At 36.4% G+C, this 101835-nt stretch overlaps 3 protein-coding genes and 3 long non-coding RNA genes across 7 annotated transcripts; 2 read left to right on the top strand and 4 right to left on the bottom strand.

Moving 5' to 3' along the window:
- The first annotated feature begins 12086 nt into the window (after positions 1-12086).
- Positions 12087-15048, top strand: LOC126620014 (DNA-binding protein S1FA). Its single transcript, XM_050288470.1, has 2 exons — positions 12087-12253; positions 14550-15048. Exons 1-2 carry the CDS (start codon positions 12218-12220, stop codon positions 14742-14744), a joined length of 231 nt encoding a protein of 76 aa, XP_050144427.1. The 5' UTR covers positions 12087-12217; the 3' UTR covers positions 14745-15048.
- Positions 15049-41206: 26158 nt separating this feature from the next.
- Positions 41207-43578, bottom strand: LOC126619190 (cell number regulator 8-like). The gene is made up of 3 exons (XM_050287484.1): positions 43161-43578; positions 42007-42209; positions 41207-41713 (listed from the first exon to the last, which is right to left on the bottom strand). Exons 1-3 carry the CDS (start codon positions 43456-43458, stop codon positions 41474-41476), a joined length of 741 nt encoding a protein of 246 aa, XP_050143441.1. The 5' UTR covers positions 43459-43578; the 3' UTR covers positions 41207-41473.
- Positions 43579-44501: 923 nt separating this feature from the next.
- LOC126617802 (uncharacterized) lies at positions 44502-50098 on the bottom strand. The gene is made up of 2 exons (XR_007621539.1): positions 49583-50098; positions 44502-45177 (listed from the first exon to the last, which is right to left on the bottom strand). It is a non-coding gene; the product is annotated as an uncharacterized LOC126617802 (long non-coding RNA).
- LOC126617801 (uncharacterized) lies at positions 45946-48552 on the bottom strand. Its single transcript, XR_007621538.1, has 4 exons — positions 48238-48552; positions 47512-48145; positions 46251-46340; positions 45946-46163 (listed from the first exon to the last, which is right to left on the bottom strand). It is a non-coding gene; the product is annotated as an uncharacterized LOC126617801 (long non-coding RNA).
- A 3180-nt stretch (positions 50099-53278) lies between the features above and the next one.
- Positions 53279-54484, bottom strand: LOC126619683 (uncharacterized). Of its 2 annotated transcripts, none has more exons than XM_050288101.1 (3): positions 54322-54484; positions 53921-54102; positions 53279-53508 (listed from the first exon to the last, which is right to left on the bottom strand). In XM_050288101.1, exons 1-3 carry the CDS (start codon positions 54398-54400, stop codon positions 53488-53490), a joined length of 282 nt encoding a protein of 93 aa, XP_050144058.1. In that variant the 5' UTR covers positions 54401-54484; the 3' UTR covers positions 53279-53487. The 2 variants fall into 2 exon arrangements, with proteins under 2 accessions (XP_050144058.1, XP_050144057.1); XM_050288100.1 differs by having other exon boundaries at positions 53921-54105; positions 54322-54480.
- Positions 54485-75913: 21429 nt separating this feature from the next.
- LOC126618523 (uncharacterized) lies at positions 75914-79574 on the top strand. The gene is made up of 7 exons (XR_007621744.1): positions 75914-76018; positions 77584-77854; positions 78129-78367; positions 78472-78678; positions 78798-78896; positions 78990-79074; positions 79163-79574. It is a non-coding gene; the product is annotated as an uncharacterized LOC126618523 (long non-coding RNA).
- The last annotated feature ends 22261 nt before the right edge of the window (positions 79575-101835 follow it).

Below are 101835 nucleotides of genomic sequence, written 5' to 3' on the forward strand. Positions count from 1 at the left end.
ATGAATATTTAATATTAGCTTTTTAGAAACTTCTTTCATCAAGACTTGGTGCTGGTCGGTGTAACGGACAAATTACAACTGTTGCATTTTTTAATGTTTATTTTAATCATTTATTTTTAATACCATTCAATTTTATGTACCATAAAAAAACAATTGCATAATGATTATTAAATAGACTATTTTTCCTTTTTGTTTTCAATAACTAAAGTTCAAGGTAAAATTGGTTACTCTCAGAATCAACGCAATGATATACCCGTAACTTCAAGCCGGAAAATCTTCAAAGGTACTTTTTTTCAATTTTCTCTTTTGCTTTCTTCCCGAACTTTGAGCTTTGCGTTTCCTTTATAACGTTTCTAAAATTAGTGTTGTTTTTGGGTTCTTCAATACAAGATGCTTATCTTTGAAATGTAATCATGTTGGCATCTAATCTTATTAGGTAAAGTATATTTTGCACTTTCACTTTTGCCCAAGCTTTTGGTTATGATTAATTGGTAAAGTAAAAAATAAATTTCTAGCATTAAGAAATGCCCTTGAATTTTAGATTTTGTTCTCTCAACCTTCAGCTTAACTTTGAACCTTTTAAATTTTAATTTTCAGTTCATGTTAATACTTCTCGTCAATTTTATCGTATCATTTTATTAATTCAATACAAGAAGGCATAGTTAGTTTTGAGTTCCCTTAACTTTCAATTCATGTCAATACCTCTCAACCGTCAATTCTATTATAACTTTCAATTAATTTTTATCACATATGTAAAGCACAAGATCAGACTTTTAACGACATACGTCAACAAAATGCTACGAAAACGAGAATATAATTATTAAGTACTTAAACTTTGGATAATCAAGTTAGAAAAATCAAACTTCACACATATGCAAACAGATTTAAACGCCGATACTAGACAAAATAAACGAAATGTCGATCTGTTTGGCAGAATAACCGACAAAACCAATGGCAGAACATAACTGGCATGAATTGAAGTTTAGTGCCTCAAAATCAAATTGAAAATTCACAAGACAACAAAGTAGAACAAGGACTGCAACAACTAAAAAGTTAATTAAATAGTAACCCTAGCTCCAAATACGAGATAAATTAAACAAATAATAAAATAATAAAAATATGTATAATATTAAAATCCAAATTAAACACATTAAACGACATAGTTCGTCCAAATTTCAAGTGAGCTCATTGCTTGTCAAAAGAGTTGTGATTTCTTATTTTTCTTCGAATTTTTATATTATGGATCCAAAACTAACACGTTAAACGAAAGAAACGTTAATCAAAATAACTTGAAAAGACTAAAACATCAACTTTCACGATATTGATATTGGCACCAACAAATAATCATTTAACCCGTGAATTACCGATTCTCTAATCACTTTGTAATTAAATAGCACTTTCTTCTTTTAACTTTCTAGTATCTAAAATAACACAAATTCCGTCAATTTCTCCGGTCGACGTTATGCTCCTTGCCCATGCGGCCCAGATACAGCTCATCCTTGTCAGAGTAATGTACAAATTTACAAAATATATATATACTCTTCAATTTTATTTATTTATTTTTATATTTTGGTCTGAACTAATAACGTTCATGAATCCATTTAATGCAGAAAGCGCAGATACCTTCTTTTTTTTTTTTTTTTTTTTTTCACATTTGTACCTCTTTGTGATAAAAAGAAATAAAACAATTTACCCAACTCGTTGTTTTCTATTTTTTGGACGGGTACCCTATATAAGGTTAATTGACATGTGTAATTTAGAATCTTGTCAGCACTGAAAATATTGAACTAAAATACATGTATACTGCTTGTTTATGTACATTGATTTCATTATTGCATATTTAAGAAGGGTGTTGCAACCTTCACACTCAAATTTTCTTGTTTTAGCTTCTTGGTTTTTGTTTTTGTTCTGCAATGTTGTTTCATGATTAGATTTGTCTAATTTTTAGGCCACCCTTTAAACATCAATTCTAAAAAAATCAACCAAATATAAAGTTGTTTAACCGTTACATTAGCATTGTTAAGATTTCAGTGTTTAAGTGAAAACATGATTCGTCTATTTATTGATTAATGTTAAAAGATCATGTTAACACATGATTCTTTTAGACTCATTAAAATAATGTGTAGTTGTTTTTTATCCCAATAGATGAGCTTGGAGAGAGACCACTAAAAGATAAGAAAATCAAGATATTGAGCCTACAAACCAACCTAAGGAATTCAGATGACAAAGCACCACGTCAAGAACAAAAAACGACTACCATCAACCACCTCTCATAACCCTGGATTGTCCACTGACAAGAAGAGACGAGCACATAACTTAAAGTACTTTTCGACCGCTAAAGCCAATTGGTAGACCTAACAACTCTCTGGCATGAAGGTCTGTCCAGACGTCACCTCCGATATGTTGGCCATCAACAAGAAAAGAAGTTTATGAAGAGACATAAATATTGTTAGACCTAGCTAGGATAGAGTGCATTTCAACCACTTTCTAACGAGAAATGCGCTCGAGACGCATTGATCCGAGAAATCATGCAAGTAATTATGTGTAAACATCATTTCTTCTCCACATGTTGAGTGGGTAATTGAGTATGGAGGAATAGCTTATAAGTCGTATCTACGTGTTCGGCCCATTAAATGATAAGGCGGTGAGAGAATTAAGAGCACCATACTTGTAGGGCTCACTTGCCTACATAAAATGGTCGATCACCCCTTATAAGTGGTCACATGAAAGAGAGTTAAATTACATTACACTTTTAAACAGCTATTGTAATCCACATCAATATATATATATATATATATATATATCAAGCCACCACGGTGGATGTAGTCTATTTTTATGGGTGACCCACTTAAATCTTGTTGTCAATTATCTAGCTTTATATCCTGAGCCTTCTAAAGGGTGACGATACTAATCTTGTATTGACCTCCCAATTGTGAGTGTTAATAGACCATACAATTTTGATTTTTTTTTCTTTTTTTTTGTGCAAAGATGATATTGTAATAATAACCTAGAATATAAACAGTTCATATTATCATACAACATTGTATGATAAAAAGAAGAGCTGAAGAAGTCAAAATAAAAATGTCTAAATAAGAAGATTGCTAAATCAAAATGCCAAGTGGGTTTGTGGGCCCGAGGCAATGTGAGGAGGCATATTTTAAATATACATATTTATTATTTTGTTTTCTGTATACATTATACCTATACTAAAACCCAAACTCGGGTGCACTGTTCATGGACAATGCGGGGACGAAAATGCCCCCCAAAAATGGTCTTCGGGTTTTTTTTTTTACTATGCTTTTTCGGTCCATGTCTTCCACGTATTGATCATCAGCGATGTTTCTGTTGAGAGCGTTTTTCCCTTTTTGTTTCGTTTTCACTCATTTCTTTGTTCACTTTTACCTTTCATTTTTCAGCTTCTCTTTCACCACTTTTTGTTTAGTTTTTAGATTTCTATCTTTGTCTTCTCATCTTTGCTCATGTGCTTCGCATGTCGGCTTCTTGGCGTTTCAAGTCTTCCCGTTTTGTGGTTAATTGTGTGTCTTTTTTGTTGCCCTTTTTTGCCACTTTTTGTGTTAATTTTGTATTTAGAGTTAGGTCTTATGTTTGAATTTGGGTTTAGCCAATTTTGGAGGTTTAGGATGTGTTTGTTGCACCAGACTATCTCGGACTAGACTAGCTTTAGAGACTAAGCTGGACTGGCTTAGACTAGACTAAGCTGGACTGACTTAGTGAAGCTGTGAAATCCCATTCCTGGATTTCACTGTTTTAAATCACGTATTTCGTATTTCGTATTCTTAGTTTTGACGCTTTTATATTTACAGCGTATTTGATCCCTACGTATGTTTCCACTTATCTTTATATATTTGGATAGTAATCGTCGAGACGAACGCGTGGGCACAAACAGAATGTAATTTGGAGTTATAACGAAGATTCTACGAACCTTTAAATGTCGAGGGCATTTTGGTAAATTAACAATTGAACACGTGAAATTTGTTGTCTTCCACATGGGACCCACAGATTGGTCCCTATTTTTCTGGATTCTTCTTTCCTCTTCTTCTTCTTTCTCCTGCTACTCTCCCTCTCATTCACTCTTCTTCACCTAGACACGCCATCACCCACCACCATTTTTTTTCCAGCAAATTGGACCTTGCAAACACCCTCACTGTGTTCACCATCATCCCAAGAACCTGTTTCATGTGTTGGATACTTGAGTTTACCTCGGGATCAAACAAATCAAGAACCTCCATTTGAGTCATCACTTTGCAAGTCAATTTCCCATATATTCTGACCAAGGTGAGACCTCTAAGCACCATAATCGGATTCCTCATGATGTGTTGATGAATGTTCATGGTTGGATCGTGTGATTTGGTTGAGAAATGAGAAAATTTTAACGATTTAAAGTTTGCCCAATTTTCGGCGAACCCGTGACCTTCCAGACCATTTTTCGGCCACCATTTGGACTTTAAGTAGGCGATGATAGTGCGTGACATCTCAATTCTTGTGCTAGGGTGCGTTAGCGCGGACTCCAAATGAGTGACTTTAATCTATGTGATATTGGTGATTACCCTGTTTTCGTAATTGTTATCCTGTGTGGATATGACTTGGTTTTATAAATATGTTTTCTATTGAATTGTTATTTTTAATACTTAGCCATCGATATGGTTTGACTTGTATGATTGACATGTTGTGATAAAATGTGAGGGCTAGTAGTGGACTGTACACCCATTGTGATGGGGATTTGTTGCTTCGATGTTGTTTCATTTCCCGCTTCGTTGATTCACTCTAAATTTAGTATTTGTGCCTTGTTTCACTTCATTGAGCTTTTGTAAATTAAGTAACTTGTGCCTTGTTTCGTTTCCTTGAGTTGTTGTACATTATGGTTGTTGGCTTTCCGCTCGGTTCCGTTGAGTGATCTGAAACTGGGTTTCCGCTAGGATTCCGTTGAGTGGTCTGGTTCCCTGCTCCATCTGGATTTCATTGAGAGGTCCAGAATTCCTTGTGTTCTGCGGTTCCGTTGAGTGGTCCGGAATCGTATCCATCTTGGATTTCATTGAGTAGTCTGATATCCATTGTACTTAGCGATTCCATTGAGTGGTCCGGAATCGTATCCACTCAGATTTCGTTAAGAGGTCCGGAATCCCTTCTACTCCACGATTTCGTTGAGTGGTCCGAAATCGTATCTTGGTTGGATTCTGTTGAGTGGTCCGGAATCCCGATTGGTATTATGGTTCCGTTAAGTGGTTCGGAACCCAATTAATTACTTTGTTGATTCTTCGGATTGAGTTCGATTGAGATAGCTTTAGTGATGTAAGCTTCAGCCGAACTGTGTCACTCTAGCCCTACTTTTCATTATGTTGTATGAGTTTATGGTTGTGAGCTTTTGTGCTTTGTTTCAGACGAGCTGTTGGATGTCTGGGTGACTCCTTCAAGATTTTCAGTGACTTGATTATGATTTCATAAAATATGATTTTATATTTGACGTTTATACACTGTGATTGATGGATGGTTTTTAATATTATCACATACGTTGCATTATTATCACTTACACGAGCTTCGCCACTTATCCGGGTTGTTGTTTGCCCAGTGCACCATTCCGATGGTGTAGGGGCGATTGTGCAAGTATTATTAGATACGAGGAGCTTTGGGGTAGCAAATAGAGTTCTGAGAGCTTGGAGGGTTAGGTTACCCATATACTTTTCCTTAAACATACGTGATTATTGTTATTTTAAGTTCAATATTCCAGTTTGTATTTCCTGGCATCCCCCTATAGTCTATCGTCACGTGTTGATTTCGGACGTATCTTGAGATCGGGGCGTGACAGAAACGTTTGGTGCAGTGTTGGACTAAGTCACGGACTATTTTTTTCATTTAAATATAATTTTTAATTCATATTTACTAATATTTTACTATTATTAATCTACAAATTTTTTTCTCACTCATTCTCTCCCTCCACTCTATCTATCTTTCCTTTCATTTCTCATGTATTACATCGTTTCCGTTGAACTGAACTCTGCTCTGCATCTCTTTCCTCTCTCTCTCTCCTTTCCTTTTTCTTCTTCCAATTTCAAGTTTAGTCAAACCTTTCTCTTTCCCTTTCCACCTCTTGCCCTTCTCTTTGGGTGTTTTTCAATTTCCAGATTTGGTATTTTTGCAATTCCCAGATTTGGGGTTTTTGCAATTCTCAAAGGCCCAGCGAGGTAACCGGTGAGGAGTCGGGGTTTGTGGAGTTAGAGGAATGAGAGATGGCGGTGTCTTGGGGTTTGAACGCTTGGATTTCTTGTGGGGCTGCAAGACCGTCTTCGAAGTCTCTGTCATTCCAACTTTGAGCATATAGAGATGATGGCAATTTTTAGTGAAGAAATTCGAGATGGACTTGGATTTCTTGGATTTGTTTCCATCAAACCCAGTTGAAGGCGAACGCAAGAGACGGTCTTAGTAGTCCGAAGCATTTTGGGGGTTCTTGCTAAGACCTCCTAGCAAGGTCGTTAGTCCCTGTGAGCCCCACTTAATCTCATTAAAACTAGTCATTTCCAGTACCAAACACGAGACTGGACTAAGTGTTAGTCAAATCCAGTCCAATGATACTTAGTGAGGGCAAACAAACGCACCCTTAGAGTTAACTGTTTCCTTTGGATTTTTTCTGGGGGTGAAGCTTATAGAATGCTAGGGTTTTCTCTCTGTGTTGGGATTTTGAGTGTGACTGTGTGATTTTATTCTAATTTTATTTTTAACAAACAGTGCTTTGTGTTTTTTCGTTTGTGTGTTGTGGTTGTGATTATGGGTGTATGATTGGTTGTGTTTTGTGTTTTTAGCAAACGTTGTTGTTCGTTTTTCCCAACTGTTGTGTTGGCGTTTTCATGCTGGTTGTGCTTCAGGTATGTCATTTTTCTTTCTCTTTCTTCCCCTTATTTTTACTTATTTTCTATTCTTGGATGAATCTAGTGTTTAGATTAGAGTAGAGGAAATAGAGTATAATAAATAAAGAATGAAAGAGAAGGCTTTCTTACGCTTAATATGTTAGTAGACAATTGATTACCAAATTCATTGACAACAATATGATAAATGTTTGTTCAAATTAATCACAATGAAATAAAGAGTTTAGGTGATACTACAAGCATTGAATGGCTAGGGCTGCAATGTTGTTATATGAGGTTCCACTCTTACGGAGATTTGGAAAAGCTTTAGTGTTTTCAGCCCATCAAAGATGATTTTTGGCTAAAACCTAGAAATACACCACGTTAAATAACAAGAGTCTGAGCAAAACCAGATCAGTGGTTTGTTTGTTGTTCGCTGATTTGATTACGATTTTTTATGATGCTGTGTTTTTTAATACCTCCGTGTTAATACCGGTTGATTCTAATTTATGTCTGTGTGCCTCATGTTAGAGATCCGTCCGTATTTTATTTTATTTTTAAATTATGCATGTTGTTGGTTGTTGTTTAACAAGAGAAACAACGAATGTGTAGTCTCTCGGTGCATGTACTTTGATGTGGCTTCTATGACTGCTAAAAATTAGATAGCGCCTACTCTTTGTAAAATAATGGTTTTTGTTTTCTGTGTTGGTTTATTTTTCCACATTTTCTGTTCTTAGATGAACCTTTTCTATGAATTTGGTTTTTCCTCTGCTGTAGAGGTTGAGTGTGTTGGAACTCATTTGCTTTTATGTATTTATTTTCTATATTTTCAAAGTATGCTTTTTTACTGATTTTTTTGTTTTATTTTTTGGTTTTTTTCCCAGATGTGTTTATCTGTATACATACGTTGATGGTTACAACGTGTTACAACAGTGTATTGACCTTGGGTGTGTTCTTAAGTCATGTACCCAATTTGGTTTTGACTGATTATTATAGAAATTAGAGACAATCACAGTGGTATATATCAAAATTTAAGAATTTTAACTTGCAAGCACTGAAGTCCTTTCGCAAATCAGACACTTTATTGAAACATTTGAAAATGTTAGATATAATTAAATGGTATTTGTGGGTGTATGATTTGGTTGCCTTTTTATTTTCGGGAAATGACATTGTTAATTTTTTCTGTCTATTGTGTTGTTGTGTTTCTGTGTGATTCTACTTTAGCTATATAGTTTGTGGTTCTCCTTTTTAAGCTTATTTTTTCCGCATTTGGTGTTTCTAGATAAATCTTTTCTTTAAATTTGGTTTTTTCTTTGCTGTGGAGGTTAACTGTGTTGAAATTCATTTGCTTTTATGTATTTGTTTTCCTGTATTTTCAGAGTGTGTTTTTTGCTGGTGTATTTCTATATTTCATTCGATGTATTTATTTAATATCCGTGCGTCATTTTCATTTTGGTATATGGGTAAGGATTGTTGGCTATAAAGGGTTAAGGTGGAAAAGCTTGGAAGAAGATAGAAAGTCTAGCACTCCATAGAGATGACCATGGGAGGCTATGAACAACTGGCATGATGACTAATAAACCCTAGAAGGTTGGCGTGGAATGGTGCGTAGAAGGAGGCGGCCAACCAATAACCTAAAAATCAAGAGATGGTGAATCTATGAGTTGATGTGGCATAAATATTACATGCGGGCTGACGTGGTCCATATATTTAGCATGAGGTCTTGATTAATTGAGCGATTTATACCATGCGAGAAATTTTTAATTGTGACAGAAATGCGGGTGATATATCACGTGTTGTTAGGTAAATTGTGGGAAAATTTATTTTTGAAGTGATTAACTTTTTAACACACATATCCCATCAGTTGTATAATAACACGTGATGTATCATCTCGTATGCCGATCACACTGAAAAATCTAACATACTATGCAAGTTGAGGCCATATATGTACCCAATGAGAACAACTCAGTTTGCCGGCTTTTGGCACTATAAATAGTAGTAGAGTTCAATTGTATACAGCATGCAAATGTTGCAATTAACGTGGGAATACACACACACATTCTTATATTATATCTATACTAGCATTTACCTATACACTTTGTGTGTATGAACATATTTTTTTAGAAAATGAGAAGGAGAGGGAGAGAGAGAGAACGTGGGGGGAGTGGCAGGTTTTTGTTTTTGGTTTTTTTATTTTAAATATTGGAGGTACATTACTTGTAGGTGAGGCTTCAATAAAAAATAGTAAAATTTGAACATGTGAAATTACATTATTGCCCATCATTTTTTTTTGTGTGATAGAAGACTAAGTAGTCTTTTCACCCTCTTTTGGTTAACAAAGAGTGTTTAATTAATTATTAGAGATATAGATAAAAGATAGAGAGCTTAGGTGGGAAAGGATCCTCGCCGGATCTTTTCCTAGGGATCCCGTCACTCGTTCATCGTATATTGTGCGGTCAGAAATCATTTCAAAATTTAAATTTTAAAATTAAATATAAATAATACTTAACGAAAAATGACCGCACGATATACGATGAACGAATGAGATCATGGGATCCCTAGGATCCCTAGAAAAGGGATCCGGCGAGGATCCTTTTCCAATTTAGGTTAGAGATGTGTTGTGATTGTTAGTGGGCTTGTTTTGTCGAGGTTCTGGATTTCGAGGTGAGTGGTACATATAATGTGTTATAAACTTCTTATTTTTCAATAAATGTGAAAATAACGAACTATTGTGTGTTTTACTCTATTTACAGATCTTTCTCTATTTTCAAGTCAAAGATGTTTGATTTCGTGTAATCACTTTTGATGCTTATACATACAATATGTGTGAATTGTTGAGATTGTTTTGATGCTTATACATACATTATGTGTGAATTGTTGAGATTGTTCAAGCTATCTCCAAGGGCCTCCAAGGGGAGGGGGGGAAACAAAAAAAAAAACCCAAAATTTGGGCCCAAAACTTCTCTAAGAAATGTATTATGGGGTGGAAATTTTGGGATTTTGGGTTTTGGGAGGAGACTTTGGGTTAGCTATCCCACGGGATGGATAAGGTATCAAGTGGGCCAATGGCCCCAACTCAACAGATGCACCACGTGAAGACCAACCGAAGCAGGGCAATAGATGTAGGCTAGTTTGGTATTGGTGTAGTTTGAAGAAAAAAACTGTTTATATTGTGTTGTGAGAATAAATAGTTGTGAAATAAAGTAACAGAGTGTTTGGTAAATTTTTTTGTAAAAATTCTTTTGGAAAAAAAGAAGCAGTATTATAGTGTTTGGTATAACAGCTGTGACTGTGTGAAATGACCAAAAATTGTATAATACTAGATTTGCCATTAATTTAATTTTCTTAACAAATAAAGGTGAATTACTAAATATACTTTATTTTTAAAAGAAAAATATTTATAAACTTTATCTTAAACATATAATCCAATGTTTAACAAAAAATCATACTCCAACATTCAACATATAATCCAACATTTATGCTGCTTCACGTTTTCAAATTTTTTTTCAAAACTCATTTTTACTGCTTCGCATTTTCAATTTTTTTTCAAAACTCATTTTTGCTGCTTCACGTTTTCACTCAAAACTATGAAAATAAGCTGTTTTTAAGTGTTTACCAAACACCTTTTTGAGCTTAGTTTTTTTTTTTTATATACTCACTTTTTATAAAAGCACATTAGTACCAAACCAGTATGTAATAGGTAGACAGATTGTCTGCGGCAATCGCATAGAAACCAACTTTTTATGGCCTGAATTAGCGCTGTTAGCGTCTAATGGTTGTCGCGTCCTGTGGGTTCTTCCAAAGTGGCACGTCTAGTTACATCTCTTTTCAATCACACGGCTCAAATTCAATTTAATCAATTTTAAAAGTAATAAGGATCCTACGACTAAATTTATCCAATGATCAAAATAATATTAATTAATCCAAATCAAATCCAACACCAAAACCCTATAAATACCCATTAATTAAGGGAACTTTAACGAAAAGCTTCTGATACTGTTCACTTTAATGAAAAACTATATTTTTACATTAAAAAGTCAATCTTTGGTATCATTCACTTTACCTTTTATTTTATCATTTTCGTTTAAACTCAAAGTTTTCAAGTCATTTTCATTAGTTTTCCCATTAATTTAATTTGTTCACTAATCCATAAAAGAAAATTAAAAAAATCCAATTTTCTGATATTTGTTCACCAAAACTTTGTGTAAGTATTCGAGTCAAACCTTTAATCCTAGGGAACTTTAACAAAAATCTCATAGTACTGTTTACTTTAACGAAAAACCACATTTTTACACTAAAAAGTCAATCATAGTACTATTCACTTTATCATTTATTTTGTTCTTATCATTAAAACTCAAAATTTTCAAACCTTTTTCATTAGTTTTCCTTTAATCCTAAGCCCCTTTATGAGAAAAAAAAAGAAAAAAAAAGAAAAAAAAAAGGGCATAGGATTACTAAGCGCCTTGTGTAAGTATTCGAGTCAAACCTTTAATCAATTGTCGAAGCAAATTCAATGGGTTTGGATCTGCAAGGTTTTGGAGTGGAAGTAAGGTTCAGTAGTAACGACATGCTTTACTTGTCAGGAATTGGTGTGATTCTCGACTTTTACATATATATTGAAACTTAAGGAACTAAAACAAAAAAAAATAAGCGCCTTATCTTGAAGATCACTAATCAAATACTCGGGGGGAGAATTTATAAGCCTTTTTTAACAAATCAATAAAAGCCCAAGTAACTGATGGCCCATCTTCAATAAAAGCTCAAAAATTGATGGCCGATCGTCAATTCCAAGCCCATTTAACCCCAAAATTCAATACAAAACATTCAGATGTTTCTTATTTTTTTAATTTTTTTTGCAATAAACAAAGAAGAAGTTAAATATAATTCAAAATTTTAACGCATGAATCCTATTGACAACCAATAGAAAAACAAAACTAAAATCAATTTTAATAATTTTTAATAGATAATGTAATTATGTAGCTCAATATATAATAAAATAAATATTTGGCATATCTATTAAAAATTAAAAGATTTAAATTTTATTTTTAATTGACAACGTCATCTATCTCACATTCTCTTAGCGTTGTTAATATTGTTGGCTAAAAAAATAAAAATATTTTTTGATATATTGTGTTTGACATGACATTATGCTGGAACGCAAATTAGCAATCACATGGACAAGTCAATCCAACTGGCCGTAGCTGATTGGTCCAACACCTCATCTTTCCAATTACATACCTTATCAGATCTCACCTTTCGTATTTACTTCTTCCGGAACCCCTCTTTCCCTCTATGGTTCACAGTTGATACGGTGAGCCGGATCTCTCAAAGTCTCTCAGGCTCAGAGCGGCAGGACGGCCATGGCTGACCAGTTCGAGGACAAGGTCCCTCCTTCGGTATGATTTCTCAGAAACGCCAATTATCTCCTGCAATTTAATCAGCCATCTTGGATTTTGTATTTCTGGAATTGGGATTTAGATGTCTCGTTTTTTCAGCTGTTTTGAGGTCCTGCTAAGCGAAACTTATGCATGCATGCTTCAATTTAGTGGCATATTAAATGTCTGGGACTTGTGTGTTGGTTGATTAGACAGAGTTACATTTCTTGATGAAAGATTTTCGTGATCTGAAAATTGGTATTCCAAAACTGGGATGAAACCCAGATCTTGGACATTTTCCATGATTGAATCTGAATTAAGAAACAAGCCTGTATTTATTGGATTTTTTGTGTTAGGTGTAAATTAAGAACTGCCAAATCAAATGCCACCTTAATTTTGTTGGAGTTATGTTAATTTATTGATTGATTGATTTCCTTGTTGATGCATTTATGTTCTCACGCTCTTGTATGTATCTGCGAGTTCAATGCATGATAAGAGATTCAGATGACAAGGAACTTTTACCCAGAATTGTTATCCTCACGGGTGGTTTTTCTGCATAATTATGTTGGTTTTTCAAGTTGAATGATTGTAAAATGTTGGCTTTTCTTAGTGAATGATGCTAGTCTGTTTAGCTTGAGATGCATGTAATTACGTGGAAATGATGTGCATGAGTATATATTTCGATTCGTATAGAAACGGGTTTTTTGTCCATTGATGAAAATGTAATAGGTCTATTGTCGATCTGTCATACTTATATTTGGCTAACCACCCAGTGAATGGGTTTGGTGGTATTGGTCTCCATTTGAACTCAAACCATGAGTTTGAGTCTCACGGCTGTCACCGGTCTATTTGACTAGTGGGTTTCTACCATGGCCCTTTAATGTTTCATGGCCTTTATGAGTCACTTTCTATTTCACAGCAAAGTTTCTAGGTGGTTGGGTGCATGTGTGCATGCTTGTCAATGATTCTTCCAATTGATGACTCGTAGTTTAAGTCTTAAGACTATTGGGATTGAATCTCATTTTGTCCTTCTTTACACAAGCTCTGTCCTAATTTGGATTTTGTTTATTAGTGAAGAAACTGTGAAATAAAATTCGCACTTGTAATTTGTCCCTGGAAATCATTTTCAATTTGTTTGTAGGCATAATATAATAGTGCATTTAAAGAGGATTTGTGAGGAAGATAGAGTTCCTTACAAAAATACGGGGTCCTAACTGATAGATTATGGTCATTAGCCTGTGTCTTTACATTGTTATATTTCACTGTCTAGTTTTCTAAACATTGCTTTGTTTTTATTTATTTGAAGGAATAGCAGGACTAAGCCAGTGGGATTTTCACTAGTTCTCATATAGAAATAAAATAAGTCATGTTTGTACCTGAGTGCTTGGTTTGATAACCTGCTACTAATTTATCTTCTGCTTCTGGTAAATCAAAAAGTAGTCTCTCGCATTCTGTTAGGAATGAAACGATAAAAATGATAAACCCTATTGGCTGCTGCCACAAATTCAATTCCCAAAACCATATTTTCATTATGTGCTGGGAGTGGGATGCACCCAATTTAAAATTGTGTTTTTCTATTTAAACTCCACAGTCTGTCTTAGTTCACCCCGAAATTTTTTGACAGCATAATTTCCAATACCCTTACTAATACAACACAACCCACAACAGCTGATAAAGAGAAGGGAAAAACCTAGAGAAAACCCACCACACCCCAGACACCGACCAGCACTCTCTCCCAATTGCTGCCACACCAACGATATTATCACTTATTGTAATCTTTTTTTATGTACAGATGTGTTTTTCCAACATATTCTCTCATATTAGATGTTTTTGGCTCAGAAATTTATGTAGAAAGGACCAGAAACTATGTGATGGATTTACACCCTTAGAAAATTAACTGATGGATTTACTCCAAAATGAGTGTCAAACAAAATCAAAAGCAAGTACGATGCTGGGAGTGTTCCCAACATCCTCTGTATATCTGTAGTGGGCGTCGAATTTGAAATAGGGCAAAATTGGAAATTAAGGTGTCAAAATTTGGTGTGGTGGTTAAATAGAAAAACTCTTTAAAAATAGGGAAACAATTCGATTCAATTGGACATAGTTCTGGAACTTGGATGCCGTTGCATCTTCTATAGGTATTCTCACATAGGAAGCGGGTCTAAATATCCAGTTGAATGAAGAACATTAATTAGTGTGATAGTTAGGGATTGTTGTTGAGTGGTGATTCCAGCAGTGCTCTACATTTTCCCTTAACCTTGTCCATTTGTGTGTCTGTGTCTGCTTGGAAATCTAATTTACAGTGGTGATTTTGCAGGATGCAAAAGGGTTGAACCCTGGAATGATAGTGTTGATTGTTGTTGTTGGGCTGCTGATGATTTTCCTGGTAGGAAACTACGCGCTTTACGTGTACGCTCAGAGAACTCTTCCCCCGAAGAAGAAGAAGCCAGTGTCTAAGAAGAAGCTGAAAAAGGAGAGGCTGAAGCAAGGCGTCTCTGCTCCAGGAGAGTAAATATGAAAGACTTGATTTCTTTTGCAGCTCTCCGTCACGTCGTAAAGCGTTGTGTTCAGATGTTTTTCCAAGCACCTTATGTGTTTAGGATTCAGAAGGTTTTTCTTTATTTACGTTAATACTCGAGGGGATTGAAATTTAGTTGCAACTTTGGGAAGTGAAGTGAACCCGGTATCATCATGGAGACCAGGGAGAGAGAATGCTGTTACTAAAACACAGTTTTATCTTTTTAATTTCCCTTTTGTACTGAGCCTTAACTTTGTTGAAGGAATAGTTAGAACTTGGAAAGAATTCCGTTACCAAAGCGGGAGCCTTGTGCACTGGGTACGACCTTTTTATGGTTTGTTTCTATTAACCGGGACACTGGAAGAAACAACCAAATGTTTGGTTGTACAATAGGATGTAACACCGCATGACCATTTTACTATGCTAGTTCTGAATTATTAGATAAACAAAATTGACACAGTTTGTGACACGCACAATGATGCAGTTCACCTATATTAGATAGTGGCAACGACTTTTACCTCTTTCATCTCTTCTGTGGAGTACGGCTTTGGCAATAGCATAATCCTCGCTTCCCTTTGATTTTTAAGCCCAAGCAATGACTCTTACTGACAAAAAATTCCACCTTTAAAGTTGCAATCCATAGAAAATGTTAAAAATCAGAACATATTTTCAAAAGTTTCTGCTAATCCCACTACATAGTCTAAACCATTTAGAATCAATTAGAAAAGAATTCATGAACTTCGCTTGATGTAAAGTGAACCAACATAGCCAAGGAGACTCGACTGAAACCCCTACCTTTCGTCCTCTTTATTTAACACTTCACACACATAATAACTTGATATATATATATATATATATTGTTTTTCTTCTTCTTTTTTCTTTAAGTAACAGTAGTGGTTATGCAATGTAAGTTCACTTAAGCTTTCGAACCAACCCATGTAGCGAGCTTTAGGTCAATGACTCTCAAACCACAAGGGCTTTAGGGCACTAGGTGTAGAACACCCCTAAGGACTTATTAACTCGAGCTGAAAAGGTTACGAAACCAACTAACCACTCTGCCCCATGTCAAAACTCTACCGTTTGATGTGAGAATTACTGCTGGTTAGGCAAGATTGGCCCGGTTACTAGGCAAAGCCTTAGATGAGACAATTATTACTTTATTCATAACAATAACTAACTTTACTTAGAACAAAAATTTAAAAATAAACTTAGACTAAAAGTAAGTGTTCAATCTCACTCCCCACAAACCATGTTGAAGTGAATGTGCAAATTTTCAAAGTATAACTCATGAATTAGTGTCTAAGCAATGATAAATAGAAAATACTCTACTATGGGTTTAACCTTCACCATGTCCATTTGTTATTAGGTTTAAAATAATCTATGGATATTAACTTAAAAAGAATGAAATTTTATTGACTCAAAATTAAAAATCTAAAAATTCTAATTCCCACCCCCAAACTTATTTCACACTTTGTCCTCGAGGTGTGGGAAAATAAATAAAAGACAAAAATAACACCTAAAACTAACTGACTCTAAAAAAAGGACAAAATTAAAATAAACAAATATAAAATAAAAGAAAGTGCATAACAAACCAAAATTTAAAATAAGAAATGGACACATAGGGATGGCAACGGTTCGGTTTGGGGACGGAAATGTTATATCTATCCCCATAACCACGAAAATTAACCATACCCATAACCGCAAAATAACTATCGGCGATTATTCATAACCATATCCACTGAGTAACGGATTTTCAATCGGTTATCGGTTATATCCATCTTCGTCAAAAAAATTAAAAATTATATTCATCCAATTGACGCACTATAAATTTTAGTAGATACTAATTCTGCCATTAAATAGCCACATCCAATTACAAAAAAAACATAACAATATATATTTGAAGTTGTTCATGATAAGCCAATATGATAAATTGGTCCAATAAAAAAGAAAAAGAGGACAAAAACAAATACGAAAGGAAGACAAAACAAATTGTCTAATAATTCCAAAACTTGTGATGACAAAAGAACGAGATATTTGCACTTTGCTTCTAGTTCCACCAAGCCAGTATCATATTTCATGGTGCTCCTCCTTCACAACCATCAATGGAGCATGATCCCTACATTATTAAGCAAATGACGAAATAATTAATATGAATCGTTGTACACATATAATCTACAAAGAAGATAGTTATATACATATAATATAATTGCCAATACTTACCTCATCCATATCCATATCTTCAAAATAAGTGCAGCAACTGACGTGTGCATTAGAACAAGAAGCTAGTTGTGAAACATAAAGACTTAAATTAGTTCTAAAAACCGAATGCATACTAATTAATTAAGTTTGAAAAATAAGTTCGAAATTAAGATTAAAGAACATGCACAAATATAAGATGAAAATAAATCAATGCTTTGGGGTACCTTGAATTTCTTTCCACAACCAATTTTGGGCGCACATTAAGGCTTCCAATGTCTTTGGATGAAGTCTACTACGGTGTGGACTTACAAATCTCCCACTAGTATTGAAAGATGATTTGGAAGCAACTGTAGATACAGGAATAGCTAATATATCCCTTGCTAAAGCACTTAAGATAGGATATTTAGTCCCATTTGATTTCCACCAACCCAAAATATCAAAATCAGATGTTCTAGGCAAAACAACCTCATCCAAATAATGATCTAATTCTGACTTTACATTATTAGTACTTATAGTACTAGAAACAACCAAGTCAAAGTTATCCATTAAAGAGGATTCATCTCTTAAAAGTCAGATTGATTTAAATGAGATGAACTGAATGATGGTTGATGACCCATGTTAGAAATATGATTAGATCCACACTCTTTTACCAAATCATAACAATATTTGCGAATCTTATCAATTTCATTGGAAGCATATTGCCCATACAGGAAAGAAATACTCAATCAGCCTCATCTTGAATCTTGGATCCAATACAGCAGCTACAACCATTATTCCATGAATCACACTCCAATATTTATCAAATTTCTCAATCATACTTCTTGCCATATTTTTTATTTCATCACGTCTAGAGGTAAGCCACTGGGTTAGCGACAACCTGATCTCACAAATATTTAGAAAATAAAGATTGGCTGTAGGGTACTTAGTTCCAGAAAACAACTCGGAGACATTATAAAACAACTTTAACTTCTCACAAATCTCTCTTGCCATCTCCCAATCTCTATCATCAGGCAAACACTTATATTGCGACTCTTGTTGTTTCAAACGAGGGAAAACATCCTTGTAAATCAAAGCAGATTGAATCATTAAAAAAGTGGAATTCCACCGAGTTTTACAATCAAGCACCATCTTCTTAGTGCTTGGAAGCTTCAACTGACGTGCTTCTTCCTCAAATTTTTCCTCTCTTTTATGTGTTGCTGTCCAATAAACAACACTATCACGAATTTTCTCAACACCACCACCAATCACTTCCAGACCATCCTTCACAATTAAGTTTAATATATGTGCACAACAACGCATGTGAAAGAACCCTCCACCCAACAAAAGTGAACTACTAGAAAGTTTTTCAAGAATAAGATCAATCATTGTATCATTTGTAGTGCAATTATCTACGGTTAAGGTAGAAAGCTTACGATCAAGGTTCCAATCTAGCAAACACTCCATCAAAACATCTGAAAGTGTCTTGACGGTATGCGGACAAGGCACATAAATAAATCTGAAAAAAATTACAAAGAAGATGGTTACAATAAAGAATCTGAAATATAAATCTAAAGCTAGACAATAATTAAATAGAAATTGAAGTATTAAAAATATCACCTTATTATTCGGCTCTGCAACGTCCAAGAGTCATCAATAAAATGTGATGTTATTACCATAAATCCTCTGTTTTGATTACTTGCAGTCCACATATCAGTAGTTATGGCAATTCTACTCTTATTTTCATCCAACAATTGCATTGTTTTCGAACGCTCATAATCATATATTTTTAGGATATCACTCTTGATTGTGTTTCTCGAAACAACCTTAAACAACGGTTGGACAACACTCATGAAGTTTCTAAATCCAACATGCTCAACCATGGAAAGAGGGTACTCATGTAATATTATCATTTGAGCGAGAGCTCTCCTTGCACTTTCTTGATCAAATGTATACAACTCTACTTTCCCATCTCCTACTTTTTGGGTTAGTGTTTGCTTCAATTTTTTTTGTCTCTGACATGGACATATCGTCACATGATGCCTCAAATGGCTGGTTCCATTTCTAGTGTTCCCACCAAGCTTCTTGTTACAATAATTACATATTGCTTTCATCACCCCATCAACTAATGTTCTTGTGTAATGTTGCCACACCAAACTGTGAAGTCTTGAATTATTACCTTCACCATCATCACCCCCCAGGTTCCTCAGTCTCACCAGCGACCTCATTTGGACTTGGTATATCTTGGGGTTGGGCAATTTGATTTGGTATTTCTTGTTGTACAGCACTTGGATTCAATGTAGGTGCTAGATAACAATCAGTTGGGGTAGATATTGTTTCTTCTTGAGACTTAAATTTTCTTTTAGACATTTTGATTGCTGCGAACACAACCAAATCCTTTAATATGTAAACAAAGACATGGTATAATACTGAAACTGAATCAATTAACATGTAAACTAAATATATAACAACAAACAAGAAGACAATTATTGATTTAATTTTGCATAATTCTATGGGCTCATAACATATGTAATAAACTGAAAAACTAACGCTAATTGAGAATTTGCATGAATCAAATAACATGAAAAAGAATGAAAGATTACCTATTGAGCTGACAACATGCACTAATTTCTTGACAGTGAGACTCTTGAAGAGAGATGAATCTGATAAACTTGGAACATTTGATAATTGATATATAAAATAATTCAATGAATTAATTTGGTTGAGTATAACATTAAGAGTATTGAATTGATGAGGTTGTTGGTATGCCCCATGTATGATGTTTGGTGCATAATAAAGATAGTATAGGGGTTGATGCATGCATAATGAATTAGTACTATATGGATACGAATAATTGAATACGTTGTGGGCATGATTCCAAGACTTTGAAAGGCATAATTGAATAAAATAATATATATATATATATATATATATATATATATATAGATAATATTTGGATCGGATTTGGGTACGGATATGGATTGGGTACCCCTGTAACCATATCCAAAACCATAATCGAATAAAGTTAACGGTTTTTCCCCATATCTAAACCATACCCGAATTTTCATATCCAAATCCAATCCATTCGGACGGTTATCCACAGTTATCGGGTTTAACGGTTAGAATTGCCATTCATATGGACACACTTGGGTTGGAATTGGACTCCATTTGGAAGACAAAAGTGGGGTCTGGAAGAAAAACACACACGGGCCGATGGAATATCATTTGGGTTGTAAAACCTAGCCCAGCAAAACAAATGCCCAAAAAAAATAAAGACACCACACATACAGCCCACGCGAACCCATGTGCACGACACATGTGCAGCAAAACCCTAGCACCGGTATGTGGAAAATATTGGATTCCTCATTTCTAACCTCGAGCCCAGAGCCAAACGGCTCTCCCTCTCTTTAATTCAAAGCGCTTATTTTGGAACAAACATGGGAAACACCAGCTTTGGACACGTGGCAAGCATCAATGCAGTTGGTCCTTAGGATTCCCAATGAAAGGTTAGATATCTCTCTCATTTCTGAAAACAACCCTTTCTCACATTATTTCAAAATATCCCTCTCTCACATTGCTGAGTATATTTAGAAACCCGAAAGAGGCTCTTCCTTTATCTCATCCTTCTCATTTCCCTACAATGGAACCCTAGCCGCTCCACCATTCTTATTTCGACATCAATGTGGTGTCGTGCTTTCTCAAAAGAGGAAAAATATCCCCATAACTCTCTAAACCTCACACAACCTAGCTGTCATCCTTGAGCTTCTTCGCCATTTCTCCCTTGCGTCGAGAACAGCCAATGTGAGACATCTATCCATACCTCCATTGCTCTCGGGTCCCTTTATGGAGCTCACCTCGCTAGATCTCGGCTACAACCCCAAACTCCAAAGGTAAAAATCTTGCCTTGCTGCCATTTCGTTCCATTAAGCTTATTTTCCCAGAAAAATTAAAGAGCTGACACATGCATGCATTTGTTGTCTGTGAGAATACTTAGATAGACAACGAGAGATACGCATCACGACCCTAAAATTTGTAAATCTAATGACGATCATCCGAGACTCCTCCGTTTTGTAGGTAAAACACAGGCACCCCCAAACTTCGGTTTTGATGTCCTTTGCTAAGCTCTATTTCCTCAGTTGACTGTGCTAGGTGGATCCATTCTCACTGTAACTCAGACTCTTGATTACTTTGTTGCAGGAAAACCCCGAATTGGCAAAGGCAGCTTGATGGACAAAGCAAGTGGCCTACACTGAAGACTGGCCTCGTAGCAAAACAGAAAGGTATAACTTCCCATCCCTGTTATGTGAATCACAGATGTCGTTGATGTTGATGTTCTTGTTTGTCTTGTTTGCTGTATGCAAAACCCAAGTGTTGAAATAAGAGATAATATAGAAAACACTAACTGTAAACTAAAAATTAAACAAGTAAATTTTGTTTTTGTTTTGTTTTGTTTTTTGTTTTTTTTTTTGTTGACACGAAATGATAGCCTATGAATTTAAATGCATCTAGAATGAAAACAATGAAATAAAAGAGGTAGAAAGTAAAGAAAAAGTTAGAAAATTGGATTGCCTCCCAATTAGCGCTTTATTTAACGTCTGTAGCTAGACATAATAGAATCCCAGTGATTAAGTTGCTAGATCCTTTAGAGTCATTGATTCGCTTGCACTGAACTTCCTTAGGAGTGGCTTTAGTAGATACTTCTTGACCTTGAGGACACAACCCCTGCCCTCTGTTTTAATGTCTACGTTGCCATTTTGAAAAACTTGCTTAACCATACAAGGGCCTTTCCATTGAGATTCTTGTCTCCCTAGAATCAACAACCATGCCTTTTCACCAGGTTGTATTTTCTCAAAACTTTGGCTGCCTTGCCACATTTTACGTGTTTTTCTTAATGTCAATTGGTTGGACATCATGCAGCACTCTTTGCTGCTTTGGTTTTGGACCGATGCAATCATGAAATTTGGAGGCTTTATGGACAGATGGTCAGTTGATCTGGTCATAAATTTATCACGAGGTAAACCATTTAGTGCATCAACACGCATGCATTCTTGCTTTTCTGCTGGTTGTTTGGCTGCTTCAAACAAATTAAAAATCATTGATTGATCTTGGACCCTTAGTGTTAAAGTTCCAGCTTCAACGTTAATAAGAGTAAAGCCTGTTGCCATGAAAGGGCGGCCTAAAATGATGGGTGTTTTCAAATCCTCATACATGTCTAAAACATAGAATCTGCTGGCAAAAATAAGTTGTCCACCTTTACAATAACATCTTCAATGACCTCTCTAGGATAGGTAATTAAACGGTCAACCAATTGAATAATGCTGGAAGTTGGCTTCAGCTCACCTTCACCTAAACGTTTAAAAATAGAATAGGGCATTAAATTAATATTAGCACCTAAATCAATTAAAGCACTACTAAAATCACAATTTCCAATAGTGCAAGAGATAGTAAAACTTCCTGGATCTTTCTTCTTTGGAGATTCTTGTTCTTCCACTCTCATATTGCCAGTGGCGAAGCTAGGATTTGCCGAGGGGAGGGGCGAAGTTCAAACGAGTGCAAGGTTCAATCGAAATGGTTGCATTCACATTGAAAAGTACAAAATTTTGAGTCAATATTCATAGCAAAAAACAGGCTCTTCATCAAAGCGGTTCTAAGCGATAATATCAAAGCCATGTAAGAAGCTTAAATTGGTTAGGATTAATTCTAAAAAACGTTATGCACTAGTCAGGCGGCGGAATAAAGAGCAGCTAGGCGAGATTTAGGCAAGAGCCTAGATGGATTTAAATAAATTTCTTTTATCATAAAATAAGCATTAAACAATATTTACATTATTTTTTTAAAAATTCATACAATATTTATAGATAATGTAAGAGGTTAAGATAAATATGCGGGGTCAAATTAATATATAAACTATGCATTAAACAATATTTTCATATCAGTTAATGAAACTAAAGTGTGTCTATATATAAACTAACCAACACATGATCAAATTATTATCAAAACAACATCAATTACAATCTATGATTATTATAATATATTAGGGATCTAAAATTTTCATTCAATACACATCAATTTTCATAGCTTTCTATATTATTCTATATTATTAATCTGGATTACGACTAAAAAATTTATTTAAATTTAAAAATTAGGACATTATAAAAAAATAAAAAAAATAAAAAGAGAAATTATGAAATTAGGTGGTGGTGGGAAAAAGGGTATTGGAATGGGAGGAAAAAGCGCATTGGGCTTATTGGGCATTGGGCATTAGGGGGCATGTAAAAAAAAAAAGGGAGGGGATTCTATTTAAAAGAGAGAATCACATGGCTATTAAAAAGAAGGGCATGTGTTTTTTTAATTACATTGGATCCAAACAAGTCGTTTTGGCCCATTCGCTTAAAAAGGAAACAGTTTCTTCTTCTTCATTATCCATCTGCTACAGCATGCACAGCCAGCAGTCGCTGCTGATACCTCTCATCCATGGCTTCACCATGTTCGGGTGGTCCTCGAAGGTCCTTACAACTACTTCTTCGGACCTGCGGAGGGTCCTGGGACCACCCAGGTCCCTGAATGGATCCACCTTTGTTTGCAAATCTCGACCGAACTAGCACCTGACCCTTGATTTCGACGAGAGCGGAGGGGCTAAACTTGCGCTCCTAGGCATGTTTTCCAGCGAACCGCCACTCCTCGTCCTCACGTAGCTTCGCTACTGTATATGGTTGCGATGTACATAGCTAGGGTTCTGCAAACTTTTACATTGCTCTCTCTACCAATATATATAGATATTGTTTTGGTGTTCCCTTGCTTGGTGTACTATTTTACACACAAGCACTTCACACTATATAAACAATGCATGTAACGTAGGAAGATACTGCCAACCCTAGTCATCATCCTACGCTTCTTTGGGCCTTTGTGTGGTGGTGGAGAGTTTCTCTCTCACACACTTACGCTACGTACGCTTCTTTTGACTATTGCGGCTAATAAAAAAAATTTGCTAAATTAACTAGCACTAGTGTTGAAAAATTAGTTTAATAAGTCAGTTTATCTTAACATCTCAAATAAGTCAAGAGAGAGCTTTAAGATGAGAGATTGTGGTTGGAGAGTTTTAATATTTCTTGAATAGTTGCCTAATGTTAAATTATCTATCCAACTCTATAAGTTTATAGAGTGACTATTCATTATGTTAATTTAGAGAGTCATTTAAAGATCCTCATGGAGTACGATTTTGTTGGTTTTTTGTTAAAATAGCTTTACTTGTTTTAATTGAAAACCTTATATAAGTTCATTTTTTTGACCCAATATTAGGAATAGTTTCAATTTATTAAAAATAAGTTGAATCCCTTAAGTTTAGAATTATTTTACTATAAATAATTTTCTCTTTAGTGATAAAATTTATTATAAAAATTAATTTTCTTTCTAATTATCTCTTTAATTATTATTATTTTATTATTTTTTGTTCTTCTTCCTGCTATAAACCCTATTTGTAGATTTTAGTTTAAATTTTTTTAATCAGCATCTATCACATGCTAATTTTATTTATCTGCCTATATGATAAATTCTTTTTTATAATCAACCTATATCATAGATTAATGTGTCTTAATTGTATGTATATTACAAATTAATGTGACTTACTTGTATCTATATTATGTGTTTGTGCCTTTTAGTTAAGTTTCATATGTGTTTTAGGGTCATATGTTCTGCACATGGATTCTTAGAAGATTTTTAATTTATCTCTAATATTTAAAAAATATAAAATGAGTATAAAAGAAATAAAAATGGAGAAAATATAATACTCGACTTAACCTAATAACCAAGTTGATTTTTTGGAGACAAATCTAAATACCCCTTGTTTTAAAGGCCTAAGTTCAAGTCCTGTCACTGGAAATCTATCTTGGTAAGTGATATGTAAAAACAAAAAAAAAAAGGCTAAGACTCCATAATTCCTCAAAGAGGCTTGTGGTATGTTCTGGCCCTGGGATCAGGTAGCCTCCCCTACCCTAAACTTTTTGTTACATAAAAAAAAAAAGACTCTAAACTTTACATTAATAAGTTTCAACAGTTTGCTATTTTTCCCTCTTATTCTTGTTAATTTTATTCTACTACCATTTAATAGAGATTCAAAATCGTGTATCAATAGGTTTTGGGAAGTATGTTGTATTCTAAAACTAGTGATGGATGGCGGTCAATGTTTTAAGAAAATTTATCGTTCAACAAGAAATAAAAAATCTATCGTTCGAATCTCATCAGTGACTAATCTAACATCTAATCTAACAAAATTTATCATTTGACAAAAAGAAAAAAAAAAATGGACACCAACTCCCGAACCCGAAGCCGAGAGTAATAATGCTTTGCACTTATCCAATGTTTTAAGAAGGCTGGTGATTTTCTTCTTGTTGTGTTAATTTCGTTGCCCCATTCTTCTTCTTCTTCCCCTCGTCCTCCTCGACTATACATTCAATTTGTTGGCTGGGTTATCCAGCTCCTAATCTCCATCACATATTTGTTGTTTCTTATATTTTACCTTTATATCACAAGTTTTTATTTTTTATAGATTTTTTAGCCAAAATGATCTTTGAGATTTGTTTAACTCCTCACTTTGGTCCTGAGATTTTAAATCAATATAAGCGGTTCTTGAGATTGTTCATCAATCATTTTGGTCCCTTGGTGAAAAATTATGTTAAATAAAGATCAAAATAACAAAATTACCCTCAACATAATAAACAATAGGCCAAAATGATTTGACAAAAATTGAGAGTATTTTTGTTATTTTATCCTTATTCTATGGAGATTTTTCATGTAATGACCAAAATGATTGATTGTGGACAAACTCATGAACAAATTCTATCGATTTTAAATCTTAAGGACCAAAGTGAAGAGTTATGCAAATCTCAGAGATCATTTTGGATAAAAATTCCATCAAATCTACATCACATATTTTCATGTATTCCGTCAAATCTACATCACAATTGTTTTTTATATACCATTATTATCAGATTTTGTTGTATTATCTATATATGTTATCAGTACATTGATATATTTTTGCTAAATTAACTAGCGAATAGTGTTGGAAAATTAGTTTAGCTAGTCAGTTTAACTTAACATCTCAAATTAAAGTGTGAAATCTCGTTCCTGGATTTCACTGTTATAATCTATGTATTTGTATTATTGAGATTTTATATTATTTTTCGAGAATTATTATTAATTATTTGAACTTAGATTTCAATTAAACTAGTTATGAAGAGTGAAGTTTGGAAAATTATTATTTACTCGTTCACCTTTCGAGGTCACAAGTGGCATTTTCGAATAGATCTCAAAACTACGAACGTATTGGTGAAAGCCATTTGCGAGTCCGAATTATAACGGTATAATTACAGACATTTGAAGTTGTTTTACTGAACTATAGATTTTAAATCGATTAAACTTCCATAAGGAAGAAGCTTAATCAGATTTAAGCAAAAATAAGAGGACCAATTAGCTAGAAGGAGAATGACCAATCAAATAAAAGGGGGAGAAGGTTTCTGAAAAAAAAAAAAAGAAAAAAAAAAGGAGGGCTCTAATTTTGACCCGTTTTTGGGGTGATTTCAACCCTTTAACCCGCCAACTTGACCTGCTCATATCTTCTTCATCCGAGCTTCGTTTTGGGTGATCTTGGTGTCCATGGAAAGCTCTTGACAAGTCCTACATCTCTGTGGTGTTAGATTTTCTTTTTTCATTTCCATTTTTCCAGTTTGAGGCAGCAAATTCCCGTGGGTTTTGGGCGGTTTTATCATTTTTCCGATGATTACGACAACCATTTCCTTCGAGTGAGGTATGAAACTTCATCTACTCTTCCTAATCTTCAAGTTGGTATGCTTTGTTCATGCTTTAGTATTTGTTTTAGAGTTGGGTGTTTAGAACCTTAGAAATTTGGTTTTCTCATGTGAATTTAGACGATTTCCGGTTAGAATTTGTCGTCAGCCTAGTTGTGAAAAATGTTTCCCTTGTTGAACTCTAGCTACCACGTAAATTTGAACTCATTTAGTTAATGTTAGAAATTCGGGGTTACTAAACCCTCTACTTTGACTACCCTGCGTGTAGCGGTGTGTGGGACGGTCCACTGGTGTTGTCTAAGTACCAAATACCTTCTAGTGAACCTGTAAATCTATGTCTAGCTCGGTTTCCCGAAATTCAATTGTTTGGGGTGGGGATCAAATTGGACCGCCATTTGTTTGTGTGATTGATGACAATCTGATTGTTGGTTCGTCGTATAATTTTGTGAACACCCTAGTTATCAGTTGTTGGATCTTTGAGAACTTATAGATCAGAAATCCAATGTGCAGATCTTCTGGATTGAATAACCTTAGGTTGTTGACCTTAATGGACCTACCTTATCGATGGTTGACGTTCTAGTCAACATGCTTTACTCTTGAGGTCGCTTACCTCTAGTATGTTGTTGAGGCTTGATGGAGCTTAGTTGGCTCATCACGATGACGTGTCGTTCCCAGTTGACGTGTGCCTCGATATATGTATTAGTGGCACCATATTGAGTTATACTCGTTGATTAAATGTGTTTCATATTGAATTGTTATTTTTAGTTTTAGCATCGATCTATGTTTAGTAATTGTGAATCTACTGTAACTTGGAAATGTTAATGAAATGTGGTTAGATATGTATGATGTGAATAATTGTTTTTATGACAATGTGAACCCAAAATCTTATGAGAAGTTTATGTAGAACTTTTATGCTTGTATGATAAGATAGTGATCATGAGAAGTTGATAGTGCAAGTGATTACGATGTAAATCATAGCGGATGAGATAAGGGTAAGTGGTTTGTGTGTTGATCTAACTACACCATGTAGCCATGGTACATGGATGGTCCTGCTTGGTAAATCCGCGTTGGGGGGTCACTATCTACGCAATGGATGGTCACTACCTACGCGATGGGTTGTCACTACCTAGAGCTAGGATGTGGTCCTGCTTGGTATATATCCACGATGGGGGACCATATGTATTTAGGGGTGATCATGCTTGGTATATCCGCAATGGGTTATCACTACCTGCACGATGAGATTATGCCTATGGTTCTGCTTGGTATGTCCGCGATAGGGACCATATCTATTCATGGGTGATCATACTTGGTATATCTACGATGGGTGATCACTGCATGCATGGTGAGATTATGCCTATGGTTCTGCTTGGTATATCTGCGATGGGGGACCATATGTATTCAGGGGTGATCATGCTTGGTATATTCGCGATGGGTGATCATTGCCTGCACGATGAGATTATGCCTATGGTTCTGCTTCGTATATCCGCGATGGGGGACCAAACACATTCTAGAGGTGACGATGATTGGTTGTACCTGGTACATTTTATAGGTGATCATATTTGGGTTGGTTCCGTTCAGTGGTCCGGAACCTGAGGTTGTTGAATTTTGTGGAGTAATCTAAAATCCCATTATTTGGAGAAGTAGGCTTGGCCTAACTGTGTCACTCTTGCCTTAGTTTTATATATATTTGTGTCAATGGTTTCGAGAGTCTTGTGAATTGAGTTAGAAAAGATGTTGGACGTCTAAGTGACTCCTTCGGGATTTTCTATGATTCGATTATGATTTTATAAGGTATGAATTTAGAAGATATGGGAATGATTGTTATTACTTGATCAAATTAATTAATTAATGCGGCTAGAGAATGGTTTTTTGTTTCGTCGGCTCTTAAATATGATGTGTTGTGAATTGCGATATCATGATGAGACATAATGATTTATATGTTGGATGGGAGAGAAATCATGTTTTCATGGGGGTTGGTTATGTAGCTTTCATGGGGGTTGGTTATGTAGCTTGAGTCCAGGAATTACATGTTGTCAGGTTATAATAAATGATTGAGAATGCTATTCTTTTCTGCTTGAACTTAGTGGAATAAACGTCTGATTTTGTGATAAGTGAACTACGAATGTCTTGATCCCTATTGAGGGTACGTAGGCAGTCTAATGAGGAGGTTAGATGCAGCCATAAAGTAAACAAAAAATTACTTTACAATTTGATTCTCGAGTTGTGATTTGCCATATCCCGGAGATGGGGTATGTGAGATATATGAGTATTTGGTGACGTCACGTGTCGATCCTGGACGTATGTCGGGATCAGTGCGTGACATAAACTCTCTGATTTGAGAAACCTTTGATATTTTGTTCGTCGAGAGAGAGCTTTAAGATGAGAGATTGAATAGCTTGAGTGTTTTAAAAGGAAAAATTAGTATTCGGTCCTTAGTTTCTAATGTTCATTGACTAAGATCTTATCAATTTTTAGATTTTGATCAAAGTCCCTAGTATTAATATATTAATGAATTACATGTAAGTTACATAATTTTTATAATAAAAATTAGTAATTAATTTAGAGTTTTAATACTCACACCCTTATTAAACTCCTAATTAATTTTCAATTCAAACATTTCCAAAATATAAAAAATAAAGTTAAAACAAGTCTATACCCATTAAATTTTTATGATTTTTTTTTAATCTTATATGTACCCATTCTTAAATACACCAATTTATTATATGAAATATGTACCCTTTTTTCAATATAAAATGTACCCATTTTTTTATATAAAATTCATTGAATCTTTTCTCTAATCCATTTTTTATACTTATATGGGTACAGTCTATTTCGTTGATTTGAGGATGTATCCATGTCAAGTTTAATAGAAAAATAATTTAATAATGTTATTAAGCATAATATCTTTTTTTTTTTTTTTGTGTTTTTGTGTTTTTGAAAAATGTACCCATGTTTTGGTAGAACAATTTTTTGGTTAGTTTTGATGAATGTACCCATGTTTATAAACACACACACACACACACACACAATATATTGGAGAGTATAATTCATCTTTAATATTTTAATCTCATAAATTATGGGTTTTATTTAAAATCTCATTAATATAAATAACTACAAATTTTATTTTTAATTTAAACATATAATAACCTAGATTTTTTTGCTAAAGTGTCCCTAAATTTTTTTGCTAAATTAACTAGCACTAGTGTTGAAAAATTAGTTTAATAAGTCAGTTTATCTTAACATCTCAAATAAAACTCTCTATTTTAACAAACCTTTGATATTTTGTTAGTTTGTCAAGAGAGAACTTTAAGATGAGAGATTGAATATAGTTGGAGAGTTTTAATATTTCTTGAATAGTTGCCTAATGTCAAGTTATCTATCCAACTCTATAAGTTTATAGAGTGACTATTCATTATGTTGATTTAGAGAGTCATTTAAAGATCCTCATGGAGTACGATTTTGTTGGTTTTTTGTTAGAATAGCTTACTTGTTTTAATTGAAAACTTTATATAAGTTTGTTATGAACGTTCCTAGTTTAAGCATGATTGTGTAAATCCTAGATTAGATTTGATTCTAGTTATCATTTCCTATTACAACTTGTATTACTTGGAGAAGAAGGAATATCTTCTCTCCCTTTACTACTATAAATAAAGGCACAATGGAGGAGGGATAACAACACACATTCCCCTACAATTCTACAAACACACATCTCTCTTCCCTCTCTCCTGTGCCGCCGGCCCCTCTCCTTTTGTCAGATAAAAATAGACCACAACACGTTATCAGGTTCTTTCAAAACAGTTGGAGAATTTTTTTCTGCATCAAACCAGTTCATCCATATCATCACGCAATCAGGTTCTTTCAAAACAACGGCTTTTAACTCGATACTTTGCAAGCCCTGATAGCATGAACATTCACTATGATGCATGACCCAACTTTACGTTTAACGTATTTTAGATTCTACATAAATTGTGTATGCCTCATAACCAAAATTGCTGCAATTCTGTGAATTTGATATTTTTCATGAATTGAATCTTTCATATGTACTTGCATTGAAACTATTATTTGCATATGCATCAAAGTAAATATGTGATTCATTGAATTATATATGCATCTCATTGAATTAATGAAAAAAAAAAGAGAAATTTTTTGCAATTGGGACCTAGGGTTCTTTCAAACCCGTGACCACCATCCTGCAGATGGGGTCTCCACGCCAAACCGAGAGCCTGCAGCTCTCATCTTCTCCAAAAAACCCACGGAGCAGAAGCTCCAAAACCCTAAACCCAGAAATTCGACACCTTTCATGGTGTCCCCGACCATGGTATGGCCTGCAGCAACAACCCTAAACCTTTGGTTTATATTCCCGACGACCTGAAGTCGTCCCATTTCGGCAATTGAACCAAGATTCACTGGAATCTCGTCGAAATTTTCTCGAAAATTCGATTTCAATTCTTAGGGTTTTATAGTTGTTGAAACGTTGAGATTCTTTTATCTCCGTGGTTGTCCATGACAACCGTGACTCACTCCGAGCCCCAACAACCCCGACACGACCACCTGCAGTGGCGCCGTCGATCAAAACCGATGTCCTTTCCTATGGGGCTCTATCATTCGGCCTACATCAGCGCCCTTTGGGCTTGCTGCTGCTCTGCACTGTCATGGCCCAACCTGTGCGAAATACATACATATATATAATAAAATTTTCTTTGGGCTTGCCTGAAGCAACCCATGAAAAAAAAAAGAAATTTTTTGGGTCTACCTGCAGCAACCCAATCCCTCTCCCAGTGAGCCTGCAGCTCACCCGAGACCCCACAACCCATTTTTAGGCCTAGGTCTCATGGAACAATTTCTTCAAGCCACCCATGGCTTAGTTTTTTTTAGACCCCGAATTTCTTTTGTCTAAATTATTTTAGACCTAATGGGTTTTATATTTTTCCCCACATTTTATTTTGGCCCGAAGTGTCACAGCCCGTCCCGAGATTTTTTTATTAAGGACGTGAAAGGACGAGAGTGCCCTCGACGTTTGCTAAGGTACGTATGTGTGACATATATTTTTGGGACTAAATATACATTTTCCATAAGCTTTTGGAAAATTATATAAGTTGATTTAAAATTGGGTTGTATGTTTTGTGTGGTTAGGGATTAAAAGACTTTGGTTTATGGATGGTGATGGTTTGAGTTGGACCACACAACACACATACAATCAACCCCATCTCTCTCTCCTTCCCCCGTGCTCTCTCTCTCCTCCCTCACGACTTTCTCAGTCTCTCTCTCACCCTCGAACGTACGGACGAAGCCCAAAACCCTCGAACTTTCACGGATCGACGCCAAAAAGGTATGAATCTTCATCCTTTCAACCTCCTGAGTCGATTGGTATTGGTTTTAGGAAGTGAAATCTTCGAAATCACGTGAAACCCGAACCTTCATTTTATGTCACTGTTCATGCAATCGTAATATGTGGATTTTCAGGGAATTCTAAGCTTTTAGTGAGCTTAGTGAGGTCCCAAGGAAGCTCGGAGTGCTTCATTTGAAGGTTTTGGACGTCGAGATCACTGGGTTCAACTTTGGCCGGTTTTCTTGGAATTTTTCCGGTGATATTTCGTAATTTTTAGAGCCTTAAAGTAGTATAGCGTGAAACTACATGTTTAGGGCTTCAAATTGATATAAAATTCGAAGAAAATGGTTGAGAAACGAGGGAGAACAAGGTAATTGAAAATTGCCCAGTTTTCCGGCCACCGGAAAGTTCAGTTCGGCAAGCTCGCGAGGAATAAGACGCGCGTGGGCGCACGTGTGTCCGTGCCACCCACGGCGCATGAGGGCGCGTGCCACATCAAAAGTTTTTTCTAAAAATTCCTCGACGTCTGTGACGTCGAGTAGGTCACTGTGGTATATTCATATACCCAAATTGAGCACCGTATGAGAAGTTATTACGAATTGTTGGTTATATGCTTTAAAATAACGTTTTTAAAATTATTTCGCATATAGGTGATACCTATCCCGAGGATGAGCGCATCCAGGGACGTCACGGGGGCTACGACCTTTCGACTTATCAGTGAGTGGGCAGTATTTTTTGTTTATACCTATATGCTATTGAAATTCCCAGAAATTGAGTTTTAATGAAAGTATGTTTCTAAAATGCCATGCATGCATGATATGAATTATATGAATTGATAATTGATGCATATATATATATATGTGAATTGGTGCTGTGGACGCACAGGTAAGTATCAGGTGAGGTTTATGTTATTCATGTGCATTGTTGATGTGTATATTGTTGATAGCTCATAACCTGCAATCATGGTGTTAGTGCTTATATTATTCACCTCGCACCGCATGCTCACCTTGGATCCAAGTAGGTGCATGTCGTACAGACCATGAGAGGGTTCCGACATGTCGTACAGACCATGAGAGGGTTCCAACTGATAGGTGACCTTAGATTGTGTACATAGATGATTGATGAGAGAAGCACTAGAGCGTATTATTACACCATTCATGTCGTACAGACTACTTCAGGTAGTTCCGACTTATCTGCAGTGTAGTGCCGTACAGGTCACCGAGGTGACTCCGGTTGGATTGGATGTTGAGCTATAGAATTAACTGTACAGGACCAACTGCAGGGTCTCCGGTTAATTCATCATTTCACCTGTTACATTGATGCATCATTCATTCTGTTTTCAAAAGTTTTAACATGGCATAATTTCTGGTTTTAAGAAAGATTGATGATTTGAGATTTATGAAAAGTATTATGCTATTATGCTATTTTCTGGGAAAGTATACAGGTTTTACAGCGAGGGGTTAGAAATGTTTTAAATGAAAGGGTTTCGAAAAGCTTTGTTTTACTGACCCACTCAATTTTGTTTTGCGCCCCTCCAGGTTCTAGTTAGCAGTTGGTGGCTCACGAGGTTTCGCTTCGGCGTTCTGACAAACTTTCTACATGTAGGACTCACCTGCGGGTGTTGTAACTTAATTATAGTCCTACTTGACTGCAACTATTGCTTAAGCTCTGTTTATGTGTGCACTCACACTTTAACTCACTCTAGCATGCTATTTGGTTATTCTTGCTAGTAGTTGGTTTGTATTCTTTCATAATTCTCTTATCTTTGCTTCCGCACCGCACTTATGGTTACGTCACGCTCACGTGACGGCCAGCATGCCTTGATTCTAGGATCGGGGTGTGTCATGAAGTCCAAATAAATAAATTAATTCAATTATAATTTTAAACCTAAAGTTATATTTTTGCATATACTTGTTGCATATTTGTTTGCATATATATTTGCGTTTGCCTGCAGGAATATATGAACCTAAAGTTCATAATTACTTTGAAACCTGAAGTTTCTTATAAACATGCCTTGTTTGAAAACCTGAAGTTTTCACTTAAACATATCACCCATGAAAACCCGAAGTTTTTCATGTAAAATTAAACTAATACATGTCTATTAGAACTTGTATGTTCTACTCCTATGTGAATGGATTGATTTTTCTCCATTACACTAGCCACATCTTGTCCATCTATTTTGTGATAGGAACATGTTGAATTTGAACAAACTCCACTTCACCGCTTTGGAGGTCTCTGGAAGGAACTACCTTAAGTGGGTTCAAGATGTGAAGCTCCACTTCACTGTAAAGAACTTACGTCCTGCTATTGAAGAAGCAACAGATAAACCTGTTGGCGAAGCTGAAAAAGCCACTACTATGATCTTCATCCGAAGACATATCCACGACGCTTTGCAAACTGAGTACCTTACTGAGGAGGATCTACGTGCATTATAGGTTGCTTTAGCTGATCGTTTCAATCACCAAAAGGACATATTCTTGCCTGAAGCAAGACACGACTGGCAGCACTTTCGCTTCCAAGACTTTAAGTCTGTGAATGAATATAATTTTAAAGCTTGTCAAATCCGATCACTTCTCAAGTTTTGCAATGAAACTTTGACTGAAGAGGATCTCCTGGAGAAGACCTACTCGACCTTCTCTGCTTCTAATATTGTCCTGCAGCAACAATATAAAGCTCAGAAGTTCACCAAGTTCTCGGATTTGATCTCTGTTTTACTTCTTGCTGAAAAGCAGAACCAGCTGTTGATGAAGAATCATCAAGCTCGACCTACTGGGGCTACTGCTATGCCTGAAGCACATTATAGCACTAATCAGCACCCAACACGCCAAAAAATGCATGGTAGGGGTGGCCAGAAGCCATCCCATAAAGGTCAACAGAGCCAAGGCCCATCCAAGGGAGGAAATAAAGCCCATAAGCGCCCAAATCTCGCTCCCAAGGCTCTGAACTTCAAGAATAATGGCAAAGCACCCAAAACCATGGATGACGATATGTTCTATCGCTGTGGTTCAAAGGACCATCGGTCCCGTGTTTGCCGAGCTGCTAAGAAGGTTGTAGATGAATATCATTCTCGTCGTAAGAAGTTTGAATCAAACTTCATGCAAGTGGATGAACCGAAGACTACAAAAATGGAGGTTTCTGACTTTCAGGAGGATACCACTCCTATGGAAGATTAGAATCTTAGACATAGACTTATTTCTTAGTTAAAATAAGACCATTGGGGCCAAATTCCACCTAGTGGCCGAACCCTCCTTGTTTTTGGTTGATTTTGAACAATTTTCCTTTATGTTTTTGGATTATTCGTTGGCGATTTGTTTTGGATATTAAGTTTTAATCCTTGAATAAATGAAATTATTTTGAATTGATATTTGTTTTTATAAACTTTTATGCATGTGACCGATTCAAATTAATTTTTCATTCTAGGTACGACTAGTGGGAAAGTTAGTTGTCTGGCAGATAGTACAACCACGCACACTGTTTTGCGTGAACGCATCTATTTCACTAACTTCATACCTAAGAATGCACATCTGACAACCCTCTTAGGCCCATCAAACCTGATAGAAGGATACAGTAAGGCACGTATAATGTTGTCCAATGGTACAAGCTTGACCATTGCTGAGGCACTCTATTCTCCATGTTCCGGAAGAACGTTACTCAGTTTCAAGGACATTAGAGATAACAATTACCAAGCTAAAACCCACGTAGAAAACGGAGTTGAATTTCTGTGCATAACTTCCTACGAATATGGCCAGAAGAGTATTCTCGAGAAGATGGAGCGTATCCCGAGTGGTCTGTATACTACGACTATACGCCCCATAGAAAGCCATTATGTGGCTGGCCTTACCATAGGGACCGCGCACGAAATTACACTTTGGCATGATCGTTTGGGACATCCTAGACGAATAGCAATGTGCCGTATCCTCAAATCTTCACACGAGCATCCACTAACCCAAAGCTTAGGTTCGATCCATGAAATCACATGTCAAACATGTTCTATGGGAAAGCTTATTACTAAGCCTTCTTATGACAAGATTCGTTCGAATCCTCCCATTTTTCTACAACGGATTCAGGGGGACATTTGTGGACCGATTCAACCTCCATGCGAACCATTTAGATATTTTATGGTTTTGGTTGACACTTCCACACGTTGGTCACACGTGTGCTTGTTGTCCACAAGGAACGCTGCATTCTCTAAACTGTTGGCTCAGGTTATCAAGCTCAGGGCTCACCATCCTGATTATCCGATCAAATCTATTCGATTGGATAATGCTGGAGAATTCACATCTAAAACTTTTGATGACTATTGCATGTCGGTTGGGGTTGAAGTTGAACATTCTGTACCCCATGTTCACACCTAGAACTGCATGGCAGAGGCTTTCATTAAGTGCTTACAAATGATTGCTCGATCGTTGGTCATACGAACCAAGCTCCCGATCGCTGCTTGGGGCCATGCAATATTGCACGTAGCAAAGTTGGTCCGCCTGAGGCTTGTTGTGACACAACCATTTAGTGCCCTTCAGTTGGTCACCGGATACGAACCTGACATATCGCATCTACGCGTCTTTGGTTGTGCGGTATATGTGCCGATCTCGCCGCCCTTACGTACAAAAATGGGGCCTCAGCGAAGGATGGGAATCTATATCGAATATGATTCTCCTTCAATTATTCGTTACTTAGAACCTTTGACAGGCGATCTGTTTACCGCTTGTTTCGCGGATTGTCACTTCTATGAGATAGTTTTCCCGTCGTTAGGGGGAGATAAGAACTTCAACGTTCCTAATGAACGACACGAATTATCGTGGATGACTCCCACTTTGCCTCATTTAGATCCTCGCACCACTCAGTCCGAAGCTGAAGTGCAGTGAATATTAGATCTCCAGAGCATAGCTCAGAGTATGCCAAATGCTTTCACCGATCTAGCGCACGTGACAAGATCACATATTCCAGCTGCGAATATGCCTGTAAAAATGGATGTACCAAATGTACGACGAACTGCCTTTCTGGAAGCCCGGGACGCCAATTTTGGTGATCCACGTACATTAGCGGCTAGCCAATCATCTGCCTCTACACAAAAGCGTGGCAGACCCCTTGGTTCAAAGGATTTACAACCCCGGAAGAGGAAAACCACGACACAAGGTCCTGAAGAGCCTACCGTGAATCTGACTATCGCTTACTCATTCTACCCAACTCATGAGGAAATTCTAGATTAAGGAAGCGTCCTTGAAGAGACGAATCCTCCTCCCGAGAATCGTGAGATTTCGGTCTATTATGCTAGCTTAGATGATGTGTGGCGTAGAAATGAGATGATTGTCGACGATGCATTAGCATTTGCAGTAGCTATTGAGATCATGTTGAGCGATGACATTGAACCGTGTTCCGTTGATAAATGTCGACGTAGAGCTGATTGGTCAAACTGGAAACAAGCAATCCAAGTCGAACTCGATTCACTTGCGAAACATAAGGTGTTTGGATCTGTAGTTCATACTCCTCTACATGTGAAGCCCGTTGGCTACAAGTGGGTTTTCGTTCGGAAGCGTAATGAGAAGAACGAGATTGTGCGTTACAAAGCTCGTCTTGTAGCACAAGGTTTCTCACAACGCCCCGGGATTGACTATGACGAAACTTACTCACCCGTTATGGATGTGATTACTTTTTGCTACCTTATTAGTTTGGTAGTTTTCGAAAAATTGGATATGCAGCTGATGGACGTAGTAACTGCGTATTTCTATGGGGATCTTGATACAGAAATTTATATGAAAGTTCCTGAAGGACTTACATTGATTGGTTCAAATAATTCCAAACCCCGGAACATGCTCTCAATTCGGCTGAGGCATTCACTCTACAGTTTGAAACAATCCGGAAGAATGTGGTATAACCGTTTGAGTGAGTATTTGACTAGTGAAGGATATGTGAACAATGAACTATGCCCTTGTGTGTTCATTAAGAAGTCACATTCCGGATTTACGATTGTTGCAGTATATGTCGATGACATGAATCTCATCGAAACTCCTGAAGAGCTCGCGAGAACTGCTTTGCACCTCTAGGTAAGACTCGATACTGTCTCGGTCTCGAAATAGGGCATTGTTCGGATGGAATCCTAGTACATCAACAGAACTACACCCATAAGGTGTTGCGCCGTTTTAATGAGGATAAAGCAAAGTCTTCAAGTACTCCTATGGTCGTTTGTACGCTAGATGCAAAACGAGATCCCTTCCGTCCGAAGGAGGATGATGAAGAGAACAAAAATAATTAAACAATATGCATATAAAGTGAACAAAAATAACACTATTTATAAAACACAACAATCACAAAAAAAAAAAAAAAAACAAAAAACAAAAAACAAAAAAACAAAAAGTAAAATGAAATATCCACTGTTTCGTAAAAAAAGAACACTATTTCTGAAAAATGTTAAAAACATAAAATGTGATGAACACCTATTAGTTAAACAATATACATATAAAGTGAACAAAATTACACTAGTTATAAAACAGAAGAATCACAAAAACAAAAAATAAACTGAAATATACACTGTTTCATAAAAAAAGAACACTATTTCTGAAAAAATGTTAACAACATCAAATGTGTATAACACGAATTAATTCATACTAAATTTCTGAAAAAGAAAAACAAAATCAAGATGACCAACATACAATATAAACAAAACAAAACAAAGAAAAAAAAAATCAAAACTTACCTGAGATTCTTCGAAATAAGAAACTCCTAACTGAAAATTTCACAAACCGGAATCAATCTGCTAATCTGAAAACAAATCAACAACAATATATAAGTCAAATAAAAAGCTAAGCATAATTCATGCAAAAAAGAATTCAAAATCGAATTCCAATTTAAAAAAAAAAAAACAAACAAACAAACAAATCAAAACTTACCTGAGATTCTTCGAAACTCCTAATTGAAAAGTTCACAAACCGAATCGATCTGCTAATCTGAAAACAAATCAACAACGATATATAAAGTCAAATAAAAAGCGAAGCATATTACTTACAAAAACGAATTCAAAATCGAATTCAAAATCGAATACAAAACTGCAAAAACAATGTCGATTACCTCCAAACGAACTAACTGAAAAGTTCACAAACCGAATCAATCTACTAATCTGAAAACAAATCAACAATAATATATAAAGTCAAATAAAAAGCAAAGCATATTACATACAAAAACGAATTCAAAATCGAATTCGAATTAAACAAAAAATCGAATTCAAAATCGAATACAAAACTGCAAAAACAATGTCGATTACCTCCAAACGAAAATCTAACCAAATATGAAAGACGATCACTCCAGTTAAAATATTCAAGCACAACGAACAACACCGATGACAACGATTCAATAGAATCTCAAAATATGCAACCACTGTGAATCTGTTTTGAAACAAAGGTTTATTCCGGAAAAATCCCCCTAACAGGGACGAAGAACAACGGTGATCACGATTTCAAAATGCACTCTCAACATTCGTCGTCAAGCATTACTCAAACCACTCAACCAGATTCATAAAAAATTGAAAATCCCTCTGAAACTGGTCGGCAAAAATTAAAATTCAATTAGTTTATATGTTCGGCTAACCCCAAACCGACTAATCTAACATAATAGTTAAATTAGGTTAACCACATCCGTTAGGGGTAAAATTGACAAACCACAATGTTATTTAGTCTGGACTATTGTATTTGGGCTGATATAAAACTGGGCTTTGTACTAACCATTAAATAAACTTTCAATGTGGTTTTTGGTTAAAAGTTAAACTTTTCAAGCCCTTTTGGTTAGTTTTCCTTTATATAAACCATGTGATGAGTTGCTAAAATATTTCTACTGGATACACATGTTCGGTAACTTAGTGACGTTTAATTAATGAAAATTCAAAGTTATTCTAACATATTTTTGTTCTTCAAATCTGTAGTTGACGTTCGTGAATACTAACAGAGACAAGATTTTTCAACCTGGGTGGAACCAAATTCAGTAATCTTACATTGTGCATTAATGTTGTGAAGATTATTCAACTCAAGTCAGTCACTCTTCTAATCAAGGTACTATTTTTCTTCATAAAAGCATCTTTACGTTTCTCAATCGATATCCCATTTTCGTCTCAAAGCATCGAGGAAAGTTGTTTCTGATTAGTTCCTCGAGACTGGTATTGGTGAAGACAGTAGAAGCTACGTGACATATCTCACCAGAACTGATTCAACATCCATGGCCTGTGCGTATCATATGTCATCAACTCTTAAGCGTTTTCGAATATGGTTGGGTAAATTAATTTTTCAAGTTGCTAGATCTTCAGTCATATGAGAAGTACTAATTGAGGCATCTTTTTAATTTCAAGTGCATCAGCATCAGCTTGGTCTTCAAATATCATTGCTAGCTTGGAAGGTGTTGCTTGGAAAACCTTTTAACAGCTTGTGGCTTTATGGATGTGTCGTCAAGCAGCTGCTGCGCACTTGCTAAAGAATAGAAAGAAATGATCTTTCCCTTGCTGTTTTCTTAGTGTCTACGGTGAAATTTTTTTTCGCGTTTGCTCCATCGTCTCCAAACTGGATCTGGCCACAATGCCAATTGCCAAACCAGTATAAATTCATGTGTTCTTGTTGGTCCTTTAATTTATTTTTTATTTTTGGTAAAGGTGTTCTTGTTGGTTGTTAGGTTTGTTTTTTCCATCATGCTGCTCAGAGAGAGAGAGAGAGAGAGAGATTACATGTTTTATCTTATTTAATAACTTAAAAATGAAAATTATTCGAATGTTTGATGGTACCGAATGGTATGTAAGTTTCTAATATATATATATATATATATATATATATATATGTGTGTGTGTGTGTGATTCTGCAGTTGGCTATCGAACGTGTTGCTCGAGCACATGAGTTGCAACTGCAGAAGTCTTTGTATTTGTTACCTCTGATCTCTATGATGAATAATCTAATAAGCCACAGGCCTAGTGGTGTAAAGGATTGGGTTCGGCTCTTGCAGATGAATGAAAATTTATAAATTTGTAGGATGTATATAGGGGACTGCAAATTATACCGAGAATAACATGGTAGCTGATGACCTTGCCAATCAGAGCTAACATATGGATCCTGAGTAGCAATATTTTGATGAGATCACGTATTACATATACACAAAAGGTAGATATAAACAAAATAGCCCCCTTTAGAAACCAAACAGTAACAAGAAGTTTCAATCATAGTCTGAATCCACCGAACAAGCACGTCCACAGATTTTACGTATTACATATACACAAACGTTTATACTTTCATCTTTATCTTATTTAAACTTGATTACGGAAACCAAGTAAAAGATGTGGTTCAGCGATAAGTTAATGCAGTTTAACAACAGTTCCCGATATCAAAACACACTTACGTATGTATAAACAGAGTACGAGCATCCAATGCCCAGGAAGGACACGCTCTCAATTCTCAAGCTCCACGGCCCATGGCCTGCTCCCCAGGAGGAATCATAACCAGAACTGGCTGAGCATTGAAACCAGGATGTGGCAGCCTGCGACGGATCTCACGACCTTCCTGGCATAGAGCACATGGATGACAGAACACGTGTGTTGCAAAATCACAGGCAGTCTCACATTGTTCCTGTTGTAGCTCATCATCCATAAAGCTACCACAGCACCCACAAGACCTATTAAGTGCCTCACAACTGCCCTGCTCATCACCACAAATCATAAAAAACACACATTTAATATCTCTCCCGAAATCTCTGGTAAAAATATATTGAATGATGCACATGCTCACCATGTAATGCTTTGAGTCGGACAATTAAAGTACTTTGTGTTATGATTATTAGACTCATTGTAAAGCCATGAACAAAAGAAAGGTAACTAAGAGAGTCCAACGATCAAAAACACCACATGCATTCCAAAAGTTGTATACATATTATAAGCAAAATTTAAACTACAATAACGTATGCATTTTGAGGGGGAAAATATAAAACTTGCCTCTAGGTTGAATTTGCGGCGGATGGCAGTACGCCTAGGATATGAAAACCACGGTGCAAGGCAGTTCCAACCAAAAAAGGCGTTCCCAATCAGATAAAGAGCAGAGTATGGCAAACAGTGATTTGCAAACGTCCCAGGAGCAGATCCAAGTCTCTCAGCATTGCTTCCATACAACACACAAGGAGCCACACTTCCAAGAAGACCTACCCAAATGACATCAATGTTAGCATGCAAATTGACAATAGCATGTGGGAGGAGAACACTGGGAAAGTTTATTTATGAAAACTATGATCTTATAGTCCCAAAGCCCTTATTATCAAGTATTAGCCAAAACTTTATCCAACTGTTTCGTGGGCACACAATTTTCATATCCAGTGGGAAATAAGTTGAAAATTTCTGAACTAACAGGTTTCTTCACAGTATCTTGGCCCATACAAAAGCTGAATGAACAAACAATTTATTTTATTAACCACTCATGTTTACTCAAATTTAGGGACTAGATGAATTTCAGCGTTAATATAATGCTAAGCAACAAAACCTATGTTTGTATAAGAAGGTAAGAGTATCCAATACAGAAAATCAAAGGAAAAAAGAGGTAAAGACGTAAGATCAATGAAAAATTATCCAAGACCTCAACTCGGGTAAGGCTGTAAACTCAAAAAGTTATTTCCAAGTGTGATCCAATCAAGAACGAATACCAAATTGCAGAATGGTACATCCAAGAACACATTTTGGCCATTCGGGTTCACGCTACCCCTTGGGTCAGCAGTAATCAACAAGATGCATAGCTATTCCAGAAAGTTCACAAAATCCCCTTTTCTTATTAAGCAAGAAAGGTATGGCTGAAACCGTTCAACACAAAGAACATATCCTTGAATTCTACAATTATCATATAATCATAGAATACATCCAATCCGGCAAATATAGCAATACATAGTCTACTCAAGATTAATCGAACAGCGGTCACAAAGAGATTTAAATTTAGCTAATTTAACATAATTTCAAAAAAAAAAAAAAAAAAAAAAAAGGCAATTGAATCAATCTGTTCTCGAAAATCGAAGAAATCAAAGCTACTCAGGGCACAATAAAACAGACATCCAAACACCGCACAATCCCAAGCTGTTAATTCAATAAAATCAAACGAAAAAACTTACAAACTTCGAGATCGCTGCTACAGAACTCATCATTACGCCCAAGACAAGCAAGGATGCTGGAGTCCCACTGAGCCCGACCCATAGGCTCACCCATCACGCTCCCGTGCCCCAAGGGCAGCCCATCGGCGGTCCACACGCACCCATTACCACCTCCATTCACATGCCCCACATCCGTCGGCGATTTCTCCGGCGAGGCCTTGGCGGGCTTCTCAGCATCCTTCTGGTTCTCCTCGAATTGCTTGCTCAGAAGAGGGCTCGATTCCTCCTGGACATTGCTCTCCCTGTTGTTGGTCGCCATGATTGATCACAGAGAGAAATCAGAAACCCCAGAAATCGAATAGCAGAGAGAGAGAGAATGAATTTTGAAACCCTAAAAATGGATCGACGGAATGAAAAGCGACAAAACTAGCTGTCTCAAAGTCGATGGTATCTATAGAACAAACCACGTTAACCGCGTTTTTGGTAATTAATGTTCGTCCACGTCACACCACCAGTCAACGTCGTTAGCTGGTTTTGATCTGCTGTGGCACCTACTGGGGTTTGTGCCGGTGTAAGTTCTGGCCACGTAACCATCTCCAACTGCAGTGTTCTGGACTTTCTTGCGTGGCAAAGAACTATTGGCTGGCGGATGTAACCATGTTTTTTTTTTTTTTTTGTCGAAATGTATCCATGCTATTGAGGATGTTCTTATTGTCAGTTTGGTTAAGTTTTAACGAATAAATTAAGAATTTGGGTATCTTCGAGGAAGAAGAAATCACCCAAATTGAGGTTTTGATTTAGGAAAATTCAAATTAAAGAATCAGTTTGACATTATTTATTTATTTATTTAAGAAAGCATTTTCTACGTCGAAACACCGATATATGTATATTTAGAGGTTTGATGGGATGGACTACGTCAAATATAATGGGACGATAATAATAATTTCGTATCGAATTCGTTATCTACGCGAATTAAATTTAGTACCCATTTACAAGTGAAATATAATAACACTATATGGTAATAATAAGTGGTAATTATTTAAACCAAGTTTTTTCTTTTAGATAATCCAAAATATGCAAAGTTAAAGTTTAACAAGAGGTGGGTTTCATATGTATTCCAAATCTCATGTTTGTTATTTTAGGATTTGACAAGTATAGTCCAATCCCACATTTTACCAATTAAAATTATAGTTAGGATAAAGATGGAAAATAATAAATTGTATCAAAAATAGAAAGTTACAAACGTTCAATAACTAATCTTCAGTCAAATTAAGAAATATGTACATCGTCGGGGTTGAGCCCATGCTCATATTGGGCATATTTGCACAATTTGATGGATCACCCTTCATTTGTTGATACAAATTTTTCTTTTTGAAAAAGATACGATAATAGATTTCATTTCATCAAAAGGTGTAAAACATTCATTTTGCACAACTTGACTCAATGCCTTACACATTCCTCTACAAGTAAGTCATTTATAACACTTGGAGGAGAAACTTTCCATTCACAGCTTTGAGTGAGAGAATTTGCATTGCGACGAGTATGGGTAACAGTAGCTTCAGTGATTGAATGAAGCAGTGCTTTGATGTCCTTCACAATTTGCCCAGCTGATGACAAATTAAGATTGAGATCCATCAAAGCCTCCACAATCTGAAGTGAATCACTCTCAAATAATAAATTTTGAAAACCCCTATCAACTGCCCAAGGCAAACCCTCCCTGAAATTTATCACCTCTGACTGCAGAGGAGAAAACATCCTCAAAATTTCCATATTTTGATGTCACGAACATTCTGAGGTCGTTTTGGATAATAGCCCCAAAGCCTGCAACTTTCCTATCCCAATTCCAGGATCTATCAATGTTCATCTTGAGGCGTCTAGGAGGTGGAACTGTCCATTTGGGAATGTTTGCTATCTGGATGTTACAAATCAAGACTACATATTTAGCCTCAACAAAGACTTACCACCATTGTACAACCCGATCAACACATACATAAAGAGTATCCATCTTCTCTTGCCATAATTTCCCATTCATTGCTCCCTACATAGCCCAACAAATCATAAGGAATAACTCGATGATGGAGGATGGACATCAAAACACTGCTTCATTCATTAAATGGATGGTAGTTTCTCCACATGAGTTGCATTGTATGCACTCTAAATCAATGGTGATGTGGTGTTTTGCCAGATTTCCACGGGTAGGAGATAATTCATTAGCAAGTCTCCACACAAAAACCTTGACTTATGGTGGAACGTTAGCATTCCACAAACTTGACCACAGTATGTTGGAGGCCATAGTCCAAGCCGATGATGAGGCACCACTGTTTGTAGGCTCAGCCAACATCTCGTTATGTGGTATTCACTTTTTACAATAAGCTTACCATGCTTCTCATAGTGCCAAATCAAGTAATTCGGCGGGGATTGTACACTCAATGGGATGAAGCGAATTACGTTTACTTCCTCACCAGAGAAAAGGGTCTGAAGCATCCCAATATTACATCTTTTAGTGTTTTGGTCTATAAGGTCATCCACAATTCTCAACATGCACCCTACCGGTTTTTTAGAGAAGGGTAGGACTAAAGAGGGGATTGGAATCCAAGGATCTTCCCAGATTCGAATAGAATGGCCACCGCCCACCTTACATCATAAGCCAAGGCCAATAATCTTACACACCATGCATATACTCTTTTAACAGTCAGAGGCATGGGGCTTTAGAGGTGCCTCCATGAAAGATCCATTTAGAAAATACAAGCAGGTATACCCTCGCGCGTTGCTGCGGGGTTTGAAAAATTATTAGTAGTGTAGAAAGTGTAGAAAATATGTGTTAAAGAGTAGAGTTTGTATGCCTATAGTACATTCGCCTGTTCTATTGTTCCTTACAAATATATATGAACATAAATATTCATGACATTGCATTTAAAATATTTATATTAATCATAACATTGCATATTCCAAATTTTCTCATTCCAAGGGCAAAACCTCTGCTTGATCTTTCGTAACCACGTCACACCTCCAGTAAAGCCATGCCTAAGAGAAAAACCGATAAAGATGAACAGCATAAAAAGCCATGTAGATTAAATGTGGCATAATTTGAGAGAAACAAAAGGAACTCACCAAACCCAACTACTCCACACCCTGCTCCAAGTTTAATCACACGATTTCATTTCACTTTTAGATGAGCATTCTTTTTCTGCATTTATTTTCCTGAAAAAAACCAAAAAAAAAAAAAACCACATGCATATTTATTAACATAAAAGCTAATTGTGATGTTATGTTTGTACATTAAAAATTCACTAATAATGATTATATTATACAAATTCATTTTTTTTTTCACATTATATTAGTCTGTACATTAGAATCTGATATGAATATAATTTAATTTTGTTAGTAAAAGTTAGTATTTAATAGAAGATTAGTTCATGAAGATCAATCAATTTGCTAGAAATTAAACTATTAATGTAACCAATGAAGTAATAAATTACTATGATGTATTACCAAAGTGAAATATTTGTAAGGGATTTGTTCATAATGGGTATAAATCCACCTTTCATTTAAATGTTCTCGTACCTTAATGCATATATTTTACATATTTATTCATTTCAGTAAACATGGTTGTAAACTTGTAACTATATGCAAAAATTTTACTCATCAAACAAATCACTAAAAAAATTTGCATAATCTATTTACATCTATTTGCATAATCTATCTGCAACTCAAAAAATAAAAAGAGAGAAATTATTATCTGCAACTTAAAAATAAAAAGAGAGATAGAAACTTGTTGGAAAAACGAAAACCCTCGCCGGAACTGAAACTAATCGAGGCATGCAACGAGTATTTTTTACTTCTGAGATGAACGGAAGACAATTGGTGGCAAAGGGGAGGTCCGATTCGCCGACGTTTGGCTAGAAACAACTCGCCAGACTTGGGGCACCAAAACCTCAACTGCTTAATAATATCAAAAATTGTGATAAGCCATCCAATCGCAGGTAATCAGGTAGTATATTTTTTTTTTTAAAACTCTGATTAATTTTTACATATTCTTCTTTTCTGGTGAGAAGGTTAGGGATAAGCTTGCAGCCAAACTCAAGAGTGAAACAACCTGTTTGCTCTGTTTTTTGTGGGACTACAATTCCAGATTCGTATAGCAACATGTCTAAACTGTTCAAGTTGTAAGTGCTGCTTCTGATTCTATGTCTTTTAGTAAGTTTAAAGGTCAAAGTGTGTGATCTAAGGACTACAATCTCTATTTATTCATACATCAGATTTAAAGCTCCAACTACGGAGGTGTAAATCCAAAAGATTTGTGATTAATCATAGCAACAATAGAGGGAATACAATTGGGGTAACTTTTGAAGGTGTAGAGTAAAAATATTACCTTGGCGAGACCTAAAAGAGGTCTCAAAGGCCTGAAATTGACCGAAAAAGATTCGGATCTTCGTCGAAAAAACCCACCGCAAGCTGGACTTATGGAAATCTTCGATTGATGGGTAGATTCGAGCATGCAAAGCTCACATGTTGCTGTTGGGACTCTTTGAGTCAAATAGTTGTGGTTGCAGGGGCGGCCGCCACCAGAAAACCTCTGAAAGTCGCTAGGAATGTCGAACCCAAACTGGGTTCCTCGCAAGTTGAGCAACCCTTAACGACGAAATCCACGACGGAGAATCCATTATCCCCAGCCCGCCAGGATGCTCTGACAGCCTTTACGAAGGGCCATGTGCTCATTACCACAGGGTACTGCCCTGAATTCGAAGCTTCGTGGCCTATGACCTGATAACCCATCAATAAAAATATGATCTTTAATAAAATAATACCACCCAATCATGCATGTAACGAAAGAACCAACTTTTTCCTCTTTAAATCAAAAAAATTAAAATAAAATTATGCTCAGTTTCTAGGTTTCCTTGCTTTTTAATTATTTTTTTGAGGAAAAAAAGTAGGAAAATGATGAGATGCAGAGAGATATGGACAGATTGGATTAGAGAGGAGTCGGAAACGGAATCGCCAGTTCTCTGTAAATTCGATGGAAACGGAGCAGTTAGGGTTTGAAGCGGAAACTACAAATTCGAAGCATATATTGACATGGAAAAGGTGTAGAAAGTACCTTAGGTGATGAGGAGCCGTTTTAGACCAATGGAATCGTCAAAATCATCGCTACCCGCAACTGTGTATCCAGCGAGTCGTGGAGAGAAGAGTGAGGGAGAAGAGATAGAAGGGAGAAGGAAGAATATGAGGAGAACATTTCGTTTTGGTTGGTTTAAGGTTTGAGAGTTTTCAGAAGTTGCAGAGATGAGCTCAGGTGTGATTCGAGGAAGCTTAGGACTGTGTCGAACAGAAGCAGCAACTACAGATTTAAGGGTGAAAAAGGGAGAAAAAGAAATGGAAAAACTAAAGTCTTTATAAATTTTCTCAGACAGTGGCAGACATGCAATAACAAAAACTAAACAGGGGCAAAATCGTCAGTGCACTGTGCTTATGAATAGTGATTCAGTGTGTTTTCAGTTTTAGTATAGATTGAATTTAGCCTTTAATACCTTTACAACCAAACGATGGGGCTCTATAATTATTCTCCATCCCTGTTTTGCTAGCATCCCCAAATTGAAAGCATATAGTTTTCGAAGAATTATTCTTTCAGACAAATGTTTACAAAGGGAAGAATTATTCTTTCAGACAAATCAATGTGACTAGGGAGAAAACCAATTCAAATTGAAAAAAGAGAAAACATAATAGAATTGCTCTCACATGCCACATTTGATTGGGTTTGTGGTTTGTCATAGTCCGTGTCATTTCCTTCTCTACCTCTATCCCCATCTCACTTTTCCTTTAAGCGTTGTTTTGCCCTATCTCTTCAATGATGGTGGTTGGCCCCATCTCTCCAAAGAAGGTGGTTTGTCCCAATCACCATCCAACAATATGGTGATTGTGTCTGATATTTGTCTCAATTTGGGAACTAGCTTCCCCTGTTTTGGTTTTCCTCTAATTGCTCACTTTTCTTGCAATGTGCACTAAATTTTTCTGTAATGTTCCAAAAATATTTTCAGAAGCACAATCTGATGGTAGGCCAAAACAATGTCATAATAAATTTCAACTCTACTAGCCAAAATAAATTTAATTCGATCACTTTATGATTGCATCTAACCTCCTCGTTAGACTGCCTACGTACCTTAGAACGAGATCAAGCCATTCGTAGTTCACCAATGTAATTAAACTGTTTTCTAACTATTCAAGTGGCGGAAAAATACAATACTAGATTCAGATAATCGAATCATGACAAATGAATATCAAATATGAAATAAGAACATCGAAATTAGCTAAAAAGCAAAGTTGGTCCATTGGCCACGCACTGCACGTGCCACCGCCACAAACGGAAACCTAATTTTCTAACTAACTCCAAAAATTACCAAACTTCACAAATTTGTAGTACACAACAAGGGGAAGAATTTTCATACTTGGGCCGAAGTCCAATTCGGTCATGAAACACCTGAAATTGCCCTTAGCCGCAGAAAACCCTAGAAATGGGTGTTCTTCAATTCGTCGAATTTGTAGTTTCGCCGCCCCAAAACTTGTTTGGGTTTTGATCTAGGCCTCAAGTGCAGTTGAACAAGGGTGGTGGTCAACGGTGGTGCTTGCAGAAACGGCCGATCGTTGCCATGCACCCACAAAACTCGTCGATGAGTTCTTCACGAAACCGAGGCCAAATATAAGAGGGAACAATGGGGAATATTTTTCAGGTGGTAGCAAGCCTTGGATTGCAGGAAAAATTCTGAATCAGCGTCATGGTGTGTGCAAGAACCGGGTTGCATGGGTTCCGGGTTGGCCGGTTCCTTCTTCTCCCATTTCGCCTCTTTTCCTTTCTCCTTATTAGGTGGATTTCCCCCTTATTTCTCTCATTTCCCTTTCTCCCCCAACTAGATCCACACACGTGGCATTGGAAGGTTCTCCAGCTTTCCGGGAGCCTTCCAGAAAAAAAAATTTTAATTACCATTTTACCCCTATATTTAACTGTTAATTTCTCTTTTGTTAAAACTCTGTTTCACAAACGGTTTTCACCTATGCGCTTGTAGGACCATGCTCTATCCAAATATGCCAAGAGACACGGTGAAACATGGGAGGATAAAGTACGTCCTTGTATAATTCAGTTTAGCCAACTAGGGGTAGTTTCATCTTTTCCACTTATCAAAAAATTATGTGCCGTAAATATAAATGTATCATAACTACGAATACGACAACAAAATATTTAATAATAAAATCTAGGAATAGGATTTCACATTTCCCCTCCCCATTTAAATTTCATAAATAAATCACGTATTTAAAAATAATTAGGGTATTACATTTTCATTGGCCCCAAATTTCACACAAATCCCTAACCCAAACACAAATTCACCCTTACTCTCTTCATCATCCTCTATCGCTTCCTTTTCCACTCCACCTTGGCCTTATTGACTCTCATTTGCCGTAAAAAAATCATGCTTTCAATTGAGTACTCTAACCGAGCTCTTGTGTCTACTAGCCACCCTAAGAGCGAATCGTCGCTCATTCAGTTAAAGGTGTGTGAAATCAAGACTTGGTTTCGTCGCGAAACTCTACCTTGCCTCATTTTTTGGTTCTGAATTCATGTCTTGATTTGCTAGTGTTAGAACTATGTTCTTGCTGGGGTTGAAATTATGTTCTTACAGGTCCCTGAGTGGTGGACATAGTTGTGAAGTTTTGATGCACCATTTGTAGGTTGATTGGTGTTAAATTTGAGCTTTGGTGTTGATATAATGTTATGTGTTTGTGGTATAGCTTTGTTTATCATTTAGGGCTCTGAAAGACCTGTATATGGTACGTTTAGGGTGCATTTGTCATTTTGTGGTGCGAAATTGACGGTGTAGATTGTTCTTTGCCTTTGGTTTTCGAGCGGCTATGGTTGACCATCCCTCACCTAGGCTTCTAAGGTTTTCTTTGCTAGCCACTTTGTGGATCCCAATTGGTTAGGTCACTTAAGAGGGTATGTTTTTATGGGTTGTAACCCCTATGCAGTGACACCATTACTCATGCTTTGTTTGCATTAGTAGCATTATTTTTGTATGCTAGTCCTTTCTAAGGTTAGTTGTAGGTTGTTATATGTCTGTTGGATTTGTTTAATGAATAACTCTACCTTTGACAGAAAAAACAATCAATGTGAAATTTCTTTGGATATGTTATTTTTGCTTGCACTATCGCATAGTAATCAATAACCTAACAGGGAGTTCGATAAAGTGATTTCCTACAAGATTGACCTCGATTCTTCACCATCATATAGTTTTCAAGTTATTCAGTACAATTGATATCTGCATATTAGCTAGGGTTTGTTTTGTCAACTGACCCTCTTGAATCTTGATGCATATTAAGAGAAAGTCTTGCATGTATTAGTAGACGGTCACGTTATATGAGTCTCCATTGTTGAAGCTTACTCATGGCACTCGTTAACGACAATGGTAAAACTTAATGAAACTGAAGCCACGAAAAAAAATTTACACATAAAAATATATTAAATCAAAATGCTATATAATGATAAACTCGTTTTGTATAAATCGTTCTCCATAAAAAGACATCTCTTAGCTGTTAGCTCTCTTCTTTGTCAACAGTTCCATGAAATGTTTGCTTACTAAAATGATGGATCAAAAGGTGGTGAAGGGCCCAAAGGATACACCATTTTTATTTTTGAATGTTTAAACATATTTTTCTGCAAAAATATAATTAAGTTATCTAATATAATGCGGATCAGTTTTATAAGTAGATAGTTTAAGAAAAGAGTAATGCTAGTAGACCAACCTTTTAGACTAAATTTACGAATCATGTGATATGTCATCAATTAAAAATAAGCACGTTAATTAAAACTTAAATAACAATCTAATTGTCAACAACTACATCATATGATTTAAATAAAGGATAATGCTAAAGAAATCAACTATTTAGACCAATTTTGTAAACCATATGATGCGGTTGTTGATGGCTGAATTTTAAGTGTTGATTAACGTGCTTATTTCCGATTGGCAACAAATCATTAACTTACAAATTTGATCTAAAAATTTAATCGACTAACATTAACGTATTTATTTTCTATTGGCAACAAATCACCTAACTTACAAATTTGATCTAAAAATTTAATCTACTAGCATTATCATGGAAATTGAGAAGCATTAAATTTGGAGGAAGTACCTGTAAGTGTGTGGTTCCCCAAGTGGCATCCAACTCGTCCATCATAGTAATTATGCGTTACTATCATGCAGAAGCAATGCCAAGTCGCTCTGCCACATTACATGTGTCTCACCACATGCATGATGCATCTATTGCACTAGCTACTACAATATGCACCAAACCATTACGCAAATTAATGTTCATCCAGCGATGATAAGAGAATCTGATATATCCATCCACTTTCGCTCTCAAACCATAACCCTAAACTCTCATACCACCACATAATGTTAGCAACACTACTACAAAATTATCTATAACTGGCGGTTCAAAAAATGACAAAAAACGTATATTACTGTCGGATTTTAAGCAAAATCTGACAGAAAATGGATGCAGTGACGGTTATAATAAGCGACAGATTTGCCAGCATCAGAAAATGAATTTTCCGAAAGAAAATACTCTAAAACCGACAGAAATTGTGTCGGATATAACCGACAATATATATATATATTTATCATAAATAAATAAGAGAATTTCTAACATCCGTCACTAATTAAATGATGTGTTGGATATAATTTATCCGACAATATTTTTCTAAATCCGCCACCATCATCTACCACCTAAATCTAATATTGTAGTAGTGCAAGGTTGACGAAATATAAACTAAGTCACGCTAGCCCCAAGATCGAGTTATGCCTTCTTGAATTCATGATCTCCAATTACATGCGTTGCCTAATTCAGCTATCGTAAGGTTGTGATACTGGTCCATCGACCGGATCGAGCAGCGTATATTGCTTCAGAAATTAGTAATATATCTCATCAATTTCATCTTTAAACTATAGGTGGCATTGTAACGGTCTCAATGAAAAGTTCATTGGAACCATCTGCTAAATTTGTGTAGTAATTCTATTCCATTGCATGTTACTAATAAACTACATAGATTGAATTGTTTATTTCTTAGGCCTAAGTAAATATAATATTAATGATAGTTACAACGATAATTATATTCATTGTTCCGGGCATATATAAGATCTTGGAGTCCTTCATTTACACAAAGGCGATAAAATTAAAATTTTTATAAGATTGCTATATATTCATCGCCTATATTAATACATGTTCATATTGAAATCTAAAATACTAAAAGGGAACAAATTGCGAACCAAAATTAACACTCCCACTGTCCAGATGACTTTCTTCATTCATGTACTTTCTTCACCTGCAAAGAAAATTACAACATAAGAGTACAGAACAAATATATATACAAATATACATATATATAATACATGTAATTAGAAACATAAAATACCATGCGAATTAAGTTAAGAAAAGCTTTAAAAGTTTCTAAAGAGCTTGTGAAATAAGAGTGACCAAATATTAATGTTGTCACACAAGCCTAAATCCAAATTAAAAAAAGTTGCTAAATTGAGTTTAGACAAGTTGGCTAGAACAAAGTGCTGTCTATGTACTCAAATTCGAATTCACTCTCTTCATAATTTAAATTAAATTAAATATCGCTCAAATAATTTAAAAAAAGAAAAGAAAAAAATAAGCTGAACCCCAATAAGAACTTAAAATAAATTAATAATAATAAAAAAAAAGCTAATCCATGTAAGTGCATGAGCTCTTACCTTTCTTCCCATCTTAGCAGCTTTAATGCTCTCAGGTTTTGGGGTTGCCATGGCGTTTTCTTTGTGAATCAATGGCTTAGGCTTCTTCCCATGATAATGATGAGGCGGTGGAACTGATGAGTGTGTCTCCGGACCTCTATAATCAATCTCATAAACGTCAGTATCCATCAAATCCGATCCACCTACTAAAACACACCACCAAAAATATTAGCAAACTAATAAACTTAATTTATATGAGCATATACCACATAAATCAAATTATTTCAGGGGAGTGATTCCCAATACAATTTTCTCCATTAAAACTGTTAGATTTCTGGTAGATTGAACAAATCAAAATAGAGAAACAAACAGGAATGTACGGAGAGAAAAGGCGTGCAGAAACCATTTTGTTTGATTCAAACCTTTAGAAAAGCAAGGTTTGGCAAGGAGGAAGAGAAAAAGGCAGGTGGTTAAGATTGTAGAGTTCTTAAGCTTCTCCATTTTTCATGCCAATGACTGTCAGAACATAAAAATGAGCAGTACTTATATAAAGGGAAGAATGAGCTCACGAAAGAAGCAAGGCATGAGAGATGATTTAAAGGAGAAATTAGGTTCTCATCATTCCTTTTGCTACGCCATTAATTAAAATCCTTTTCATTTTCAATTTTTGATCAAGATCCTTAGGTATTTATAACATCATTAATTATTTTAATAATAAAATATTTTTTTATTTCTAAATATATTCATTTAATGTTAAAAATGTTACAATTAGTATATTTATATTTATGACTAAATTTTTTATCCTATATTTTTAGTTTTAGTTTGTACCCATTTTTAATTTGTAATTTTTTTTTTAATTTGTACCAATTTTCTTTTCAATTTTAATTTGTACCCATATATTGATTTCTTTTTGTGCCCATATTTTTTTAAAGTTTATTTGTATTTGTACCCATATATATTTTTTTATTTTGATAAACGTACCCATGCTAATTATATGCACCCATTCATGTAAAACTTTATAATCTTAAAATGTACTCATTCTTAAATATACCAATTTGTTATATGTAAAATGTACCATTTTTTTTATATAAAATCTATTCAATTCTTTTCTAATCAATTTTTAAACTTATATGGGTACATTCTTTTTTCTTTGATTTTAAAATGTATCCATGTCAAGTTTAATTGAAGAAATTTACTAATGTTATTAAGCCTAATATCTTTTTTTTTTTTTTTTTTTTTTTGATTTTGAAGAATGTACCCATGTGATGACCGGTCCTTAATTTTCATATGTAAATTCTCCCCGAATATGTAATTTGACGATTATGCCCTTATTGGCAAGTGACATGGACATATTCTTATCGCTTTCATTTTATTTCTCGCTATTGCATTTAAATTGTACACGTTAGTACGAGTCGGCATAGATTTTAAAGTGTAAAAATATCTACTTCGGATAGATTTCGATTACCTTTTACTGTAGGGAATCTGAAAACCTATCCTTTGGATTCCCTTTTTATCCTACCCGTGCATCCCCTCCATTTTTCACTCTCTCACCTATCCCATCTCTCCCCCATTTCTGTCACCCAATCAGAAAAAGGAAAAAAGGAACTCTCTCTCTCCCGTATACTCCTTCTTTTCTACAACGCCATGAATGAGCTTCAAAGCTCGTAGATTGAACTCACAAACTACACCATTGTGCTCATCTCAGTCCCATGATCACAACCATGTCCTTGAAATTTGGTGTAGACGAGTTTTGACTCACCAACTCAGAAGGTTCGACTCAGCGAGTTCGATATAACGATTTTCAGGCCATTTATGGCTTAGGTAAGCCTTGAGAAACCCTTAGAACCTTCATTTCAATTCTATGGGTTGATATTGATCTCTTGTTTGTGTTTTGAACGTATGGTTTAACCCAGAAAACTCAAGAAGAAGATTTTACATGTTTTTCATTCAAGGACTGTGACCATTTGGTCACTTTCAACCCATTTTTCTGGTCAACCTCGACCACAACTGGACTCCTACTAGGTACAAACTTGTTCTCTACATTCCTAACTTCAAAATGGCGTTTGAATCACTGAGTTTGGTTAAATAACGAGTTAGAAATCAATTCTGGAAGTTAGGAAGAAATTTCCAGTTTGCTAGAAATCTACAATCGTGGTCATTTAACCACTTTCAGGCCAAATTTCTGAACAACTCGGACCGTATTCGAATGTTCTATGAATTGGGATCGATACATCACATTCCTAGCTTTAATTTGGCTTTTGTATAAGTGTTTTTGGTTAAGAATCGAGCTCGTTAGGAGCTCTGAAAGTTGGCCCAAAAATCTGCAAAACTGCAGAAAATCGCAAGGCGAGTACGCCTGTAGTCGCGGGCACATGGGGCGTCCGTGGCCAGTTTGTGCAGCCCCTTTTGGCAGCGCGTGAAGGCGCGTTCGGCCTCCGGCCAGCATGTGGTCGACACATGTGTGTTCGTGTTGTCGAGTAGATCGATTTCGTATAATTAAACCCTAGGTTTGAGCAAACTATGGGGGTTTTATTTAGGTTTCCGTTATGTGTTTTAATTAATGTTATTTTAGTTATTTCACATATAGGGAAAACTTATCACAAGGATTTACGAGGCCAAGCTAGGTTCGGGGGCTACGACCCAGCAATGTACTTGTGAGTGAGCAATTGTTTTATACCTATACATATTTATAGTTTCCATAAATGCGTATTTATTTCACTTTTACGCTTATATTGCCAAGTATCGTTATTGTGATATTAATTGTGATAAATGCTACTATATGGCTGAGATATTACTATCATGACATTCATACATATTTGTACATGCTCATCTTGATGCACCAGTGTTAGTACTCGCCCCAAGGCCAGAGCCAGTCCTTCACGTGTATGTTCACATCGCATCGTTCGCTCGCCTTGAATCTAAGTTAGGTGCCAGTCCTGTCGGGTAGATTGCATTAGGCAACCCGACTTGTATGTGATCGTGCTTCTGCACCAGCCTTCACGTGATCGTAGTACTAGAGCATATTGATTACACCCAGTCCTGTTCATGTCAGAAATTATTTGTGTAAACTTATGTGTGTGTCAGCTTAGATGGATGAGCACTTAGCTATACTTGATTATCACATGATTATATTATTGTGGCATTTGATACATCATAACTTGGCATATATTTGGTTACAACTCCGTTATAGTATTGTTAATTTATCGTATACATACCTATGTAGTATGTTTTAAGGAAACTATACTTGTTTTACGGCGAAGGATTAATATATTCAAAGATAAAGGTTTTCTTATAAGTATTGTTTTGCTGACCCACTTAACTTTGTTTTTCACCCATCCAGGACCTAGATAGCTGTACTCTTTGTGGTACTCGAGGAATCTCAGCAGTTGTGACATTTCCTTCTATTTAGACGTACGAACTTATCACTGTTATGTAATAAGTGTACTTTAGTTATCTTGACTACTTTTCTGTAGTCTCACTGCCTTACGCTCTGAATAATTGTAGTGGGTTTGTCCCACGATTGCGCATTCTTTCACTGTTTAGTTCTAATTAGTTTCAAGTTTATTCACTTTTTGCATCACTTACCTTTATGGTTACGTCACCTCACGGTGATGGCCATCATGCTTTGACCTCTCTAGGTTTGGGTGTGTCAGCTTGGTATCAAAGCATAGGTTTAGACAGTCCTGCACTTCCTATTGTGTTTTAACTCTTGTTTTCTTATGTCAGAACCATGCCACCTCGTAAAGAGCCACGTTATCCAGCTGAGAATAACTTTCCGGACTTTGGGCAGTTTGGTGAGGCTATCGCCAATGTTATTCAGTCTTCACTTTGTCCTACCCCAAAGAATTCTCTGGATATTGTATCTCGCCTGAAGATTAATGATTTCTTCGGTAATGAGGGATCGGAGAAATTAGAGATATGGTTCGATCATGTTGAGAAAACTTTTCGAGTTATGCATAGGCAGGGAAATCTTTCTCTAGAGAGATGGGTCGAGACAACGACCTGGTTCTTTCGATTGAGGGCAAAATCTAGGTAGGATCATGATAGAAAATCATTATCTGATAAGGATGCTATAAATTGGGATGTTTTCAAACAGTTATTTCAGACCAGATTTGTTCATCCGAAGTATTTGGATAGTAAGAAGAATGAGTTCACAGACTTGAGGCACGGTAAGATGTCAGCCACCAAGTATCATCGAAGGTTCACAGACTTATCTCGTTATTGCCTTGAGACTGCTTCTAATCCCCGGGAAATGCTTCGTTTGTTTAAGAGGGGAATTTGCAAGAAATGGTGTACTATAGCAACCTCTACTCCTTGTGCTACTTACCAGGAGTGCTTCGAGGTCTTGCTTCGGATTGAAGATTCAGAGAATGCTCCTGACGATGAGGATAAGGAGGATGTTGGCAGGAATGTCTAGAGGTACAATAATAGGGGGCAATCATCACTTGGCCCAAGAAGGGCTCATAATTTTAAAATGAGTGGAAATAGCTCGGATCTTCGAGCGGGGGTTCTAACCCTCAGAGGGAAGGCAGATCCTTTGGTGGTTCTCATTTTCAGAATCAAGGAAACTCCAATAGTTCAAGTGTTAAGTTTTGTTGTAGGTGTAACACCCGTCACTATGGCGAGTGTAAAAGATGAAGCATATGATGTTTCACTTGCGGACAAACAGGGCATATGGCCTATAATTGTCCTCAAAATCAAAAGAATCAGCCTGCTAATCTATCATCTGCAGTCCCCTTACAGCAGCTTCCAACACTTGGTAATCATCAGCAGATAGGCCACGGTAGAGCTTTCCACTACCAAGGGGGCATAGCCTCGAGTCAGGGAGGACCATACCAGTATACACCTGAGGTTCCCTACTATCAGGGAGGCTATCAACTGACTCAGGGAGGTTATCCGCAGTTCCAGGGAGATTATACGCTGTATTAAGACGGTGGAGCACAAATGTATACTGGAGGACAATATCAGAATCTAGACGTAGCATCTAGCAGTGGAGGTTCAGTTAGACATGCAAATCTACCCCAACTGGGCCGAGGTAATCAGACTCAAGTAAATAGGGGTCGTGGAGGCAGGCAGTAAGTTTAAGGAAGAGTTAACAACATCACCATTCAGGATGCTCAGGCTAATCCGAATTTGATCATGGGTTCGTTGAATGTTCTAAGCCATTTTGCTAAAGTTTTAATTGATTATGGTGCTACACATTCAGTTATATCCCATAAGTTTGCTTAAACGACTCAACCACATCATACTTCACTCGACTATGAGTTGGAGTTCTCGATGCCTAGGGGTGAAATCTGTTAAGTTAGTTGGGAATATCAAGGATGTCCCATCCTTGTCGAAAATGTAGTAATGTCGGCTAATCTTATTCCTTTGGATATTGTTGATTTTGACGTTATCTTAGGCATGGATTGGTTACACTATAATCATGCCAGGTTGGACTGTTATGAGAAGGTTGTTACTTTTCACCAACCGGGCATGCCTACTGTCACGTTTATCGGTGAACGCAGTAGTTTAAAGCACAGAGTTATTACTGCCATGAAGGCGAAACGACTGTTGAGTAAAGGTTGTCAAGGATACTTAGCTCATGTTGTGCTAGCAGAGGAGACTACTGCATCTGTGGAAGATGTCGAAGTAGTTAGGCACTTTCCCGATGTTTTTCCCGAGGAATTACCTGGTTTACCCCCAGATCGTGAAGTGGAGTTCACCATCGATCTACTTCCAGGTACTAATCCTATTTCCCTTACACCTTACCGTATGGTTCCTACAGAGTTAAGGGAACTTAAAACTGATTTGCAAGAGTTAGTTGATAAGGGTTTCATTCAGCCAAGCATTTCCCTGTGAGGAGCTCCAGTTCTGTTTGTAAAGAAGAAAGAATGAACTTTGAGGTTGTGCATCGATTACAGGCAATTGAATCTGGTGACGATTAAAAACCGTTATCCGTTACCTCGTATTGATGACCTCTTTGACCAGCTTAAAGGTGTTTATGTGTTCTCAAAGATTGATCTGAGGTCTGGTTACTACCAATTGAAGATCAGAAGCGACGGCGTTCCGAAGACAGCTTTCAAAACTCGATATGGTTATTACGAGTTTCTTGTGATGCCATTTGGATTGACTATTGCACCAGCAGCTTTCATGAACCTGATGAATCAAGTATTCCATCCATACCTTGACAGGTTCGTCATTGTTTTCATAGATGACATTTTGGTGTATTCGAAGAACGAAACTGATCATGCCAGGCATCTGTATTTAGTTCTAAAGACGCTAAGGGCAAATCGGTTGTATGCTAAGTTCAGCAAATGTCAATTTTGGCTGGATCAAGTGTCATTCTTAGGGCACATGGTATCAACGCAGGGTGTGCTGGTGGATCCTCAGAAAGTAGCAACTATGGAAAATTGGGAACAACCTCAGACAGTTACCGAAATTCGAAGTTTTCTTGGTCTTGCTGGTTATTATCGACGCTTCGTGAAAGACTTTTCAACCATAGCACTACCTTTGATAAAGTTGACTAAAAAAAAAGTTCCATTTGTGTGGAGTGATGAGTGTGAGCAGAGTTTCTAGCAGTTGAAGTACCTTTTCACTCATGCACCTGTTTTAACATTTCCCGATGACAGTGGGAATTTCGAGATCTACAGTGATGTGTCTCTGAATGGTCTTGGATGTGTGTTAATACAACATGATAAAGTGATTGCTTATGCGTCGCGGCAGTTAAAGCCCCATGAGAAGAACTATCCTACTTATGATCTCGAGTTGGCAGCGATCATCTTTGCTTTAAAAATCTGGAGGCACTATCTTTATAAGGAAAAGTGTAAGATCTTCACTGATCACAAGAGCCTTAAGTATATCTTTAATCAGCCAAACCTCAATCTCTGGTAGCGGAGGTAGGTAGAGTTACTCAATGATTATGACTGAATCATTAAGTATCACCTAGGTCGTGCTAATTCGGCAGTTGATGCTCTTAGTAAGAAGTCTCATGGCCAACTTAATGCTCTTTATGCTAGTCATATTCCTCTTTGAAAGAAGGTCGTCGGGGGGCCCTAATTGCCAATTTTCAGGTCAGGCAAGTTCTATTAGATCGTGTTCTCGAAGCCCAAATGAACGACACAGAATCTCAGAAATTGATACAGGCAGTGTCAGACAGGAAAAAGAAGGACCTTTGGATTAGAGATCCTGATGACATGTTATGTAAGGTGAACAAATGTATGTACCAAATGTTGAGGAACTGAAAAGAGACATATTAGACGAAGCACATATTTTTGCTTATGCGATGCATCTAGAGAGCACCTAGATGTACGATACCATCCGACACTTCTATTATTGGCCAGGTATGAAAAGAGAGATTGTAGAGTATGTTAGCCGTTGTGCAATTTGCCAGCAGATTAAGGTAGAAAGGAAAAAACCGTTTGGATTGCTACAACCACTTCCGATACCTCAAAGGAAATGGGAAGATATTACAATGGATTTCATGTACAAATTACCTCGTACGTGAAATGGTTACGATGGTATCTGAGTGGTAGTTGATCGACTTACCAAGTCAGCACACTTCATACCCGTTCATGAAAATTACTCGTTAAGTTAGTTGGCCGAACGGTTCGTCTCTAAAGTGGTTAGGTACCACAGAGTTCCAATTAGTATCATTTCTGACCGGGATCCCCGATTTACTTCGAAGTTCTAGGTAGCTTTTCAGGAAGCTTTGGGATCGAGATTACTCTACAGCACCGCCAATCATCCTCAAACAGATGGGCAGTTAGAGAAAAATATCCAGACTTTGGAAGATATGTTGAGATCGTCAGTTCTACAATTTGGTGATGCTTGGCACAAACGTTTACCGTTGATAGAGTTTACGTACAACAATAGCTTCCATTCTAGTATTGGTATGACACCATTTGAAACGTTGTATGGGAAACCGTGTCGTACTCCATTTTGTTGGTCCGAGGTTGGTGAACAAGTTTTGGTGGGCCTTGAGATAGTGGATGAGACGACACAGAACATTCAGGTGATAAAGGCTAACCTGAAAGCAGCCCAGGATTGGCAGAAGAGTATCGCAGACAGACTTTCTATTGACAGAGTTTATAAGGTTGGTGATTAGGTATTCTTGAAGTTATCGTTGTGGAAAGGTGTTGTGTGATTCGGAAAGAAAGGGAAGCTCAACCCTAGGTACATTGGACCATACCAGATAGTTGAATGAGTTGGTGAAGTTGCTTATCGACTTGCTTTGCCACCAAGGTTAACGAGAGTGCACAATGTGTTTCATGTATCGATGTTGCGGAGGTACGTCTATGATCCGTCACATATGATCCCTCCACAGCCACTGGAGATCAATCTAGATTTGACCTATTATGAGGCCCAGTGACTATCCTTGATTCGAAGGATAAGGTTCTTAGGAACAAGACTATGCGAATTGTGAAGGTTTTGTGGTGGAACCACTCAGTGGAGGAAGCCACCTAGGAGATAGAAGAGCGTATGTGAGATATGTATCCACGTCTATTTTATGGCTTTGATGGTAGTCAGTATTAAAATTTTGGGGATGAAATTTTTATAAGGGGGTAGATTGTGATGACCCGTCCCTAATTTTCATATGTAAATTCTCCCCGAATATGTAATTTGACGATTATGCCCTTATTGGCAAGTGACGTGGACGTATTCTTATCACTTTCATTTTATTTCTCATTATCGCATTCAAATTGTACACGCTAGTACGAGTCTGCGTATCCCATCTCTCACCTATCTCATCTCTCCTTCATTTTTATCACCCAATTAGAAAATGGAAAAAAGGAACTCTCTCTCTCTCTCTCTCTCTCTTTCTTCTCTCTCTCCCGTATACTCCATCTTATCTGCAATGCCATGAACGAGCTTCAAAGCTTATAGATCAAACTCACAAACTATACCATTGTGCTCATCTCAATCCCACGATCACAACCATGTCCTTGAAATCTGGTGTATATGAGTTTTGACTCACAACTCAGATGGTTCGACTCGGCAAGTTTGATATAACGATTTTCAGGCCATTCATGGCTTAGGTAAGCCTCGAGAAACCTTTAGAACCTTCATTTCAATTCTATGGGTTGATATTGATCTCTTGTTTATGTTTTAAATGTATGGTTTTACCCAGAAAACTCGAAAAGAAGAATTTGCATGTTTTTCATTCAAGGACCGTGACCATTGGGTCACTTTCAACCCATTTTTCTGGTCAACCTCGACCACAGCTGGAGTCCTACTAGGTACAAACTTGTTCTCTACATTCCTAACTTCAAAATGGCTTTTGAATCACTGAGTTTGGTTAAGTAACGAGTTAGAAATCAACTCTGGAAGTTAGGAAGAAAATTCCAGTTTTCTGGAAATCTGCAACCGTGGTCATTTGACCACTTTTAGGCCAAATTTCTAAACAACTTGAACCATATTCGAACTTTATATGAATTAGGATCGATACATCACATTCCTATCTTTAATTTGGCTTTTGTAAGAGTGTTTTTGGTTGAGAATTGAGCTTGTTAGGAGCTTTGAAAGTTGGTCAAAAAATCTGCAAAATTGCAGAAAATCGCGAGGAAGGCGAGTACGCCTGTACTCGCGGGAGTGTGGGGCGCGCGTGGCCAGTTTCTGCAGCCACTTTGGGGGGCGCGTCCGGCCTCCGGCCGGTGTGTGGTCGACACGTGTGTGTCTGTGTTGTCCAGTAGATCGATTTCGTATATTTAAACCCTAGGTTTTAGCAAACTATGCGGGTTTTATTTAGGTTTCCGTTATGTGCTTTAATTAATGTTATTTTAGTTATTTCACATATAGGGGAAACTTATCCCGAGGATTTACGAGGCCAAGCTAGGTTCGGGGGCTACAACCCAGCAACGTACTTGTGAGTGGGTAGTTGTTTTATACCTATACATATTTATAGTTTCCATAAATGCGTATTTATTTCACTTTTACGCTTACATTGCCAAGTATTGTTATTGTGATATTAATTGTGATAAATGCTGCTATAAGGTTGAGATATTACTGTCATGACATTCATACATATTTGTACATGCTTATCCTGCTGCACCGGTGTTAGTACTCGCCCAGGGCCAGGGCCAGTCCTTCACGTGTATGTTCACAACGCATCGTTCGCTTGCCTTGAATCCAAGTTAGGTGCCAATCATGTCAAGTAGATTGCATTAGGCAACTCGACTTGTATATGACCGTACTTCTGCACCAGCCTTCACATGATCGTAGTACTATAGCATATTGATTACACCCAGTCCTGTTCGTGTCAGAAATTATCTGTTTGAACTTATGTGTGTGTCAGCTTAGATGGATGAGCACTTAACTACACTTGATTATCACATGATTATATTATTGTGGCGTTAGATACATCATAACTTGGCATATATTTGGTTACAAATCTGTTATAGTATTGTTGATTTATCGTATACATACCTATGTAGTATGTTTTAAGGAAACTATACTTGTTTTACGGTGAGGGGTTAGTATATTCAAAGATAAAGGATTTCTTATAAGCATTATTTTGCTGACCCACTCAACTTTGTTTTTTGCCCCTCCAGGACCTATATAGCTGTACTCTTTGTGGCACTTGAGGAATCTCGACAGTTGTGATATTTCCTTCTATTTATACTTATCACTGTTATGTAATAAGTGTACTTTAGTTATCTTGACTACTTTTTTGTAGTCTCACTGTCTTACGCTCTGAATAATTGTAGTGGGTTCGTCCCACAATTACACACTTTTTCACTGTTTAGTTCTAATTAGTTTCAATTTTATTCAGTTTTTGCATCACTTACCCTTATGGTTACGTCACCTCATGGTGATGGTAGCATGTTTCGACCATTCCAGGTCAGGGTGTGTCAACCTATGTTTTGATATAATAATTTTTTTGGTTAATTTTGATGAATGTACCCATGTTTACACACACACACACACACACACACACACACACACACACAATAGTATATTTACATTTTAATATTTTTAGTCCCACAAATTATGGTTTTTTATTTAAAATCTCATTTATATAAACAACTAAAATTTCTAATTTTTAATTTAAAAAATATAGTAACGTACATAGAAATAAATTTTCACATTAATTTCAGGGACCTCGATCAAAAATTAAAAATCAACAAAGTTTCAATCAAAGAATATTCATAGCTAAGGATCACATCCATTTATATTATTTATTTTTAATTTATTTATGAGCTTTTCACAATCGAAACCGTCTGTGACAACCCTTCCCAAATTTTACAATTTTATAAATTTTAAAATTGTGAATTGAATAAAATGCCCTAGAGGCGAGGACTTTGACTTCCATTGACCATCATCTAGACGAATGTATGACTTATTCTTTTGGCGTATTTGTGCATAGGCGAAAGCCGTTCGCAAGTCCGGATTATAACGGTATAGTCACGGACATTTGAATTTGGTTATTTATATTTTGGATTATAGATTAATTGAACTCTCACCTTATGGGAGAAAAGCCCAATCAGATTTATGTTGAATAAGTGACCAATCAAATTTTGAAAGGGAGAGAAAAATGACCAATTAGGAGAGGAGAGAGAAACTGAAATCTTCCCTCTCTCATTTTGTCAACCTGTGCTCACCACCAACCTGGTTTCGACTCGGGTTTGCTCATTTTCTCCGACAATTTTCATCGGTTTTTCTGGCAAACCATGTCCAACAAACACCTGGAATCAACTTCCTAGCCTTCCATCTACCATTTCCACTCAAAATCAAAGGAAATTTAGGTGTAGTTTGGTGAAAAACTCACCATGGGTGTCGCGGGAAACCTTACCGAGATTCACCATTTGTGAAATGATTTCATTCAATTACCACCACCATTACACTCCCCTTGAGCTCTGGAACAAAGCCCAAGCATTGGTTGGGGTGTTGGAACGGTTTTGGAGTCTAATTGAAAACACCTTTTCTAAGGTTTCTGGTGGATTTTAATGAAATTGAAGCTCTTCCTGGCCTGATTGGCCGTGGTCACAAGTATGAAAGTTACTCTACTCATTGAGATCTTCATTCTTGTAATTTTTGGTAATTTTTGGAAATAGTTGGATTTTTCGGCGAGTCGGGGGGGGCCGACCACCACCCATGGCAGCGCGTGGCCAGGGGGCCGTCGATGTCATTCTTAGGCTAGATTAGATACTTTGAGTTCAGTCTTGGTAATTACATGATATAGGTTGATGGTTGGAACCTGAATTCTTTGCGATATGTTAATTGGTAAAAGTGTGAATCGACGATCCGACCGTTGGATCGTCACCAAAATTTAATATATTATAGTACATAATATTTAAGGATCATAGAAACTTACGGATTGGGAATCTAATGTACGGATCTTCCTTAATTGGATTTGTAAGTTTATAAAATAAATGTTAACCGTCACTTAGTTTTGGGCAATTGACGGAGATCCGACCGTTGGATCGTAATGAAATTTTAGTATGTTATTCTAGAAGCATAATGTGTATCTTTGGAAGTTACGGATTGGAAATCTGATTTGTAGATCTTCCGAATCAAGTTTACAGGGTTGTAGACCCAACCGTCGATCAAAGATCGACTGTTGACTTATGGTCAATGGGTCTCAAATTATTTTAGAATGTCCTTGAGTATGTGTTTTATGTGAATTACGTATTCTATTGATAAGAGTTCTGAGGTGTGATTCAATAATTGTTCTAGGCGCCAATCATTCGGGACATCTCGATGCACGTGCTAGATAATCGTAGCGTGGACTCCAGGTGAGTGGGTCTTTTCCTTTTATCATATGTATATAATTGATAGTTCCACAAACGCTTCTAAAGTGAATTATGCATGTTACCTACAATTAATTAGTGTGAACTACGAATGGCTTGATCCCTATTTAGGGTACGTAGGCAGTCTAACGAGACGTTAGATGCATCCATACAATAAATGAGACTAAATAACTGAGGCAATAGCCTTGTTTAAGGAATTAAGTAATGTGAGGGACATTGGTGGAAAATATAAGATTTAACCTTATGATTTGGTGGTTAAATATTGGTCATAAATCAATGTATGAAGAATCAGGAATTTAAAGTAAGGAAACGTAAGTAATGATAGTTAATTAAACTAGTATCTAGTTGGGCTTATCATCGATAATTATCTTCGAAAATAAGTAGTTCGGGAGTAGGGCGTTACGGATTATGCATTTTATGCCATATATATATATATATATATATATATATATTTAGGAATACTATGTTATGGTTGAATTTTGATTGCATCATGGCATATTCATATGTATATTACCTGCACGTAATCATTGTAAATGCTTGGAAGTGCGAAGGTGAACTCAGGACACTCAGGTAAGTTCAGGTGAGTTTATGGTATTAGTTGACATGATGTGGTTATGGCATGACTATATTATGTCTTAAGCAACCCCGACACTGTCGTGCAGGTTGCTCATGAATCGTACATGTTATGTTGAGATGCATTGAGAGTTCATAAACCTGCACCTCGGTGTTAGTGCTCCCGCCCGTGGCCAGGGCACAGTCCTTCACGTAATGTTTACCTCCCGCACCTTACGCTCACATTCAATCCAAGGTAGGTGCACAATCCTGTCGTACAGACCATTATAGGTGGTTCCGACTCGTAGGTGACCCGTGATTATTCGCACAGTCTTCATGTGATCGTAGCACTTAAGCATATTTATTTACACTCAGTCTTATCGTACAGACCACTTTAGGTGGTTCTAACTCATGTGCAGGTATACTTATTGAGCTATAGATAAGTCATAGAGGTCACTAGAGGTGACTCCGACTTATAAGCTAACATATGTGATGAATATGCGATAAGCTAGCATATGTGATGAATATGTGATGAGTTAGCATATGTGATGAATATGCGATAAGCTAGCATATGTGATGAATATGTGATGAGTTAACATATGTGATGAATATGTGATAAGCTAGCATATGTGATGAATATGCAATATGAATATGTGATGAGCTAGCATATGTGATTAATATGCGATAAGCTAGCATATGTGATTAATATGCGATGAGCTAGCATATGTGATGAATATGCGATGAGCTAGCATGTGTGATGAATATGCGATGAGCTAGCATATGTGATGCATGTGTGATGAATATGCAATGAGCTAACATATGTGATGAATATGCGATAAGCTAGCATATGTGATGAACTAGTATATGTGATAAGATATGGGTAAGTCATACAGGTCACCATAGGTGACTTCGACTTGCATACTAGTATGAGTTATTAATCACATGATTATTTGATATTGCTGACAAGATGCTGTGTTATGGTATATTTATGATATTTTTGGAAATTATACAGGTGTTGTAGCGAGGGGTTATAATGTTTCATATGGTTTCTATTAAAAAAATTTTCCAGGGCCACTCACCCTTGTCTTGTCTTCAGCCTCCAGGTTTTATTAGCTGAGCTTTCTTATCGTTGAAGATTCGTGGCGATTCTTAGTATTGGAGATTATTTGAAGGGTACGATTCTTAATTCACTCTTCTGTACTTGCTTATGCTCTTACGTTACGTGTGAAGTGGGTTCATTCCTGCTCACCAGTGCACTCTGGTATTTAGGCACTTTTAGGTTTAAATTTATTCACATTTTTCCACATCATCACACTTTATGGCTTTGTCACCTTCCAGGTGTCGGCCAACATAGCTCGATTCGAAGTCCTAGTGGACATTCCGGGTCGGGGTGTGTCACCGTCACCATCCCATACAGCAGTAAGTTGCGAGGTACTGATATTGATCTGTTAGGTTGGAACATTAATGTTAGTAGGTAGAGTACTACCACATATGCTTTACTTTTTCTGAAATAAAACGGTAGTTGTTTTATTAGAACATTAGAAAAAAAATACAAATTTATAAAAAAAAAAAAAAACAAAAAGTATCCTGAACAAAACTGGAAGGGTCATCAAAATAATTTAATTTTTTAAAAAAAAGAAAAGAAAAGAAGGATATATTGATGTTTTTTGGATCATTCAAAGAAAATACAAAGGTGTCAATTGAGTACATTGCTCCAGTGACCAAGAAAATGATTTGAAATGAATTTGCTCAAATAGACAACTATTGTAAACTCTAATACCATATGTATGAAAACTATAAATGTCGCCCATACTAATATGTTACAAAATGATAGACGCAAGAAATGTGTATCGACAACTACATCACCGAATGTCGAGGACATAATGTTATTGACCAGGAGCGCAACAAGACCACATAAATCCTCATTAGTAGAGCAAACCACATAACTCATTGCTCAAGGCGAAGGCCATATCCAATTATCGCTGTAGCGTGACCACAAGACGATGAAACTAAGGACCCACCAATCAGTACATCAACCCACGACTACATGCAACCTCATTGCCCAACCAAATATAAAGCTCAACACGGTGAAAACGCCATATCTGACACGCCTAAGACTGCAAAACCAAAATAGTTGGTCACCAAAGATGGTGTAAGCACTAAATCCCAATGCTCATAAAGCGCAGCCATGAATATCAGTCACCAAGGTGGTCAGCCATCACATCAGTGAAACAAGGCCACAGGGCCACCATGTTAGAACACCTAAGATGATGGAGAGGAAATATATTGTCACCCAAGGCGGCGCAAACACCAGTTCTTGTTGCCTAGGTCGACACAACATCCAAATCTGGCCACCCAAAGGCGGTCAGCCATTCGATCTAAGGCTATAAGGCTATGCAACTACCAAAACAGATTGATGAGGTTGATGCCACTATGGTTTTAAATAGATAGAGGTAGATTCAACCTACAAAGAACTAGTAGAAAAAACAGCTTGCATGTTGAAACAAATTTCGTCGCACAAGAGCACCTTGCATGACAAACACAAAATGTAGTCGTGCAAAACAGAGAGGAAAGAAAATAAAATTGCGTGCCCAAAATGTTCATCGCGCAAGACAACTTTACGTGACAAAAAGGCCTTGTCGTCACGGAAAATCAACAAGAAAAATGCACGGGAGATTAATTTGGCACGAGTTGTCGCGAGAATCTTGCGCGACGAAAACTAGACTTTGCTCGACAAAGATTTCGTCACGCAAAGTGTTCTGAAGATATAGTCTGACTGCTCAGGCAAGCATTAAATGCTAACATTTATAGCAGGCAGTTATGAGAACCTTGCGCGATGAACCATTGATCATGGAAAGTGTGTGCAGTTTTATATAAACACGGTTTCAGAATTATATTTTGCAAAGGTTTTATTTCAAACGATGGCCGATTCAGTTTCAGAGTCAACGGAAGGTTTGGATGGAGAAGGCTCTCGTAAAGGGAAAGGTAAAAATAAATTATTTTTGACTTAATTGTTTTACAATTGATATGGTTGAAATTGTTGTTTTAATAGGATATTACGTTTTTAATATTTGTGGTAGGAAAAAAAATGAAGAAAGCTCTGGTGACATTAGAGAAATACCGATGTAAGCGCTTGTCCTCGTTTGTTCACAAAAGTTCGGTTGAAGCGTACGCCGAACTTAATTATGATATAAGGAGATTGGTGCGGGAGAAGTGTTCTATCGAATTTAACACTTGGAAAATGGTGCCCGTGGACGTGAAGAACTTGATGGTGCAGCAATTATCGATAAGTTTATATTATAGAATTTGTAATTGTTTTTGTTTAAAAATAATTTGTTTGCCATATTTAATTTAATTTTCTTGCCATTACAGGTTGTTTGGGATGTTGATGAAACTGATGAGAAGCAGCGGAAGTATGTGGATGAGCTAATGAAGAAGAAGTTTTCGGAGTGGAAGTTCGATGTACAACGGGCTGCAGATCGTGCACAAGTTGATAATGCCGTTGTCGATGCACATGCTGATGACACAGAGGAAGATTGACCAAATTTGAATTTTTTTTTATGAAATAAAATTTATTTAAACGTTATGTATTTGAACTTTATGTTGGAGCTTATTTTAAAAATTTCTATGACATGCATGGAGTTAATAAATTAGTTTTAATAAATATTTTGGTAGTATATAAGTTGGTTTGATAATTTTAATTGGATAAATTTTTTTTTACATCAATAAGAAATCAAACGGAAAAAACAGAAAAAAATAAATAAATAATGCTTTGCGCGACGAATCTTGTATTTGTTTCTCAAATGAATTACATTATTAAAGATATAAATAAAACGGGGAAAAATACTTGTGCGACGAATTATATATTCGTTGCGCAAAGTGTTCATCCCAAAATTGATCTTTATAACCTGACGTTATAAGTTGCAGAAGGAGAAAACTGAGAAAATTGTAGTTTTCTCCCCTGCAAATTATTGTTCTGGTTTTCTTTAATTCAAGATCCGTTCGTCCCATTTTCTTTCAATTTCTTCCTTTAAAACTTCATTCATCTAAATCGCTAGGTTCATCAAGGTATTTCGTTGTGTTTGGTAAGGGTTTTTGTTATTTCCATTTAAAATTTTCAATGTGAATTCATATTAAGACGGTAAAATTTGTTGTGTATAGGATTATTGTGTGTGACTAGCACTCGGTGGATAACGATTTGGAAGGTATTTTCTTCATTTTATTTAAAAAAAAATATGAAATAGTTAAAGTATATTGAAAATATGTTGTTTTTTTAATGTACAAATATGTGTTGTGATGTACGGAGTTAATTGAAATTAACTTCGTACTTGGTTTTTTTAGTAAAACTTAGTTTCCCGTTTGAGGATTAGTTTGATGTTGCGCATTGATGCAAAAGCATGACTGCGGTCCAATGGATTCTTGAATTGTCCCATTATTTGGACAGTTTGCGAATGCAAAGTTATGCCGCGTAGTTTACGGTTAAAGGATTAGGTTTTGGTCGTGGGAATTTCGGTGGCATCTCTGTACGTTCTTTAGGTGGCACGTAGGTATTATCATATCTATGTTGTGCACTTGAAGAACTGTACAGAGATGCTGTCGAAATATGTCCTCGTCAAAATCTAATCTTAAGTAGCCATAAATTACGTGCCATAATTTTGCATTCCTGAATGGGATAGGACATAAATTTGTCCATGTTGTTGTGATTGTTGTACTGTTATTATGGTTGCAGGAATCATGGACATAACGTGGATGCATAACCCGAACAAATGCGCGAACGAATACTTGAACTGAATCGAGGATTTTATTAACTTTGCAAGTATAGACAACCCGGGTGCAACTAGAATCTGATGTCCTTGTAGGAGGTGTAACAACACGTTCATGGAAACTTATGAAAATGTTCGATTTCATTTAGTAAGGAATGGAATGGTATAGACTTATAATATTTGGAACCATCACAGGGAATAATTACATAATGCTTCGTCTTCAAACGTGACAACAGTGGCCAATGTTGAACCTAATTATATGGACCCTAATGAACAAGTCATGGAAATCTTAAATGATGTTTTTCCATTTGCGTCGACAAATACCAATCATGAAGTGGAAGATGACGTGCCAACACCAATGGATATGGGAGAATTTGAAGAACATGAAAAATTATTAAAAAAATGCCAATCAAGAGTTATACCCAAGGTGTGATGGATTTTCCGTTCTCACAGCTATTGTGGAACTGATGCATGGGAAAATAAAGTATCGTATGTCGAACTAGTGTTTTGATTATTTTTTAGGGGTTTTCAAGAGAATGCTGCCAAAGAACAATTGTTTGATGAACCGTAGAAACGTTCAAAAGGTGTTGAATGGTCTCGGATTGGGTTATGAAAAAATTCATGCTTGCAAAAACAATTGTTTATTTTTATGTAAGGAGAATAAAATGTTGGATAAATATCCTGTATGTAATGAGTCGAGGTTCAAAATGACATATCATAATAGATCAATGAAGATCGTACAAAAAGTCATGTGTTATTTACTTTTGAAACTTAGGTTGCAACGGTTGTATATGTTAACGCACACTACCACGGATATGAGATGGCATAAGGAAAAGTGGGATGATGACGATGTCTTGAGGCATCCTACAGATGGAGAGGCATGGAAAAAGTTCGATCAAATGTTCCCTGATTTTGCTGCTGATTCTCATAACGTTAGATTGGGACTTGCCACTGACGGATTTAATCTATTTGGGGTTTTAAACCAACACCACAGTACTTGGCCGATTTTCGTATTTTCGTATAATTTGCCGCCATGGAAATGTATGAAAAAAGAATACATGATAATGACTCTATTGATAACTAAGGATCCTGGTAAGTCAATCGATGTATACTTACGGTCGTTGGTGGATGAGCTAAAAGATTTATGGACACATGGTGTGTGCACATACGATAAGTATGTTGGCAAGATGTTCACTTTGCGGGCTGCAGTAATGTGGATTGTGAACAATTTTCCCGCATATGCAATGGTTTCCAGGTGGAGCACTAGGGTTATATGGCATGCCCTGTATGCAAGGAAGACGTAACATCTAGTTGGCACACCGGAAAAGTTTGTTACCTTGGTCATTGAAGATGGTTGCCTTGGGACCATGAGTGGCGAAAGAAGGATAAATAGTTTGACAAGGAGAAAGAGCATCGCATCAGACCCAGAGAATGGCTCGATGATCAAATTTTGGAACAGCTTAACCGTTTGGATTTTTCTTCTTTCGGGACCAATGTCAGTAGGACTAGACCACATATGAATTGGACGCACAAGTCTATGTTTTTTGAGCTCCCATATTGGTCCAAACTAAAATTGAGACACAACCTCGAGGGCAAGAAAATTCTAGATATTTAGGGCAATATTCACAACCCGTATTGGTCAGTACGATAAGCATGTTGAGAAAATTGTATTTGACACATTGGTCAGCACAATTCTAGATATTGAGGGCAAGACAAATGACACGATCAAAGCTTGTTTTGATTTGGAATGAATGGGAATACGATGGGGTTTATGATTGAATAGGGATAATGATAAAACCAGAAGGGATCTTGCATTTTTTTCAATGAAACTAAATCACAAGAAAGAATTTTTAAAGTTTTTATCGTCTGTAAAGTTTTCCGATGGGTATGCTTCAAATATCGCGTGTTACGTGAATGTTGACGGGGGTAAATTAGCTGGCCTAAAGAGTCATGACTGCCATGTGGTTCTGTAACGCCTACTTCGTGTGAGTATTCGACATCTTTTGCTAGCCGATGTAGTGAAACCAATCATGTTGTTGTCCAGGTTTTTTTTTCGCAATTGACGTCAAGAACGTCGTGAAAAACGAATGTTAATTAGTTGCGCCATGACATTGTGTGAGTTCTATGCAAGTTTGAGATGATATTTCCTCCAGCTTTCTTCACAAGTATGATACACGTGATGGTTCACTTACTAGATGAGGCTTTGCTTACTGAACCAGTCAACTTTCGATGGATGTATCCAATAGAAAGGTATATATTCCTCATCTTTTTATTAATCAATATTAAATATATTAAAATTAGTAATATGTGTATTGTATCATTTTATTTTGGCAGGCTTCTTGGAGACTTGAAGAAAAGTGTACGAAACAAAGCGAAGCCCGAATGATCCATTATACAAGCTTGGGTGGCATATGAGGTGCTTACATTTTGTGGAATGTATTTAAAGGATGTTGAGACAACTTTTAATCGTCCTCCTTGCAATAATGAAGGGGGTGTGAGAAAGGAGAAACTTTCAGTTTTTACCAAAACACTCGACCATTCGGAGATCCGATTTATGGCGAGTCATTGTCCAAGAAGGACACGGAGGTAGCACATTGGTTTGTACTCAACAATTGTGACAAGACACTGTCATACCTAGACGAGCATGAAAATATGATGAAGTAGGCACATCCTTCACATTTGTATGCCAAGAAACACCGTGAATTGTTTCAGCAGTGGTTTCTTGAATATGTAAGTTTGAAGTGTTTTGTATTGGACATATATATTGTACCAATTAATTTGCTCAAAGTAAAAAATTTAAATGGTTCTCTAATATTAGGTGAATCAATTGAATGCATCAAATTCCCTTGCGTACAGTGAAGAGTTATATAACTTGGCGTTCAGACCGATTCGAGTTAAATTGTACTTGGGTTACCATGTCAACGGCGTCAAGTTCTTAGTGGGTGCACAAGATAACAAGTTGTGTACGCAAAACAGCAGTGTTCATGTCCCCGAGGAAGACGAAGTACAGACATTGAATTCTATGGCAAACTAATAAGTTTCGTGCAATTGCTTTACAAAGACTGGTGCCAAGTGATCCTATTTAAGTGTCGATGGTTTGATACAAACCCAAATAGGCATGGAAGTGTGAAAAGAGATCATGGATTACTATCAGTGAAAAGAGATCTAGATGACCCTAAAGCCGGGAGGGGTTGGAAAGTAGTTCAGAAGATGGATCATAGGAACGTGTATGCTATACTAGAACAAGACCATACTGACAACGACATCGATAATGTTGCTGACCAACGTCTTGAATATTCAATGGAGAGTGGTGCGGAAACACTCCGAGATACTAATTTTATCCAAGAACCATTTCAGATAGAAAGAGTATCTTCAATTGAAATACCAATTCAGTCGATCACAACTGACCTCAGTAATCTTCCATGATATGATGGTCCAATGCGCACAAACGACGATGGTGACGTACCTATCGATAATGAGGAATGAGACACTGAAAATGATGATAGCGACGAAAGTGAAAGTTATTATAGTTTAGATGAAGATTAAGGCAATGGTTAATGCGTTATATAGAGTGAAGGAAAAAATGGTATGAATGATTCCCATTTTATATGTGAATTACTTTGTAAATACATTTGTTTTATTTGTATTTTATAATAAATTGTAAACAAAATAAAAAATAAACTATTTTAAAACATAATTGCGCGACGCATAACAAATTTTGGTCGCGCAAGCGTTTTAATTTTACGCAGGATTATTGAATTTTCAGATACTTGCACGACAAATACATATATTTTGTCGTGCAAGTGTTTGAAAATTCAATTAAGGAGCTTTTTTTTTCGTGGAAATTTTAAAAAACTTGCGCGACTATTGTTTAGCCTTGCGAGACAAAGCCTCCGTCGCACAAGATTCTATATTTTTAACCCCGTGAATCTCCTTCCTCCCCTCACTTCCCTCTTCTTCCTTTTTTCCCCACGCGATACCCACTCTCTCCTTCCTCTGTATCTCCATCTGTCTCTCCTTCACTCACCATGTCTCTCCGTCCCTCTCTTCGGCCGTAACGTCTTCGTCTCCAATAGGTAATTTCCTCTTCAGTTTTTATTTTCAATTTTCTTTATTGACCATGTTATTTAGGGTTTTTATTTTTTTTATTTTTTATTTTTTTATTTTTCAAATTTGGGGTTAGAATTAGGCCAGTCGGGTTAGATTTAGGGTTCGTAAATTGGGGGTTACATTTAGGTTCTTAAATTAGAGTTTTTAGGGTTCTTAATTGGGGTTAGATTTAGGTCTTAAATTAGGTGAATGATTTTGGGCAGTGAGGTTAGATTATGTTTTCTTAAATTGGGGGTTAGATATAGGGTGCTTCATTGGGGGTTAGATTAGGATTCTTAAATTAGGGGTTTTATAATTTCAAGTAAAGGGTTAGAATTAGGGCCTTGTCTCACTCTTGATTGAAAAAAGGGGAGTAAATTGATATATGTACCTCAAAAACAAATGCATTGACATGGCAAGTCATCCTGTAATATATAAAAATACAAATCCAAGACATGAACACCGATAATTTGATAGAGATCCTACCATGTGTATATAATTCTGATCAAACTTTTTCATCGATCAAACTTTTTCTTTCACTTTTTAGTTTTTTTTTTTTTTTTTTTTAAATCAGTCTATTGTGATCCTCCCTCGCATTCAAACAATATTGATGTTAATCTTTCTGTTTGGTACAAGTGCATTGACGTGTTGTTTTGTTTATACTCTTTCAGCCAAGGTTTTACTTCAATATGTTGCATTATAAATAAATAGATGCATTCGGGTATTTTCCTATTCTTTGTACTATGTTTTGTTGGAGTTTATCAGATAACTTGTAGAGATTGATGTAAAAAAGTTTCTGAGGATATGATTGCATTATTATCATGTGCTAGCTCTATAAGCATAGTGTTAATATGGACTAGCTAGAATAGACTACAAAATAACTATGTGAATTAATAAATAACTTTGTTATTATACCAATTGGGTGGAGTGTTGAGACTCGTTTGATAACCATTTAAAATTTTTGCTTTATTTAAGAAATAAAAAAAAAGTTGAAAAACATGCAAGACGCTTGTCAAAAATCTGTTTGAAAGTTTTTTGCTAGCTTGTTTAAGTTTTAAGTTTTAAGTTTGCAAATACTCTTGGTGTTCAAAACAAATTTAGGACATATATAGGACAAATTTAGGAAATATTATCATTAAGGAGAGGGAGGAAGGTTTGAAACTATACATCGTACTCCACTCTCTAAAATCGGTATCTTGGATCTTCCAGCTTTAGATCTTGTCGCTCAACTAGTTTGTTAGCCAGAAACCCAGCTGGAGAACCTCTGACCTGCCTTAGGACTACCAACATAATATTCATACAAAAATGATCCTCATTTTAAAAATTTCAATGCAAAAATGCTCTAAACTCTTAGGCAAATGCTCTTACATTCTATATATGTCCTCATTTTAAAATTTTTGCTTTATTTAAGAAATAAAAAAAAAAGTTGAAAAACATGCAAGACGCTTGTCTAAAATCTGTTTGAAAGTTTTTTGCTAGCTTGTTTAAGTTTTAAGTTTCAATTTTGCAAATACTCTTGGTGTTCAAAACAAATTTATTTCCAATTTTGTAGATGTCACAACTCATTAAAACCCGGAGGGCGATGACTTCTACACCTAGTCCGACGACTACACCTACTACTGTCGCCACTGCTCTGGCAGGGATGGACCATAGGCCGGTCAATCCGATTGACCCAGTTGGTCCTCTAGTCCCACATGTGCAGGGATCATCGACTTCTTCGGTGGCGCTACTTGCTAGCGCCCGACTTACTCACCGACGCCCCCGCACTCCAGACCAGATGTCGCCATCAGGATCCACAACCGATGGATTGAGTACACGGTCAGGTATACAATCCTAATTCACTCCCTCATTCCCATGTTAACTGAGTTTTGTTATTTTAGGTTCAATTTGTTAAGTTATATCATGTAAGGATTAAAAAGTTGTCATCGTTCCGAACCTTTTATTAAACTATTATGATCATTGTGTTGGATATGTATATTGTTTAAGTTATTTCAAGGTTTTGGGAAATGTTTTAATTATAGGGGAGGTTATGCCAAAATTTTAGTAGGATTTTTTATTAGTTTGGGGTTAATGATTTTTTTTTTCATTTCTTTGCAGCGAAGAAAGACACCTAGGGACCTTGTCGGTAATTGAAGACGGCGAAGGTAACCTGGGTGACCAACAGTCGTATCCCAATCACATACAATGAGCGACATCGGGCAGCACCAATGGCAGAGCATGATAGTGCATTGGCCCACGATATTGGGCATGTCGTGCGGACCTTTTGCCCTATGCGGTGGAAGTCTTGGAAGGTGATGCCGGAGGAGACGAAGAACACGGTGCGCAATTAATTGTCTGTAAGTAGTGTCACCTTTTTAATACTTTTCATGTAAAATTTATAAATTTATATTTATTACTGTCTTTTATTACTAATACTTTCATAATATTTGTTACATTGCAGACAAACTACAATTTGGAGGACATGTTGGCGTACCTCAATCGGCTTTTCTCTGAAAGCGAGAAGCAGTGGAAGAGTGACCTGCACCAATATTTCCAACAGTTTGATGATCCGCAGGTCACTCTCAAGGAGGGTTGCCTGAAGGAGTTCAAGGACCGACAAGATAGTTGGGTTTGGCTCTGACATCAGTTTCAGGAGGCAGGCTATGTGGTGCGTTTTTAATTATGACTTCTTTCATTTTACTTTTTTTAATTTTTACTAAGGTTTATTATTATCTTTTTAATTTTCTCTAAGTATTACAACTAATACGTTTATTTTTTGTATAACAGAAGAAGACGAAGGCGAACAAGATCAATCGGAAGAAGAAGACTCTTCTCCACCATTAGGGTTCGAGGCCCTTCTCCTATAAGATGGAGGCACGGCGGAAGGTATATATTACAGCTTTCATTTCCATTTTTAAAATGTCACTAATAATTTATTTTTTTTCGTACTAACATTTTCCTTATCTTTTTCGATTTTAGGGGTGTCCAAAATTTCTGGGGATCGACATGTTTGCTGACATTTATGTTCGGCTTAGGGATGAGTTGACCGAGTCCTTTCATTTAAGTAATTTCTTATGCATTAAACATTTATACTAATTATTTCAAATTGCTTTTTATTAATAATCCATGTTTTTTTTTCACATGCGACTAAGGTGGAAAAGAGTCAGTCGGTGCTTCAGGAGTCCATCTCCCAGGTTCCCTCGGACACTCTGATCGAGTTTATGGATCCCGTAAGGATGCAGGGTTACATATCCTGACAGAGACATTGGACCAGACTTTCGGTCGATGGCTAAGGACATATTGTCGAGGGATGGGAAATGCTAGGCGGCAGGAGAGTGGAGCCTCGTCATCCTCGTAGTCAAAGGGGCAGGTTATGGCTTTGACGCAGGAAGTCACTAGCCTGAGGAGTGAGCTAGCATCATACAAGTCTCAAATGTCAATGCTTGTACAAACCCTCAATTCCTCCGGAATACGTCTCCCCAGTTTTTCTGCACCATTGTCCTCAGTGCCCTTCCACACTGAGCATGCACATCAATCAAGCCCTTTGACCTCCGACCCCGTCCCCAACCCCACCCCTTACCAGCAGCAAGATTACCAAGCACCTCTGAACGACTTGCCTATAGATTTTTTCGTTTTTTTATTTTTTTTATTTTTTTATAGTTTTGCTCATGCTTTCTTTTTAAACTTTATATTTGTATGTATATTTTTATTTCTATTATAAATAAAAATTGTTTTTTATTCATTAATTTGTTTTTTTTTTGTCATTAGTATGAATTTTTTTTTTCCTTTTATTCTATTTTTTTTATTAAAAATTACACTTGCACGACGGTCGTCACGGAAAATTACACGCGTCTTACCTACTTCGTCGCGCATTACCACGAGCGTCTTACATTTTTCATTGCGCAAATTTTTTCGAGACAAATTAATAACGTCCCTAAAAATTTCTCGCCACAAAGCGCACTTGTACCTTTTATATCGTACAACGAAAGCCTTTGTTCGTATAACTTTAGCGCAACGAGTAGTAAAGCGTCGCGTGATTGTTTAGATGCACGACTGTTTGGACCCAAAATAATATTATTGGGCCGAGTGAAGGTTTATGTTTGGTCCAAAGCTTTTCCAAAAATACTATGGGTTGTCCAGTGGTCATAAGCCGCCCAGTCAGGTCGGTCAAGTCTTATTGCAAGAACGTTTAGACTGGATAATAGTGAATGCGTCGAGTTCTAGTATGATAAGGAGTCTTAATGGAATGAGGATGCTGAGATTTGAGAAGCGAATGCGGCCGGATAAAGAGTTTGGTTCAAAGTCCTAATGGAGGTGGGATTGGCCAAGGCGTGGTTAGATTAGGATAAAGAATCCTAATACGGGTATAGTTCTGGTTTGGCCATGATAAGGTTGGCTGCTATAAATAAAGAAAGGGTGCATCATTCAAAGCCCCTTCAATTTGGATAAGCAGCACTATGAAGGCAACTGGCAAACACTTTTAGTTTGGATAAACAACACTGTTGTTGTAGAATTAGCTGACCGCGGAGCACCTTCAATTTGGATAAACAGCATTGCGTCAAGGCCGACTGATTATCTATCCAAGTCTCGGTCGAGAAGGATTTTTGAATCCTTATTGGCAGAGGTCATCTTATTAGCCTTCTCGGCCAAGTGAGGTGTTACGGATTACTGGGCTCGGCATATTGAACGCCAAGTTGTTTTATGATTGGATACTCATAAGTGAGATTTAGAGTTCAGCATTCTGACGGTCGAACTACATTTACGATTAAGACGCACATTTGCTTTAAGTACATGTGCCCATATAGTTTGGTGTCGATTCGGCGTGCTTATACTTTTACGAATATAATCACTATGACCGAATCTGATGCCGATGATTTGTAAACTTCACAGAACTAGCAGCCTAGAACATGAAGGCCGAGAAGTGTTCCTTCCTTGGCCACAATCGCAAGATTAAGAAGTCAGCAGCATACCCAACGCCACGCAACACATTATACTCCTTAGTCGAGCTCGGTCGACGAGTTGGCACGCTCCACACATAACTGAAAGACGTAGTTAGCTCATTAGTTACTTAGCCTGAGCGCCACGTAGGCTTGGTAGATTTTAGGGTCAACATTGTGGCAAGCCCAGTGGGACCAAGTGCTAAAACTACGAAGTTCATGCCCGTTGAAACACAATCGGTTAAAAAGAAAACAATCATGGGAAAGTCAACGACTGACGTACCAGTTCAGAGCCTAGGACAAAATTTGTCATGTGCACAAAACCTTCTTATCGCTGTGACGCCGAAGGCTGTAAGTGCAACACACCGAGAAAATGAAGTTTATCTCGGTACCCAGCCTCGCAACACAGAAATTCCCAACAAAACCATAGGTGTCTCCATTAAAGGATAGTGGAGGACTGCGATGAAGATGGTGGTGAAGGCTCTGATCCCCCAACTAGGTCATTTCTTTGAAGACGACTTGACGAGCAATCTTGGCAGGTTGAACAAACAGTTAGCAAAAAAATGAACAATTTTCTTGAGGTGATACAAAATAATGGTGATACACATACCAGATTGCTCAAACTACTGGTTAGCAGAGTTTTCGAAGGTGGGCCTGTTAATCAATCCGACAACTTCCAGCCAAGAGTAATTTGCTACAGGCCGAAACATGATCTATTCGGCTTAAAACAATTGACTTGGAAAAAAGATGAGGCTCACGCAGCAGGACAGACAAATCCGACCAGAAAATGGAAACAACATCCATCAATATGACCGAAGTCCAAAGGATGATCGATTCGGCCTTGAAAAAGGGGTCCAATTCCTGAAATTGATCCATCCATATCCAGTTTATGTGGAAAAGTTCGAATATCCCAAAGGCTTTAAGATCCCTTACTTCAGCCTTTTCGCTGGGGAGTCATCCCTGTCCTCGTTAGAACACGTGGCCTGGTTCACTGCGCAATGTGGAGATATAAATAATGACTTCCACAAACTGCGATTATTCAACTTCTTAGTGACGAGCTCGGCATTCGCATGGTACATCAACCTCCCGCCTAATTCTATCCAAAGTTGGAAGGAACTACTCGAAAAGTTCCATGAACAAGTCTATCAGCCGGGGATGGAAATGTAAGTCTCATCGCTGGCTAGGATGGCCCAGGCGTCGAATGAATCGCCAATGGAATACTTAACGAGGTTCAAATAAGCCAGAAACTAGTGCCAAATACCTCTTCCTAAACTTGAATTCATCATGATCGCTATGAACGGTTTGGATGTAGAATACAAAAGGAAATTCTTGGGGGTAAATTTCTGACATATGTACAAACTGGCCCAGCACATCAAGCAATATGATTATTTGCTTCGAGAGGAAAATATCTCGAAGTCCCCATCCCAGGGAACGATTTACAAAAACCCCACGGTTAGCTACACATCGACTGAAGGGGAGGATTCCCAATACGTCAGTGTGGACACGGCCGAGATAGTGATAGGTAAACCGTACGTTTACAAGGCATTGGCTTAAATTAATTCCAAGGATGCCAAAACCTACTCGGCCTCTGAAGAGATAGTTAAAACATCAAAAGCTTACACCTTTGATATCACCAAGGCCAATGCAATTTTCGACCAATTGTTGTTGTACACAACATTCCTAAGGCTGAATAGTTGAAAGGAAAAACATATTGCAAGTATTATAACTCGAATAAGCACACCACAAACAATTGCGTCATGTTCCGTGATGCTATTCAAAGCTGGATTGATAAAGGCAAGCTCAAATTTCTGGAAAAACAGATGACTGTCAACGTTAATCCCTTCCCCTTGGCGACAGTTGGCATGGTGGATGCTCATTTGCCCAATAGCAAAGGGAAAAGGAAGGCCGAGTTCATTCCAATACAACATGTCCCAAAGCAGAACTCTTGGCCGCGACTCAAGATTGATCTATTTCCAACGAACCACACACAGAGTTTTCCAGGCCGACCATAGTCGAATCTATGTTAGACTCCAGTGCTGAAGAAATTGATGGACCTATGGTTTTGTGCAACAGTTGTAAAGCACACGTCGTCCTAATCGAACCAAATGAGAGACCACCTCAGGCTTCAACACCACGGCAACCATCCAAGGCTGCGATAACATTCCAAAGGAACTCAGCGGAGGCCAGTGCCAGAAAGTGTTCGATAGGCTCGGCCCTTACATACGAACGGACGACCCCACCTCAGCCAAACGATGTCTTGATTTCGACGCACCGTTTTATAATGAGGATTATTACTCGCATAACTCCAGCAGCTCAAGTTCATCGAAAAATCAAAGAACTTTCAAGCCACCTGAGCCACACGACCAATGTTGGTATAGTTACAATTCTCCCACTTGCATGTGTACTGCATTATTTAAATCTCATAAATGTTGACGCCGGTGGATAAATTGCATGGCTCGACGACAGGCAGCACATGCCACTTCGAATACTAAATTGCAGCCGAAAGAAGCAGTAGGAAGTGAAGATGACTGACAAACCTTGATAGTCATGGCCGAATTACTTCAAGGAAAAAGGGTAATTGCTCACGACTTTGAAACCACCATTGAAGAGTCCGAGAAGAGCATCAAACTCCTCCTTCGGCCCAGGGAGATGAAAGCTCATTTCGAGCATTTCAGAAAAGAAGCCGAAAGCAAACTTCCCCCATTAACCTCACAAGAGCCATTAATAAGAGTTCGGCGGAATTTACACCCTATATTCCTCTACAAATCTTTGGGGTATATGCGAGAATTTCACAAGAAACATTCTGCCAATGACTTGTACGACCTACCCAAGGCGTGTCAAGAAACCCTCGACCTGGCACTAATTTGCCTTGATGTTGAACAGATCATTCAGAAAATCACTGATCCATCAATGAAGGCCATGTTCCAACACATACGTGAAGCTTGGGTCCTCGGCTTCGAGGTCGACACACACACAAATATAGACACCGACAAGCTTTCTTTTTCTTTTGAAGACCTTTAGTATTTACGACATCATTTTGAAGTCTTCTCAGCCGTATCTCCTTTCGGCCGATGAGAAAGATCGTGTGGTGTGTTTGGATGCCTACCTAGACACGAGGGATGCCCGAATAGCCAATGAGGAACGAGCCTGTAAAGCACTGTAGGGATAGAATCCAACCCCAGCGACAAACAGGCTCGAGGACAACAACCAGAATGGAACAGGTTCAGTTGACATATTACTATAGTAGGTACCTAATAAGGAGAGAGATGATCAGGTCGAGGGTGCTCCAAAGTATGACAGCACACTCCATAACCCGCAGGAAAATGACCAAGACCCGATGGGTCATTTAGTCCTTGAAAATATGGAAATAAGCATGGTCCATGTCATACCTGCTAAATTTCAGCCAACCCCACACCAATCAAATTCCTTGGATGGGGACGTGGTTGCCAAGGAAGCAACACAAATCGATTTCATCGCCACCGAAGAAGATGAACAAGCGAGTAAAACCGACAAACTTAAAGCAGCTTTGGCCGTACTATTTCATCGCTCTTCTTCGAATAATCTTCAACATTTGAAACCGTTGTATGTCATGGCTCACATTGAAGGATATCCAATCTCTAAAATCTTCGTCGATTATGGGGCTACGGTCAATATCATGCCCGTCTCCGTCATAAAAGCACTACGACGATCTAATGATGAACTCATTCCATCAGGAATAACCATGAGCAGCTTTGTCGGTGACAAGTCTCAAACCAAAGGAGTACTTTCTTTTAGGCCTGGCAATTCCTGACACGACCCGATAACCCGACACGACACGACACGAAATTAACAGGTGTTCGGGTAGACACGATAACGAATCGGGTCGTTATTGGGTAACCCGATAAGCACCTGTTAAGATAACGGGTTGGTTCGGGTATACACGTGGGTAACACGATACACGATAAGCAGAATATTAATTTAATAATTTTATAACCCTAAACAAATACTATAATTATATATATATTAATTTAACAATTTTATACCCCTAAAAACTATAATAATTATATATACTATAATAATTATACCCCCAAAATATTAACTATAATAATTTTATATATATATATATATATTAAATTTTATACCCCTAAAAACTATAACAATTAATATGCATCTGCCATCCGCCCTTTGAAAGAAAAAAGGGAGGGAAAAAGTTTTCAAAAAAAAAAAAGGAGGGAAAAAAGAAAATGATAAGAAAAGGTAACAAAAAAGAGAGGGAAATATGGGTGTACCAGTACCACTGTACCGTGTAGTGTAGGTGAGGTGAGGTGTCCACCCTTTGAAGAAAAAGGGAGGGAAAAAGTTTTCAAAAAAATAAAAAAAAGGGAGGGAAAAAAGAAAATGATAAGAAAAGGAAACAAAAAAAAGAGGGAAAGATGAGATACACATCCTACGAAACTAATTTCAACGATCCAACCATCAAACATGTTTGTATATGTTTAGAGATCGTATACACTAAAAATTGTAAAAAAAAAATATTCAGAGATCAAGTAACGGGACAAAACTTTTCGACGGTAATAAACGAAAAATCACGATTTAACGGTTATTTTAACTCCGATTTTGATCATTTTTTACAGCTACACTCCTTGACCCTATATGAATACAATGAATGAACTCGATCTTCAATTTAAAATATTTACTCTAGTGGATACCACAAAATCTTATGTTATAATTAATGAAAGTATAAATAAACTCTTAAGTATTAGTGAATCTATTGTTTTTATGGGATAAACATTCTATGAAACTAGTTTCAATGATCCAACCGTCAAACATGTTTGTATATACTTTAAGATCACATACATCAAAAATTGAAAAAAACAAACATTAAGAGATCAAGTAACGGGACAAAACGTTTCAATGGTTATAAACGAAAAATCACGATTTAACGGTTATTTTAACTCCGATTTTGATTATTTTTTATAGCTACACTCCTTGACCCTATATAAATACAATGAATGAACTCGATCTTCAATTTAAAATATTTACAATAGTGGATACCACAAAATCTTATGTTATACTTAATTAAAGTATGAATAAACTCTTAAGTATTAGTGAATCTATTGTTTTTATGGGATATGCATTCTACGAAACTAGTTTCAACGATCCAACTGTCAAACATGTTTGTATATACTTCGAGATCACATACGCCAAAAATTGAAAAAAAATAAACATTAAGAGATCATGTAACGGGACAAAACTTTTCAACGGTTATAAAACGAAAAATCACGATTTAACGGTTATTTTAACTCCGATTTTGATGATTTTTTACAACTACACTCCTTGACCCTATATGAATACAATGAATGAACTCGATCTTCAATTTAAAATATTTACAATAGTGGATACCACAAAATCTTATGTTATACTTAATGAAAGTATGAATAAACTCTTAAGTATTAGTGAATCTATTGTTTTTATAGGATACGTATTCTACGAAACTAGTTTCAATGATCCAACCGTCAAACACGTTTATATATACTTCGAGATCACATACGCCAAAAATTGAAAAAAACATTAAGAGATCAAGTAACGGGACAAAATTTTTCGACGGTTATAAAATGAAAAATCACGATTTAACGGTAATTTTAACTCCGATTTTGATTATTTTTTACATCTACACTCCTTGACTTTATACGAATACAATGAATGAACTCGATCTTCATTTTAAAATATTTACAATAGTGGATACCACAAAATCTTATGTTATACTTAATGAAAGTATGAATAAACTCTTAAGTATTAGTGAATCTATTGTTTTTATGGGATATGCATTCTACGAAACTAGTTTCAACGATCCAACCGTCAAACATGTTTGTATATACTCCGAGATCACATACGCCAAAAATTGAAAAAAATAAACATTAAGAGATCAAGTAACGGGACAAAACTTTTCAACGGTTATAAAACGAAAAATCACGATTTAACGGTTATTTTAACTCCGATTTTGATGATTTTTTACAGCTACACTCCTTGACCCTATATGAATACAATGAATGAACTCGATCTTCAATTTAAAATATTTACAATAGTGGATACCACAAAATCTTATGTTTTACTTAATGAAAGTATGAATAAACTCTTAAGTATTAGTGAATCTATTATTTTTATGGGATACGCATTCTACGAAACTAGTTTCAACGATCCAACCGTCAAACATGGTTGTATATACTTCGAGATCACATACGCCAAAAATTGAAAAAAACAAACATTAAGAGATCAAGTAACGGGACAAAACTTTTCGACGGTTATAAAATGAAAAATCACGATTTAACGGTTATTTTAACTCCGATTTTGATTATTTTTTACATCTACACTCCTTGACCTTATATGAATACAATGAATAAACTCGATCTTCATTTTAAAATATTTACAATAGTGGATACTACAAAATCTTATGTTATACTGAATGAAAGTATGAATAAACTCTTAAATATTAGTGAATCTATTGTTTTTATGGGATACGTATTCTACGAAACTAGTTTCAACGATCCAACCGTCAAACATGTTTGTATATGCTTTGAGATCACATACGCCAAAAATTGAAAAAAACAAACATTAAGAGATCATGTAACGGGACAAAACTTTTCAACAGTTATAAAACGAAAAATCACGATTTAACTGTTATTTTAACTCCGATTTTGATGATTTTTTACAGCTACATTCCTTGACCCTATATGAATACAATGAATGAACTCGATCTTGAATTTAAAATATTTACAATAGTGGATACCATAAAATCTTATGTTATACTTAATGAAAGTATGAATAAACTTTTAAGTGTTAGTGAATCTATATATTAAATTAAATTTAAAAATTTGACTAGTACTGTATGAATGTTTTTTTTATTAAGCTCTTATTTTCGAGTGTAGATGTAGTACTTAAAAGATAAATGTGTTTTAATGTTTTGAAGTAATATTTATGTGGCAATGTGTGGTATGTGCAAATTTAAGAAAAAAATATATTTTTCTTAACGGGTCTTAACGGGTCATAACGGGTCGGGTCACTTTACCTGTTGGGTAAAGTGACCCGACCTGTTAAGGACCCGTTAAGATAACAGGTGTGACACGACACGACCCGTTAAGATAACAGGTGTTACACGAAAACGACACGAACACGACAGACACGACCCGTTTGCCAGGCCTACTTTCTTTAGAGGTCAGCGTTGCAGGTTGTAATCACATGACCGCATTCTTTATCGTCGACTCCAAGACCGAGTATAATGCATTGCTCGGTCTGGATTGGATCTATCAAACAAATTGCATCCCATCTTCATTATATCGAGTTCTCATCTTTTGGGACGGCAAAACCGTTGTGGTTCACCGTTTAAGGCTAATATGATTTAGAATCCAAAAACATTTTCGTAAAAGCGTTTTGAATCATTTTAAACACACTTTCAAACGAGCTGTAGATAGTATTAAAAATTGAAATATAGAAGAGAAGAATTAATATTAATCTTTATTATATATATGAATATATAAATATGAGTTTGAATGGAATAGAATATTGGGGTTTTGTTAAGTTAATGAAGACCACGTCCACATGCTAATGTAAAGCTATGTTTCGTATTTGAATGAAACAGAATATTGAGGTTATTAATTTAATGAAGACCACGTCCACATGCTATTGTAAAGTTAGGTTTTGTATGATCTGGGCGTTTTGTTGGGTCCAATATTTTCAACAACAGCTAGGCATATATGCATGGCTGGAAGGGAATGGGTTTTTAGCTATCAATTATAATTCATTAAATTTCTGAATTTTAAAATTTAAGGCACACAGGTAGACAATGTACGTACGTGGAGTAATGAAGATATCAACAAAAAAAAAAAATAATAATAATCTATATATTGAATACATTTGATGATTAGGAGCGCAATGCTTCCACCAAATTATTCTATCAAGCTCCAATAACATATAGGATAATGGGGATGACAGTTTTTACCAAGCAAATTAGGGTTCCAGCTTTCCAGGGATATCTCACCTAAATTTGGGAAGAAATAAAAGGCGCATTTTAGGTGTGAAGATCAAGCAACATCATCTATTTTATTGAGATTTTTTTTCTTGTTTGTTTGGAGTAGAGGTTAATACATGATTATTGATTAGCTGAAAATTGATCTATCACAAAAATGGAAATTGGACACAACATCATGTCCTATATTTCTTGAAAACATGGCATAGTGAGAAAACGATCGTAATTTTTACTCAATTTACTACAACTTTGATCTTCTTTTTTTAACATGATTGATTTTTTTTTTTTTAATGAAATAGAGAGGGGTTAAGCGAGCTTAGTTATTCGTCAATAGTCATGTGCAAGACACCAACTCTCTCCCAAAAAGAAAATGACCATTAATGCACCTAGAAAATTCTCACTCGTCCCCTATACCTACTTTTTTTAATAAAATTGAAAAATAAGATATTTTGAAAACGTCATATCTTAAATAAAAACAAAGCCTTGTGCACACAATCTTTCGTTGGTCTAGTATCATTGAACCAGTTTCTATTTCATCTTCTTGCATGTATATTCGTACTTTTGATCGTCTACCACGGAGACATTGCGTGCGTGTCACCTTTTTTAGTCAAGAGATCTGCAGATTTGATTTGTGGCGTCTGTCTAACTTTGCATATTTGTGTCAAGGTCTTTCACTTCACTTGACTCCATTAATTGATTGTTTTCGGATTAATTAGAGAGTTTATGAAATTTGGTAGAGCACAGGTTGCCTGCATTGAGCAAATCAGCAAAAGGCAGATGAGACCAGATGAGAAGGTTTAATGAGCAATGGGGATGAGGTTTTGGCACGTACATATGCCTCTCACTCTCTTTTTCCATTACTCAAAGTATTTCTTATAATTTATAAATATTAGTCAAAATGAAGTATCGAGGATTAATTGCTCAAATATCTACTACATAACTAACAAATGTTGACGGCATATATACTTCCAAATCTAATCATTTCAGTATCGCAACTTCCATATACTTTAAAAATAAAACATCATTTTAGCCACCTTCCCTATTTTGTGACAAGTGACAACATATATCAAACTAAAAATTAACACAATCGTACTAGACGGTTGTATACGCTTCCATCTGACAACCAAACTATCATGTGCATGATAGAATAATTGTAAGCAAAATGTATATACTATTGCAGGCCTATTTGATTAAACGATCTAGGGTTTAGAGAGAAAGAGGGGGCCGGCCACTATTAGAGAGAAGAGAGATTGATTTAATTGTGAGGTGTGTTTGATTCACCCCGTTGTGCCTTTATTTATAGTAGTAGGAAAGGTAAAACCTTTCCCTTTAGGATTACAACATTTAATAGGTAATCTAGTCCTAATAGGAATATAAGATACATTCCTAGATTCCCTAGGATTTACACAATCACATTCATATTCTAAATATGACTGCAACACTCCCCCTTGAGTGTGTAAATACTCAACAAACCATCACATCAGATCTTCAGCATAAAAGGTAGAATAGTTGATGAAGTCATCGGCACAACGGGTAATCGCGAGTCTCAAATTTAAGTGAGGTATGCATTTGCAAAAACTCACAAAAACCTTGCTATGGTAAAACCCAAGATAGGGGGAATCCAACATATGAGGGTTGAGTATTCAACTTCCCTAAAGAACACGCTTTGCATAGTGGGAATCCAACATAGGGATGTAACTTATGCCCGTGTGAAGATTTGAGGATACGGCGCATCATGTCACGTCCAGGATGTCCCAAACGATTATGCCAAAGCAACAAAGTGTCCGGCAACTCAGGCATAGGGCCGGCCACACTATGGGTTTCTATGCCGCGAATGGTTGTGATGTACAACCCACTCGGCAAGCGTTCCAACTTCTCGTGAATATGCTTTTGGCCATATTCATACGAAGTGATACAAAGAAATTCAGAACCATGATCTTCAGTGGTTTCAAGATGATATTAATTTTCTCGAATATCTCTAAAACTCAGCAACATTCTTCCGGAACGTGGAGAATAGAGTGCCTCCTTAATGGTTAGAATTGTACCATTAGACAACATGATACGTGCCTTTTCGCATCCTTCAATCAAGTTGGATGAGCCTGAGAAAGTTGTCAAATGAGCTTTCTTGGTTATGAAGTTAGTAAAATAGTGTCGTTTACGCAAGATAGTGTGCGTGGTTGCACTATCTGCCAGACAACTAACTTCCCCACTAGACATACCTAGAAATAAATTGATTGAATTGGTCACATGTATAAATATAAGTCCATTCATTCAATTAAGCAATTCGAGAAAATAATATCCATTCAAATAACAATCCATAATTCAACAAACTAAAACCAAACAAATTATTCCAAATACTAAGAAAAATTGTTCAAAATTAAACCATAAACCTAGCAAAATAGGGGGTAGAGCCGGCCACTCCTAGTGGGTTCAGCCACTAGGGATAAATGCCTTAAATACATGTCTATTTTATTCGTCCATAGGTGTTGATGCCTCCTAGAAATCCGATATCTCCATCGATGTGGTTGCATCTTCCGGATGATTCACATGTGCAAAGTTAGACTCGCGACGAAAATGATACTTGGCAATAGCCTCAGGGGAAGTTCAACATACGAGTGACCAATGATCCATTGATCCACAGTGATAGCACATGTCCAGTTCTGTAGAAGCAGCCTGAACGGGAGCTTTGCCCTTGTTCTTGAAGTTTGGGACCTTAGAGGCGAGTAGTGGACGCTGCTGGGTCACATTTCTTCCCTTAGGTGTGGCACTCTGTTGACCTTGGGCCCGTGGTTGGGCTTGCCGCCCATTGCCACGGCCGTGACGGTTCTTTCGTCGTTTATGGCTGCTAGAATAGGTCGCATGAGCTTCAGGCGTGGCGATCGAGCCAGTGGGTCGAGCTTGATGATTCTTCATCAAAAGCTGGTTCTGCTTTTCAGCGAGAAGTAAAACGGAGATCAAATCCATAAACTTGGTGAATTTTTGTGCCCTATATTGTTGCTGCAGGACAATATTGGTGGCATGGAAGCTCGAATAAGTCTTGTCCAAGAGATCTGATTCGGTTAGTTCCACTTTGCAGAATTTCAACAGAGAACAGATTCTACAAACTTCAAAGTTGTATACATTCATGGACTTGAAGTTTTGAAAGCGAATATGCTACCAGTCTTGTCTTGCTTCAGGCAAGTATATGTCTTTCTAGTGATCGAAACGGTCGGCCAGAGTAAGCCAGATGGTACGTGGGTCCTCCTCAGTGAAATACTCAATCTGCAGTGCATCATGAATGTGTCTTCGAATGAAGATCATTGCAGTAGCCTTCATAGCTTCGTCAACAGGTCGGCGATAGGTGCCTCGATGGTGGCTCTAATACCCTTTGCAGTGAGATGGAGCTTCACGTCTTGAACCCACTTCAGATAGTTTCTTCCAAAGACTTCTAGAGCGGAGAAACTAAGCTTGTTCAAGTTCGACATGTCCCTAAAACAGAGGGAGAAAACGTGATTAGTCATATGGTAAGCCATATACATATATCGTAGAACACACAGGTTCTATAAACATGTAGTGGTTTAATTTATGCATGAAAACTACAGGTTTCATGTGGTATGTTTTGAATGAAAACATCGGGTTTCAAAGTCACTAAATTTGAAACTACAAGTTCAATTTAGTTTTATGAACAATTAGTTCATAATGAAAGGTTCCTACAAGAAACACAGAATGCAATATACTAAGTAAGTGTAGTGGATTTAAGGTTCTTCGAGAACTCAAGTGTGAGAGCTTCGTTACTATGAAAGTATGTGACGGTTCAAAGTATAAAAATAAATTATTGAATCGTTAATGTCCAAAAGTGATCTTCAGATCAATAATTTTGGATTCATTATCAGATTAATGGACTACAAGTCACTTTTAATTAATTTAATAAATAGGGCCATACGGGGTCGATTATAGAAGCTAAATAAGTTTAACATACGAGTTAATTTATTTAGAATGCTAAAATAATAGCATGTGGGTCGAAAAAAAAATGCCCTAAAACATAATTGGGCTCAAGTTGGGTGCCTAGAGTAAGAGGTATGGCCCAAAAAGGCTTGGGTGGTGGCTGCAGACCACAGGGCCAAAGAAAAATAGGCTTAAAGGCTTTACGGGAATGGGAGGAACCCCAGCCGTAGTTGGGTTCTTCGTGTGGACCGAAAGAAATAGGGGTCATGGGCAAGCCCAGGAAAACTGGGCTACAGGTTGCATGTGCGCGGGACAAGACCCAGCCCCATAGGCTGGTTAACGCAAACCTGTGGAAAAGACCCAGCCAACTGGGCTGGTGGAATCGGCTGCGGGGCGAGGCAACAACAAGGTCCTGCAAAAAGGAAGGCTTAAGGACACTAGTGTGGGCATGGTTGCAAGCCTGTGGCAAAGAGACCCAAACCAGGCGCACGACCTGGTTGTTTACACAATGCCATAGTGGTGCGATGGGTGCGCAGCACCATGTCCAAGTTCCCTTTTTTTCTTTTTTTCTTTTTCAAAATCCCTTAGGGTTTAGGAAAACCCTAAATATGCTTCTAATTTAATTTGGTACTTTGACTCACAAATTCCACATAACAATTTAATTGTGCGATGCATGAAACAAATATATATATATTGACAAATATATGAACATATACAAATATATATATCGAAAGGAAAATATTTTATTGTTTTGGTTGTTGTTTATGTATTATTATGCATTTTGCAAAGTAAGGCTAACTATGTTTCCCTAATTAAGTCTATCTTTTTTGTTTATTAACAAAATTCACATGTACCGTCAAGTTTTCTTTAAAATGTTATTAAGGTTTGGAACTTCGGAAATGTATAAAACAACTTATATTGTACCAAATTTTCTGCAATGTTTTCCATTGAGGTAAGCAAAAAGTTAGCTTAAAATTCAGTCTAACCAAATTTCAAATCCTGGTTACGCCCTTGAGTGCTATCACCATCTAACGATCAGATATGTTATAATAACATATTTGACCATCAAATACTAAGTATTTGTAAGTATTGTAGCCAGTCTTATTTATTTGAAGTGGATCCAAAAAATTTAATTCGTTGCTCTAGGTGTTACTAGTCAAATCACAAACTCAAAAACCAAAAGAATAATACAAAAATAAAAGTCCTCAAAATTTGAGCAAGAATTGTTAAGAGGTTTATAAAAAGTTTTTTTTTTTTTTTTTTTTTTTTTGGAACAAATGATAGTATCTACACTAAGAGAATAGGGGAGTGGACTAAACAATGGTATCTATAAAGAGTTTTAAAGAGGCAAGTGGTCAATTCACCATTAATCAAATTGTACCCAACTTTAGCTCTTGTGTGGTGTAGTCTATAAGGTTAATAATAGAATCCCTTAAAATAAGTTATAATATATTTGTTGAAGTAGATGAAAAGAAAGAAGTAAATTCAATCATGATTGAATTAAATATGAAAATAAGATATATTTTTAAATTCTTTTCTTCAGTATGATTAAAAGTTGAAATTTTGGATTCTTTTATGTTTATATTTCATAACTGAAATAATGTGTGAGGGCGGAAACCAAACTTAAAACATTAACCACCACATGAGCTACAAATTCCTTGTAAAATTGGATGTACAAACAAAATGTGTGAAGTCATGCATCTAGAAGGCCCTTGGCTCTTTTGTTTTCACCACAGGATCAAAGCAGCAAACAAACAGCAGCATTTGAAACGATGGCTTCCTCATTTTCTAGTGGACTTGGTCAAGAAGGTAATAATATGTGGTATCTTCTCCCATACATGATACATGACACTGTTTAGTGGAACAAACTTGCCTCTTTGTTTATATGACAAATGAGAAGAATCAAACCTTGTTGTTGTTGGACTTAGCACAACCAAAAACCTTCATGAGGCCAATCCCATGATATATTGGATTTATATATCAACGTGGTACTGCCAAAAAAAAAAACAAAAAATCTACATTTCATAGCCGCATCTATAGTTAATAGGTTCAAAGTATAATTGTATTGGTCCAATATCATAGTGGATAAGGTATTATATTTCTACTCATATCTCCTAGGTTTAAAACTCCCTAGTCTCTTAAATTATTGTAATAGTTTAGAGCTCTTAAATTAAGTTCAAAGTATAGTTGTTTTATGATGCGAGATTTGCACATAAATCGGGAGATACATTAAGTGCTTGACCTAGAATTTTGTTCATATGGGGCGTAATCGGGTCAAATGCTAAGACCATCTTCAACTATATATTGAGCTAAATATGTTAAGGTTTGTAAGAATTTCTCAATAATTTCATTCTATTTCATAAGCAAGATTATATTGTAAGATATATTTTGAAATCATAAGAACATCAAGATATTAGGATCACAAATTTAAAAAAAACGGAATTACAGTAAATCTATTATTATGAGAGGTACTCATAATCACAATTACATAATTTACGTCCCACCATAATAAGTCTTACTAGATAAGGATTACGTAATTGGTCAATCAAAGTGAAGACTTTACTATTCTAGCCATATTGGGGTTGTAAGATCGCTCGAATATCAAGTCACTTAAATAATAAGTTAGTCGAGAATCAAGAGATTGATTGACAAGTCACTGATACTCATAAGTATTTCAATTTAGATTTAATCTATCTTTCCAACCAAAATTTTTAAAACACTAGCATTGAGCACGATTTCAAAATGGTGCCCTATCAATTAAAAAACTTGTCGGACCTGCCAGAATTGTCTTCTAATCCGATGAGACTATTAATGTTAAGTGTATCCGACAAGAGAAATCATGGCGGATTAAGCCTTTTTCTTGGCGGATTAAGCCTTTTTTTAACGCAAGCAATCATGTCGCTTCACTTTTCCGCCACTATAACCATTTCCTATCAGATTTTACCTAATATTTGACAGCAATAACCTTTTCTTGTCGGTTTTATTTGTGCCAGTAATGGGTAGTTTTGTAGTATAGTGGTTTATTCTGCTTAAATCAACATTTTCTTTAGTCATCAATTCTGATTATGATGATCATTGTCTTTCAAGACAAAAGTTAAAAAAATGGCATCAATTTACTAATTGGTCATTTTGGTCACTTTCGAATAACAAATAACATGTTTCCATCTTTTGAGAACTTTATTGTTTCATATCAATAACAACATACTCTTGTGTCTGATTTAATCTTTTAAGAATCATTAAGTATCAACAAAACTAATTATTTAATACCTTCTAAATGATTGTTTTGAAAAATTAGAATTCTAATTTATATAATAAGTAATTTTGTCACAAAGGGAATTAGTATACGTAGCAAATCATAACCTACAACTAACATAATTTCAATTGGCAAAAGCTATTGAAAACCATATGTATTTCGTGTATTCCATGTTTTGACTATGCTATGCGGGTATTTTCCTTGTAGTTTGTTCTATTCTCTGCAACTCAACTATATCCATGGTATATTTTGCAAAATCAATAACAAAATAAGTAAATGTGTCAATCTTTTGCCTCAACTTTATCTAAGCTCAAAACTAGGATTAAAATTATAGTTAAAATGTTGATGTTTTTGAGATATCTAAATTAAGTTTTACTTTAATCGACTATGTTTTAAAATTAAAACATAAATTTTGAGTTTGGATTCTCTGATTAGCTGTTATTCTGATTCATTTTAATTGGTGACTGGACCAAATAATAAAGAAGACTTCTTGAGGCATACATTTCGTCAAATTATTTATAGACATGAAATATTTATATATTTGTAGTTTTTCAAAACTGACACAACTGCACAGTTTCTTAGTGCATATTATGTTTTTGACAAATGCATGTTGAGCGACACACCTATGCACCACAAAATGACCTAATTTTGTAATATTAACACATATGTGAGTCTTCTCACATATTAAGGTATTAATAAAAATCCGGGTCATGCATATGTTTTTTATTTATGGAACTTTTATTTCTAACCTACGTTCAGGAAAAAGTCTATGTTGTTTGTTCTTTTCGTCCAACTTACTAGCACTTTTGGTTGTTAATTAGACATTAACACAAGCCTATATTTTTGTTATATGAAAATCAATTCCTCTATTGTATTATAACCTTGCAATTTTGAGGAGTTTTTGCCCAAGTGGAAGAAATAATATTTTATGGGCTTCACACTCATCAAATTTAAATGCATTTAATGATCATGTTTTTGGTAGATAAAACATACATTATCATATTTGTTTATACTTTCTTTGTTATATGCAAATTGACATTGCAGGAATTTTCAAAGACCATACATCTTTGACGAAGATTTAAGGTCGAAGCACTATTATTGTTTGTCAATATTGAACTGATAAATACAATATGACTAGATTCATATCCAAGAAAAAATTAATGAGTACATTCTGCTCAAAACTGTTTTGCTTATTAATTCTTGTTTGTTGTTTAGGAAATTGAACTTGTGATTTATATGTTATTGATGAATAATTAATCTGCTCAAAAGTGTTTTCTTATTTAGTCAAACTATAAATCAATGTATTGTTAAATATAAATTGACAAGATTGTATATACTTCATTTGCTCAGAAGTGTTGAAGTTATGTATGAATGCCCTTGTGTTTTGTGTTTTAACTATGAAAACCCAATATAATTTATGTCTAAAAATGATTATGGAATTATATGTTTTTATTGCAATCAGAAAACATTGACTTAATTTTTTGTTTCTGTCAAATGTTAGATGAATAAAATTGACCATATGATTTTGTATAGCCTTTTAGTCACTCACTTCCTTGCAATATCTGCATAGAGATGAAGTCAACAAAATTAGTAGTTGATATTGAACCCTCAAAGTTCATAATCATGGATCATTTGGCTAATGCTTGATTAGTGGGAGTGTTTAAGAGGTATGTTCGTTATTTTTTTACTCTTTTAATCAGTGGGAGCAACTATGTGTTTACCTATGTAGTATTGTTTCTTTTAATTAGTAGGAGTATGAAATTGCCTTTTGTATTATTAAATTGAAGGGTTAGTAACTGATGGCTTAATAGTAAACCTTTGTTCATAAGTATTAATAAGAGATTCTAAATTTGTAAACAATTAAGTTGTATTTTACTTGTTCTCTTATCCGTATATCAAGTTTTACATTGACAAAAAAGTTGGATTTTGTTACCAACATTATTGAGTTCTTTTATGAACTAATTTTATTATGATTACTGTAATTGAACGCTATCTTTGGTGCCCTAATGTTTTTGGCAGCATATATTATTAATTTGAGTGTGGATGTGATTACATAGTACTGATACAGTAGAATTCATATCAACATTTCTATAATTTTGCATTCAGGTTTTTAGTGACAGTTCTTACAAAGGTTTTGGTTACAGAATTTTGTAGACTCAGTTATCACTGTTATTTTGGTTAATTTGGCTAATTTTGTGTACAAGTTCATTGAAACTTAAGTGGAAGAATGTAAGCATAATTATGAGTATCAATGCTTTTCAGTCAATCACTTGATTCTTGAGTGACTTATTATTTAAGTGACTAACATTCCAGTAATCTTACAGCCCCAATGTGGCTAGAATAATAGTTTAACTCTGAATAACCAATTACATAATTCCTATTTAGTAAGACTTGTTGTAGTGGGACCTAAATTATGTAATTGTGATTAAGAGTATCTGTCATTAATAATAGGCTTGACTTAGAGATATCCTAGCAACTATATAAGGTTATCCCTGTTCTCACAATAATTGTTCTATTATGTGCTAAACCTTATTCATAGCAAGAACATATAGTTTGGAGACAGTAGAAGATATTCTTATGCATGCGTTGATCCCTCTTCTACAAATAAGTTAAATGTAATTGGTTTCTTGCAATTCGGTTTATTGAATTTGTGATCTTAATGTCTTGTTGTTCTTATGATTTCAGAATATATCTTGCATGTATAGGATTACAATATGTGTTACATATAGTAACTACAAGTGAAAATAAATAACCTAAGACGAATAAGAATGGACTCACCTTAACAAAATAAGAATAGAGGACAACCTCATCCTCCTCAAACCACATCATAATCAGCTTCTTTCCACACGCCAAAACTGTAAACATCACTTAATTCCTACGGCGCCGCCCTAGTCACAAACTCAAATGCCAAGTACCCCCAGCGCCCCAACGACACATGTTGTGTTAGGCACTGCCCCGTGTCGATACAATTTCGCCATCCCAAAAAGCCTCCCTCTTATCTACTCGTCCCAAAAAATATTGCTCAACTTAATGTCTTCGTGAACCACCATCTGGTCCAACCCGTGGTGGAGATAATTCAACCCATCTGTCACATCCGCCAGCACACACTCCCATTTCACCCACCCAAAATTGTCTTTGGCTTGTAAAAATCCACCCATCTAGGCTCTCGCTGAGCAAGCAATTGTACACTAGCATCAGCTCATTCCCTTTCTTACATCAACTTTGCATTTAGACCAAGTTCTTGAGGTACAGCCTCCTAATGCTCGCGATTTTCGCCATGAACTCCCCCACCCCTTGTGACAAGTCGTGGTTGATGCACTTAACGATGATTGCGGCGACTTTTGATAAAGTTTCCTCACTCAACTTATCGTTCAAGAATTTGTGTGGTTCTAATCTTCAATCTCATCGATTTCTACAACTTTTTTCGTGTTCTTTCGCCAATACAAGTAAAACTCAAATGCTAAATCAATCCAAAAACTATACCAAATATTGAATCCCAACAATCGCCACATATAACAAGGAAGAAGACGACGAACCCAACTGAAAACATGAGAACTCATCGAGACACTCTCTCTTGCAACGCCGGCATCACTAAAACTCCAAGCTAAAACCCGTTGGACTTGATTGACTCCGTTTTGGAAGCCAAAAACCCTACAAACATCTCGGCCAATACTTAATTTGCAATCTTTGGATCCTTGTAAGTGGGGTGCATTTCTACTCACCACCTTCTATGTGATGGTAATGTTCACCACCCTATTTATCAACGTTTGATGAGTTTAAATTTTGAGATTTGTGTCTATTTACTACATAGATCTAAACATTTGATGAGTTTAAATTTTGAGATTTGTGTCTATGCACTACACAAATCTGAAATTTAAACTTATCTAATTGTTATAAATAGGGTGGTGAGTAACACCATTACTTAAGAGTGGTAAGAAAACATATTCCCTACAAGGGTAACAGTCCCAATATATAAATTAGGGTACTCATATTACTACTCCCAAATATCATGAAATACATACTTTGCTATCATTAGTTTTTTTTAGTCTCACTTTCACACCTAAAGTTAAGTCTTTTTCTCCCATATTCATACTTCTGTTAGCATGGACATCATGGCTTGGTAAAATGTGACGTGGCGCTTGACTAGACAATGACTATGCAAAAACATAGTACTGTTGGCTCCGCCAAAGTGTACGAGATGGTTCAAGTTGAGATTTGAATTAAATTCCTGCCAAATTATTTTTCTTTTTTTTCAAAAATTTAAGAGCAGAATATGATGCTGCATGGACAAAAACCCAATTCCTGCCAAAAATTTGAAATGAAAATTTTGCGGGGCTTTCCCTATGCCTCTGTTCAATAAAAAAAAACAAGAATAAACTATAATTCCTCAAATTTAGGGTTGAACCACCACTTTCACAACAAGTTGGAAGATCCAAAAGATCAAGAACAAGAAATATCAACTAGCACAAATAAAGGGCAACTAGAGTATCAACTATCAACAACAAAAAATATCACAACTCCACAAATAAATATCAAAACTTCAATTGTCATGAATTTAAAATACAAAAGAACGGAACTTTAACAACTAATTCCAAGTTCCACAACATTCAATTCACAAACATTCATATTAAATGTGGAGTAAAAAATAATCAAGAAAATTATGGTGGTACGTGGACTTTTGGGTGAAAATGACATAATTACACTCGAGGCACAGCGGGATTCCCACGCGCATGCAATGGACAATAACGGCTCAATCAATGAAAAGTCAAAGGTGATCAAAATGGTATTTATTCAAATCTCTCTCATATTCCTCATCAAATCCTTATCCAAAAGGTAACTCCCAATTTTCCTATTCAATTTTGGTTTAATTGCCAATTGCAAGATATTGTTTCACATAATATCTTGCAATTACACACACAATTTGACCATATATGGCTAGCCCCTATTTTCCAAATCGATCATTCCCCTATAAATAGCCTTATTCTCCCACTAAAAAAAATGTTATTGGCACTCCAAAAATCTCATTCTACACTTCTCCCAACTGTATTTTTCTTTCTTAATATAGAAAGTTTAGAGTGTAGAATAAGATTTTTGGAGTGCTAATAACAATTCCCAAAAAAAAAAAAAAAAAAAAAAAAAAAAAACCTAAACCACCATTTGGGGCATATATAAGTATCTTCGAAGGCGATCGCGACGAATTGATTTTCGTTTCACTAGGGTTTGGAGGTGATGGAATTTGGTTTTGGGTTTAACTTTTGGAGTTCTACTTTTGAGTGTGGGAAATTAGTTCCAACGTGTTATTTCTTTAATTTTTATTTTGCCAAAAGAACATTTTACTTTTTTTAATTGTTTCAGTACAACCATCGTCTAGTAAAGCGTCATGTCACGCTTCAACAGAGTCCTTAACGTCCAAGTTAATGGAAGTATAAATCAGGAAGTAACACGTAACTTTAAGTATGAAAGTAAGAGTAGTACTGTTTGGATCAAAACTTGAACTTTGAGCTCAAGAAAGGAGCTGGCCCAAAAGGAGGCCCGAAGGGAAAGACAGTCGAAGCTCAGTCAAAGCCCAGAAAGCAGAAAGGGCATTTTCTGACTTGGTGCAGCTCATGAAGACCACATGCTTACCTACCCAAAGGCCAAGTGGTATAGACTGACCAGCTACACAGCCCATAAAGTACTTTATGATGGCAGTACATGTAAAATAGATGA

This window comes from Malus sylvestris, chromosome 4, assembly GCF_916048215.2.
Source record: "Malus sylvestris chromosome 4, drMalSylv7.2, whole genome shotgun sequence".
Classification (NCBI taxonomy): domain Eukaryota; kingdom Viridiplantae; phylum Streptophyta; class Magnoliopsida; order Rosales; family Rosaceae; genus Malus; species Malus sylvestris.

Excerpts from the sequence above, each read along its gene's own strand:
- LOC126619190 (XM_050287484.1), bottom strand. The coding sequence starts at position 43,458 with ATGGCGACCAACAACAGGGAGAGCAATGTCCAGGAGGAATCGAGCCCT. Across the intron at positions 42,210-43,160 it reads TAGCAGCGATCTCGAAGTTT|GTCTTCTTGGAAGTGTGGCT; the intron begins GTAAGTTTTTTC and ends TCATTTGGGTAG. Across the intron at positions 41,714-42,006 it reads GCCGCAAATTCAACCTAGAG|GGCAGTTGTGAGGCACTTAA; the intron begins GCAAGTTTTATA and ends GGTGATGAGCAG.
- LOC126619683 (XM_050288100.1), bottom strand. The coding sequence starts at position 54,400 with ATGGAGAAGCTTAAGAACTCTACAATCTTAACCACCTGCCTTTTTCTC. Across the intron at positions 54,106-54,321 it reads CAAACCTTGCTTTTCTAAAG|TAGGTGGATCGGATTTGATG; the intron begins GTTTGAATCAAA and ends GGTGTGTTTTAG. Across the intron at positions 53,509-53,920 it reads CTGCTAAGATGGGAAGAAAG|GTGAAGAAAGTACATGAATG; the intron begins GTAAGAGCTCAT and ends TTTTCTTTGCAG.
- LOC126620014 (XM_050288470.1), top strand. The coding sequence starts at position 12,218 with ATGGCTGACCAGTTCGAGGACAAGGTCCCTCCTTCG. Across the intron at positions 12,254-14,549 it reads AGGACAAGGTCCCTCCTTCG|GATGCAAAAGGGTTGAACCC; the intron begins GTATGATTTCTC and ends GTGATTTTGCAG.